The sequence below is a fragment of the Falco cherrug genome, chromosome 1 (assembly GCF_023634085.1).
Source record: "Falco cherrug isolate bFalChe1 chromosome 1, bFalChe1.pri, whole genome shotgun sequence".
In the NCBI taxonomy this organism is placed as follows: domain Eukaryota; kingdom Metazoa; phylum Chordata; class Aves; order Falconiformes; family Falconidae; genus Falco; species Falco cherrug.
Window position 1 is genome coordinate 1,623,088 of NC_073697.1, and position 144,179 is coordinate 1,767,266.

At 39.2% G+C, this 144,179-nt stretch overlaps 1 protein-coding gene and 1 long non-coding RNA gene across 3 annotated transcripts; both read right to left on the reverse strand.

Moving 5' to 3' along the window:
* Window positions 1-22,901: 22,901 nt before the first annotated feature.
* Window positions 22,902-105,390, reverse strand: VEGFC (vascular endothelial growth factor C). Of its 2 annotated transcripts, none has more exons than XM_005441174.4 (7): window positions 104,666-105,390; window positions 46,408-46,621; window positions 44,247-44,437; window positions 33,025-33,176; window positions 28,442-28,551; window positions 27,859-28,189; window positions 22,902-23,429 (listed from the first exon to the last, which is right to left on the reverse strand). In XM_005441174.4, exons 1-7 carry the CDS (start codon window positions 105,098-105,100, stop codon window positions 23,315-23,317), a joined length of 1,548 nt encoding a protein of 515 aa, XP_005441231.3. In that variant the 5' UTR covers window positions 105,101-105,390; the 3' UTR covers window positions 22,902-23,314. The 2 variants fall into 2 exon arrangements, with proteins under 2 accessions (XP_005441231.3, XP_027663964.1); XM_027808163.2 differs by lacking the exon at window positions 104,666-105,390 and adding an exon at window positions 104,003-104,150.
* A 15,130-nt stretch (window positions 105,391-120,520) lies between these two features.
* LOC114016384 (uncharacterized) lies at window positions 120,521-123,113 on the reverse strand. The gene is made up of 2 exons (XR_003560806.2): window positions 122,620-123,113; window positions 120,521-120,934 (listed from the first exon to the last, which is right to left on the reverse strand). It is a non-coding gene; the product is annotated as an uncharacterized LOC114016384 (long non-coding RNA).
* Between the last annotated feature and the right edge of the window lie 21,066 nt (window positions 123,114-144,179).

Below are 144,179 nucleotides of genomic sequence, written 5' to 3' on the forward strand. Positions count from 1 at the left end.
AAAAACTGTAATGTTGACACATCAGATAATGTCTTCGGGATGTGGGACAACACCTAATGTGCGTTTTGTCTGACCAACTATATGTGTGTGTGGCAGCCCTTGAGTGCAGTCATCAACTTAAGAGGGATATTATGCTTAGGTTTCAAATTGTATATACTACTTAAAGGAGAATAAACATTTTACTGTAGGTCAGTGGGATCAAAACATAATCTGAATTCGTGGAGCATTGCAGTACTGATGTATGTTTGAATGCCCCTTACAAAATGTGTGTTCGTGTTATTTCTTCAGTCTGTGAATGTGTATATGTCTAATAACGCTTGCATTTATAAAATATTTATTGGGTCTATAAGTGACACAAGCCAATACATACATATTCAATGTAAAGCAAGAAATCATAAGAATTACTAAGTATGCGTTCTTCAAATATATTTCCAGATGCTAAACCAAACAATATGATTATTGGTAAAAAATACAAAAGAGCAAAATGGTATAAAATAATTTTGTTTCCAAAGTACTGTTTTAATTACTTTGAACTAAATAGGTCAAGGACTTGAATGCAGAAAAGGACAGCAAGTCAAAATGTAAAAAGATCCCCCCACCTTCACTCTTGTAGGAAATGTCTCCAGGCTTATCTGGATAAATAGTGACCTGAGAAAGAATCTCTTCCCTCCTGCCTTAAAGACAGCAGGAAAGAGAGCTGGATCTTGTAGGTCAGAGAAAGTAGGAAGAGGTTACAATTGCCAGAAGTCAAGCTGAAGCAATCATTGCAAGGAATTTAAATAAACAAACAGAAAGATTCTTTAGACATAAAAGTAAGAAGAGAACAAGATCTGTTTGCATCAGGTAACCTGTATTGGCTCCAAATAGAAGTAGTATTTTGATTCACTTTTAAAAAGTGATACAAAAAATCTGCAAAAGCCAGATGGCTAATGGTTATATGGCAATGGAAATCACCTCCTTAATAATGGTAACAAAGCTCAGAATGTAACATACTCCAAAAGGATTATGGGTGGGAATTGGATAGGTGCTTTCAAGAGTTTTGACATTTCAGGTCTGGTAGCAAGGGTTAAGAAAATGGGAAGAGGAGTAAAAGAAAAGAAAAAAAGAAAGTAGAAAACCAGAATAAGGTACAACTTAAGTTCATCAAAGATACAGCTTCCTAAACTAATACTACCTCTGATAAGGTAACTTCTAATTCTGGTAACGTGATTAAGTATTCTCTAGTCTCCCTATCTAATGCTGTTCAAGCATAAGGCACACACCTTCTGTGCCAGCTGCAGTGGTGTGCGCTTTGTATTAAAGACTCTGAACTTAACTTGGAGTAGAGGAGTGGTTACAGATTGTTTTGTGCTGAGGGAGCAGAAATGGTTGTTCTGTGCAATCCCAAACTTCCTTTTGTGGAGTCACTTTGATTCTGGGGATGAAATCTGTTGCCTGGAGGGAGTTCCCCTCTGGGGAACGTCCCTTCCCTCCTATAGGTTGCTATATAAACTCCTTCACTTGCCTCTCATCAAAAGACAAGTTCTGTGTAAAGATACACAAACAGCTAGCCTTGCCTTTACTACTGCAACCCAATGCCTCCTGAATGTGATTCTCGGACTACTAATGGGATGCAAAATAAAAGCAAATGGCTTCTTCCTTGCCTGCTAAACCAACCTGCCTTTGCAGCGTTCTCGTTTGCAGGGCTGAAAGCACGTCTCTGGCCCTCAAAATATAGAAGCTGCACTGCTACTGCTTTTAAAGCAAGAACTAATCAATGAGGCTTGGAGAGGGATTAAAGGCTGTGTTACAAATGCATTATAAACACTGGTTATTAATGGAAGTTACTGCACTGACTACAGTGGGAAACTCTTGTTCTCTGGGGAGCTTGGAGAAAATCTGCTTTCCAAACGCAGAATTTACCTTCTGTTTCAAGTGGTACTGTGGAACATAGCCAGCAGCTCTGAATTACTATTTCTTTTTCACCACCAACCGGAGACAAATTTTATTAGATCTTTTTTTCCACTGAGATATTAGCTACTGTTGACCAACTGTATTCAGAGAAAGGAGGGGACAGAGGACTGGCCAACAAAAGATTTTGTAACATTTTATCTAAGAGCTGGGATGCCTCCCATGTTTTTGGTTTTTTTCTCCACCCCCCCTGCATTCTTGCTTGGGATGATTGATATTGTGAGTCTTCTATAAAAACGCACAGTGCCTTCTCTGAAAGTTCCTTTTTGCCATTCTCAGGCGGACTGAAGCAGAACAATCAGTAACAAAACGATCTCTTGGTTGGTCTGTTTGCTTTGATATTTTCACTAGGAATTCTGTTGGCTATGCTATCAGTTAGTTATAAAATTACTTGCCCTGCAGTATTAAAGAGAAAATAGATGTATTTTGAAATGAGCATGTAAGTCTGTAAACTTGGATGCTCTCCTAACTCATACATCTTCAAAGTGCATTCAGTATTGATGAAAGGCTAGTAAGGTTTATGGATATAACATTTTGTTACTGTAAATGTCTTGCGTCATCTTGATAAGCAAAAGCAACCTCTGAACGATCATTTAGCCTATTTCCACTTTTAAAAGGAATCTGTACTGACACCATAATCATGTGCTAGTAGACTTTGTCAAATTCTTCTTGGCAGACATTGTCTTGAATCATTTTCAATGCCACACAGGCTATATCATAATCTTCTCTCTGACAGATATTATCTTAAAACCTCTTGTAAACCTGATTGCTTTTTTGGAATCCAGACCGCCGTAATGTGGATTTTGTATGGAGAGCAAATAAAAATATAAAGCCAGTGCCGATAGGCTGTAATAAAATTCTCCCTTCTTAATACATATGTGGTGGCAGGGCATGAAACCAGAAGAGACAAAGAAAATGGGGAATAAGCACAGACCCAGCAATTAGGTGAAAGGAAAGAACTTGTATCTCCACTGGTGCTGTACTTGGGTAGAAAGGTTTGTGTTAAACACCTAATTGTTGTCAAGTTTTCAGTGGAGGAGTTTGGTTTGGTTGCATTCAAGCACAATTTTGCACTGACTCCAGGGTGATTTCATACAGGGAAAGCCCTGAGGTTGCAGGAATTAATGTTCAGTCTGTCCCCAAACTGTGGCAATCCAGATAATTATCTGCCTGTCAGTATGGAAATACCATGTAAGGGGGAGAAAGAAATCACCTCCTGTATGTGATTAGCAGCCAATCTCTTCCCTAATATCACACAAAATTGTATTTTTTGCCATAGATGAGAAATGTACTTTGTCCCCCTCAAGTAACTTGGACAGTAAACATGTTTTGGGGATTAACCTGCCCCATTGCTAGTGATTCATATATCATAGAATGATAGAATCATTTAGGTTGGAAAAGACCTTTAAGATCATCAAGTCCAACTGTTAACCCAGCACTGCCAAATCCCTCACTTAAACCATGTCCCTAAGCACCGCATCCATCTGCGTGGTTTTTTTAACACCTCCAGGGATGGCGATTCCACCACCTCCCCGGGCAGCCTGTTCCAATGCTTGACCACCCTTTCAGTGATTTTTTTTTCCTATTATCCAAGCTATGGCACAACTTGAGGCCATTTCTTCTTGTCCTGTCACTTTTTACCTGGGAAAAAGGACCAACCCTCACCTGCCTACAGCCCCTGCCAGGCAGTTGTAAAGAGCAATAAGGTCCCCCCTGAGCCTCCTCCTCTCCAGGCTGAACACCCCCGGTTCCCTCAGCCGTTCCTCATAAGACTTGTGCTCCAGACCCTTCTTCTCTGGACACGCCCCAGCACCTCAACGTCCCTCTTGCAGTGAGGGGCCCAACGCTGAACACAGGATTCGAGGTGCGGCCTCACCAGTGCCCAGTACAGGGGGACGATTGCTGTCCTGGTCCTGCTGGCCACACTATTTCTGCCAGGATGCTGTTGGCCACCTGGGCACACAGCTGGCTCATGCCCAGCCGGCTGCTGACCAGCGCCCCAGGCCCTTTCCCCCAGGCCCTTCCCAGCCGCTCTCCCCCAGCCTGTAGCGCTGCGGGGGGCTGGTGTCACCCACGGGCAGGACCCGGCACTGACCCGTGTTCAACCTCATACAAGTGGCCTCGGCCCATCGGTCCAGCCTGTCCAGACCCCTCTGCAGAGCCTTCCTGACCTCCAGCAGATCAACACTCCCACCCAGCCTGGTGCTATCTGCGAACTGACTGAGAGTGTGCTCGACTCCCTTGTCCAGATCATCCATAAAGACATTGAACAAAACTGGCCCCAGTACTGAGCCCTGGGGAACACCACGTGTGACTGGCTGCCAGCTGGGTGCAACTCCAGTCACCACCACTCCTTGGCCCCAGCCACCCATCCAGCATTTTACCCTGCACAGAGCACACCCATCCAAGCCATGAGTGGCCAGTTTCCCCAGGAGAACGCTGTGGGAGACAGTTCAAAGGCTTTACTAAAGTCTAGGCAGACAACATCCACAGCCTTTCCCTCATCTGCTAGGTAGGTCACTTTGTCCTAGAAGGAGCTCAGGTTAGTCAAGCAGGACCTGCCCTTCATGAACCCCTGCTGGCTGGGCCTGATCCCCTGGTTGTCCTGCACGTGCCATGTGAGGGCACTCAGGATGATCTGCTCCATAACCTTCCCCGGCACCGAGGTCAGGCTGACAGGCCTGTAGTTCCCTGGATCCTCCTTCCTGCTCTTCTTGCAGTTATGTGTCACACAGGCCAACCTCCACTCTTCTGGGACCTCCCCAGTTAGCCAGGACTGCAGATAAATGATGGAGAGTGGCTTGGCGAGCTCCTCCACCAGCTCCCTCAGTACCTTCAGGGTGGATCCCACCTGGCCTCATAGACTTGTGCGTGTCTAAGCGGAGCAGGTGGTCACCGTCCTCTTGGACTGTGGGGACTTGGTTCTGCTCCTCGTCCCTGTCTTCCAGCTCAGGGGGCTGAGTACCCTGATGGTAACTGGTTTGACTATTAAGAGACTGACACAAAGAAAGTATTAAGCACCTCAGCCTTCTCCTCATCCTTTGTGGCAATGTTCCCCCCAACATGCAGTAAAGGATGCAGATGATCCTTGGCCCTCCTTTTGTTTATAATGTATTTGTAAAAACATTTTTTTTGTTCTCTTTTATGGCTGTGGCCAGCCTGAGTTCTAGCTGGGCTTTTGCCTCTCTAATCTTCACCCTGCATATGTCCTAACCCTAAGAACTCCTGTGTGTCCCACTGTGCTCCCTGCCACAGCATTTCAGTACTAGGTAAAGATGCTATCTCCTCTAAACCTCTCTGTGCTCTGCTGCTTAAGTCAACTTTTTCTCCAAATTCTGCAAGAGTCATGTCAAGAGGCTGCTTTGTAGATGGCAGTGGATGCAGGAGGAGTAAGCCTGGTGTGCCATTTCAGGCGTGACTCCCAAAACTCTCCACCTACAGTGCCTACACAGAAAAAAAGTGACTCTCATGACTTGTTTAGTGGCTTCTTGGGTCATGCCCTTCTTAGTCTCTTTTAGAGAGGAAGCTGAGCTTAGTTTAGAAGTAGCGTAGCACAGCTCTGGCTAGACAAATAACACTGATGCATGGAACAGGTGAAGCACTGGAAGAGCTAGTAAAATTCTTCAAGGAGGGTTTGCAAAGATCGAAAATCTGTAAAGCAAGTTTATGCAGTCCTGACTTCTAGTCTGTATCTATGCACACAGTACTTGTGTAATGGGTGAAAATAGCATTATCTTTTCTCTCTGAAATGAAACACTCCAAAATGATCCCCGATGTTATTAAACACAGCTGCAACATGTGTTACATAACCTAAAGCTTGGCACACTCAGAAGCGAATGACCGTAGAGAGTGCTGCAGTTTTCCTACGCAGGTAAGCATGCTGTAAACATGCTGAACCTTTACCTTTGAGAATATGTTACCATATTATTTCTTTGTCACATTTACTCTTTGACTGATTTATCTGGAGAACACAAACGGCGGATTTTTAACAGTATCACTTAATTGCTGGAATATCTTTATATTTTTCAACAGCTGATGACTTACATTCAAGATTGTAATTTATTTAGCAGAAGTTATGGCTTAAATGGAAATTTTGACTTGGAGGCAAAGCCTGTTGTTTGAGTGGTTTTGGTCTCTATTGTGCTCATACTTGGATTAGATGATGTTTGTAGTCTCCTTGTAAATATGAATTAGGGGTTTTTTTTGTGAATACCTGTTAGCCATCGACAGATTTTTGAAAGGTGGTTACATGTTATTTTTGCTTTAAGAATGTTTTAGTTTGTGTTACATCTCCAGAAACAAAAAAAGAGAAAACTGCATGAGGTATATTCATTCCAAATGTAATTTTCATTTCAGAAGGGAAAACTGCCTGGAACTTTTGCAAAAGAAAATTACTCATATATGGAACATTTTCTGCGTCCGTACAGTATTTACAGGTTTAAGGAAATGAAATTTCATTCATGTTTGGTGTATCATATGCATAATCACATAGAGTTCAAAGTCTTGTTTTACACTTCAGCACTGGGAATCGGGATTTCCCAACACAATGTAGTCACGAAAAATGAATTAGCACTGACGCAGAGCTCATGACCTCCTTGGCGCCAAGGGGCTACATTTAGCCAATTTCCTGCAAGGATATAGTTCAAGGAAAGTTTCTCACCGATGCCTAATGTAATTTATATGATTGCATTTAATTTTTCTTTTAACTTTTATAGGAGTGACTTTAAAAAAAATCAAATTTTAATAGTTACTTGAATACCATTCCCTCATTGAAAATAAGATTTAATTCCATTGCCTTTGTACATGCCCTGTTTGACTGTTAAGTCCAGCGTTTTGTTATTTCAGCAGACTTCAAACGCGTAATAAATAAATTTCCACTGGGTTGGCACTTCCCTTTTGCTTCCTGATGTAGGGATTAATTGTTCTTTGCAAGTCTCTTGGGATTTTATGAGCTTTCTCAGAATGACTGACTTGACCACAAACTCAACCATCATAATTTTCAGAAACCGTTCACACAGAAAAGCTAATAGAGGCAATTTTTAGAACAATAGCAACTGCTGCATATTGTATGAGATCAAATGCCTTCTCAGGTGTAACAGGAGATACAAACAATGATGGAATTGACTCAAAATATTGTTAGTCATGGGATTAGACTCAGTTGCAGGGAAGGTTGTTAATATGGTAAGTTGTACAGGAGAATATTCTTAGAATAAGGATTCTCACAAGGGGTGTCTTTACATATGCACAGAAATACTAATGCGGTTGCTTAGACTATGCAGCAATTGGGAAACTTAGCAAGTACTATGCAGGTCAAACAATACTAGAACTACTTACTGAACCCAGCTTAGGATAAAGACATACTGAAATTTTAGTAAAATCTAAATTAGCTAAGTAATGTCGTTGAATAATTAAATATCTCAGAAAAAAAAAAAAGAAACTAAAATAATAAAAATGGTTACTTAAGACAGTAACAGTTCAGGGTTCAGTTCAAGTGGGGAAACGTACAGCAAGGTATGTCCAGTGGCATTTTGGGTGTCCAAGTGAATCCTTGTCTCCTGCAGGCCTTGTGTTTATACTTGACAAGCCTGAATGGAAGCATCAGATATGCTTGGTGCCCAAAATGGCAAGAAATAGCTATGCTTAGTCTCAGAAATCACCTTCTAATAGTTACTAAGTATTCAATAGTATTAGTGTATACATATATATTTATTTACCTGGTCAGCAATAAAGTATTGTCTCGTAGTTAATAAAACAGGATGAATAAAACCCGGTCTGGGTAGTTCAACAGAACTGCTAAACATCTGAGATTTAATGTATCCTTCTACCTTAGGCAGTTTTGGCCATAGCTGGGTGTAATTTCTCTCTGCTGCTACTTGTAAGAGTTGTTGTCTAGACACTTCACTACCTTTGCCACCCTTCTTTGGAGATGCTCCAGCACCTCCATGTCTTTCTTGTAGTGAGGGGCCCAAAACTGTTTCCCTGATTGCAACTATATCATAGTTTCTCAGCTGCACGATGGCTTCCAACTCCCGTTTGGTGCCCATGCTACGTGTATTGCTGTTGATGCACTCCAGTTTGGCTATTGACCCCACCATCTTTTTGAGAACATCTAATTCCTATGTGACCATTCTCAGGTGCTTTCATGGTTTCTAACACATCAATAACCTTTGTGTCTTTGCTGCCACATACCATCCCTTGCTTCCACTGAGATGATAGACCAAGGACCTTGCCAGCACACTCCCTCAAACACTGGCGTGTCACCGCCACGCTTATCTCTAGTGAGCCCTGTTCTATCTCTTTCCTCCTGCAGTTATTTTTCCTAGAATCACAGAAGAACTTAGTCTGGAGCTCCTGGAGCTCATCTAACCTAACGCAACCTGCTGAAAGCAGGGGCAGCTTTGGGTTGCTCAGGCCTTTGTCTAGCCAAGTTTTGAAAACTTCTGACAACAGAGATACCAAAATCTCCCTGGACAGGCTGTTCCAGTACCAAAATGAAACTAATTGTGAATTTAATTTTTTTTCCTTTTACATAGTCAGAATTTCCCTTGCTGCAACTTGTGATGATGATGGTTCTGTCTCGTCCTCTCCATGGACCTGCAAGAAGGGTCTGACTGAATCTCTCCTCTCTACAATCACGCACTAGGTAGTGGAAGACAGTGGTCAGACACCCCCTTAACCTTCTACGGGCAGAACAAGCCCAGCTCCCTCAGCCTCTCCTTCCATGCTTTGTGCACCACCACCATCTCAGTGGCCAGCCTGCCACTTGATTGCCTCCAGTTTTCCTGGGTTGCTGTTGAACTGGGGAGCCCCAAACCGGGTACAACATGTCAAATACTATCCTGCAGGTGCTGATCAGAGGGAAACAATCTCTTCTGTTTTCCTTCTGGCTCTCTCTCTCACACAGCCCTGCTTTATTGCTGCAAGGGCACTTTTCTGGATCATGTTCAACTTGTTGCTCACCTGGATCTTCAGATCCTTTTGTACTTTGCTTTTTTAGACTGTCTGCCCTCAGTGTTGCATGGGCTTATTCCATCCAAAGTGGGGGGGTTTGTATTTGTACTTCGAGGCTTCAGTCAAACCTTCTCCTTCAGCTTATCAATATCCCTCTGAATGCCAGCTCTACCCTACATGACACTGACCACTGCCCCTAGACTGGTGTCATTCCTGAACTTCATCAGTAATGTTATGTTCTGCTCCATCATCCAAGCTATTGGTGAAAGCGTTCAATAATATTTGCCTGACAACTGCTGACCCTGAGGAATGCCACTGGTAACTGTCATCCACCCAGACTTCAAACTACCAACAACTAGTCTTCAAACTTGGCAACTGAGCTGGCAAGCTGAGTTTTTTCACCTGGATGCTATGGGACATTGTGTCAAAAGCCTTGTTAAAATAAAGCTAAATGCCATCCATTGCTCTCCCATTGACCCCAGAGCCAGTCATCTGATGTAGAACAAAATGTGGTTAGTCAGGTGCACTTCGCCTTTGGTAAAGCCATTCAGGTCACCTAAGCAGCACGGACTTGTGTGTGGTTCATAACGAGTTTTTATTTTCAGGCTACACGGACAAAAACTTTGTACTTGAGTCTGATAGGTTGGCCTCTCTTGCTGTTGTCCTGTTAGGACAATGTATGACATGGAAAAATATCATTATTCATAAAACATAAAAAGAAAAGCTGACTTTACCCAATAATACCAAAGACTGCCTGTAGTGTTAGTGGATTGAGTATTCTAGAGTGGAACAGTGAAAATGAATAAATTCTGTAAAATCACGAACTGAGGTTTTGGACGTCTGATCTGGATTTCCCATTGATTTTTTTTTAAACACTTTGACCAATTAGAAGGTTTCTCTGGAGCCAACTTGGCACTATCTGGGTTGGACTGCTATTGCCCTATGAGATCTTACTGGCAGATTTTTTAAGAAGTCAATGTTTGCCAATACTATGAAGCAGAAAATGAGATTGTGCAGTTATTTTCTATTCCAAATATAGGGTAAAACTGGATTAAATATTTAAACACCATAATTGCAGGAAAATGTTTCGTAATGGTGAATGATGCATAAATAGCATTCCTAGACTTACTATGTAAAATATTTCTGGAAATCATTTTAGGAAAGTGTCAAATATGCATTTAATTCATACTTCAAAATAATGAAAAAGCTTTTGTATGATAAACACACGTATTTAACAGATTTGTTCTTAGTTTTAAAATAGAAGGATTATTATTGTTACATTACGTATTCTATATGTATTAGAAGCTATGTGGCCATTCTACATGCCATGTACATTTCCATGCCAAGCAGTGTAACTCTTGTTAGAAGGAGTAACAAAATAAGTACGTCATCTCTTCTTGTTAATTCCCAATTTATATTTGAATCAATTACTGTTGGAACGGTCCAGATGTGACCCTTGGGAGTCCTGGATTTTAAGGGAAGCTCCCCTGGCCTTAATGCAGCATATGAATGGCAGACGCAAAAGGTGGTGGCAGAGGCTGCACAAGGCTGAGGTCGCCCTTAGTACGTGTCTGGACCTGTTGTCCAGTGGCACTGGAGGAGCAGTTGTCCCCTCCAGCTTCTGCACCCCTGCAGGGCTTTGGCATCTTTCAGCTCATTTGGGAACCTGGTGAGTTGTGGCTCTCGGCAATGTGAAGATTTGGGCATGCGACTCGTGGATTAGTGTGTTGCATCTGAAAAATTAAGATGTAGCCTTCTTTTGCTCCTCTTAATGTTAAAAAAATGCTGTTGGCCCAGTCATTCAGTTGGGAATAAGTGGTTACTTGACTGCTGTGCAAATGTTATACTAATGAATGGAGTATAACATCACGTAATTTTCCTACATTCCTACCACAGAGAAAAAGAATGTTGAGGGCTTTGATCCAAAGTAATCATGTTTCTGTTTTCATCCACCAGTTGTACAGTTTTACCATGTTGTGTGGAAAGACAGCTGGAATTATATACTACACAATTTTATACTTGGGAAGTAAATGAGCTCGGAAATATTTTTACAGGCTGCCATTTGCTGAAAAGAACTGAAACTACTTACTTGTCAATATATCTATGCCCTATATAACATATAATTCAGCCATTTTAATGAGAATTTTACGCCCAATGGCGTAACTTTCCGTTTTCAGTTGTAACTAATGTGCAACTAGTACCTAAAATGAAATTGGAAAGGTCAAACTACATTCAGCAGAGCACTTTTTCTCATGCACCTGCCTGAATTTAGAACGTTATTATTAAGAAACCAGTACTGAGAGTTTGATCTCTATGCTCAGTAACTAAACTGGGAGAAGCTGTATGTAGAGTAGTATGAAGATTAATATTTTCATTATCACAGCTTTTCAAAAAGAAGATGAGTCTAATGAAAGGAGATACTAAATATCAGTCCTGCAATGTAAGTCTCTGAAGTTCTGAATCACTAAGCTCAATTTCGGGACTGTGCTGCTTTATTAGGAGTGCAAATGTGTGATGCCACATTCGGGCCTTCTTCATGACCAGCTTACTACTACGTAAGACAGAAATACACGAGAGGTTGGGTGCCATGACACTGTCTGTGGTACGATCCCGGCGCAAAGAGCAATCCGTCCCAGTTTTGGAAGCGGGGAGATTACCCTGAACAGGGAATCAGGCAATGACGAAGAGACAATGGTGGGACAAAAATCACTGCATGGTGATTGTGTATGAGATCAGGTGCTGAAGCTGAAAGGTGAAAGTCAGGGAGACTTAATGTAACATTTCACATAAAATTAATTTCCACTAATACTACGTAAAATGTACTTACAAAAAGCTAAATATATAGTTCTCTTGCTGGTTGTTGTCTTCTCTAAATCCTTCATAATATCTACTGGGAGGAGGTTGTGCATCATGGGACACACTTGAAAAGGTTTGGGAATTGCTGCAGTGTTACAGCAAGACTAGTAATCTCGAAGACCTAGAACAGGGCTTGTTTCTTTGCTCAGGGTAAAATCCCGTCATCCTTATTATAAAGAAATTATGGTATTTGGAAAGAGATACTTTCTGTTCCTGGTAAACTTTTTTTTTTCCTATCTGTAATTTTATTTTATCTAACAAAATAGGAAGCAGTTCAAAACAACAGTTCTTCCCCAGATTTCAGTGTGAAATTAAAATCTCTGGTTTTTAAATCATATCTACCTATATATACCCATGTGTATTACATATATATACTTCATTTATATATACACATTTATACAAACATCTTATTTATATCTATATATTATAGAATCTTCCTTTGTTATCCAAATAGGTGCCTGCAGGAATTTACTAGGTTTTGTTATTTACTAGGTTTTGTTAAGATTTAGAAAAACATTTATATTCTATACTTTAAAGGGAATATTATTTTTTTTAAACAGTAAGAACATGAAATATAGTATACTTTTTGGAGACCTCTCACAATGATACCATTTTTTAGCCACAGATCTAGAGAGGAATCAAGTGTCTTTTAGTTTGACTTGGATGCTGGTACCTGAATTTTGCCTATGAAGCATTTCCCATTTAAAGCATGTCAGAATCTTAAGCCCGATTCCTGTGTGCTTTCACTGAAATCAATGATTTCAACAGAAAGCAGTGGGAAGGAAAAAACCCAACCCAACCCACTTTCCTGAGCTACAATTCTGGTACTCTCGTGGAAAAGGGGAAAAGAGGGTTTTACTACTGATCTGGGACTGCTACGCATTATTTTTCTCACTGTCTTTCCTGATGTCTTTCAAAGATAACCATTCCCCCTTTCTCAAGAATTGGACCGTGACACAGGGTTTGTTGGATGTGGGTACTATCCTGCATTCAGTTGGGATTGTCTAGGAAACTAGTCAGGCATTCGAGTTTGTAAGGTTTTGTAAGATGGGAAGAACTTTGCTTCTCAGTAGGATGTGTACAGATGTGGGGGTTTGAGATTCCATATGGACGGATGCATGAACCCAACTGGGCCAGAAAGGAGACTGTTGCTTTGTTCTTGTGAAGATAGTGGTGTTCCTCAGGGAAAGCGTAGCTGAGGGGAAAGGATAGGAATGGATCAGAAAAGTTGGCCAGAGGCTGCATAGTTTATGTTGTAGGGGATCAGCTTATACTTAAGTCGTCCATTATATATAAGCTATATATGATATATAGTGAGACTGCTGGTTCCGCTAGTGTTGGATACCAGACCTTACACCTGGTCACGCAACACTTCCAAGCATTTTTAATTCCCATCAGTTTGCAGTATGAGACAATATGTCATTTGCATCTTGTCATGGGAATTAGTCTACTGCTTATGGACTGTCTAGAAAACAGCTTAATGCTGGTCTGGAAAGGCTTATGCAAGAGCAAAAAGCCATTTCTATTGTTTTCGCTTTTCAATGCATCTGTCATGAAATACTTGTTTTCATTTGTGGAAAACTTACGAAATATATGAATAGCACTGGAACCATGAATTTATTGAGTTACACGAAAACCTCATAGTTGTTTTTTTTTTGTAGTTATTTCTTTCTTATTTGTAGTTAAGCATCTCTAGAGAATATTTGACATAGGTTTTTTTCTTCTATTTTGGTATGAGAGGGAGATTAGTTGTCTGTTAGAAACACATAGTATTTGGCATACTCTGGAAGTAAACCAGGCTTTATGAGGATTCTAACTGAAGAAAAAACTTAGTTATCGTAGTAGTATTTTTTAATGCGCATTAATGGTATATTTGATGTTCTCATACATGGTGTGTCTCAGTAAATGGAAGGATCCAGCTGAGTAACTTTCTTTGCTAATGAAAATGTTTTCTACTCAGCAGATGACAGTTTAGGTCAATGATTGTTTTCTCTGGTGTAAAGACAAAACAGCATGTATACAACGCAAGTAATAAATAAGCAAAATTTACACAGGGAAAAAACCCGTACTTTCAAGGCTTTAGAGGTAGAATGGATCAGCTGTCATCAGCTTCAGAATGTTTTTGATTTTGAAAGACAAATACATTTTTCCTCATTTCAGCTAAGATAATTTGGACATGTGAGTGCTAAGTATCAATGCACATGTGGGTTTGAAGGTAGGCAAGCAGAATGTTCTCTGATGGTTGCAATGATGGCTTTTACTGCAAAATAGTATCAGATTAAACAGCTTTCTCATTTAGCAGACAGCTTTATCAGAAACAATGCAAAGAAGCCTTAAAGTAGATTCATGGGCCATGTGTGTATCCCTCATATCTTACACAAAGTCAGGTTAAGTATTTTTGAAGCCCACTAAGCAAATCGCTAGCTCCTGTGACTCCAACTCTCCCCAGTTCCCTGAGAATCCTGTATTTTGTTTAGTATTCAAAGTGTGTGATGAGAAATAAAAGGATGAAGATGGATTTTGAACCTTTTTCTCACATCTGGAGTAACAAGTTAATTATCTATCACCTCAAAACATCCCACCTGAATGACACGTGTCAATGATATGGTATTGCTGTAAGCGCTGTAAATATGAGCGTTTCATTCTTTCACATCAAGCACTACAATAAAACGTGCTCTTGGTTTGCACGAGCATGTATAAACCCTTGTGGAAGTCATTTCAAGAAAGCTGCTTTTGGATCATTAGCAGTAGATACAGTGCTCACCATGCAAATTGGCCAAAATGTCCAGAAAAAATGGCAGCTCTACCACTGGGCTTTGCAGTGGCTTCCAGAAGTTTTGCTGCATGGAGGGCAATTAGGAGCTGGACTCAAAGGGAGGTTATCACAGTCAGCCAAGGACTAATATATGTCACTGTACTGATGTCAAACTGGAACTCACCCTGGCTTCCACTATGACATTACCGATAATCTTGCGGATGAATGCTTGACAGACTCTTCATGGGTAGAAATAACATATTTCGGCCTTTAAGATACCTGATTTTCCTGGATGGCTTGAAGGAAAAAATCAGACCTTTATTACTGACGTAAGAGGAATTACTACTGTCTTATTTACCTCTTTAATAGATTTTAAACCACTGAAGTTTAAAGTAAAGAGGCTTTTTTTGCTCAAAATGTTTTTCTTTTCTGAATTCTTTCAGTAGTTATACCTGACAAAACATGAAGATGATGGCTTAGGAAATTGAAATCTATTGCTTTCAATGAAGTATATAAAATACTAAGCAATCATATCAACAGTTAGCATTGTAAACCAAGAAAGGCTCTAAAAGAATCAAGTGCACACCAGGCAAGGCTGAACAAGGCAGATAGAACTTGTTTATACTTAAATTTCTAACTGTGTCAATTTACCCTATGAATTAATGAAACCACAGCAAAAATACAAAAAAATGTGGAGGTTTTTTGTATACTGTAGAACAACTGCAACAAGAAAACAAAACATGTCACATCCCACATAAGAGAAGCATGGCAGAAGTGAGAAATGGGAATTAGTGACATGAACTAGATGAAGGATATTTATTCCAATACTTGTCAAGAACTACAAACTAACAGCAAGTAATAATATCCTGGACAGTTTAGTTCCTTCTCGAACATCTGCTGGCACGTTACAAGAACATGAATAGTCAGTTAAATAGTACTGGAATCCGGGTCTTCCATTTTAAAAAATCAACAGCAATAGTTCATATATTCTCCCTTTCTGACTTGAATTTTATTTAATATTTCATACAAGGTATAACAGCTCAAACAGAAGGGATCTGAGAGAAACTTTTCCGTATGTTTTGGGCATAAAGACGATGTTAGTACCTTCTGAATATCTACCAGATTTTACTTCACAGGGTAAATAGAGATGTCATCAGTTTATCTATCTTGATGGAGTTTAGGCATATAGTTGTGCTGCACCATAGGCATTTGCAAAAATGCATCTTCAGGTTAGGGAAATTACTTTGGAAAGCTGCCTTCCGTGGATTGGGGGCAAAGGAATGAGGATTTTTAGGGTTTAAGTTTAGGATTTAGATACTGCTCACAGCGATTATGAAGGCAACTGTGGATCTAATCCTTTATGTATTTTTATGTGTTCCTTGGTTTTCTTCTTTAAAAATTCATCGGTGACAAGGAAATTTTAAGTGCTGACTCATGAGTATTTGTAAGACTTACCTACTTTTTTGGCATGGCAATTCACTACGTTGCAAACTCCCCCAGCAGGAACAATGTAGTTAAGAGACCACAATTTGGTCTAAACTATCTCTTTTAAAACTTCCTGAATCTTACATAAAACAGTTTTTCTGTCAGTGGGTGTTGTGTTGAATGCACTTAATCTTAATGAACGCTTCAGTAATGGTGGGATATTTAATTTTCTCTTACTTTTTCAGTCCTTTCCCATGAAGTGTGCTTTGAGCTTTGCAGTGTTGCTCCCTCTCTTGAAAACCTAGCAAGAATTGTAGTAGATATCTATTGTTTCATTTTGTGTAAAAACAGTAATGAAAGTTATGGATGATGTCTTCTCAAGCTACGGTGTTCTAACAGCTATAGTTACCTATCTGGTAAATGCAAAGAGTTTTCAGGTAGAATATTCTTGGGTATGTGTAGCTCTTCCCTCCTTCAGAAATCAATGATGTTAGAGCAACCTGTGAAGAACAGCAGTGCCTGATGACATTCACCAGGCCTTCCTACTCCGAAGACTGATCACAGTCTTACCGTGATGCCATTAAAATGAGTAATACCACTTAAATCAGAAGAATCAGTGACATCAGGGACAAGCTGCCTCCTGCAGATGTAACGGTTCTGACTTGTCTTCAGCTAACCTCTTGATGTTCTCCTCAGGGGCCAAGAGAATTATTTATTTAGTCGTTTGTTTATTTTTGCTTTCGTGAGCATTGACTTTTCTTCCTGGGAGTTTAAGCAGCCTCCTAATACAGATAATCTTCCGTCTAAGCTAAAAGCAGCTCCAAGAAGCTGTCCTTTGTGTAAGTCACAGGAGAAGCCAGGATCTCGGCAGCACTGGTGGCTGCAGTTGCATGCCCGGTTTGAAACCACCCAGAGAGTATGTTGGGGTAGGAACCCGCGTACGCACTTCGGCAGGACCCTGGCTAGTGGAAAGAGTCAATAACTGAAGTGGGACTGGGGGCTGTGAAAAGCCAAGTTTTAACCTGCTGGTTGTTTATGGGCTTTTTGTCATATCGTTGCTAGGGTTACTAAAATAAAAATAGTTATTTCGGAAGTATTTTTTCAAAATAAACTACAGTTAAAGAATATAAGACATACTTCCTGTATGTTTTAAAGAACAATGACAAGTAATTAATAAACGGAAATGTTAACTGGTAGATTTTCAACAGCTGAAGACATGTGATTGTAAAGATATGTAAAATCTGAATGTTTGTAAACTTAGTACAGTATAAATGTAATGCAGTAATATACTGAATGATTGAGTATTAATCTTCCAAAAGAATAACACACTTGTATATATATAAAAAATATATACTTTATATATGTATGTTATACATATATACACACACACTTACAGCAATATTAAAACATCTTGTTGTTGCACTGTCAACTGCTGCAAATAAATACATGAAAGTGCTGTCAGACAGTTTTATAGTTCCCCCACAAATGACACTAATACGTACTTAATATGGATTGAAAACTCAAGTCTCTCATTTTCGGAAATTACCTTTGATAAATTCTTAATCTCTACATAAAGCACATATTGGTATTTTTTCATAGTCTGGAAATGAAAGTAAATATTAGCACAGTATCTTACTCTAATGGATGCAACTGACTTGATTTAGCCTCAGAAAAAAAACCACAGTCTTTGCTTTTTTTAAACTTACCTTAATTTTACTTAAGTTTAATTCCAGGGACCATGTTTGCTCATATGTTTAGATTTTTTTTTTTTTTCTGAAAACAATACAAGTCCAAGGTATTTTAGTGATTCATTAACAGGTTATTTGCTATATTTTAAATTAAGTATATCTTAAATGGTTTACTGAAAACTGAATGGAGCAAATGAAACAAGGTGTTAACTCATGGACTAAGCTGAACCTCAAGTGTTCTGTGACCTGGTAGCTCTCATCCAAATAACTGGACGGAGTGCAGGGTGGTGAAAAGAACATTCATCTTATGAGCCAACCTGACTGTACATATTACCTATCTTTACATATGGCATTCTCCTTCTGGAAGGGATCCTGTGATCACATTTCATCTGTCTTCACAGTGGTGTAAAGCACAGAGGTGGGTACATCTGTGCTATGGAAGAGCAGAGGCCTCAGGTCTGTTTTGGCACGTTTGAGAAGTCTCCTTAGCTACCCTTGCGCCTGGATTTTTTCCACAGTGTGAATGAGATGAACATGAACTCAATTACAAGGCTGAATTTAGTTGCAAAATGCTGTGCTGGACATTGTCGAGGCTGTACGAGTGCAATGTTAGACTGCAGAAGCAGCACCCATGGAATGAATATTGTCTTTTGTGTTTCAAATGTAATCTGCTAGGGTGAATTCTGCACCTGTTATTTTTATTTGCAAGTTTGCTTTGGGAGGTTCTCAACTGTGATAATTTTTATTATTTTCTTGGGCAGACTGGATTTGCACACTTGGAATGCGAAGTTTCAGACTTCTTTTTAACACTTTCTTCTTTCATGTATGTATACTTAAGAGTATCACTAGACATATAAAAACAAATTAATCCCCGCGTTGGCATGATTATTTAAAGTAGAGAGGGGGAAGCGGTGTTAATGATAATAGAGAAGAAAGCAATGCCATTCTTAGTGAGATACTGGATATAAAAGGGCTGTTCTTACGAGCAGATTGAGATATGGTCCAGAAATCTAAGAGAAGTAATTTGAGAAAGGGGGCCCAAAGGGGAAGAGTTCAATGACCACATACGGCTGATTATAAATGTAGAAAATGGATAAAGAGTTTGCTGAAACTCAGTTGAAAGGTCAGGAACGTATACAGTACCCTTACCCAGGAAAAACATATGATTCTATGAGAGGTTATTTTCATGACAATGTTTTGCTGAAAAGCAAAGGGAATAAATGATAATACACAATTTTCAGAGATTTCCATAGCAGTTTGCCACAAGTAGCAATGCTTATACAAAAGAGCAAAGCATTGTGTTTTAAGATTTTTTTTTTTTCCTGGAATGTGCTGTGTTTTAAAATTCAACACATTCTTAAAGCTGAAGTATGGTCCTCTGATTCATAGCTTCAGACTATAGATAAAATACACAATTTTATAATGATAAATTACTGAAATTTTAGAAACTGTGCTATCATAAAATTGGTGACCTCTTAATGGTTGGTACTGTTCAGATTCCGTTACAACATTTGGGCATGAAAACGTAGATGAAATGAGTCCAGATATGTTACTCTATAAAAATGTTCTGATCTATGCAGAGCTTTTAAGAATTCTAGTGTCATCTGGAGTCTTAAACCTGCATTGAACTGGCCTAATCTTATTAATCCTTGTTAGTCCCTCATATTTATTACATTTTAAAAAATCAAATACCTGGTCCATTTGGTCTTAGTATTCAATCTCAATCAGAAGATTGTCTGTCCTGTGTTCTTTCCCAGAAGTTTTATCTGAAATGGGAAAGGAAAAGAGAAGGCAAACAAAAGGAAGCTATTAAAAAAATTTCAACTGTTATTTTAATTTTTTCAATGAAGTAAAAATCCTGTAATATTAGAAGTTACTACTAGATCATATTGACTAAATTACAGAAGTTCTGAAAATTGATTTGATCACCTTTCAACTTTTCTACTTGAGGGCAACCTTTTGTACCCCCAATTAATGCAAAATTAAGGCTTATTTAATGTATTAAATAATGTTTAAAGAATGTATTCTTAAATTAAATAATATTTAAAAGAACATAGTCTATTCCCCAGCTTAATCTGTTGATGAGCTTGTTGGCTGCATAAATTATCCCATTCTCACCTTTTGGCATAGATGTGGTTGCTAGTTATACTTCCAGAAAATCAGAGAGAGAGAGAGAGCGCGCGATGTTAAAATTCAAGGGCATCTGGAGTTGTCACAGCGATCTGACGACTGAAAATGAGAATACTGAAAGCAAGCCCAACACTAAGCCTTTCGAGATGATACACTACATATGCAAGATTTCATGCTGGTCTTTGAAATAGAACTAGGAGAACTGATTTACTATCAACTTGTTCAACATGAATTAAACAAACGTGTCAGCAGACTAACAACATTCACACTGTAAACAGTATGTCCTTCTGTTAATAAAGGTAGAGAAGAGCTGTTCTGCATAATTTATGGTCGCCATACAATATAATATTGAAAGTGTACAGAAACCATTCTAAATTCCTGATGAAATGCAAGCATAACTCTGTTTACTATTAAATGTGATTTATTGCAGAGTTACACGTGCCCTCTCTCCCCCTGCTTGTACAGGGATTTTAGACAGATAACAATAATAAGCTTTTTAATCAAGAGTTAGTCCAGAACTTGTATACAGAATTATCACCTATATTTTTAATCTTCTTTTAAGCTGTACAGTCTTTTAAATGTATTTTACAAATACTAAATTAAGATTTGAAATGAAGATGAAAATTGCAAGGAGATTATAATCAAGTAACACTCAAAACGGTGTAAATCTGTCAGCTACTTTATATAATAGATGCAAGGAAGATTTGCTGTGCAGATTATGCCACCACTCTATACTTCTCTACAGAGAAACACTTGCTAAAATACTGATGATTTTGTGACAGTACTGAGATAGACAGATTTTATCACAGAATGGGAAATCTGTAGCCTATACTAATGATAATAATTGTGATATTTATTAAGTTCTTATGTATAATGCATTTTTAAAACACATGTTATTTTTATACAAAGCAGAATTGGAGACCCTGATTACCAGAAAATGCTATCAACTGCTTGCGTATATCATTCTAATCACCTGCATACCTTTGAGAACGGCTGACCAGTCATTTTACTCAGACATAAATCTGATTTGTGGTAATCCTTAGAAGTCAACTCTTTGCTTTCTCTAAATCTTAGTTTTACCTAGTGATTTACATAACTTATGTCCAAGAGTCTCAATATTTGGAAAGTTAAGAAACTGAAAAAAAAAGGCATTCAAGAAAGTAATCCTTACTGAATTTTGATTTTGATTTTTTTTTTTTTTTGTAATCAAGTTGGAGCTTCCTGCTCAGTGCTCTCGGTTTCAAACTCCCTGCCCTGACGGGTTTTATCATTTTGGAGTGTAGCATGCTCAGTAGAAATCCAAGTATCTGCTTAGCCAGAATAGTTTTATGAGCTCTGTTTTCACGAACTCTTCAAATAGTTTAGACATGTAAAGTGAGCATCGCTCAGTTTAGTAGTATTTTTATTTGCACAGTATTGTAACATGCAGTTTTGATAATCTACATAGAATTACTTGTAGGAATGCAGTTTTGCTCTGTCTTCACTTGTGCCCTCCTCCTTTTAAACCACAAGTACATATTTTATCTGTTAGATACTGGCTTACTTTATATCTGTTCTCCATTCCTGGTTTCAGATTTGGTTTGTCCTTCCCCTACTGCCTCTGTTCCGTATTGGGCTTAGATAGAAATTAACGCTAATTTTGGGAGCTTCACCAATACTTTGTTGTCCCAAGTCTTCATTTAAGTTTGCTCTTTAATTGATTTCTTAGGGTGTTTATGCTTCCTTCAAGCAGCTGACACACAGAATGCCTGGATCTTTAGTAATACTGAATCCAATTCTGACTATTAACCTCTTCCTATTGGACTGATATTGCCGGTTTAGACACTGATGATCTGCATGACTACTAATTCAATCAATGGGAATTGTGTGTTGCTATACTAGATGAAGCTGTGTGTCGATGTTAAATTGTCACCCAGAGCTCAACCTGCATTTGACTACTGATGAAATACAGTAATAAAGACATTCCTCAGTATCTGTATGCCTAAACTTAATCCTATTATCCTATTTGGAAAATAAATAGCTGGCCTCTTTGGAAGAACATTGAGGACACTACAAGTACAGTGGGAAGTGTGAACTCTCAAACTGCCTCTTTGTTAGATTGTCTCAACCCGCACTGGGGACTGACTAATTAAAAGTAGCTTTCACTCAGTTCTAGGAACTCGGATATCTAAATATGCAAGAATCTAGAAAAGCAACCCTCTCCCACCAACTTTGTAGGAAATAAATAGACTTCATTAATAAGTCTTAAGAACAGCTGCTTAGAACCAGCATTGATATCTCAAATTATTTTTACAGATCTGCCCACTCCTGTCACAAAAAATCTTGCTTTGCCTCACTTCTGCACCCCATAACGTTTACGTAATTTAACAACATCTTTCCAACTTCTAAAATATTTTAATTTTCAACAGACTGTTTTATGCACATTGTTTTTTCCATGAAAGTTAAAAATCTTACCTCTTTTTAGTGTTGCAGATGTTTGATTTCACATTCTCTTTAACAAAAAGACAATTTTTAATGTAGAAATTATGTCAATCCATACCAGACTGGTAGAAGTCCTTTCACTGGAATACAAATTGTATTTCTTTCCTGCAAAGTATTTTTGCACACACATGCACTGTTGCTCAAGATACGTGATTGACTATATGAAAGAGTAAAGTGCACCAAAGCATTCTGAATTGCTTAGTTGTAGATTTTACAATATAGCCTGTAATACTAAATAAAAAACCACAGTTGGCATTTCCGCTTTCATACCATATAACTTTCAATAGTCATTATTTAACATTATTCATTAGGAATGCTGACAAAGAATAAAATAGAAGGTGAATATATTGGAATGTGAGTGGTTGCTGCTGTCCTTTAAACATAGTCCTTATCCCTGGGTAACACCCAGGATCTCCAGTGTTTTCATTACTTATTAATTCCTGCCTTGCTAGTTTCATTCTAGAGACAGAAATATCACTGGCCATGAAATACTAAGTATAGCTCTTTCTATTTCAAATTACATATACACAAGCACGAGACAAGGTCTGTAGTCTTCCTTTCATAAAACTGCCTTCTCTTAATCACCTTTCTCCCTTGTAAGAACCCTAACAATAAAGCTGAATTATAGACCCTTTCCTTAAGCAGATGATTAAACATTCTCACCATTATATAATACAATTTCCATTTTATTTTAAACATACTTTGCATGATATAAAAATATTGATCACAGTGAGCTTTAACAATTGTTACTGCTATAAACAGAAATGCTGCACAATGGTTTTAGTGGAAATAAATTATATAGTCATTATCTCTTTAAAAAAAAAAAAATCACAAGAAGGAGAACCTAGGCTGTTTGGTCATTGGCAGAAAATAAGTCCTTATTGAGTTCTTTACAAAACATGAACCCCAGTTATTTCCTACATTTGCTTTCCACATCTTGAGAAAAGCACAATGAGTCTGTCTCTGAAAGCCCCACAGGGTCTCTGGTGAACATTTAATTCCAAATATTAGGAGTTTCTGTTGTTCTTTTGTTCTAATGGAAAAATGTACACCCAAATAGCAAGTAGCACTCTCATCACTAATTCATAAGTGGTCTTTTCCAATATGTGGGTACACAGCGGCACACTTCTTCACTAAAATAAAATCCAGCATCACAACGTTTTGTTCGGACTGTACACGGTGGTCTGTAACAACTAAAGAAATGAAAAAAAGCAAGCATTAATATAATATGATCATTTATATTAACCTGAAGTAGAAATTTCTGAGCATTCAGATTGCCATTTCTGAACGGAACATTTAATTCCTACAAAAACTTACCCTTTAACTTCTGTTTATGTTTTTGCAACTACCTTCAATTGGACTATTCTTCACAAAAGACAATGAAAGAACAATGGATGCTATTGAAGAGAAATTATTCTATTGCAACAGATACTCATGAATATTTTTAACATATTGCCTGGTTGTAATTGCATTCTAATCTCGAGTAGCATTGTTTGAAATCTAATTTTGCAAAGACAATAGGGGTTTTTTTGTACTCAAATTGGCTTGTTATGACCTACTGCATGCTGCCGGTTTGAGGTGGCAATCTGCATTTCAGGTGATAATCAAATCTACCATCTTCTTACACAGGACTGTTTCTCACCTTAATCACTAATGCAATAAGCCTAAGAGAGATTAGTCTTGAAAATGAGAACATACTTCCTTTCAAGTTGCAGACTCCTACAGTCACTCTGAGGTGAGTGGGAATGCATCGAGATTTCAAATTGCATCTATGTCCATTCTGAAGTAAGATCAAAGCCTGCATGTTTACGATAAATCTTCAAGGAAAAAGAACTGAAATAGGTCCTATTTGATTAAAGTAAGTTTAACAAAATCGAGCATTAAACCACAAGTCACATCTACCTAAGAAGCAGCAGAACTTTTCTTCACAGATTCCTTGACTGAAAAATAGAACTTGGACAAAGATAGTATCTGTGGTTGTTCCTGAACTCTTCCTTTTCCTATTTTATTTTTCTATTAAAACAAGAACTTGACCTAAAATAACCTTACAATAACAATGCTAAATACTTTCTGGTGTATAATGGAGACAAAGTACAAGTCTGGGTGTTTTTTTTCAGACGCTGGCAATGAGTCAAAAGACAAAAGTATACGTTTTGAATTTCAACACAGTTATACTTAAAACTTGCATTTAAATAATGTGTGCCTGTTTGTGAAACACTGGTATTATGAGCTATTACTATAATTCATACTTACTTCAGTTCAAAGACACTACAGTACACTATATTAAGGCAATGTCGCTACCCTCTTCCCTATGTAATTCTTGTTTCAGGCTTGTGGCTACTCTTATTATTGTTGCAGATAAGTTAATACGCTGCGTGCTTGTTTTGGATACCAGGTTACTACTCTGCTGTAATTTTTTTATGATCTGAGGTCTGGATTACAGTTACATTAACTTACACCAGCTAGTTCAACCAGTGAACCTGGCTATGAGGAAAACATCAAGGAATGAGGAAGACTGCAAACGTGACATTTATTAACTAGCCACGTCTTGTTCAGTGTTTTCAGTGTCATTAATCCCAGATTAGTTCATCAGTGTGGTCTCTGTAATTAAGGGAGTAACATTATTTTGTGCCACTTCATAAAGATATTTGAGATCAGTGTAACAGCTCATTGGAATCTCTCAAAACCCTACTGATCTTTTGCCCAACGGAGTTTGGAAACAGTCGTAAAAGGCAACGAAAATGTTTGCCAAATGACCTAGCACTCAGATCCAATCTGAGCAAATGGGCAACCAGCAGTAGGCCTGCTCTGGGAAAAAGGTGCTCCACGGAGATGAGACTGAAACACTGAACTTGCCTTTTTGCCTCTCTCTGACACCAAAGTTAGACTATTTCATGTACTGAAGGACCGTAAAATGAAATAAGAAAAAAAAAAAAAAAAAAAAAAGACAAAGCCAAACTCTTCCACCCACTATACAACACGCTGTACAAAATGAAAAGCAGTCACACAATCACTCGATATGAGGAGTTCCCTTTGTTTAGGATTCATGCCTCCTAGTGAACTGTGAACTTCAACTTACAGTTGAGAGTGCTGTAAAGCACCATTCCCACGGGAGCTTGTGTCCAGCAGCAGTCAAGGTCGGGCTACTGCAGTCCTACCCTTATCTGGGACATGGCAACAGAGCAAGAAAGCCTCTCCTCCTCTAAGAGGCTTTGCAGCTGAGGTGCCTAGCTATCTGGCCCTGCCAAAACTGACCAAAATAAATTTTTGAGGTGATAGCACAGGGTGAATAGCAGCAGAGTCATTGTAACTACAGAAACGTGGTTTCCTTAGGAAACTCTGCTGAACAATAGACCAGGTCTTTCAAAAGGTTTGGGCTGGATATTGTTTACGTAACGCTTTCATGTGATAGATGTCTGTTTTGTTGAGGATAATATCTGAGCATACTGGAGGTGAGACAGATGTTCGGTCAGTGTGTATAGTGCTGGGTCAGCCAGTGGCAACTTTCTCTTGATGGTCAGTAATTGCAGCTGTTGCTGCTGAACGCCCAGGTTTGCCGTGCGGGGCAGTCTCACTTCACAGATGAAAATGAAGCAGAAAACGCTACTTTCAGTCGCGTTATCGGCTTAGCAGAAAATACTACTTTCATCATCATCAACTTAAAAGCCAGTATATTTTACAGTGGGCTTTTTCTTTCTTTCCTTTTCCTTTTTCCTTTCTACGCTGCCCTTTGTAAATGACTTTGTATTCCTTTCCTCTGGAGCAGGGGATAACATCAGCAGCAGAGGTGCTTCGAAACCAGAAGCTACAAGGACAACAGCACGGAACGCTGTCTAGGACATGGCCACAGGATTCTGTCCATGTCTAGGTCTCAGGCATCTTGCACCAAGTTATAGAGTGGTACCTCCTCCATTTACATTATGGTCTTATAACAGCAAGGGATCTTTTTTCAAAGACAAACAGGATGTTGCAGGTTTTTTTTACTTCTTTTAGAGAAATCTTGTGGTGGACAGAGCCAAAATATGAGAAACCTACAGTAAGTCCTTTTTTTAAGAAGAAGGAGAGATTGCATCCTCTGTTTTTCCCTTGATGGTCCTACCAGCTACCATCTATCAGTTGTAGAGCTCCAGAGTAACACCATACACAAATCAATCTTTCTCCACACAAAGATGAACTGCTTAAAGAGAAACAGCTAAAAGCACCCTATATCACATTGCCCTTGGAAGTGAGAAAGTGATCAAACTATCGTTTTCAACCACAACACCACAGAGAAAAGCGGGGCTCTATTCCCTCCTTCAAATACTAAGTCTTTAAATAAACAGAGATGGCATCAGCTATTTATTGTGGCATTTCTTAGCTTTTTGAATGCCTGACTTCTCCAGTTGTGAATGTTCTTTTAAAATACACATGGTTTATGTGTAGCACTACTGGCAGTGCACACGGGAGCAGTGCTAAGGCTCTGTAGCATGTTAAAGCTCATGTAATCATGTTGTTTCTTTTACTCTGCAAACATAAAATTGAAATAAAACCTGAATGACAGTTATTTCTTATGTTTCTAACAACTCTTCTATTCCACTCAAAAGGCCAAACATAACAAAACAGGTACTGCCAGTTACTATTAATATTTTCCCCTATTTTAGAAATTTCAGCACAGGTGTCATTCCTAATATTAGATATTTTTTCTTTATGTATATATGGTAATATAATTACATGTTATATTAAAATACATAATTTTTACCTTTGATAAGCAACAAATAACCACAACCATTTAAAATGTCTCACTTTGCCATTTTCCTTTTTCAGTGTCTGAACATTTCTGGAACTGTTATTTGTCATTAATATAACAGAAATAATTTCCATATATTCATAAGTGATCTTTCTGTTCCAAATGGCATTGTTTCTAAGAAATTAACTTCACAGAAAAACGTTCCTCAAAAAATACATAAAGCAGAAATTAAGTCATTCATATTTTTGTATATAGACTGCTACCACTATAGATGTAGCCGTCGTGGAAGGAAAAGCTCCAGTGATATATGAAGAAATTGCAGAGTTTTCTTCCTGACCAAATCCCATTTTAAATGATGAATGTGGGTGGTCTCTTTTATAGTTACGTATGTCTACTTTTCACAGAAATCACCCAGAGCTATAATACTTTTCGTGCACTCATAAATCTTTAATATCTGTTGAGTGAAATTAAGGCTATGCAAAAATTTAGGAAGCGAAAATGAATTATGGTATCTCCAGAACTAGCCTCTGAGATCCAATTAGGAATACTTGAGTTATTTGAATTGCAATGTTCAGTTCTTGGGGAAAAACAGAGTGGGGTTTTAAGTAGCATTAAAAAAATCCCCAGGGAGCTTGATCTTACAGCTCATTTTCATCAAAATAAAAAAAATAATCATATGAAGTAGTAATAAGAGTACAAGAAAATAAACATGCTTTAAAATACTCATTCTGACTAGTAGTTTCCCCTTGGAGATGATCAAAGTCATAGAAGATAAAATCAAATTGAAGAGAGGCTTACTTTTTACTTAAGACTACAAAGCAATGCAACAAGACAGCTAACGACACAACAAAAATGTACCGTAAACACAACAAAAGGAGTAAACACTGAGTTTTTACCTGCACGTCTGGTGGTGGAATCTCTTTCCTTTTAAGAAGCATTTATTGGGAGATTCTATACATTCACAGCTGCATTTTGCAGGATTTAGTGGCTGATGTTTAGGACAGATCTTTTTACACACACACTGGCACTTATCGTCATCGAACTCCTTGTTGGGCCCACAGGAAGCAGGAAGCAGTTTGTTTTTGCACATGCACTGACACGATGATCTGTCTAGTTCTTTGTAAGGTCCACAGCTTGAGGGCCGTATGCCTCCTCTGCAGACACACTGACAGGTTTCTTCATCCAGCTCTTTGCTTGGTCCACAGATATGGAAACCTTCAGATGCATCTAGAAATACAGCAGAGACGTTGCACCACTATCAATATTTTGTGTCTACCCATTCACCTATATAAGTGAAGAAATGATAGCAAATCCATACCTTTTAAGGTCTTTTAAGTATACATCAAAAACCAGGCAACAACCAGTAATAGTATCAATAAAGAAAAATACTTAACTATTCACTTTTTTAGGTTTTTAACTTCTCCTTTAGGTAAATCAAAACATGGGATGACAGTTAATCCTTTAAGCAAAGCTGCTTACCAGAATCTCCAACGTGAGAAGAGAAACCAAAATCATGCTGTGCCAAACATCTGCAAATTTGATTATTCCAAATATGATTTTTTGGACAAGTCTTGTTTGCCACATGACACCTGTGGAATGAAATATACTGCTGAATTACTACCATAGGAACTCAAAAAAAAAAATATATGCATTTTAGGTGCTGACTGCTTTTGTTTCCCTCCGTTACAAAAACCTTTCTAAGAGCTTCAGCTCATTCATAATCTTATTTTTAACTCCTATCAGATCTGTTACTAATTGAGGTTCTCCCCAGTATAGGAATCTTCAACCATTTGTTGAAGGTACCTTCTCATGTTTCAAGTTTTAGCTCTAACTTCTAGAAGCTGATATCTGTACTTTCCTAATGTAGTCTGGAAACAAATCTAAGCCTTGAATGTAAGCTTTATATAGAAAATAGACCAGCATAAAAATATTTGCATGCCAAATACACATAGGGCGTAAGAAGCATACTTTTCCACATTGTTTTTTGAAATACAAAAATGTTTTCACATGTATAGATGTCAAAAGACAGCTGTTAATAGTTTCTGGATGAACGCAGTACACAAAAATCTAATTTCTAAAACAAAATCGGTTTATCAGATTTCTTTCCCCTTTACATGGAATTTAGGTGTCATTAACTGACTCCTCCTCGTCAGCCACTCAAATCCTAGACAGGTTTCTTGCATCTAAAGAGTTGGACTTCAGCAGTGATGCTCTTCACTTTAGAAATGAAAGAAAACAAAAAAATTAACAGTTTAGTGCTCTTTACCTGCTAATTTTGCAGCCAAGGTAGTGGACTAAAGAAAACAAAAAATCCTAACAGCAGCTGGTGCCTTTTAAAGGAGGACTGCACTTGGCTAGTAGGTGCACCACAGACAGAATATTTATGTGTGATATCTCATCTTCCTTGCCTGCAATTTCTTTATCACGGCAGGTGACATTACAACTTTTAACAAGTTGTGCCTAACTTCGTGCATCCAGGCTGTGTCATTTATTCATCATTTCTGTAGTACTTCTAAAATCCCCATCTGTTAAGGCAGCACATACATTACAAATTTTAAGCACTTTTCATTCCCCCGAGGATCATTACTCATGCATTCAAAAATGCAGGTGCTGGGACATTCTTCCATGATCGTCGTTCCAGTATACCACTCCCCTTCACCACATTAAACAACTCTTTGCTTGTAAAGACTGCTGTAGTTTAACATCACCCTGCATCACCTCATACTTTATCAAGCTGGTGTTTCCTGATTTCATTCCACTAATGATCTCACTCTTGCTCCCTCACTTGGCACATATGTCCTTTTGCCTGCCTCCTGATTCTGCTTAAAAACCAGTATGGATAATTTACAGACATATTATTGTTTTCTTGGTTTTTTTTTTTTAAAAAAACAACCCGCAGCAGCCTGGGTCTAACCAGCTACCTACAGAAGGAAGCTAGGGTGACAGCACGAAGAAAACACCAAGTGCATATGAATCCACGAGAAGACAATGTTGATACACAACCCAAGTTACCAGAACTTGAAGGGAACAATACATATTTCAGCATCAGGGTTGGAGACATCCAGCAAAAGGAACTAGAACTGTTTCTTTACCATTTCTACCCTGGTTGCTAGTACAGAAAATTATTGGGAGATATAGCTGAAATTTTAAAATTACTTATTTTAACACTTCAAAAAAGTTCAGAAAGGCTAGGAAAAAAAAATTGGGGGGTAAAACCACTTTGCAGAAAATTTCACTACCTCCTTCCAAACCATTCTCAACTCAACTAAAAGAAAAAGGAACAATAACAAAAAAATATCAGCATGCTAACTTGTTAGCTGCCAGTGTCAGGACAGATAATACACAAGAGGAGGAAACATTAAATGTGTACAACATACGTCTAAACCCACATCTAAAATATGCTTATCTGCTCTGTAAGCCCCCACCCACAAATCATGGGAAAAGAAGGTCATCACAGAGACTTGATCCGAACTAGGTGTATTGCAGGCCCCTCTGCTCCCGCTCACCCCAAATCACTAAACTTCTGAGAGGGATAATATCCTAACTCAGTCACACACCTCGATGACATTCTATATAAACAGAGAAGAGTACAACTTCAAATACCATTAATCCAGGAGGAATCCTGAAACACTGGTTAACATGAACTGACATGCCTCAGCTCTGCAAGCGTGTAGAAGTAGCTACTACATTTTAGAAAGAAAAAAAAGGAAAGAAGTGGGAGAACAGGCAAAGACCGAGACCTTAATTCTCAGGATAGAGATGTAGAGAAAATATATTATTTGTATTCTATCTTACATGTAATTTATCTCTTCTAACACATGCCTGTGCATCAGGGCATAATCCAGCCTTGAATTCGTATTAGATCCCAAGTGTTACTACCCTAAACCCAGAGATTATGCTCTTAGGCTTTTCAGTAATGCGTAAGAAAGTCATATATGAGCAAGTAGGTAAGTACGTGCACACATGCAGATCTGCCACTGTGACAAGAAAGTACATTTCCAAGTTTTGGCTTTAATGCAGTTTTACTGGCGTTCAAACCTGTCACTAAAAATGTTAAGGAAAAATAGCAAGTTGAAACGAAATTGGGAAATATAGTACAAATTAAAAAGCCCCACTGGGATTCTGAAAAGCAACCAGGCACCCACCAGGAACATGCAAATCTAGAAGCACTCAGCTTGGGTTTTTTTCTTCTATTTTATTGTAAAAACCCATAGATTTTAAACGTACAGACAGTACTTGGCAGCAGAGAAGGCCTGTATATATTCTGATGTAGTGCTGCTCTGTCTTACTGTTGTGGTTTAACCCCAGCCAGCAACTAAATACCACGCAGCCACTTGCTGACTCCCCCCCCCGCCTGGTGGGATGGGGAGAATTGGGAAAAGGTAGAACCCATGGGTTGAGGTGAGAACAGTTTAGTAATTTAAATAAAGCATCAACAACAACAACAGTGAATGTAATGAAGAGGAAAGGGAGAGAGAGGAATAAAACCCACTCGCTCACCACCTGCTGACGGGTGCCCAGCCAGCCCCCGAGCAGCGCTCAGCCCCTCCGAGCCGGTGATATCCCCCCCCGTGATATACTCAGCGTGACGTTCTATGGTCTAGAATATCCCTTTGGGAAGTTCAGCTCTGTCCCGGCTCTGCTCCCTCCCAGCTACTCGTGCCCCTGCTCACCGGCAGAGCAGGGGAAACTGAAGCGCCCTTGACTTTGTATGGACAGTACTCAGCAACGACTACACCATCAGTGTGTCATCAACATCATTCTCATACTAAATCCAAAACGCAGCACCATGCCAGCGACTGAGAAGAAAGTTAATTCTATCCTGGTGGAAACCAGGACACTTACCTTTCTTGAAGCGTGATTCCCTTACTCACAGCACAGCCAGCCTGTGAGCGCTGGTCAAAGTCTTGTATCTGTATGCTTACTTCCCTCTAACTACAGGTTCCTGGCTAAAATAAAGTCTTGCACTAGTAATTCTAACTGCTCTTAATCTGGAAGCACCGAGAAGCTGCCAACAGTGAGCATAATTTGACTTCACTAATGACTTCTGGCTTTTGATTTTTTTCTAATGTGTTAATTATGCAATTATTTAACTATTGATAGATTTCTTTCCTAATATTTTTCTAATCCACTGTTTATGATTCATGTTTTGATGAAAAAATTCAATAATTAGAATACAAATAGAACATAATCTGTGTTTCGTTGGAACATGTCAGAAAACATCCAGACTTCAACTGACTGAAAAGAGAGAGAAAACAACCTAACTTAGACTTAGGGGCATTTTACACTATTCACTTGCCATATTAAAAATGTCTACAATTGATTCCACTTCAGCTTGTAGTTATTGGTCCTTCCATGAAGCAACTGTTAGTCCATTACGTATGTTTTGTCTCCTAAATACGTATACATAATGAAATCATCACTCAGTCCTCTAAAATGAAGGGAAGGAGTTCTTCAAGTATTTTAGTAACAGTTGCTTCAGTGCCAGATTTCTTCCTTCTCATTCAAAATCACCAAACAAATCAATATGCTAATTCTGTGACCTGTCAATTAATCCTTTATTTCCCCTTCCCATTCTGTTTTATTTTCGCTTCTGGCATATGAAGATCTCCAAAAAGATCTGGAGTTAAAGATTCCCAGGCCTTTTTTTTCAACAACATTTTAAATAGGAAAATATTTAAGAGACAGAGATGCTGTGCACTCCTTATTTGAAAGTGTTTTTTTTAAAAAAAGGTAATCAAGAACAGATAAAGAAGTTGATTTTAATGTTTCCTTCAAGCCTCAATTGCATTGCAGCTCTTTCCATGGAACAAACCCCACAAACAACATTATTCTTCATTTTAAAATCAGCTAGCCCCAGTTAATCCACTGGGTAAAAAGCTAATGTTACTAAAGTAACATTCCCTTCGTGTAAAACAGTACTAGCTCCTTTGCAAAATGCACTCTGCTACTACTACTGTGTAGTTCACCTATCTTAATTGTGAAAGCTTCCAGCAACATTTTAAATCTAATTATATAGGCTTGCTCATAATGCAAAAGAAAAGGCAAGGTCTCATACTCACGGAGTTTGTGTTGCTGGCAAGGAACGTCTTATGATAGAATGAACTTGTCTGTAAACATCCAGCTTGGACATGCATCGGCAGGACGTGTGGTTGGCAAAGCTGACGGTTACCGGTTTGGGGCCGTGAGAGAGAGGCACTGTGATCTCAAACAACTAGAAAAGGGAAAGGAAAGGAAAGCATGTTTTTATAGATCAGCAACAGTGCAACTAAAAATAACATAAGGACATACAAAAAACCTATACGGAATTTAAGTTTTAGGTTTTTGTTCTCTGCCATCCTTCAGTGGCATAGTCAATTGTACCGCTAAAAAATCGTGATGTGCAAAATGAATACAATCGCTGTGGTACGGCAATTCATGTTTTTAGTGTTAAACCGTGTTACGTGCCTGTTTGCTTACTATAACATTTAACATTCAAAGAGGAAAACGTACAAACAACACATTTTTCTAGACAAAATGACTTCAAATTGGCAGCCTTTTAAAAAAAACTAAACCGTAATATTTGGAAGGTGCTTCAAAAAGTTGGAAAACCAGAACAATTTTAAAAGGGGGTAAGCTACAGCCTAATACATCAGTTGCACAATTACAAAAACATTGTGTAAAACAGCAATACGTTGGACTTAGATCAAAACATTTTTGGATGAACAAGTTTTGAACTGTAGCATGCTGTATTTTTTACTTTCCAGTATTTGTATCAATGCAAATTATATGGTTACCCTAACAGAATGCATCTTGAACTATTTTTTTCTCAAGATATTAAGAAATATCCACTATTAATAAAATAATAATGTATGTGAATGAATAAAATTCTAATTTTAGCAGGAAATTAGTTCAGCTGGTGGAAGAGGACAACTTCAGTGGTACCTTGTGGAAAAAGAGAACATGTGGTAACAGACAAACAGTGAGGCTCATTTCAGTATTTAATTCAGGACACCTACTTCATCAAATTAAGAAGGTTTCACTGTTGAAACATGGATTTCAATAGCCTCCTGAAAATTAGTTGGGACAAATACTTTAGGTCAAAGCCTTACAAACTCTTTTTTTTTTGATAGTATTTTTAATAGGATAATAGTGCACTGTTGCCTTTTAGGTACATAGTTGCTTTTCCAAATATATTTCTGCACCTTCTGGGGATTTCACTGCATTTAAAAACGTGGTCATTGGTTATTATTCCAGTTTCAGTTGATGAGAATGTATAACTAGATTTTATTTTTTTAGCTGAGATCTATTTGCAATGCTTTCTTATAATCAATAACTTTATAGTATGGCATATAGGCAGCATGCAAATGTAATCAAAATACTGGTAATTTTAAATGATTGAGAGTATGAAGTAAATTTACAAGATGTCCTGAAAAGGGTACCTTGGCACTGAAGTATGCAGGAGAGCCTGAGTACTTTCAAGCATGCAGGTACAGCAGTATGGGATATATTCACCAAGTACTCACAGGTTAAAGGGCACTTGTGCAGCCAACGATAAAGCTTGTACTATTAATAAACCTGAATCATAGAACTTACACCTGAATTGTATAAAGCATCATTAAGTCTGATAGGTATTACCTGTTTCACGCAACAAATTTTGACATCATTTAGTGACTGCAACTTTAAAAAAGTCTAACACTCCGAATGTCATCATACAAGAACTAAAACTGCAAAAGTATTTATTTGTATTAGATTCTGTTAACAGAAGATTACAATGCTATTATTTTTGCTGCAAAAGCACCACATCCCTTCCGTTAGTTTTAAATGTGCTTTTTTTCCCCCACTACAGTCTAGAAATGCAAGCTGGTATGTATTTACTTATGTAGAAGGAAATCCAAACCAGAAAATTGTTTCCTTCATCTTTTTAATACTGATGAAAAAACCCTGTCTTTCTAGGGAGCTACCATGAAGAGCTTCTCTTGTTAGACAGACTTCCAGCCAAAGCATATTAGCACTTGGATTCTTGCTCCAGCTGCAAAATAAGTAACACTTCTTAAAATTTTGGTCTTGAGTCATCAGTAAGATAAGGGCACAAGTCCACGTCTAGTTTAAAGTTTGGTACCAATAAAATGAATGCCTATTTCTCACCAGACATACCTCCAGGGTTTTGACAAAGTTCAACACAGACTTCTGGAAAGAGACTTTCTGATCAACTTTTTATTATATTTACAATCCTTTTTGGCATCCAAAACCAATATTTACCCTTATCTATTATAAAAGTTCCTTTAAATTAATCACAAAAGGAATTCCTACCAAGATGCCTCGTCCAAATAGAGCAATAATCATAACCCAGAGATATAATTCTCATACTGATGTAATGTCGCTTTATGTACTTACTAATTTATTTTAAAAATAGGCACCTACGTGAAGGCCATCATAAGTTTTGTTATAATGCACAAACTAGGAAATTAGAAAGGATGAAGGTGGTGGTGTAGATGTAGACAGAGAGGACTGTGTTTATGAAAAATAGCTTTCATTTCTGCATACAGTACACATTTGAGAAAATACATGCTGAGTTCTTTGGGCTTCTGTTTTTTAAATACTGATCTTTAATCAAATGACAAAACATCTATATATGCGAGAGTACCTTTTTTTAAACAATTTGTGTTTTCAGAAGGACAGCACAACAGGTCTGGACCTCTAAAAATCTGGATAGCTAAGAATCTACAGATGCAAAAGCCTTTACTATACTAAATATAAGAAAACTGATTCCTAAAAGACATTTATGAATTGAGAGGCAGAAGAAAGAGTATGGACTTAATTACAATACTACACATGTAAAGAGAATCTTGTTCTCTCTGCTTTCTTATCACAGTATGAACTTCTTTTTCCAAAGGTGAAGTAAAAACCCACTATAGGGAGAACTGATAAAACTTTGAAACTGAAGACGCATGATTCTTTGCATGGACTGAACTTCAGGTGACTAGAAAAAAGGGCATGTTCTGTTCTTCTTCTGTTCTTGGAGATCGGTTTGTCACGCTGCAAAGCACAGCAGACTCCAGACTGCTGGAGACGGCAGTGTAGGACTATTGCTACAATTCCAAACCAGCTAAAAGAGGTCCCTGGCAGGCTAACTGTCCTCCTGTTTGGCATCCCGAGTGCACCGAGAGAGATTTCACTAGAACACCTGAGACATACCAATTGTGAGTGGAAATGATGAACATTGTCTTAATCTACATTTATCCTTCCATCTAAACTATGAAAGGTTATCAGTTTAGAGATAAGTATTGCTAACAACTACTCCCATAAACGTTTCAGTGGTGCAATGCAAAACACCCCTAGTTAAACAATGTAAAGGTAGACTAGCTTCCTTAACTTCACTGAATCTCCTTCAGTTTGTTCAACTAAATTCTCTTAACAGCAATGCATTTTACATCACCTAATAGTAGCTACTGTTCATATATAAAGTAAAAAACTTAAGACAACTATTTATATTAGATACTGTATTATATTATATTTGGTATTACACTTCTAGTCCTCACTTTTGGCAAGTGCTTAAGATGATACACGAACTAGCATTTTGAAGAATATAAACCAGATCTATTTTCATTAACGGGACTGATGGATGTGAAATACTGGGGCTGGAAATACTGATTTGTTCTTTCTTCACTTTTCTGCAAACGCTATCAAGATACTATATTCTGATGCATACTGAAAAATGAGGTATTTATTCTTATCTTCTGATAATGAAACTGTATCAAGAAGAGATTTCACAAGAAATACATTCTTGAAAAGTAGTCTGTTACAGAAAACACATAATAATTCAGTTTAAACAATCTCTGGCATTTTAAAGAAGACCCACTCTAAAAAAAAAATGTATATTCTGCTCTCAGCTGTGATAGCAGCATCTCTAAATCCAATGAAGCTGCTTAAGTGTGAGTAAACTCTCAATATACATAAGCTGGGTTTGAATTATCATCTTAATAAATCACTTCAAATTAGGTAAGATCGGACATTGTGTAATGCTTTCTGGTTTTGCTAACATCTCTAATTTATTTCTTTCTCATCTTCATCCACCAGAACAATAAGCTCAACATCTATTGTCACTACAGGGCATGCTGGGCAACACGTCACAGCCAAACGTCAATATCTAGAAAGGGTATTTCTACGAGAAATGCACTGTAACAACAGTGTATAAGGCTGGTTCTTGACTCCCTTCTTTGCTGGCAACACTACTGGTTGTGGCTACTATTGCTGGTACCCATACTGCCCAAATGGGTGCCTCTTCTTGGAGATCAGATGGCTTATATTTCTGTCTGACTTCTCACTTGGTAAAGGATTGGTTTTACAGTATCCTTAGAGGCCCAAATCTTCTCTTCCTTCCCAACTTCATATCATAGTAAAAATTGGATTAATTCACACTACAGGCAATAGGTAAAAGACATATCCTTCAGGTCTGTTCTTCAGGGACCAATGCCTAAACCCAGACATTCAGGACTAAAGACTACAAAAAATGAGGTTCAGTCCCTAGAACATGAGATCTGACAGCAGCAGCGATTAGAGCAGTGTTTTCAAAGCTTTTATTGCTTGCAGTTTTCAGAAAAAAATGTTACAATTATAGCACATTAAACAGCAAATCAAAGTACATTACGTATTGCTAGAGTTGGATGCAAATACAAGTTAAAAGAAAAATATTAGACTCAACCTGCCCATGTTGTCCTGCACATTTGTGCTACTAACGCCGCATTGTCAAGAAAGCAGTGGAAAATACCCACTGAAGCAGTATGTGATAGCACAGCTATGGAGCATTACATACAACAAAACAAAACAAATTAAATCACACAAAATCGCAGTCAAAGCTCTGACCTCTTCCACAGAAGCTAGTATCATAAACATGTATCAGTAACATACTGTTAATCTTAGTGTGTAACACATACTAATGGAAGCTCTACATAACTGAAGAACAGTTGAAAACCATACGTAGTTAACGAATTTCACAAGAACCGAATACATGCCATTCAGCCAAGACCAAGGCTGTTTTGTCACTGAAAGCCTCATGGTAGGTCTTCCAGTCTTTCTTGTATTTTCTAATATTTCTCTTCAAAGTACTGTGCTCAGCCCTTGTGTCCTAAGGTCTTCACCTCTGTGCCAACCTCCTCTCACTTCAGCCCACCCAAAACTTCCCTTTCAGCCAGCCCATGAAGCTTGATTTCCCTTCCCTCTTCTTGGGTTCCTTAGCATAATTTTTAGTGTTCTGGCACACACACATCTTGGCTCAGCTGCTTTTGGATCAACTAGGTTCATTCCTTCCCAACGAAAGGTGGGTCTACCAATGACAGATTCTCCCTAGATGATGGGATTTAGGTTCCTAGATCTGAAACTGCACCAGATTTTTTGTTCAGCTCCAGGTTACAAAGTGTTCTAGTTACGAAGAAAGCCAAGTCTTCTAACAATACCATTTGCCTCCTAGCTCTTTCTTTTTTCTTTTTTTTAACACTTAAAAGTATGCAGATTGTCTCAAAGATAACGAAACACACATTCCTAATACAAGCAAACAAGTATCGTATCCTTTACCTAAAACAAGGAAACATGAACATTTTTTTAGATTAAAAAAACCCATTGTTTTTTGTTTTTACTGATAAAGCCATATGCACTTTTTCTTACTCCGGTCTAAGAAAAAGCAGAACCACCACTTTTACTGAGGTTTTGAAGCAAAAAACTAAAAGCAAACCCAGCACATCTGGCAGAAAAATGTCAACCTCTATTGTTAAAGAATAGCGAAGTTAGGCTAAGGATGCCAGTAGAGTTTATAACGGAGTATGATGGATAATCTTAATATTAGGCTACTTAAGCTAGAGTTGTTTACCGTGGAACAAGATTATGCGTGACTATAAATGTTTTTTTCCCCATTCTTCTCTGTCATGAAAAAGCTCTAGAGAAAAGTATAGTAAATGACTTAAATAGAAACTGTGTGCTAAAACTCTGACAGTAATTGGTACTATATGGATTTTAAAAAAGAACTTTGGTTGCAAGACATTTTTTGTTATTATTATTTGAGGATACGTATTTTCTGTAGTTCCCATTGTCAATTACCAAGATGACTTGATAACTGTCTTTCAACCTAGCATAACTTGAAATGTTCATTTTCAAAAATGAAGGAAGGTCATTTTTCTTCGTACATTTGGATTACACTATCTGTAGTAAGGTATATTCTACGCTTAATACTTAACTTTCATTCCACTGCACCAGCCAAAATTAAAAGGCAGCATATCCTATGGTCAGCTGACCTGAACGTCAGCTTCATATACTTCTATTTTCTGCCTTCCAGTAGAGACAGGTAAATAATTAAAGAACTTTTCAGACTAATACAAAGGTAAGTGAATCATTAGATCGCTTTTACAATCCTGTGTGCAACTACAAACAATTTTTTCCCCTAAATTTTCATTCTTTTACACGTCATTTTTTTAAATCCTTGAAGATCGGTGCATATGCTCTTTACTCCTCCAGTGAGAAGCACAGCAAGAGTACACCAGGCAAAGGTGTCTCTGAATTGTTCTCCCTAACCAGACCTGGCCTTTGGCACTCCAAAACCTGCAATTACTATGAAGCCAAGTGCACCAGTCCCCCTTCTTCCCATCCTTGTTATTTCTTCAGTCGTCCTTGCAAGAGCTTCCAGGGCAGACCTGTGTGCTCCATCCCACAACAGCCCTGTAGCAGCTTCTTTTCAGTTCCCGAACGGGCCACGCTCTTCTGTCAGCCATTTTTAGAGCTGCGGTGGAGAACTGAAATGAGGGTGGGACCAGAGTCTGGTCCATGACCTAGAGCTCACCATGATTTTAATATTAATTTTTTAAAAAATTATATCTAACAGCAGACAGGAATCTCTGCATGCTTGACCAAAACTGCTATCAGAATTCCGGAAAAAAAATATTCTCATATATTCCTCCTCAATGATCCTTAGAAAGGCATGTATTGTTGATTCACTGCATTGATAGCTCCTTCTTTAGACTAGAAGGACTTCATACCATACTTTCCAGAAGAACTGTTGATTTTTATACTTAGTATTTCTTTGCTTCAGCAGCTAAAATAAATTGTTCAGCACTACTGTCACATGCGCCAATATCCATTGTATCAGCACAAATACAATTACTATGATGATCAATGACTTCCAAAATATAAAATAATCAAAACACTTTCGTACCAGACGACGGAAGCTTATCATTCTAGAAACTTTTCAAATATAGGATTTATGTATGATTTTCCCCCCAGATTTACAGGAACTACTCTATGTTTGTCTGATAGACTGTGGTTTATTTTGGCAAGTTTCCCTTAAACATGGTTGACTCTCGGTTTCCATCACTTGTGATCTTTGCACTGCCTAAAGTGTCAGTAAGGCTGGCCAAGTATAACCAGTGTAACAAAGCACAATGTATCTAGAGAGATTTTTAAGCTAAGGATACAAGACTGGAAAGAATGAACAGAAGCTATCAGAAAAATGGTACACAATCGTTATTTATTTCACTAACTTTTTTTTTAAAAAACAGTATTTCAAGGCTTATGTGTGATACAACAACAGGTAACTTACGTGATATAACACATTTCATATCTGTTTGATATGCTCGGGTTCCTTATTTTATCTTTTTATATTTGAATCACTTTATTCCTCCCAGAAATTCTAATAAAAAACGTTTGGAAATTATACTGCTGTATCTCCCACTATTAATAGTACCTACTATATCATTACAATCATCAGCCTAACAGAAAAATGCATGGGAAAAGGCATAAGTGGTAAAGTTCAAAACAACTGAAAATTCTTATGACATATGCATCTCCAAACTGTGTAAAGGAACACCATGTACATCTCAAATATGGCAAGCAATTTTAAGCTGTTAACTTCTTTCCTGTGAGAAAAGCTCCCCTACATCTAATTCGAAACTGCTTGGAAAGATGTTTTCCCTTGAGGGACTTTTACTGTGACCATGAAACAAGAAGATTTAGGACCTTTCTATCAAATGATCTGAAAGAAGCCAAAAAACTGTCCACCCTGCCAGCCAAGAGGAAGACTGGAATGAGCTGGCTCTTTGACATCTGCTCACTGCCGCCCCTTCAACCTATACGCAAGTACCTATAGGTGCGGCATAAAAAATGTACAGCTGAGGGACAGGCTGTTGTTGCACCAGGTAGGTCCAAACCTTTTTAACTGCTGTTGAACTAGCTGTGCCATGTGAAAAAGAACAGTTGTTTGATTAATAACAATTAGAGAAATAAACAACACAACCACACCACGAAACGAAAAACCAACCAACCACCTTCCCCACAGACCTTAAACAAGCTGCCACCTGCAAAGTTGGGCTATTGCAGTGTCACAGCTAAAGGAAGAAAAAGATCTACTGCATTTTATGAATTAGCCTAGGGGGTTCTCAAACCTCGTACTATAGCTTAATTAAGAAATGGTCTCATGTCCTCATCATGTATAAACACCCCCTAGCAACTACTGGAATGATCTTTGTGGAAAAAATGGCATTTAAAGCAAAGCGGGATACTTTTCTGTTTTTCTCTTAATAAAGTGGCTAGAAAGGGGGCACACAGCCCGAACTACAGAACTATTGACCTCTCTCTGAACCACCACAGTGTTCCACAAGCCAATCTGGGAACATCTGACCTAGTCCATTCTCCTGGCGATCAATTATTTGCTCCCCATAAAAATAATCACTATGCTTAGCTCTTCTCTTTTTGATTAATTTTGATGAAAGCTGATATCAACTTTCTTTAATGTCTGGAACCGATGCTAGAGCTTGCCCTCACAGTAAGACCTCCAGCTGAAAAGTTAATTTCCCATTAAGACTTCTTCTGCAGGCTGAACAGCATGAAGTTATCTTTTGGAATTTACACACCAAAAACAAAACTACAAAAATGGTGAGATGAAAAAACAGAAGATGCCTGGTTACTAACCATTTGTTCTGATTTCATTCAGGAAATAAAAGGAAAACAGTAGTGAAAATAGGTGTGTAGGGTACCTGAATTCCACAGAAGGGTCTTGAATCCAATACTTTTTTCTTCCTAATTCTCATCTGATATAGGGTAAGCTGTGGTCACATAACTTTAAAAAGATTTGAGATGATGACAGATGAAGAGATATAGCTATAGCTCTCTTCCTTTATTAAGGGTTTTTTTAAAACTGCATTCTGTCAAGGACCAGATAAAACTGGAAAGCAGAAGCAAGACAGAAAACTCAAGAGATTAAATTGCTTGCTTTTACAGTATAGGTAAGAAAACAAAACAATGTTGTTGCCTCTTTCTTCTTTCTGACAAGTCCTTTAACATTTTCTTTTTCAGAATCTCTCAAATCTTTAACTACTTCTATATCATATAATCACCAATGGCATCAAGAACTTAAAAAAGAAACTCAGCACTAAACATTTTCTACTAGCAAAAATAAATTACTTCACTCAATAGATAAGAACAGAAAGATGAATAGAAAGGGATTATTTACCCCAAACTGATATGGTGCTCAAAGACCAGGAAATCTGTGCTAAGTGGAACAACTCTCTCTGTAACTAGATCATTCCAATAAGCTGAACTTCATAAATCCATGAAAAAAAAAAAAAGAAGTCCTATTTCTTGGTTTATAACATGAAAATTATATTTCCATCTTTCAAGCAAATGGAATTAGGACAGCTGTTTGTGGGAATAGCTATGGGCCTGAACGAAATCAGCGTTGTAGTTTTCTTTGTTCAAGCTATTTTGAGTTAGCATTATTCCTGCTTTGTGTGGCTGTCTACCACTAGCTTAAATTTAGGATTGAAAATTCTTGCTAGAATACACCACTTCAGACAGACAGATTTGGTGAGAAATGAGGACAAAAAAATTTTTTTATAAAAAAAAAAAAAGCTGGTTTTTTTTCTGTTTTTTTTCTGTTCCCTTTTTGGCCTCAAGAAGGCTCAGAGCACTAAGAAGTTTCGCAATAAAGTAGTGACATTTCCAGGGGCTACAATCTCATAGTTAGCTATGCAGTTGTGTATCTTCCTTATTAATATGTACTGCATCTTCAGCTCGATGAATCTAGTTGAAAAAGGAAGCAAGATTTACACTAAAATTAGTTTTCTTCAAAGTATCAGAAAGATGAGGTAAAAGGCCCACAACCAACAAAACTCCTACCAAATACTGTAACAAAAGCAAATTATCCTAGCAAACATTCTGAAGCATGATTATTTTTATGTGATTTTTCAGGGAAATGTTGTTTTAAGATAACTGTGATAGCTACTTGAAATAGAATAATGCATGTATGCTCATCCTTTAAAGGCAGCCCACAGGCTCAATGCTTAATCTCTGCACACTCCTACCTGATCACTAGCCCTGAACTTGAATAAAATCTGCACATATACCTGAGGAAGGTGCACTAAAACAAAAAGAATGGGTATGTTACACTAATATCTCTTAATATAGTAAATTTGGGTTCCTAAAAGGTTTATTTGCAACATGCATTGTGTCTGCACACGTCCTAAAGCAGTCTTCACTACTAAAATTAAAGGTTAGTTTTCCAGATTGCTTGCCTCATACAGCAGGCAAATGGTAGATGTAAAAAAAAAGGACAGAATTATGTTTCATGGATAATCTCAAAACTGAGAACAAGGCATCATAATTTTTTTATTCCCCTGCCACCCCCCCCGGAGAGGGAGAGGAGAGGGAGAGGAGAGGGAGAGGAGAGGGAGAGGAGAGGGAGAGGAGAGGGAGAGGAGAGGGAGAGGAGAGGGAGAGGAGAGGGAGAGGAGAGGGAGAGGAGAGGGAGAGGAGAGGGAGAGGAGAGGGAGAGGAGAGGGAGAGGAGAGGAGAGGGAGAGGAGAGGGAGAGGAGAGGGAGAGGAGAGGGAGAGGAGAGGGAGAGGAGAGGGAGAGGAGAGGGAGAGGAGAGGGAGAGGAGAGGGAGAGGAGAGGGAGAGGAGAGGGAGAGGAGAGGGAGAGGAGAGGGAGAGGAGAGGGAGAGGAGAGGGAGAGGAGAGGGAGAGGAGAGGGAGAGGAGAGGGAGAGGAGAGGGAGAGGAGAGGGAGAGGAGAGGGAGAGGAGAGGGAGAGGAGAGGGAGAGGAGAGGGAGAGGAGAGGGAGAGGAGAGGGAGAGGAGAGAAGAGAATATATTTTGGGGAAAAGAGAACACTTTCTTCTGGGCAGCAGTCTCTTCAGCTGTTTTTCCTATGTATTCTGGAATTGATTCTTTTCCTTCCGTGTACTAAGTAAGAAGGTTTAAAATATGCATGATCACAAATGGATTTGCAAGGAGCACTTGGACTGTAGTAAGAGTGAGAACTTACTGTCTTGCTGATGTAATTTGTGCTGACATTCATACACTGGAGTCCTTCGCTATTGCAGCAACCTCCACATCTGTAGATGGATACACATGGAGGTTTAAAGAAGGTGTTTGTAGTTGCTCCAAACTCTTTTCCCACATCCACACACACTTCACGTGGCATGCACTGAGTTTTTCTCCATTCAGTATCAATACCTGCCAAGTTACAGGGAATTTCATGTGTTATAAAGTAACTGTTTAAAAACAATACTTTCCTGCAGTAAATTAGTAGGATTTTTTTTTTTTTATTTAGAACCGAAAATGTAATTGCTAGTCACACCTTTTATTCAGTACACATCTCTCTATGTTAACTTCTAATTAATTTTTCTTCTTCATAGGGATGTGGCACATTGTCATGGAGCAGAAGGAAAGTCACAGCAGAGCTACAAGGGGAACCTAACAAGATTGGGTAGATCATATGACATAGAATCATGGAATTATAGAATAGTTTGGATTGGAAGAAACTTTTAAAGGCCATCTAGTCCAACCCCCCTGCAATAAGCAGAGATACCTTCAACTAGATCAGGTTGCTTGGAGCCCCATCCAACCTGACCTTGAATGTTTCCAGGGACGGGGCACCTGCCACCTCTCTGGGTGACATGTTCCAGTGTTTCACCACCCTCATTATGAAAAATCTCTTCTTTATTATCCCTTGTCCTATCACAAGTCCCTACCAAGAAGTTTGTCCCCATCTTTCTTGGAAGTCCCCTCTAAGTACTGAAAGGCTGCAGTAGAGTTTCTCCAGAGCCTTCCCTTCTCCAGGCTGAACAACCCCAACTCTCTTGGCCGTTCCTCACAGGACAGGTGCTCCACCCCTCTGATCACTTTTGTGGCCCTCCTCTGGACCCACTCCAACAGGTCCATGTCTTTCCTGTGCTGAGGGCTCCAGAGCTGGACGCAGTGCTCTAGGTGGGGTCCCACCAGAGCCGAGCAAAGGGGCAGAATCACCTCCCTCAACCTGCCGGCCAGCAGCTACAGCTGTACATGTCCCTCCTGCTATGGCTGGGGTGAGTCTCACCATGAGTGAAGTCTAAAGTACTGCACATCTCCCCCAGGTAAGCATAGCTGGTCCCACACAGCACTTCACTTGGATACTATATATTAGAAACATTAAATTCTATACTTACACACTTAACGTGAAATTAATTTGAACACGTTTACTTTTTAAACTCAAAGAGTATAATTCAAAGCAAAAGGTTATTATTTAGCTGTTCTATACACCATAGGAATTAATCTGAGAGGCAATATTTGCGCCCTGCCCAGGTTACCTATGCAAATTTGGGCAAACATTTTACACCATGTTATACAGACTTTTACCAGATACAACCTTACACTAAACAGCCGTGAAACTTGCAGCTATACAATAAAGGCCTCTTCATTCTCTCCTGGCAACAGTTTTTGTTAGGCTATTCAGCAAAAATGGAAATTTCTCCTCATGTGTACCTTAATGTCTCCATTAAAATACATGATTTCCAATATCATGTCAAAAAAACCACACCTCCTGCTATAAATCCTGTGTTTGCCTGCAAGCACTTGCTTAAACTGTAAGCTAATATATTTTTATCTAGGCCATCTAAATCACTAAAGGGTATTGACATATTTGTCTGAAAGCCGGTTTTTTTCTGGTTTGAGCATAACAACGTGACAACTGTGCTCATGTTACAGGAAAAAGCTACAGGTGGATTATTTAGCATCCTAAAGCAATAATGCATGAGAGAAGAAGGCACTACCAGCCGTGACGTGATTGCAAAAACAAGCAGAAACAGTTCCATGAATCCAACTATCAGTGCCCTCTTTCCTTTCTCAAAATTGTTACAGCCTCTGCAAAGCAAGATTGCTTACACCTGAAGACAAACACTTAACTTCCTCTACCCATTGAGCCGAGAAGCACTCTGTAGAAGCACCTCTCTTACAATGGATGTACCAAAAATATGTCTGCAGAGCAATTTATTTCATTAGGGAAGGCTGATTTTCAAATATTTTATATTATAGACATGGCATCAATTCAAACTGCAGAGGTTGGTTTCCTGACAATGCTTAGGTTTTAAAATATTTTTGACACAACTGAGAAGCCTTCAGATTTTGATTCATTGTGTGTTAGAATGTGTTTTGCGCCCTGTACTTACTTTTCAGGATCTCTGCATTATAGTGTGCTGCAGCAAATTTCAGGGAATCATCTGATCTTGTGTCAAAGCTGGAGTGTCCCCTGTTGTGTTGCCAACCTCCTTTCCTCAACTGACATTTGAACATTTTCCAGTATTCTGGGTAAAGTACCGTCATGAGTTCATCCACACTGGACACAGACCGCAACTGCTCTTCCAGGTCTTTGCTTGCATGAGCCTGTCAAAGTAACATGCAAGATTAATTACTTTCTCTATTACACAAAGTTTGCTGGAAAGTAGTCTGAAAAACAACGCATACAGTGTAGAATGAAGTTGTACTCGAAGGGGTCCTCGTTAGAAAAAAAGCTTCTGTAGGTCCATGCCAACAGTACTATGTTGACAAATACTGAAATGTTTTGCTTCTGCCACTAACTCTTCACCGTACTTGTAGTTCAAAACGTCTCAGCGAGGAAGGAGCTATAGAATTAAGCCTATACAAGTAGAGTTTGCAGATTAAAAAAAAAAATATGCATTTTTATCCTGGAAATAAAAGTTTTCATGATAAAATTCTCATTGCTTAAACACCAAAATATTTAAATGATGATCATGTTACATGTCACATACTTGTAAAGTAACACCAGATTTTTCCCCATTTCCCTTAGTCCAGGAAAATCAGAACACCCAGAAATTCAAAACATGTTACATTAGAAAAAAAAGAGGAAAATAATTCATATTACTTTGTGTCTTTTTAGGTAAAACCTTAATAAACAAATTCTATTAAAGACCACTAATCCTTGAACCAGTAGGAGTCAAGCACTTTGGTACCTTTAGGAATCTGAACTGCCCACCCCCTCACTGCTGAGAGTTTCAACTGAAACCCTTCGGGGCTCTAAGCACTAGCTCCTTGTCCCAAGAGCAGCCTCAGATCCTGTAATCTCCCTTTCTTATTTGCTGGCTTTTACACAAACTCATTGCATTTTCCTAAAAGACTACGGCTCCAATTTACATTCCAATTTCTCACTCACCTGCAAGATTCCTCTATCCTTTCAGATGAAACATCACATTGCAAAGGCTTGCTGTTATTCCTGCCCACCCCTCTCATCCATGAGTTGCTGACTTCTCAAAGGGAAGGGCAGCAAGAAGCAAAGTCCTGAAGACTCTTCAGCCACCTTCTCAGCCTACATGGCCCTTAGATGGCAGTGTGAGACACAAAATACAGAGGTACACTTTTTACTAAGTGTGTAGCAAAAGGCTGCAGACTCTGTACAGTTTACTACAGAACCGCTGCTCTCATCCAAGAAACACCAGGCTGCAACAGTGTAAAGAGCATCTAAAACCAGAGATCTGAAACTATAGTAATTGAAATTTAGGAGTTCTTGTCAAACGCCGCTACTAACAAAAAAAGAAGCTATTTCAATTCAGTGATTTTGAACGTTACGCAAGTAAACCCCCCGTTCTGAGCGAGCTCAGCTGACTCACAGGCGCGCCTTGTCTCACAAACCACTAGAAGGGCACACAACGGCACGTGCTGTCGGATCCCCCTCCTCGGCAGGTGTCACTTACAGAGAAATGCCGCGGGGTCAGGCAGATTCACAGAACTCATTTCCGTAAATACAGTGGAATACAGAAGGCAATTTACACAGATTTCAACACCATTTTACATGTCAAGGCGTTATGAAGTTAAACAAAAATGTTTTCACTACTACTACAGTGACAGACCACTCTGTGCTCGGAGACTTCATTCATCAAACGATCAGCCTCAGACATGCGCTCATTCAGGACTTCATCTCCTTCCTTACCTCCATAGAAAGGGTCATCTCCAACCCAAGCCACCCGGCAAGCAGTATTGGGGCCTTGCCTTCAAATTCGTTGGCATCACGAGGCTTATCTCGCTCCCCACCACCCCTGGTCTCCTTGCAGGACACCACACAGGTTCCTAACCAGCAGGTCACGGATGAAAAGCCAAGCCGAACGAACCCCTAAGCCGCTGCCTCCTCACTTCTGTCTCCCCCGAGGGGTGAAAAGAGCAGGGTTTGAGAAACCTGATTCCTGCCAGACAGTTTTCCTGAGGGTGCTGCAGCACATGCCCCTTAATGAATGGGGAACAGCTCACCGCAGCAGTGCCGTAAACGCCAGCGTCGCGGATGCATGCCTGCCACGCGATGGGAATACACCTGGCACGGGAGGTCACAGCACGGAGGCAACACGCATAGCCTGTCACAAGGCTGGACACCAGTCCATTAGGTAAAAGGCTCAAGAATGGAAACTACGTCATCTAGTAACTGATCCTAAGAGGTTCTAGCAGTTCATGGGGGTTATACGGGAAAAGAATCCAACCAAAGGTTCACCAGCCTTTGATGAATCCCTTAAAAGCCTGTGCAGCCACTGTAGACAAAATGTTGGCTATTGCTGTTTCAGATATTCAAGGTACAGGCCTAGATCATCAGAAAAATAAGTACTGAAACTCAAAATTACCTAGCTGATAAGAAGCCAGGGGTATGCAGTTGGAAAGAGGTTATATTTGTTAGAAATAAGGTGTGTTGATGACAGCCTCTTTGATCAGGATATATATGTCTCTCCATCTGGACAGAATTCGGTACACATGTATAAAGCATGTATGAACAAAAGTCAAAACATGAAGAAATTAGTGGCTTTAACAAAGTATTGTATGAAATTTAATAAATTAATGTTTTCAACTGCATTTCTTCCTGGCTATTCCATGAGCCGGAGTGCCATGTGCCTACAACACAAACTGCTCACTTAACAGGAACTAAAGGAAAACAATTTCTGGAGCAGATATATAAAAACAGTTTTATTAAAAATCCAAATCATTATTGCATCTGAATTATTTTGTGCTTAGTTTAATAAAACCATTTGCTTATAAAGATGGCTTCAATTCAAATTTACAAATACACTGTGGACAACCAACTTGACCATTGGAGGGCTTTTGTTCTCTCCCCTCTTCCAATTCAGCAAGAAATGGAGAAAGAAATCCATACATGTATAGTAAACAAAGTACACACAGTGCCCAGAGTTAGGAAAAAAAAGGAATAGAAAAAAATATGTTGATTTTTCCAGTAAGTTACCAGTATTACCTTGACACACAGTTCAGTGATCTCCTCTTGGTATATTCATTGTAAAGTCTGTATTTGTTTAGCTGCAGCAAATTCTTCTTCTCTATCAGACTATTTAAAAAAACATGTGTAAGGAGCTGGTGGAGTGATTTAGTTTTCTACAACAGTCAACATTTATTGTTGACATGAACTTCAAATTAAATCTTAAATTCTGGTTGATTAGAAGAGTGTGGCTGTATACAGTAAAAACATCAGATCATTAAGGATTGGTAAAAAGAGTTTCTAAATTTTTAAGAGAGGAATGCAACTGCTTCCGTAAAAGTAACAGTTGTCTGGCAACATTCTTGACTGTGCAAATTTTGGTTAATTTCACAAAAATATACTGTCTCAGTCCCTACCTTTTATTCCAAATTCTTTGCTCTTTCTTAGTTGTGCACTTTTAGTGTAGGCAACTGAAAAAAAATTAAAAACTCAAAACGGCTTTGCAACAGAAACCCAGACTTCAACACATACTTAGAATTTATGGCAAGACACCAATAAAGTAACATTAAAAAAAAGTACTACAAATCAGAGGAGCTCTAATTTTTCATTAATCTTATGCAAGCCCAGATTAGTGAAGTTTAGAGAGGGTCTGTAGATGCAATTACTTTCAATTCCTAGATGTAATTTTAAATTTTAAAAATAATGTTAAAAAATTGTTCTACTGTCTGAAAGTAATATAACATTAACAAAGGTTGTGATAAGAGAAATTCTACAACTTTTAGGACCAAAGTGAGCTTTTTGCTAATGCAAACAGTCCACTGGTTTTCATGTAATCAGTTGCAGCGTGCTCCACATGAAATCCTGACCCAATTATTTAACGTCTTACTGGCAAGACATTCTGGGATCTATATTCTGCATCGAGAATGATGCAGGAAACAGTGCCATCAGTGCTTGTAGAGGAAGGAGTTTTCTCTGCCCCACATTTTTGATTATCTTTGCTGGGTCTTGGGCCCCCTTTTTTTTTTTTTTTTATAATACCACAAAACAGTGTTTCCCTCTGTCCTTTCGTTGGCCATTCTACTACTATCACCATTTTTACCTATTATCAGTGTTGTCTTGCATGATCACCTAAAATCACTAGAAGCTATATTCTAGATAAAGACATTTGACTAGCCAATTTCTACAAGATGATGGATGATATTGAGCAAAATAACAATTTAAAAATACAAGAATGAATGGAGAACACAGTAAAGACAAGTTGCTCCATTTCACTTCTTCCAGGTTATTTTCCAAGAAACAGGGGAAATGACAAATATATATATAAATAAAGCAGTAAAGCTTGATGACAAGAGCTTTCTTGCTATTATTTAACTTAGGAACATTTTTTTCCTATAAGAGTGTATTTTTGACAATGCTGCTTTCCATTACTTTGTTTGTCCATTTTTTTCATAAAATTATAGCTTGCAAAGGGAGGGGCAGGATACCAAATGGGCTCTATATCCATTAACAAAATCAGATCTATATACATTATTTGTCTTCCACATGTCCCCAGTGTCTGCCTCCATTATTAATAACAAAGGTCAGAACACTTACTATTTGGCAGCATGCTTGACACATAATTGATGGTGCAATGTGCTATAACAGTACTTTACGAATCTGCTCCGACTACAGCTGTCAGCTCATTTCATTCTCAAGGATTTCGTTGACAATTTGTAATTGGAAAATGCTGTGTTTAAACTTTCTATTTTAATATGGTTATATTCTGTATTTATGGACTAAAATGTATTAAAAAATCAAAGAGTTAAATCTGAACATTGAAACAGTTTGCAGTTATTTCTATTTGCTTGCAAAAGAAGAGTTATGTATAAACACTTCACTTGCATAACATTTTATTGCAATTTTCCTGTATTTCAGTGCTATTTTTTTGGAAGTTATGCCAGTAAATAAAAAAAAAATCCTAATTAAATATCTTTGCCATAGTTAAGAAGTAAATTCAAATTTTTTTTTTGTCTACAGTCACTCTAGACTAGCCTTGCTTCTGATCTCATATGCACCAACTTGTCACTAGTAAAATTCAATGACTGTCCACAGCTGCAAACTTTTAAGTTGCCATTCAACACAGCAACAAAACAGTGCCTTAGAGAAGTGAAATGGTAACAGTGAGCATAATTTTTAATTTGACATTACTTTATATAAGTAGTAAGACCACTGCAGTTAATTTGAACTAAATCAAAACATTGTGAGAACAGCAGAGAGATTAGCATCCATCTAATGAGCTTACAAAGCACATCAGACAAACCTAAAAAGTAAGAATGAAAGTATAAAATAAATAAAATGGTCTAAACTGTACTGTGCTTTAAGTGACCTCTATTTATTCTGGCATTTTACACAGCAAGAATAATGCCAGGCAAAGAAAAGAAATAAATGGGGATGGGGTGGGGTGGGGTGACAGGAAGAGAATGTACAAAGCAGACAGGCAAGGAAAAGTAACTGAGTTTGAGGAGAAAGTTGAAAGAGAAATCGTTAAAAATGAAGAAAAAGACACTGGCTATGAAGATAAGCGCAACTTCTGTAATTTTAAGCTTCTGTATTAGACACCACATGTTCTTCTTTTGTCCCCAACATTTTTGGAGATGAAGATGCATAAACTGCTAGAAGATCATCATAGGCTTGTATTATTTAATATTGCTCTCCTGTTTATAGGTACAAGTATTTAAGCTGAGGTTAGGTTGTGTAAAATTTCCATTTTAAGAGAAGTTCAACTTTTATGCAAGTCAGCATTTGCCAGGTATGCATTATTTAGATGTTCTTAGAAAACGCTTAAAAACATATCTAAGATTATAGCTTTGCACAAAGGCACTTCATTAGGTCCTTCAGTAAAACATTTAGCTGCTGCTAAGGTTCTGAAACATGCTTCTTTTGGCTGGTGCTTAAACCCTCAAGTACCTGCATTCCTAAATGGTTCTCAGCCTTCCCTAATAGAATTCCAGTACTTTCATGCATTCAGTGGGAATTACTTATAAAAATACCGTTTTTTGATCTGAATCCGATTTCCCTGGGAAGCAAAGGGAGAGGGAAAAATAATTCTAGTTGCTTTCTACAGCAACTGCCTGCTCTACTGCCTGGTTTCTTTAGAAGCTTGTCTTAGATGGCCAGCTCTCCTCGATTTTTATGAGCTTGGGCAATCAAGACACTGCTGCAGGTAACATGGTATCTGATACAATCAAAGACGGTAATGCCACAGTGCTGTGAGATAAATCCATATGATCTAGACACACAAGCATGTGTGCGTAGAAACAGGAAAAGAAAAGGTGTCAAATACCATTCCTGACTGTGACGGAAAGCAGTTTTGAGAAAGAGGGTTGTTGGCACCTTAGCTGGACCTCTTGAGTACCTACGACCTTCTCTGAAGCCATTTCACAACTAGATTATAGTAACAGGAAAGGTTTTGTTCTCATGAACTTCAGCCCGATCTTTGAAATTTGCATTGTTCCACAGCAGCAGCCTTCAACTTGTGTTCGCAGATCCCTGCAGACTGTTTCTAAGAATACAGCAAGTTGTAACTGCAAGATAAAACACAAAACATTAAGCCTGTTATCAATAGGCTTGATTCACTATTCAGGAGCTCACACTAGATGAGCCCACAAATTAAAGGTCAAAGGCTGCACAGCAGTCATGGAAATGTGTGGGATCCATTTGCTGTCTAAGTGCAGCTGCATCTGGACTGTTTAATTGATTCAAAGACTCATACTGCAGCTTTCAGCTAGCATTACAAATAGATTGGGAATCAATAAGGATTTGGATTATTGCTGCTGAAAGGCTTACATCTGATTAAGTCTTGGAGACGTCAGGCAGTGCAATCTGTACCAGATGAGATTTGTGTGTTGTTTTCTTGGTCATCCGCAGTGATCAGTGGTGACAAATGCAAGGATCACCGTGCGCGACCAGATGCACGACCAGAAGAAAGGGGAAACCATTTGTAAGTAAAAAAAGATTTGTAAGGTGAAAATAAAGGACAACGTTGTGACGATTGCTGGCTTATCAAGGGGGCTAACAAATACAGCAGCCCTCCAGAAAGGAGACAGCTAGCAGCGTGAGAACGCTACTGCCATCTGCAACGCAACCGCTGCAGCCAGCCAGGCTCTGGCGCCAATCGTGTGTCCCTCGACTATGACACATCTGGGTTGACGCCACGTGGCAGTTCTGTAGAATGTGACACATTATAAAAACAATATGTTCATTTTGAATACATTTACGTAACTTTTTAACGAACATTGAGGAAAGCGAACCATGCAATTCTGAAAGGAAAACTTAAGTACTTTGATCTCCAACTAATAATTCTGGTTATTAGATCTTACTCTCAGAAAAAGACAAAATGCCAGTTAAGCAATGTTTTAAATGGTTTGAATATTGAATATTGCTGGGTTTTTAAAATAACCCGCAACCTTTTGCCTTCCTTCCAATAGTCAGACATATTAAAACCAGTACACAAGAATAAACTACCAGGTCTTTGTAAGGTTGTTTATTTTCAGTCTTTACTGAGCTCTCACTGGTACCATCACAACTTTTAACAACTGTCATTAGCTTTGTCAGTAAAAGCAAACAAATACGGAGACAGTTTTTGAAGAAAACTGTTAACATGGTAACACTGCGATCACCTGTCATCGCTTCAGCAGCTGTAACACAGGCAGTGAGAATTAAAAACTTTCTCAGTATCAAGCAGAGATATACTGAGGGGAAAGGTAAGGGACAACCCCTGCATTTTAACTTGAATGCCAGCCCATTCTGAGGTACTGCCTGAGCACCGCCTGCGCTATACAAAGCCATTACAGCTCCTAATTAGCGAGTGAGAAGAGTTCTAGACATGTCACCAAGGGATGGGCTTCAAAAAGGCAATAGGTACAGTTGTAATGTAATGCTTTCCACTCCATGGGTCAACCGTACGTACAAAAAGGTTTCACTAAGATCTGCAATAAGAAATTGCACAGTCTTAAGGAAATTTCTGAGTTAAGCTGAGCACATTGGCTACAGCGTATGGTGCATTCTCCCTGTGATGACAGTATTTAGTTTTCAATTCAATGCTCTTGTTTATTCTTGAATTTTTAGCAATGTGTCCATTTACATGACAGAAGGATTACACGAACACATCACCTCTTATCATTGTATAATTCCTCTCACTAATAAGCCCCTTTCATTTTCACCAAGTTTTTTAAAATCACTATTTGAAGCCCTGAGCAAATACAATTAATCTGCGGTCTAAATATTTAGCAACAGGTCACAGAAATGTCTTGAATTAATTATACTTTTAAAACCGTTCTTAAAATAAATAATTTCAAAGGCCTTGAAACAAGATCAATTGAATTTCAAAGAAAAAGTTGAACTTCATTCCTAAACAAATGTCTTAATCTAACAACAAGATTTCTGTATAGTTAAACAAGCCTTGCACAGTTTATGGATCTGTACAGAAATATTAATTAGAAGACCACCTACCTTGTCACATTGCCTATTTCAACAAATATTCCAGCTATAAACACAATGCACTACTTAAAACTCAACCAAAAGCTGAAGAATAATGAGCAAGTTATAACACGGCAATTCCAGATTCAAAATCTTTGTCTCTAATTACTACAAACAAGTTTTGTATATAGGAAAAAGGAAACACATATAAGCCCTTAGAAATCTGTGCATTTTATTAAATTTTAGAGTTTGCCATTAAAATTACATTATTATCTGATAATTTTATTTGGCATCATGTTTCTTCACGTTAATTTTACACAAGTTGTTAAAAAAAGACTCTAACATGCCAGACTAACACATCACACAGCTACGCCTTTGGTAACTAAGACACAAAATTGTGACATTTCATTAATGAACACAATAGCAGAAGAAGCTTTTATATTTGTTGTCAAAGTATTACCCAAATATTTTATATAAAGGTTCTTTGCTGATGAAGGCAAAAGCAAGAGATCATCTGAATTTCGTTAGCCTGAGGTAGGTACACAATGCAAAGGACCTGCTACCCACTGTCCACTTTGCCCACCCTGATAATCTGGGCTTAAAATTTGTTCCATCCTATATTCTGTGTGGAACATCCCTTGGATCACCATTTGACATCTGTGACAGAGAAGTTATACAGAAACAAACCCACTTGTTTAGACACTGAGCCTACAATACTTCTTTCCTTTTTGCTTTCCTCTTATGGGCTAACTACTCCATTGCAAACCACGATACAAAAGGTCAGTAGTTCTGCGGAGCTGTCACATCCCTTCTGAACTATGGGGAGGAAAAAATGAAAAAACAAGGGGTTTTGAACACAAAAAGAGAAGTAATGCTTCTGTACCGCTAAAAGAGAAAGCTTACTGTACCATGTAAAACCTGACAGGTATTAAAGAGATTTGTCAGCAAGGCATGAGCGATGGGGAAAGGCAAAAGAATCCTTGAGAATGGCAAATTTAAGAACTAGTTTGAGACTTGGTCACGGTTCCCTTTCATGCAACCAAATCAGGAGAAATGTATGTTGCCCATTATTTTTGGCTTAAATTATTCTGAATAGCGTATTGTACTGTAACGTTACTTAAAAAGGGTCAGGGAACATCAGCAGTATTAAACTAGATCCTAATTTACACTGACAGGACACAGAGTAATCCAGTGCCGATCACAGCATGCTATCAGAAGACTTTTTGAAGAAGGCTTGACTGGGGAATGAAGTTTTTGCAAGAACAGATTTAGAAAGTATGCCCTGAACTATCAACTTCAACTGGATTGCACGAATATGTATAACCTCTGATGGAAGGCATGGCATTGCATCTTGAAATTCATGACAGTTGCCATTAGTTGAAACTTGTCCTATACCACCTTGCTGAGCTGCCTGCATTCTCATCCGGGCCCAGAAACTAATGAAAAAGAAAACGGATTTACAGGGATTATGTATATGTTAAAAGGAGGCATACAGAGAGCAGAAGGGGAAAAGAGGCTCTAGTTTCTCAAAGTTTGTGGAAAGGTATAAGGATGATGCTTAAAACTAAGCTACGCATATGGATTAACCTTACTGTTATACTGAAATATTTTCTCATGTTAAGCTTTTTATCTGCCTTTAGAAGTAAGCAATTATTTTATGGAACAAAAAGGTGCTTTAGTGTCACTGCATTTTGTATTCATTTGGTCACAGAGTCTTGAACGGAAGAACTGCAAGTAAAGAAACCCAAATACCAGGTTTGTGAGGTGAAAATGGGAGTGGGGGAAGAAAGAAAGAAAGGAGTACCAAGTCAGTTAGGACCAGGCTGGTGCAGCCTAACACCCAGTCTCAGGCTCAGAGCACCCTGACACGCTGTCCTTCAGAAGCAAAGGCACACACCCTGAGATGACAGGTTCTAATACAAAAAGAAGAAATAATTGAATCAAACGGCTCTAGTCTTTCTAAATAAAACAGGTCCTATCATATTAGGCAGTTTCATCAAAGTAAAAGGTTCTAGAGGGTTTTTTTTTAGATCAGGGGTCCTCAAACTACGGCCCGCGGGCTGGATATGGCCCCCCAGGGTCCTCAATCCGGCCCCCGGTATTTACAGACCCCCCCCCCACACCACACACACACACACCCCCTGGCAGGGGTTGGGGGGGAACCAAGCAGCCGCAGATGACTGCCTGCCACTGCATCCGTGCCAGCCCCCTGGTTAAAAAGTTTGAGGACCCCTGGTGTAGATTTTAGCAGAAGAAAATGTCAAAGCAGAAGAATTTATGCAGAAATTTCAAATTCTCTAGCACTACCAGCAACCCTTAAGGAAGCACTTTTTCAAGCATATGAAACAACTTCCCGAAGCCAATCTGCAGAGATTATTTATAATGGGTTGCATAGTATACCATGATGGAGTGATGTGCACACAAAATTAACATAGTAGGAGGATTCCTTTGACTTTTTCCCCAGCATGAAGCACACACACATCTCTGCAGGATTGCAGTCCTGGAAATTGGAATTTTGAACACACACCTGTTAATACCTAGAGCCTATTGTAGTTGCTGAGGTTAACATTTACGGGACCAGACCACAAAACAATTTCTGTCTGCTCTTGCACATGTTTCTAGCATTTCTTTTACTGAGAACTGCAATTTCCTCAATGCTTTGAGACAGCAGCTCTTTTCAAACAAAGTAGATTCAGACACAAGGAACACACGTCCCATTGGAGTAACTGGCAGTGAGAATGATGTTTCTGATATGCTGAATTAAATTTTGATTCAAAAGAGTTTTGTTTATTTTCAGTTTTATTTGAACTAGGCTCACAAAAGAGGGGAAAAATGTAAATGAATAATCTTTAAGAACATTTTGTTTCATACTGAAATAGTTTTAAAACAATTTGGAAAGCAATTATTAATGTAGCTTTATAAATATGGCCAGATGCTGTTATATATTTCTATTAATTTAGCTGGTGATTATTTCTGACATCCCACACAATCTCCCTTCTTGTCTTACATTTTTGAAAAGTCCCATAACTGCCACCCTGTATTATGATGGGCAAAACTAGAACAGTATCTACTAAATTCCTGCTTTCCCTGACAAGGAAAGGAACGACGAATGCAGAATTTGGCTGTTCCAAAAGACACAGATTTTAATGCATAGCCTTAATACGCAATTACTTGCATTTGTCATTTGGATCAATTAGAACTTTAAGCATGGCATAATTGTTGGGGGTTTTTTAGATGTCATTAAAATTGACTGTGCCTTTAAACAAACGTGCCCAGATGCAGTGGGTACAGCTAATCACAGGCACAAAGGCCCAGTCAAGGTCAGACTGCAAGTTTGTCTCTAATTGCCCAGTTATACATTCCTTGTTCACCCAAATCTTCTATCGACTTCAATGGGATTTTTGTTTAGTGAGGATTACAGGATTTTGCCTCCTAGCTTAAGTATTGCATCTATACATCACTGTGTGTAGTACGTTTCAGTCCCTACGGTCACAGTATCTGTAGTTTTACTAGCCCTACATATCGTGTTGAGCTTTTTAAGTCTTTCACCCTCCCAAAGCCTTAGAACCCAAGTTTCCTTTTGTTATACTTGACATTTTTTTGCTCTTCCATGGCCAATATTATTGAACTTTGAAAAGTAGCTCCCTGGCAGCCAACATTTGTCTCGCTGCTGCTATATTTTTCATTTCCAACATGCTAATTTGCTTTCAAAACCTAATGACCTAATTACCATATTAGTCATTCTGCTAAAACACGACGACAGTATTTTTCCTACCCTAAAGTCTTTCTCTTAAATTCTTGGTTACATTTCAGCTCCTTATTAAAGCAGTCTGGTGATTTTTAGATGATCTTACCGATGCCTGTAATAGCTTTTGTTGACTTCTCTAAACATTTTTTTTTCACAATACAATTTTGTTTCACAAAAACCAGAATACAAATCACAGCGTGTTTGTACGATTAACTCTCAATTCCATTTTTTCAGATGTTTATATCAGGTCGCCTGCAGCCCTTCCTTCCAATTTACCCCTACAGCCCGTGTTCATGTAACATTTTTTCCTCGTTATGCAAACACTACGATCTAGACAAAGCGCACGCTATCACTTTTTATCAGACCAGCTGCACGACGCAAAGGCAAGGGTGGGTCCTTGTCCTCAGTTCAGGCCTGCTGGTCTCTCCCTCATCCAAACTGAACGCATGAGGAAACCCAGACACCCCTGACAAGACGGTTCACTCAAGGGCCTGCTTCTAACGGCACAAACACAAACAGCCACGAGTTGATCTCCAGCATGGTCCGGCACTGAGGAAGCCCCTCTGCCACCTCCCAGGCCTGCAACGGGCACCTGCAGCATTATGCCCCACAAACACCTTTCCAGGGAGGCTGAAACACACCCTTTAACCATTTAAAACCCAAAACATAAGCAAAAAACGACAACACAAACTCCCTCCAAACCCAAGGACCCTCCGAAACAATACAAAAAGTAATTACGACACTGTACGGGAGCCGAGGGGACCCACAGAAACTTCTGTGCCAAGTACATGTGGTCAACTGCCTTGGGCAGCATCAACAAGGGTCAGACCTGTACCCAAGCAGCCTGAGGGCTAGAGGTTGCCCTCTACTACAGTCCACAAAGCCCATCTAGATATCATCTTTGCTTCCTTAAGAAACAGCACGTACGTGCAGGTCACATCACAGGAAAGCCCAGCAGCTTCAGGGTGCTACAGTTTAGTCTAATAACTTTATCGATCCATATTAATTTTCTGTTGTGTTTCTCAAGGTATTTACCAGACAGATCTTCAGAAAATGAGCTTTTGCTCAATACTCCCTTCCAGGCAAGGGCTTTGTGAAAATGCACCTGCCTCAAGCTCCCTCACCAGCTGTATTCTAATCTTTCTGCTGGATTACACAGAAAGGTGTTAATGCTGAAGGACTTCACACATCATGGAGCCTCTACCACTGCAAGCATCTCACACAAAATACCCAAAAATATACAACCACAGCTGTCCATGTGGAAAGCCAAGCACTTACTGGTCTTACCACAAGACAGTATTACTTGACTGTCTCACGCCCTCTGAACTCCCTCATGCTTCTTACCTTATTCTCAGGTCCATATCGTCTGTACTAAAGTAATGGTGGTGGTGGTAACTTCCACAATAGAAAAATAAAATCTATGGTAGAGAAATACATGTGCTCCATAATGCATTGCTGAGAAGAAACTTGAAGAACTCTATGAAGTATTTGTTCTATCAATTATTACGATGCACTGGTGAGCACTGAACATTTGATTTGTTATGTTAATCACCCACATTTTAAAACAATTTTTTTTCTAATTATTAATTGCTTTAAAAATAATTACCCTGATAAATTCTCCTAAAGACTTTGTTTCTTTCTACCCAGGCCAGTGGTCTTCAGCTTATGCTAAAGAAACACCAGCTGTTTCTGTTGGCCTCAGTTTTAACTGTTCATTTCCGATTTGTGAGCAACACATTAGCTGCGCGCCACAGACTGAGCAGCTAGGAGTTAACAGACTGATTTTTGCCTTATGAGAGACTAATACTCTAACATGTTTTTATTAGCAAGCCTCTTTTCTGTACAACTGTGAATTACAGCATTTTAAAAGAGCAGAAAAACATATTCCCTTATCTATGCTTTTACGGTTAAACATGTAACTACAGTTATTGAGCATCCCCTGGTGTATACGCATTTCCATATAAAGTTATTATCATTTGAACAAAATTTTTTGAGCAGCAGATGAAAGATGAAGAATTGGTTACATGAGAATCAGAAGCATTAACTCAACTGACACACTGGATAAAATATATTCATTTAGTTAAAATGTCACCAGTTAGTGGCAAGCAAGAGAAAAGTGTACTCACTGCTCAAGTTTTGCAGTTTCTCTGGTACCATCATGATGTGACTGATCAGAATACTATTTAACAGTGTGCACTTTCAAGGTTACATTATGTTCCAATACAGTGTGTGAAACAGTCACTGCCAATAAACATATGCATTGGTATTTTTCATGCTTGTAAAGCCCATGCGAGTCAGGAGGTTTTATCACCTGTTTACTTTAAACACAAAAGAGCGCTTAACTCCTGTTGATAGATAAGGGACACAAACTCAGTGCTGAGTTTGGGCCACTGCTACAAGGCCACAGTCGACAGGTACTGTCAAGTCTGGACCACATGCAGAAGCGACAGTTAAATTTTTGGGGCTCAAGCACCAGCGTGACCATCGTATTCATGTCACCCTTGGCACACACGGTAGCAGTAGAGTGCACAGCTAATTGCTAGGTGACGTACCGATCAGTGGATGCTTGCTGGTTTTGCATGAGAGTTTCTAAGTCTCCTTCAGTCTCCAGTACCGTGGCACTTGCAAAGTCACACCAAGTAAGACAGGTTGGGTAACAAGAACTGGCAGACTGACTCAGTTCAAACGCTAGACTGCTGTAATGTGAAATAAGTGTTTTCTTGCTCTTCTGTCTGCAACCAACACGGAGCACACACATGGAGGGTATGAATCACAGATGGCCAGTCCATTTATTGAAAGGTAACCAGCCCTTCCAAATAAGTGCACATTTTTTAAACTGACCCTAAAACCGTATCTCTTCTGTGAACTGAAATTATTGCCTGGCTTATTTCGACCTTTCAGTAAAGCCTGCACTAAGCTACAGTAGTTTGTAGCCTGCAGACAGAACAGAAAATCCTTTCCCTCTGAAGGGTCCAGATACACCTTTTCCATTCTCAGCTTTTTTCAGATTTTTACCAAATACCTGTGATTTAAGGATGGAACCCTGTTTTCTTCCACAGTATGTTCTTGGCTTCCTGAACTTAATTCCAACATTCCCTCAGAGCATTCCTTACATGAATTGCCTAAAACTCCTCTCAACAGTCTTTAAAACCAAATAACACGTGCATTAAAATCTCTCAGCACTGACTGTCTATGCAATTGATGCTATTTGTGCCTACCAGTTCATCCCCCAGGCTGACTCCAGCGCTGGCCAACTCAACACCTTTCTTTGGGCTAAACGCACATGAAGGTACTTTTGGAGAGCACACGAACATTCCTTATATGAACAGCAATGTTTCATGACATTATTTACAAAATTAGCATCCAAATAGTAACTGCAGGAAATACATGGGAAAGGGAGTAATACTGTTAGTCTTCAGCTCCTACAGCTTTGCACTGTGGCAATACAAAAGATGACATACACTAAAGCCCCGTCTCAGTGCACTGAGATAGCTGTGTTGGGCAAACATCATTGGCAGGCAGAATTATACCTATTTATTAATACCACCGAACTTGAAGCAACAGAATTTCTGGGGAAAAAAACTGAACAAAAAGCACACTATAACTGACTATACCAATGTTGCTAATAAAAGGTAGAAGGCACTTTTTTTATCAGTTCCTGAATCAGGAGGTATAGTGTATTACAAAGATGTTGATTTGCCATTATATTTGAAGTGATTACCTTAGATTTACACCTATTCTGGCCTTCAGAAAGCATGAGCCATCCTAGACAGAGATATCAAAGTGTACACCCAGACAGAAAATAAGGCACATAATTCTAAATGCTAAAAATTGCTTGCAATTTTTTCAAAGCAATATTACATGGACAATGCAGTATAGTCAAATCCAGCAATAGTATAAATGGCACAAACTAACATATAGTTATATATGTGCTCCTTCATAATTTCAGATCTGTCACAGATATTAGCGAGTCACATCTTCGTGATTTCAGATGTATTAGTAGGTCACATGGAAAATTTTTGCGGTATAAAGGACAGAAAATGTGTGGGAAGGGTTAAAGAACAGGGAAATAAACTTTTATTTTAAAAGTCTCCCAAATACAGCAAAAATAGGTAAATGTAGCCTAAAACCTGAAATTTGAATGGCTATTGCTTATTTTTATTCATGTACCTGACTGTCTTAAAAAAGGACGTATTTTGTAAATACAAGAAAGTACTTAGCTCCTCTGGGGGGAAAAAAAAAAAAAGTGGCACAAAGAAATAGGTTTAGAAGCCAAACTTTTACCACATTGCTAATGCTTGTAGCTTATACTAAAAGTCTAGCTTCTGGGACTCATACAGTTACCAAAAAAATTATATCCTTAAAATATACCTAACATCTCCTGATAGTGGGCAACAGTTTTAAAAAACAAACCTTGAAGGAACAGAACCACACAGAAAAACAGAAAAAAAACCATCACATTTTTGCATCTTCTGTTTTAGACTTGACTCCAAATTCCTAGTTATTTCAATATAGCAATAATACTCTAAGCATCCGGAATTCAACACTCCAAAGTCAAGAGAACAGATGCCCCCTAACACGAGTAGTTGAATTGAATATTGAAAACTGCAATCTCCATAAGGGGAATTTTTTTATTAGCATTTATTCTTTTAAAGAACAAGTGTTGCTGGGTTTATTACAGGAATACATTACTTGTCCTGATTATGGGTATATTTATTAAAAATGAATATACAGAATATAATGCAAGCTATTATATTGTTGTCTGCATTTGAAGGACAGGTGTTAAGAACAGATTGATAAAGCTAATATCCAGAAAATTTCACTCCATGAAGGAGTTACCTTATCTTGAAAGACAAGTGAACTTGACCACAGACACAACTTACACAGCACAAACAAATTATAATTTCTCAGTGAAGGAAAAAACAATGATCTACATTTAATTTCTGAAGAAATGACAAATACTGGAGAAGCCTCCCATTTTGTCTCTTGCATTGTTTTTGAGTACATGTTACAGGACTCCTTCCAAGAAATCTCCCCTCCTACTCCTCCTCATCCCTCCCCTGGATCCTCAATTTTAACATCTATTTCTATGGGATTTCATCTTCTTTCCTTCAATATCAACTCAAGAGTAGTGTTTCACATTCTTCTCATCTCATCCCCTTGGATATCCATCAGGGAAACCAGAACTCCTATAACAATACTGAAAAGATTAATGGGAGTAGGATAGTAGTCTCCTTATCAAGTCTAAATAAAAAAAAGACCCTGGAAACTGAAGAACTGTAACTCAATTTTACAGCAACATTTAAGGTTTTGGACATTCTTCTGACATTTTTGACATCTGCACATTCCCCACTGGAATGTGGGGAATTAACCTGATGGTTTCTAAAAATGGGAATGCATGTGTTTCTCTCTGTGCCTCCCCTGCTCCATTACCAAATAATACTTTGCGAAAACCAGTAACTTTAACAAAACATTTAAGCTATAAAAACATGGTGTATTTGTATGCTATAAAAATACAGCATATTTCACTGAACTATTATTTGAGTTTGGCAAAAAGGTCTGAATGGAAGCAAGTTTGAGGGTTGAGGGTTTGGGGTTTTTTTTCTTGTTTTGTTTGTTTGCTCAATGTTGGTTGGCACTGGTTACCTTCTATTTCTCTTAGATCAACAGAATAATTCACGGTTGGAAGGGTCCTCCAACGGCCATCTAGTCCAACCTCCTGATCAAACCTCCAAAGACAAAAAAAATAATCTACATCCTCTCCGGGAAGCTTGTTCCAATGCTTAATTGTCCCTGTAGAAACCCTTGGACTTTTTCCTTACATCCTTTGGATACCTCTCCTGTTCCAACTTACGATTATTGCCTCTTGTTCTTCTGTGTACCTCCGTGAAAAGCCTGGCTCCACTTTAGTAACCTCAAGCTTGGGAAGACCACTGTTAGGCCCAGTTCTCTCAGACTCTTCTCACAGGGCACATGTTCCACCCCATCTCAGTGGCCCACTGCTACAGTCAATCAAGTTTACTGACATCTTTCTTGTGTTTTCTTTTTCCCCTGAAAACCGGACATGGTATTTCACATGTGGTTTAACAAGCATCTGATAGAGCAGGACAAACATTCTGCTCAATTTACTGGACGTGTTCCTCTTGATAGAGCCCAGGATGCTGCCAGTCTGCATTGCTGGTGGGGCGCAAGACTGGCTCACAGTCAGCTGACCAGCTGCCTGGACCCTCAAGTCCTTTTCGCAAAGCTGCTCCCCAACCAGTCAGCCCTAGCCTGTATCATTGCAAGGAGCTCTTCCACCCCAGGTTAAAGACTTTGCATTTGTCTTCATTGAATTTCATCAGATTCCTGTCAGTCCATTTTTCTAGCGCACCCGGGTCCCTCTGCATGGCAGCCCTGCCCTGAAGTCCATCAGCTGCGCTGCCGCCACACCTCCAGTCCCGTGTCATCCAAAGGCCTTACGAGGGTGTGCTTTGTCTCACCACAATGTACCCTCTCCTCCTTCTGTTACTGACAAAGATACAAGCCAGGACAGATCCCAGGAGAGGGCCCTGAGGAAAGGTACTCGTAAGGGGCCTCTAAACAGAGTACGAACCATTAACCACACTCTAGAACCCAAGCTTCCAACCAACCACACTGTCAGATCCTAACATGAATACAAAGATACTGCAAGAGACAGCGCCAAAAGCCCTGCTGAAGTCAAGGCAGTTGAAATCCACTTCTCTGCCCTCACCTACAGATCTAGTAATTTCATCAAAGATGCTGATCAGATTAGTCAAGCACGATTTACCTTTGGCATAACCCATGCTGCCTCCAAAAGGATCCTATTTACCAGTTTCCTGAATAAACCACAGTTTCCTCTGTGAAAGGCCAGGTTGTATACTGTGCTGCATGCCTTCCTCACTCCCCATCTGGATCCCCATCCGTGGATGCTGAGCTCCAGTAATTCATGGTTGCTACAAGCCAAGGCTGCCATTATTACCTCCTTGGCCATTATTTATTTGTGAAGACAGTGTCACCCAAGTAGTACTGCATCTAAATCAGGGTCCCTTGACAGTGTCCAGAAACCTCCCGGGCTGCTTGTATGTATTGATCTTCCAGGAGGTATCAGGAAGGCTAAAGTCTTCCCTAAGAACAAGGGTCTCCAAGTTGCCTAAATATGACTTTGTCCTCTTCCTCACACTAACCAAATGGTCTGTAACACACGCTCACCATAACGTCACCCAAACCAGCCCTCCCTCTGATCCTAATCCACAAGCAACCCATCTACTCAAGCTGCTGCTTCATGTAAAGGGAAACCCCATCCCTTTAGTTCCCCGCCCGTCTTCCTATATCCACCCGCCAGTTTTCCAGCAAAGCCTTGGTGACATGTCTGCATGCAGAGCTCAGTCTCCTCCAGGTTGATTCCCAGACTGTGGGCATCTCCATGCAGGCAATTCCTCTGTGACAGCCAATAAACCAGAAGATTTAAGTTTTGCTTTGGAGTTCTTCCTCAGATCTGACCATCTGCTGATAGTACTTTTCTGTCTTTCATCTAAATTTTGGATTCTTTCTCTGAACAAATGCGCACCACCTCCCCCCCGCCCCAAATCTGTTTCTATCCCTCTCCATTCCAGTAAGAAAACATTAATTAAAAAGCATGTAAAGACTATCTGACAAAGCAGTGGTTTGCCTGTCAGCTATCACACGTTCAAATTAGCACTTCTACTTTTGGGAAAGCTGTACTGTGGTAAATTTAAGTGATGAGAAAGTTGTAGAAGCCCATACATGAGCACATTCAATCAGCACCTTATATGCAGGCAATGGAAGGAGATGCTATTAGCCAAAGGCGGCTAAAATCTCTTCTAACACAGCGATTTTAAAGACTGGAACTGCAAAGTAGAAACAGTTCTCTCTGATCGAGTGAACAGCTACGCAGGTGCAGCTATCCTGCACTGGTGCTCCAACTACCTCATTTGGAAGTTACCTTAGGGACATCTACAGGTTGCAGTACTGAGACTGCCGAACTTCACTGTTCTGCATGGGATACGCTCTGGACCAGGACACAGGCTCCCTAGGTGGGAGGTGCTGTAGACTCACCCAATGGACAAGATGCCTTGCAGAGGGATCTAGACAGATCGAGCATTGGGCAATGATTAACTGGACGAAATCTAACAAGTCCAAACACCAGATCCTGCACCTGGGACGGAGTAATGCTGGGCACAAGTATAAACTGGGAGAGGAGTGGCTGGAGAGCCGCCCCGCAGAAAGGGCTCTGGGGGTGCTGGTGGGCAGCAGGCCCAGTGTGAGCCAGCAGTGACCCCGGCAGCCAGGGGGGCAGACCCCATCCTGGGGGGCATCAAACAGCGTAACCAGCCGGTCAAAGGAGGCGACTGTCCCGCCGCGTTCGGCCATGGTGCAGCCTCACCCCGAGCGCCGTGGGCAGGCCTGGGCCCCGCCATTCAGGAAGGATGGGAAGGTCCCTGGAGGCCTCCAGAGGGGGACAACAAAGCTGGTGAAAGGGCTGGGGGCATGTCCTGTGGGGAGCGGCTGAGGACTTTGGGGGTGTCTGGTCTGGAGAAAAAGAGGCCGAGGGGCGACCTCCTGGCTCTCTGCGGCTGCCTGAGGAGGGGCAGCGGAGAGGAGAGGGAGGTGCGGCGCTCTTCTCGATCCCTGGGATCCGGCGATCCCTGGGAATGGTTCCCAGCTGCGCCAGGGCAGCTTTAGACTGGACATTAGGAAGCATTTCCGTAGGGAGAGGGTGAGCAAACGCTGGAACAGGCTTCCTGGGGAGGGGCTCCGTGCCCCGGGCCTGCCCGTGTTTAAGAGGCATTTGGACGGTGCCCTGAAGAGCACGCTGCAACTCTTGGCCAGCCCTGAACCCGTGAGGCAGCCCGACTAGATGGCTGCTGTAGGTCCCTTCCAACTGGGATGTTCTGTTCTGTTCTAGCATCTGGAGGTGACCGGTGTCACACCTTTGAAGCTGGTGAAAAGCGAGTGTGAACGCCCCTGGAAGGAAGGGCTTTCCTGGGCAGGGTGGCTGTGCCGCGCTGCCACAGAAGGGCAGAACGGGCGGCTGCTTTGGCTCTTCAAGAGAGGCACGGGATGGCTCGCCGCGCTTACGCTGCCAGAGTTCAGGGCTCAGACAGATGGAGCACGAAGCAACAGAGCCAAACCCATGTGCCAAGCCAGAAAAAGCAGCAACGCCTCAGGTTCTGCCGGGGATAGTGTGCAGCAAGACGTGGAAGCCCTGAGCAACAGCCTCCCATCTTGAGCTTCAGTTCCACTCCCCTGGCCAAGCCTGCAGAAAGGCTTTAGAGAATGATGACATGAGAATCTCATTGTGGGCTAGCAGTTACAAGAAGTGTATGTATGCTGTTTCTCTTCCAGCAAATCAACTGACTGATGGCAACTTTACATTTGTTTAGTGAGTGGAGGTCACTAAAAACCCAAGATGTTATTGACCCCAACAGCTAGCTCAGAGAATCTGAGTGGAGAATGGACGCAGATCTCAACATGCTGAAAAGAACCCTCTCGTTTTCATGTTGACCGATGAGTGGAAAAACGTATCAATCAACTCCCACTGGTGGGTTATGGCTATAATATAGTAAAAATTGCAGATTACTCATGGCTCCTCATGAACAAAATACTCTCAATTTGAATTTCCAATTGTGAAGGCACTTTCATCCAGACTTAATACTGAGCACATGTTTTTCCCAATTAAACCAAGGAGATAATCCCCAACGTGAAAGTAAAGCAATATACACATCTGTAGCGCTAGAGTACAGATTAGCCATTATTTTAGATTTAGTTTTTAAAGAAAGCTGTTATGAAACAAAACCAAACATTATCTGGTATTATTACGTTTACAGACTCCTAAGTGAGACTATGTAACTGTTCAGTATAATTTCCTATATATTGCTTGGTGAGATAAACTCTTTATAGAAGCTAGACATTAGTACAGAAAAAGGCACTGAAAAGCCAAAGATGCAGGACCAAAAGGTGCTGTGTTCCCTGTCACCTGATGAAGTCTTTTCAAAATGCAGAGAAAAGCAAGCTGTATAGCATATAACAGCTCTAGACTAAAATAAGAATTATTTCTATACATAAGTCCTACTCAGTTTTAAACTCTTGAAAGAAAAGGCAGCCCAACCCCTTTCCTAGAAGCACATGCAAATAAGAAAACCACAATCAAGAACATTCTTGAAAGAGCAGTTCTGTCTTTACAGCTGTTGTGACCACGGCTACACTCATTTTAGTGGAGTTCAGACTATTCACAGCAGCTGAAGATCTGGTCTTCCAATTTAAATTCTGTCTTGACTTTGAGTAATTCTGTTGAGGTCACTAGAACAGGGTTACTCAGGACATAAATTTGCCCTAAGGGCTTTTGTTGCCTAAGCTATATTTATATTACATTAATGTATAAACAGAAAATGCCTAACAAGTTCCAGTAAAGCAATTAATGTAATTAGTTTGTAACTTGTGCTTAGGTCTCTCAAGGGTTACTGGGGGTCAAATTAAGGAAACATATTTCTGAAAAGCAGAAGTCCTGAAATAATAAAGCTTCAGTTTACATTTTGAAGTGGTAGCACCTCTGTCTTGTGACTTCTAATAGTATTTTTTAAAACTGAATGAATTAAATTGATAGCATAAAATATATCTGAAATGATGGACTATCATACTAAAAGACAAATGGTAGTTCTGCGTGTTTCCACCAATAAAAATTATTTTGTTAATTTCTGTTTAAGCTTCAGAACATGAGAAAGCCACAAATAACACCACAAAAGTAGGATTTTTTTCATATATTCTAAAAATAGAACAATTCAGATGCAAACAAAAAAAACCCCTGTCCTCTATTTTGTACTATCTGTAACCTATCCTCATTGAAAATTCAGTAAAACTTGCATCATATAAAGCACATACAAGTTAGCAGGATCGGGACCTAAAAATTAAATAGCAAACCAGCTTGTGCTGTTCCACTAAGGGAACTGATGCCACTTGTCATACACATGAACACAGTGGCTGTGTCCTCTTTTACAAGCAGCAATGTGGTTTTATTTTAGAAAGACAAAATTTGTGGAACTTGAAGGTCGAGAAACAGTACAAGACCTGCATGATCTATGAGAATGCCAACGGGGAAAATATTCTTTTATTAACTAAACCTGTCTGAGAACCCTAAAGAGCCACTAAAATATCATTAAACAAATTATCAAAGGTCACCATGCACCAGTTGTTCATTTGGATAACTATAAAGGCAGATACCAGCCGTTGATAACTCTCATTTATTGAATTTATTAACAAGCTGCAGGAATGTTGCATTGCATGACTATGCATATTGAACAAGTGTTTTATTTCAACTTCCTTCCATTCTACATAGTCCACAACCATTTACACTATGCAAACATGTAACAAATGTATATTTTTTTTAGATCCTGTTACATTACACATGACATTTATCACATTTAACAACTGACCTATTAGTTACAGAAACTGAAAAGAAATAGTAAGGAAATGCAATCTCCTTAAGGCCAAAAGAGGACATATAAATCATGATTCTAAGACAACTACTTGCAGCACGTAGTTCACTAGATTTATACATTAGTACATGAAACCTCCGCATTTTTTCGTGCTAAATATGTAAATCCCTTATTTAACAGTTGCCGACAAGCAGGAACTTTGAAAGTGGAGATCAAAAGGAATAAAATAGTCAAATCTGAGTCCCGTTAACAATACAAAACCATGATGCTTCCACGTATGTCTAGAACACAGAGTGATGTGGGCAGCCACAAACACATCAACTTTAAATGGAGACAGACAGAAATACATATTTCTGAAAGATGGGCAGAAATGGAAGAATGCTTTTAACATAGCTCATGAAGTATAGCAAACCCTGGTAATACACCTGCTTTCAGGCTGCATTATAGTCACATCGTACTGTTTCTGATTTTTTTGTATAGATATATTTCTAATTTGTAACTGTAAATAAAAAGTTCTTTGAATTAAAACAGAATTCAAGCAAGTCTGATAGTTCATACTGAAATAAAAGGAAATATTATTTCTGATTTAAGGGAGGACCAGCTGGCACTTATTATGTCTATGTACTACATCAATCAGCAGCAACACATAAACTCTGATAAATCTACCTTATGTCCCTATAAATACAAAGCTGTTTTTCCTTTCCTAGACCAGATTGCTAGCTTATGTAAAGTGGTGCAGCTCTAAATCCAGCTGTCTCTTATAATCAGTTCAAATGATTTACCAGGCACAAATTTATCTAGTTTAGGGGTTTTTTTTGGTGGGGTTTGTTTTTTGTTTTGGTTTTTTTTTTGGGGGGGGGGGGGGTGGTGGTGGTGGTGGGTGGTTGTTGTTGTTTTTTTTTTTTACCCAAGTAATTTTGCTCTGCACAGAAGTCTCTTACAGGATAAACAGCATCAGCACAACAGAGTATCAGCAAGTACTGCCGGCTTTGCTCATAGTTGTAATTACAACAGATGCCAATCTGTGCATTGTTATATCTACTACAGCATGTGCTGTTTATAAAGAGGCAATCTACTGCAACTGGACGATGACAAGAATGAAAAGAATAAAGGTGGTGGTAAGGATGTTAATCGCAGAAAGATGAATAGGACACGGCCTCTCACGATCTGACCACCCAATGTACGGGCCATTAGTACTGGGAAACAAACGTGCTTTAACTTTCCAATCTGCTGAGGAAAGAACGAAGCAGAACAGATTGTCCAGCAAACTCCTGCTATGTGCTTATCACAATTTTCAGTACAGAGAAGGATAGAGAAACCACTGCAAAGCAAACATTTCTAAATTTGACTCAAACCACATAGAAGGATTTAGTGCAGAATGTGAGAAGGACACAATAGTTTTCAATTGACTAGTCCATTAACCTTCAAAAGTAAGTTGGTAGTCTACCTAATGGAGAAGAGCAGCTTATTGACAGACTGTGCTGAGAAGACAGATTTGTATTTTTTTAGTCTTTCTTTTTTTAAAAAAGGTCAGTTGCAATTAGACAGCTGACACGATCAACACAGCAACACAGGTCTCCAACTAAAATGGGGAAATGTTAATCTGGATGCTTTAAACATGAAATTACTTTGTCTAGTTTTCCCTAAGATACTTTAAATTTTGACAAAAGGAAAAACAGAGCTATCAGCCTCTATCTCTGAGAAGGATAACTGATCGGGAGGATTGGTGGTTTTGGGAGACTGGAAAAGAAAACCAGAGTTCCTATCCCAGGCTCAACTCCAATTGCACAAACACTAGAGCAAACGATAAATAAACAAGCTGTTTGCAAGTTCTTGCGGAGTGGGAAAAGAAGAAGAATCCTTACCCCCTATCCCCCTAGAGACTGTAAACATCTGATACAGCTGTGTATAATGCACAAATCATGTGAAATGAGTATCATTATCTCTTCCTGTTATGACGGAAACAGTTTGTTCTGATAAGGAAGCAGCAGCAGGGATCAGATGAGTTAGGATAAACCCTCTGCACGGTAATAAGCAGCGTTCTAACATTTTCATATGGGGAAGAGCCACACTTCTTGCAAGCCCGCAGCCCAGCCTCACCGCTCCCGGTACCCTTATCCCAAGCTTCTACCATCCCTGCACACAAATGCAGACACTAGTCGGGTGCAGATAGCTGCTGCTGCCAGACAGACCGCACACGTTTTTGAACTCACTATTTCTGCAGCATAATAAAAGTTTGCAGCCAAAACCTACTATAGGTGCACATCAAGTACTTTTGTAACGGCTCCGCCACCCCCCACCCCCCTGAATTCTACACCCCATGCATGATTTTGTGAAGTCCTGCGGCCAAAGGGGCCCACTAAAAGACACTGATAAGCAAACCTGGCCCTTTCTCCAGTGTGTTGCACTGGTTAAAGACTACAAGAAATACAAACAGTTGTCATGGAGCTGCACTTCCTCTTAGAATTATACTTGAGAAAAAAATTCGTGTCATTTTTTTCCTGCCAACACAGATGCCTGACCCTTGTTTTCTTGGAAAGCTTGTGACCTCAGCGTGAATTACAAGCCCCATCATGTCCACTCTGTAATTTATTTTGACTTTAGTAAGACTTTTTCCTTGATATTCTAAGGTGCAGGAAATACGCTCCAGAGGAAGTTACTACAACGAGGGAAGCCAAACTCCAGGAAAAGTGTACCCTACACTGTTTATCAATGACTCACTGTCAAAGTGAACACAGCTGTACTCTTGGTGCTGTGCTGGTTTAATGTACTCATTCTGGAGTTGGGTGACGGAAGCGGGAGATGCTTACAAAATTTGCAGCTGGCTACTTTATGATAGGCTGTAAAAACTTTGGAGGACAGGATCAGAATTCCAAAGGAACTTGGCCATTAAGAGAAATACTCAAAGAAAAAGACAGGTAAGATTTTGTTAGGACGCTTCCACTCTTCAGGATCTTTTAAGTTCTGTCCTTCCAGCAGGAATACCCAGCTGGACAAACACAAACTGAGCAAGTTCCAACTTCGTAGCAGCTCTCTAGAAAAGCCATCCCTGAGTCACAAGCTGAACACACGTTAACAACTACAAAGAACAAACTGAAGGGACCATTGTTCAGTCTGAAGAAAAGGAGCCTGAGGGGAATGAAGGGCTAAACACAAAGAAGGAGGAAATAAGCCATCTTCCATATCCATATTATCCAGGACAAATAGTCATGGACTTACAGCACAGAAAATTTACATTAGGTGTTGGGGAAAAAAAAGAAAAAAAAAGAGTTGTGTTGAATAATCTCCTTTTCTTGAGAGCTATACAGATAAATATATAAGCAAAGTTCCCTGTTTGTCTCGTAACAGTCTTCCCTTTACTGTCCCATACAAAGACCTACCGTTGCTTTTTTGTTTGCTTTTAATCTAGCCAGTGTCTTGTGGTAAAACCATGCCACCACTGATGAAGTCACAGAAAGCAATTTAGACAAATTTCTCTAACGGAAATACATGACCATATCTTATTAAATCTTTATCATTTTATGGTTTTACTTATTTTATAATATATATAAATATAAACATTATATTGTATTATAAAATATAATAGATTTTATTTGTATATTAAAAATAATATCTTACTTAAAACTTTACAAATATTCCAAGGTATATGTAACAAAATAAGAACACGTTGATTCAAAATGTCTTTTATTCTGAGGCTCCAGCTAGATTCAGTGGACCATACACTGCTTCAAAATTCACGTAGCCAGCTCTATATGGGCTCTATAGGGGAGTCTGATTCCATGAAACAGTGTCCTTGTGTGTAACTAATTACATATATCAGAAGGAGAGTACAGTTGCTTTAAAAATGCACAAGAAACAATCCAATAGCCTGATCTTCTAATTAAATGTGTTGGCTATAAACAGCCAACAAAATCTCTTTCTAAAAGCATAGAAATTATGTCTAAACTACTACTTTGTGCTGCAGTTACAAAACGGCTTAACAGATACTGTTTGGACACCTGTTCCAAAAATCAGGACTCTGCCTACCATATTGCGACCTGGTACTCCAGGAGGAGCAGGGGGAGAGGAAAGGGTATAAAAGGGAAACAGATCATCTTGTGACTAATGAATCAATTCCAAATGCTTGTTTATGGTGCATAATCACTCTCACATGGAATATAAATACAATTTTATATGCTATGCAGGAGCTTTTTTTTTTGTCATTGTGCAAAATTTATGATAACTTTCAGGCAAGTTACTCCAACCATGTAATGTCACATATAACAGCATATATAAAAGTGAACATGAAAACAAACAGAAACATACTTAGGCTTTAAGAAGATAAAATACAAGGGGAGCCACAGCAGTAATCTTTCAGCCAGCAGAACACACCTCCATTGCTGTCTGGCTGCTTTCCCTATTCATGACTTCAGATGCAAGCCACCCAGCCCTGCACTGGGTCTACACCAGAATGGATCTATGATTTAGCCACAAAATAACCCTCCATTCTAGCTTGCATTATGTAGACATTCAGCATAAGCCAGTTCTTTGTGTAAGAAACACTTGTATAGTTGCTTGATTTATTGACCTACTCCAAAAATCTTACGTTCTTCAGAACGACAAAAACGTAGTCGTGAAACAATACATTCATAATATACGCACCTCAACACCAACATTTCTATCTAAGTCTCATACACATAACACTGGGGATCATTCTTCAGGTAAAGCTTTGCATTTGGAATGATGATAGCTTACTAAACAGCTAAAAAGAAATTATGGCATGATTTAAAAAAGTATTTTGCCGTTTTGTTTCATAAAATATTTCATGTTAGAAGTACCCTTACACTGAAGTACTGAAATACGTGGATTTCATTAGTTTGGGAAAATACAAATTAAATTGCAATATGAAGTAATACGAAATAATAATACCTTCCTTTCACATAAAGTAAGGTAGTTTAAGACACAGAAAACAAAAAATTGTACCTCCTTCTCAAAAGCAAAGCCCCCAAAAGCTGGTATGTCACTCTAAACAATGCAGAGGTCCACAAATCATACTTAAAGTAAAGCTTCTAATATAAAAGAGACCAACTTCCAAGGATAAAGGGATTGCTATGCAAATGCAGAATCTTGGTCGAACCCCCACAGTAATCAATAAAGAAACATCCACCAGTTTTAGCGGACAATGAACCAAACATACACATGGGATGCCTGAATCTACAGAGCTAGATTTGAGACAAAGCAAGCATGAATATTGCCTTCATGACTTACCATCCTCCAAAATCCTTCAGCCTGTTGATTATACAGAAAGTGATCTGAAGTGGAAGACGTGTAAGATGAGGAAATAACACGAGAGGTATTGCCCAAACTCATTCAGCTTTGCTGCCATTTGCAGTAATTCATATGGCCCAATCCACAGTTAGTCATCCCCTCAAAGCAGTTTACAGTAGCACTTAAAGGAGCCCTTGCTATAGACATTATTTGTTTAAATAAGCCCATAATGTAGTGATAATTAATAATTACATTTAGCGTGTGTGCATGGCTACGATTTACCTTTCCACATATCACCACAGTAAAGAAAAAACATAAGCAAAACCAAATCAACCACCGTAAGTAAGGTCAATCACATATTTAAAAAATTAACAATTAGTCATTTGAAAACAGCCAGACTGCTGATTTTGGATTGTAAATAATCGGGGAGACATCAGTGGGAACTCTAAAAATTTCTTTCACTTTCAAAATAATGCTTTAAAGCAATTTAATATTTAACTACATTAATGGTTTAAACCATAATATCAGAAACAGTTCAGCTGTATTTCAAAAGTTGCAATGTGATTCAGACAGAAAAATAAATACTGCATTTAAATAAGATGGGGGTTTTTAGACCATGATTTTCTAATGAGCGAAAGTGTTCTTAAGTGCTAAAAATTATATGTGTATGAATTAATCCCAACAAAACATTCTCAGTGTCACATAGCTTTAATCTGAAGGAGAATTACTGAAATCAAATCATCAGTCTATTTGAGTTGCATGACAATTTAGAGTAAGCACCTTTCTTAATAATTACATCATAAACCACTGCGATATTTGGCTTTTCAGAGAGAATTCTCCCCTGAAATAAAGACACTTGCACTGCAGCTCTGGCTGAGGTTACATTAATATAAATGAGCTCAAATGGTTTGCTGTTTTAAATTGCTTAATTTAGGGAGAATAAAAAAGAAAATTACTATTGGACCTACTTTTAATACAACGTAAGTTTAAATTTAAAGGACTTGTTCTAAGGAAAAAATCAAAATAAAACTCATGAGAACATAATGTTAAATACTCTCTGAAAGCTCCACTTTGAATCTCAAGCTTATTTCTAAATAAATTAAAAGTTAAAGCCCCAAAGACTAACCTCATTTTCTGCATGTGGGAAATTCCACTGCAAAAAGTATCCCCTTAGGGTTTTGGGTCTAGACCCAAAACCCAAGTAATTAATTTTTAAATCCACATTTCAATGGCCATCTTTTGTTCTTGATGGTAGACCACAAATTGTTTGGGTGAAGAAGGTTATGGTAAAGCTGATCGGGATTCACACAGAACAGCTAAATGGACATAAGAGCAACACTGGTTTTCTAGGTCTTGTCTTCTTTGCACCTAAAGCCCTTTGAGGCATTCTGCTCTTGCTACCACAAGACGTAGGACAACAGAAGATGAATCACATTGAAAGGCCTAAATAATACCTAACAAAGTTAACACAGCTGCAATAATGCAACAATTATTGCTAAGCAAGCACTACTGCATAACAACAAAATTACACACCACATCTTTTTAAAAGTCGCTAACTTGCACAGGTTTTTTTTCAACCATACCAGACACCACATGGTGAGAAGAAAAAAACCACACAAACAGAAACCTTCAACAGTAAAAAGCTTTAAGATCTGCCAGAACAGGGTGTTTACACATGCAAAGTATTTTCCTTTCAAGATGCATACCTCAATACCCGAGAAACAGGTATTTTCCTTTCTTATTCACGGCACTCATAAAAAAACCTAACTCAGTAAAAGAAAGTTTTATTAGTAAGAAAACAAATTTGAGTCAATTAAAATGACAATCCATATCACTTGTTTGTGGACATTTCTTTGGCGTACATACTCATTTTTAAACTCCTTCCTAATACTACTGTTTTGATTTTTGGAATACCTGGGAAATTGTCACATAACTCCTGGTATGGTATTACTGAGGCTGTAGAGGCAATCAGCTCTCAGAAGACTTATGCTTTTACAGACAAAAGATTTTGGTATCTCTACATTACTTCAAAAAAAATTAAGAACATAATAAAATGCAGTTGGATCAGTCAGCTATCTAAAAAAATAAATAAATCTATATACAAAAAGATTAGTGATCAAGATCAAAAAACAAACATACGGACAAAGATCTGATAAAATATATTAACTAAAGGTGGCTTCACAAAACACTAAGGCTAAACAAAAGACTGCATTATACGTTCAAGTCCATACAGCTGTGTTGCATCCCAGTATACCCAGTTCTCTAGATGCCATCTAGATTTTCCTGTTTGGACTACTGTTTGAAGATGCGATAGAACAAACCATGAAGACTGCAAAGCAAGTTAACTCATTTCCAGTGAGAGGCGGAAAATAGCTTGACTGCCTGTATTCATAAAGTAGCGAGGAAAACCAAGACCTATGGTAAGAGGTTTCAGGAGGGAATGAAATCTGGAATACCAGAGAAGAGTAAAAGAACACAGTTTCATAGCAAAATGGTATTTTGGACTTCATAGCTCTGGCTGAGGAAGAAGGAACGTCCATCTCGGCAGCCATTTGGAAGCAGAGAAATCGTGGTTGACCTCCGAAGCTCTCTAAACAGTAGTGGTGAAAAACTGAAGCAGTCAAGAGCATGGATAGATTCTGTCATAGTGTCCAGAACTTCTTATCTATTTTGGAACTCAAAATTCATAAAAAACCTCATAAAAACCGAAGCTTCTCATGACCTCAACTGCCCGCAGTAGTTGAGGTGAGGAAGCCATACAGCTGGAGTTCGTGAAAGCAGGTATTTACGCTACTGGATGCCTGGGGTGTCTGAAAGCCCTGCCCTCAGAGGCAAGAGGCAGACCAAGGCAACATCCAGTGTTCTAGCCTATCTTACTGAGAGCAGCCTATGCATTCATCATAGCAGGATCCATGCACAGGAGACCCACGAGTAGTAGATTCCTGAATCAAAACAAAAAAAAACCCTCAAAGCCCCTGCAAACTCAAACAAAAGATGGATCCAAGTCATGAACCAAAAAGGCCAACTTTTAAAACTGCCTTCAACAGAAACAATGTAAGAAATAAATCTCACCTTTATTAACAGAAAAGGGAAGATTCTGTAACAAGCTTTTTTAAAAAAAAATATACACACACGCATTCCGCTCAAATCTGAAGTTGAGTAAGTACTAAGTAATCTCAGCTGAGTTTCCCAATTCCTTAGTCCGTGCAGAGAGAAGATAACTTCCAGGGGCTAATTTAAAATTTGCATGGGTTAAATTGTCCTCTGAAGCTGTTCCCTCTCCAGACAGCTTTGGATGACGAAGTTTCTAACAGAGCACTCAGCTAAACGCCTATCGATGCTGGACTATGTTCAAAATGCGACTCAGTTAACAAGTGCTCTGAAGTCCTCAGATGGTAATAACTACTCCTTTGCTCAGAATCTGGCAAATCCCTCACTTTCCACAGATTCCCGCATTCCTTTAGATTGTGGGAAAAAAAGCTGACATCCCCACCTGAAGTTATTCTATACTAACTTTTACAATTAAGAGACCTTAAAAAGCAAACAAATCGCTTACTATATTTTCACGTACCTCTATATAAGTGCCTAATAATATTAATGCACTTCAATCTTTAATTGAATCTTACAAGTCATGGTGAAAAAATTTCTTGCCAGTATTTTTTTAATTTTTGTATGATCTTGATGTACACACTTTGGTCCCACTAAAATAACTATTTATACACACACTAAGACTAACTAAAAGCCTAATAAAACCATTGTTCGGGCTTTCACCAACTTCAGAAACTCCAAATCAGATCCTGAATCTCGCAACTACCAACAGAGATTCAGGATCTTCACGTATAGGGTTACCAGCTCAAGAAAATTCTACTACATAAGTGTAATCTGTAAACTGGAAGTGGGGATACATATCTCAAAATTACAACTGCTAGCAGGAAAGGACTGAAATTAACAGTTTGCAGTTTATGTATCTATCACTACATACACAAAGATGAAAACTTCCACATGCTGCACATTTATGCATTTCTTTTTTGGATTTTTTTTCTTTTTTTGGGGAATTCCAAGGGTATACCACAGCTGTTACTCAAAGCAGGCTTTCAAACCAGTCGTGAGACATCTGCGTGCAGAAAGCCTGGCACTGTCTTCACTGTACTGACACTGCATGGTACATTTAATCACAGCACTTACTTCCAATTCAAACAAAAAATGTGAAGTTGGTTTGTGACGACGCATGAGTTAACAGCAAGTTAGCTACCTGGTGAAGCAACACCCAAGTCGCTGTTGCAACGCAGAACTAAGCATGGATAAAATCCTTCCAAGAAGCTTCATGCAGGCTTTCCCAAAGGTCCATCCTGCCCCAGCTATATGCCTAGAAATGCCCTATTAGTTGTCTTAAACAAGAGTTCAATTATCGAAGTCTTCTGACAAAGTCAAGACCGCAACTGTTTCCAACCCTCCCTTCCCACTGGGATCTGTAATCCAGCAGCTGCTTGTTGAAAATTACAGAAGCAAAATTAGAATGGTTTCTGCGGGCCTTCACTTTCTGTAGCAATTCATATAGCTTTAGAAATACACGCAGATAAACTCACACACTGAACAACGCAGAACCAGTTTTGGGGTTTGTGGTTGGTTTTTTTTCCCTAAACAAGCAGAGAATTACAGCAACCCTTACTACCATGCCTATGACTTCTCCTCCAAGACCAGCTTCTTACGTACTTCCAAGTCCCTGGGTGATGCCCACTGCTTCCCCAACAGGGAATTAGTCTGACCTGGCCTGCCCCTGGTACATGATGCTTCAGCCGCATTCACAGGCTGGGAAGGGGACTCGATAGCTGAAAGGAGCATTTTCTCGAGAAGTGTTTTGTATGAAGTGCTACAGGTTTTCTAAGTAGAGCCTCTTCACGAGGGAATGAAAGGAGAAGGACAAATGCCCACAGCAGAACTTCCATGCCACGGCTACTGCAGCCTGGAATTTCAAAGCAGCTCTAATGCACTCACCAACAAAAAAAAAAGTAATTATATATATACATTATATAATATATATAAATATAAATTATATTTATAATATGTATAAAAATTATGTATTTATTGTAAAGAGCCGCCTCACAGCACCCAGGCTGCCCATCACCCTGCACCCACCTGCGCTTTCACTGTGCTTCTCGGAAGACAAGACAAAACTCCATTCTATAAGGGTTTTCTGACCTGTAACACCAAACACCTGACGTACACTGCAGACGTACCTAATGTACTTTTATCACACGCCACACGAAACAGCGCTTGGTCTGGCTACAAGTACCCGGCTGATAAAATAAGCCGGGGCTGCCTGCTCCATCTAACGGTGCTCAGCACCCTCAGCCGCAACGTTTCACTGCACTCCGCTACACCTGCTTGCCAGTTTGACAAGGTAGCGTGTCCCAGCACCCACTGCACATGTAGGGTCATTTGGGACCCACGCAGGACCACCACCAAGGGGCATCTGCCCAGGAACCCCACTATGCTGGCGCATGCCAAGGGCATCTCACAGAGCCTGACAAGCTCGAGTTTTACACAAGGTGCAACGGGCACTTCCATCTCAGAACTATGCGTAGTGGAAGGGGTCAGCGGCCATTTTTACCCGTGGTTTAGTGTCCTGAATGTTTGCCTAGGAAATGGCGATCCATTATTCCAGCACAGTTTTCACCAGAAGTTCAAAACCACTCAATGAGCCTTACCAGATGCTGGGTTCCACACGCTGTCTTGCTCTGCACTAGGCTGCTACCCAAGGTCTCAGTACCTATAGGTTACGTATAGAGCAAGGTCATGCTGGCTCACAGGATCTGGCCATTAGCAGCTTGTTGCTCTTTTTCCCCGTTCTGTTGGCACTGAAAGAGCAGACCCTTGATCTTTTTTACCCAAAAGTATAACCAAGAGTAAAGGCTTGAGATTTGTACTGAGGATATTTTGTTCCTTTCTACGTGTGGATCTGCACGTAAGCTTGCAGACTGGGACAAAAATACAGATCGCATTCTGTTTTCACATTAGTGCAAGCCCAGAGTAAACTACTGCCTTAATAAATTTATTTGGGATCTACAACTGAGTAAATAAAAGAATATCAGCCAAAATAACTCTTATGATTTATAGATTTAACTTTAGTTTATGATTTCTAAACTCCTTAACAGATCCGAATAGTCACATATTCTTGATACAAAAAGTGTATTCCGCGTTGTTTAGCATACTTTGTTTAGGAAAAGTAGTGCATTTCTATTTAAATATATAACAAATTAGTTGCCTAAATACACTGCTTGAAAGCTTACTTTTTTTTTCTGTTAGCAATATTGCCAAATCTTATTTTCATCTTCAAACAGAGCTTTTACTGTTTTACTTAAAGCTCCTGGAGCAATCACAATTCAAACTTTCACATATGCTTCTATACAAAACACAGCAATGACAAAAACCTGAAAAATGCAATACTTCTTCCAAAGCCAGAAAGGTCATTTGGACTGAGGTGCCCAAAATTACTGACTGGATTTGGCTCAGTAGACTAATTCCTTCTGCACATAGCTACAGCTTCCTCCCTCCTGTCCTCTTGATACTTCTAGATATAAATAAGGGCAAGCTGGGGCTGCACGAATTATTCGCACAGCTTGCTCCCTGTCATAACGTTTACGGAAAGATCACAGCTCTTCTGTCTTCACTTAACTAGAAACTGGCAAGCCATGACGATAGCTGCTCTAGTTTACTGGTGTATGATGGATGAATGTCTGCTCACATAAAAGCGGCATGTGTGCTTGTAAGAGGACAGGTAAGGACATGAAGGACATGTAAGAGGCAGCGCACAGTCTCTGATCGTGTAATGGGACAGCCATTACAATGGAGAGAGACGCCCATATGTTACCTGCTGATGAGCAGGTCAGGATGAAGTCATGTTTGGATGTGTCACTTGAATAAAACAGACTGCTATTATCAGCTGATGTAACAGGAAATAACTACATCTTGGTCTTGTACGTTTATACTTCATTAATTCCCCATGTTCTCTCACATCGCGCACTAACGGGATCACCCCACCTCAAAGCAAAAAGAGGATGTGACAAGCAGACAGTTAAAGACAAGAACAACAACCCGCAATGCCTAACTGTTTCTGTGTGACAGCTGTAAAATTAATGTAGCATTATGAATGGCAATAACCAAATGATTACGCAGTATTTATCACAAGACAAGACTGGCTGAAATCTAACCCCCCCAATCAAATAACTGGTTTAAAATAAAGAAAAGGGGGTTGTGTGTGTGTGTGTGTAGGAGAGTTGCACCTCCCCACCAAGACTCAATTACACAGTGCAGCTCAAACTCTTTGCCATTGAAGACTGGCAAGACATAACAAAGGAATAACACAGGAATTTGGCAGACTTGGGGTGGGTGAGTATATAAATGGATAATAAACTTGGAGGGCTAGAGTTACCCTGGCTCAGCCCTAATCTGCTGTGTGACAAAAGCCAAAAGATGCAACTGGAAAAAAGCATCTCTCCACTTCAAATGCAGTCGTTCGGCATCCACAACAGAATCGGATGAAATACTAACCCAGACGGACTTCAGCATGGTATTTCTAATGCTTTTTTGTACTTGTCAGACCAAAGAGGATTTCAGCGTGCCATACTGTATGTGCCTATACAAAGGTATGCTGCTTGGAGGGTCAGGTACACCAAAGAAAGATTGTCTGCTCTGACCTCCTGCATGCAATGGCCATTTTCATCTGTGCATCTCAGCACTGAATCGAACCTCTTAGAAACATACAGGCTCCTACCCGACAGCATCTAGACTGGATGATCAGAATAGGTGCTAACTTCACCATTTCCCTTAACAGTTTATTCCAAAGAGTAGTCACTTTCACAGTTCAGAAGAAAAAAAGAAACAAACCAGAAAACCAAATGCAGTGTCTCTGACTTCAGTTTTTAGTTTCTGCTATGCCTTCTGCCATGTTACACTTTCTCTTTTCCAAAGATTTCCACATGCTTTTCCCAGTCATCTTTTGTTCTGCAACTCTTTAAGACTCTCAGTAGCAGTTACCTTCCTCTCTCCCCTTTATTGTTACATGCCTATTTCCCCCAACTCAATTTTTCAGTGCAGGTTCCTCTGCAGAACTCAAAACTGGGAGACAGTAGCTCAGTAGCTGCCTTACTAGCACCACAGACAGGGAGGGGAGGAGGGTATGTTTCTGCTGCAACCCACTGTTGGTCCCTTCTACGTGTGTGAGGTTCTGATGATCCTGTTTCAGTGACAACATTCTAATGAAGAAACACACAGAAATGTATTTACTGCGGCTCTTAAATCTTCTAGCACTACTATCCATTATTTAGTCTTCTAATAGTATATATATAATATATATATAATGTAACAAGTATATTCAATCTTAATTACTAGAAGGCAAATCACAGTTTTGTTAAGAGTGATGCATTTAAAGTATCACTGTTTTGCTTGGCTAGACTCATGATTGTTCACATTTGGGACTGCCAGCATTTTACTGCAGCAGGGTTTGCGTATGTGATGCAGCAGTGACATGGGCAGCACTTCTGTGACAGTAATGTATGTTTGTTTATTGCTCTCCCTATCTTTATAGGTTGTCATTTTACAGGCGACATAAAACGCTTGCAATTTATTACTAAGGCCATTCAAACTAGCATGGTATGACAGCTGAACTATTCTACAAGTTAAAGTTTCCAGGCTTTCAAGAAGATATTTTCTCTAATGCTTTGTTTCTGCCAATGCTCATTGCCAATCATAAATATGAGGCCTGACAGGACCAGGGTTATTATGCTGAAAAATAAAGGCACTCTACTGGATTTGGAGTAAGGTTTTTAATTGATTCATTTCCAGTTTCCTTTCTAAAGAAGTTAAACAGCCTTCTGCCATAAAAACGTGAATGGGGGAATACAGAGAATTGCATTCAGTGCTCCTCATTTTTCATTATTTTCTATGAAATTATCACTTGGAGCACTGGGGCAGAGAACTGCACTCCAAGTACAAATTACGGTGGCTTTTGGTTTTTCTGTGGGGTTTTTTTTGTAATTATGGTCTACTAAAAGTATCCTTTTTTTCCATTTAAAGCAGAGAGATGCATTATATTACACGTCAGTTGGGTGCAAATATGAGAAAAGAATACAGAAACTGTGAAACACTTCTGACTCAGATGAAATGACTAAGTGTGAGAGGTGACTCAGGTCTCATTTCTTCACTCAGAATACATTTATTGAAGGAGCATGAAGATGAAGCCAGTGCGTAGGAGCAGGAGTGAAGGAGACCCCAGCTTTGACATCTTGAGTTAGCAGAGCATAGGCAGCTCTGATTCAGTGGCACTGCCACCAAGCTCTCCAAGTGTATATAAAGGTACATTTGTAAACAGTCTATTTAGTTATGGAATGAGAGTTCTAAGCATGCATGCACTTCAGTCTGTGCAGATCAGGGAATAAAGACCTGGAAAATTACTCACTAGTATCAGACTAATAAAAGAAAGGTTAAGTCAATTACTTCTATCTCATGCATATCTTTACCAACTTTTATACTAAGAAGTGATCTCCGATGCAATACGGTATTTTAAGTAAGAACAGCCAAAGTTAGCTCAACTCAGCCTACTATTCACTGCATCAGATAGAGTGGACACCATGATTTGACCAGATGTTCAGTCAGGCAGCTAATAATTAGAAAAGCATATATAAACAGACACTATTTTGGCTCAAAAATGTTTCTTCCAAATAAAAACATTACTCCTCCTGATAATGCATGTTTAATGCACTCTACTGTAGTTCAATAGTATACTTACATATGAGTATATAGGCTCAAAATCTTGACATCTATAAAATATTAATAAACATAGGAAGTGAATAACCTGGAGTCTTAATATATACCTAAGTACAATGGTCTCATCAAGACTGTGACAAGTATAATTACTAGCTCCTGAAAAATACCTTGTCAGCCTGCAATTAGAGTCTCTCCCACATTTATCACAGTTGGTAAGAAAGATTTAGCCATTGTGTAAAAAAATAGGCAGTTAAGGAAAAAAAAAAATTGGAAATAAATACCTATTTTAACGACTATTTCCATTTTAATTTTGTTTTGCTCATGAATCTTTATTTTCTAAGTTGTAACTGACCTATTGGAAACCAAATCGTAAAATCAGAAGCAATCATTTCACCGAAAAAAATTGAGTAATTTTACTCATCTACAGTAGAATTGTCAGCTGACAGTTTTAAGGACACATTAAATATCTTGAAAATAAAAAGATCTATGTGTATATATACACACATTTTGTGTGCGTGCATATGTGTGTTCCTGTGTCATACATATAAAGGTGGGGACAGCATCATTATATTCTATAGATAGAATTTCCAATTCTAATCTATAGTTGGCAATTAAGCAACGGCATCCGGATACAAAGCAATACATTAAAACTATGACCTCAGGAAATTCCACACTAAAATTATCTCTCCTTTAATTCCACTGTATTAGCACTGAATGGGAATCAAGACAACAGCTGGTGTTGAGTATCGGATGCATTGATCTAATGCACAGTTTATTAAAAAATCCCACACTTCAGACTCTCTCAGCATGGAATACGTTATGTAGTGTTCCTATTAACCTTAATTTATGGCTATGTGTTGCTGGAGCTGTAGGAATAATTGGATAGCAGCTCCCATCTCTTCCCTGCTGCTGCTTTTCTTCATCCCTTTCACCTTCTTCAGCCATTTGCTATTTATAACTAGCACCAACCAAAGGGATTGAAATGTTAAGCAATACCTCAGTACTTCAGCAACCTTTCAAACGTGGTCTGAGGACAAAAGCTTCATATACTTAAGAAAAATCCCTCAGCAATTTCAGCAAAGAGGATGTGGAAAACACTGAACGCAACTGAAAAGCGTTGCTGTAGTTACACAAGATAATGCACACAGGCACGCTTATTTAATGCCCCCACCCCAATCAGTACACCCACTTGAAAGTGGTAACTTTTGAAACCTGGAATTTCTGAAGAAATGTTGAAACTGTGGCTGATGAGGTCATGTCATGTATTCCTTGTAAGTGCCTGGCTCCGTCTTTTAGCTACAACAGAGTCCAGACAGCCTGACTCAGTTGCTTAACCTTTAAGCAGATAGAGTGAGATAAAGCAAATCAATAATTGCAAAGTTTTTTCACAGAATTACTGCCTCCTTCAAGGTGTTTTCTGCTCTAAGGCTATTCTTCCACGGGACATTGCAAAGTGGAAAGAAAATAGGCCCTTGCGGCCGAGTGAGCAGTAACCACTGTGACCTGAAGTTGCTGATAAATGTCCAAGACTACCACCAAAAAACCCCGCCTGCCTCTACTCTTTCTAATGCCAACTGCTCATTCCTGCTCTCCCGCAAGTCCTCGTCTCCTGTGCAGACACAACCACACGTGAGGCCAAGAGGTAAAGCAGACTGAAAAAGCTGTCCAAGTATTCCTTAACACTCACATCTTCCTGCCACGCAAAAGCTGTCATTCAGATCACGGTCCCAGTGCAGTTCCCCACACACTCATACTGGCCCTCACCAAGGGACAGAGCAGGGAACAAAGAAGCAAGTAGGTGATGGGCGCGCTGGTCGGGCTAGCGGCACCAAACTACATGGGTTTAAGCAGCTAACTTCAACTGGAACTGCTCCGTTTTTTCACCACTTAAGACCTTGTTTCTAGCGGTTTATTCAAAGATTTTGACAGACTTTAACCTGAAGCTTGATTTTTCCACTGAGGAACTGTCTTAGCGCCTGTTCCTTGTCCACATTAAAACAGTGCAGCCTCCTCAGTGAAGATTTGTATCATCTTCAACTGACAGAGAAGTATAACCTGGAGCGATAGAAAGGCCAAATTAAAACCAGAGGGTGCCTCAGGGGCATACTTTGTCTCAGCAAAATTTGCCCAACAAGGAAGCACTACAGCTGAGGAAAATCCAGTAAATACTGGCAGATTGATCTGCTAAAACACAAGAAGGTTGAGGGAACAATCGGTACGTGTTCCCTGCAGCTGCTGAACGAGAGCTGCTCTGCAGGTATAGCTCTGGTCCACAGCAGATGACAAAGGGACAGCATTGAGGTTTTTCGTTTGTGCACTCTCGGTGATTTCAGAGCAGACAGCTAAAAGGGAGAAACTTGAGCGTAAAGGAACAGAAAGCAGAAAAAGGCTGTCTGCCCTGAGAAAAGAGTGAGGAAAAAAAAAAGAAAGGACACCAAGAGAGGGATCAGAACTGAAGTCTGCAGCTGAAGCTTCAATCTCAAGAGACTGGGAGAAGCAGGCAGAGGAAGCTGTGCTCTGAAGCTAGTGAGAGTGACAGGGGAAAGAGAGGACACTACAGAGGGACCTGGGTTGGCACTGAATTTGCTATGCAGAGACAAAACGTCAAAGGAATCAAAGAGCTGTGACAGCCTGGTGCAGCTTCATTGCCATTTATTCCCATGAGAAAGGGCAATTAAAAGTTAGGATGACACGTAAGGAGAAGGGAAGAGAGAGATGAAATTATTTCACAGTTCAAAGAAGAGGAGAAGCAAGTAGTAAAGAAAGCAGGGAGGAAACAGAGATATATTTAAAACACAGGAGCTGCTCAAGAGGTGGAAGACAGAAGCCTAAAGGCATAGCCTGCTGCCCCCTCGGCTATTTCAGTACTTGCACTGCGCAGCCTTGAATAGGCAAAAACCACCCAAAGGTCTTATGGCACAGCCTTCCATCTCTTCAGCTGCATCAGCTTCCTTCCAGTTCACAGCTCTTAAATCAAGTCCAGCACGGCCAGCACATGCTGCGGGGAGGGAGGTGGCAGCACTTCGGCTGGCGCCCCTTTACCCCCGCTCTCCATACAAAGCCCGCTCAGTCAGATGGAGGAGTAAAGTCAGAGAAGAAGGATGGAACCAGCTGGGACCTGGGGTGACAGCGAGGAGCAGGTAAGGGAAAGGCAGCGCTCCCCACGCTTTGGGAAGCTGCTCACACAGGCCCATCCCCCACTGAAGACTGTCCGCTGGACTCCGACGACAGAACCGGGGGCATTTTTGTTGATCTTTTCAAAGCCCCTGAACATCAGGCAACTCCAAGATTATGAGAAGAACATCACACAAAAAATGGAGGATTGTAGCCCGCCAGACATACTCGCTGCTGTAAATGGCCAAATGTGGAAGAAACAGTAGTGCCTGCCAGAGAGACGTAAAATATACTAGAGTTCCCAAAACTGGGATAAGGACTATAAGACTCAATCCATCTGTAATTTCCAGATTTTTTTTTTATTATTTTTTAATTCTAGCACTGTGCAACTTCTGAACCCTTGATTTTTATTGAAGTAGCAAATCGTAGCGTACATATTCGTATACATCACGCATTGAAGGTTGCAATGCCTGGTGGTACTACTATATTTATCTTGGCTCTAAGCGAGTGTATTATTTGTGCGGGACGACTGCAAAATATTGATTATAAATCTTCATATTGTAGCTGGAGAAAGGTTTCCAGACACCGAATTCATGTCACTGAAAGTCCAAGTACAAAGTAGAAGGTAAACAGTATTTGATTATGTCCTTCTATTAGTTTAACAGGGAACACAATCACTTTACTTGCAGTACTTCTATAATTTTGGAGAACTACTTCCATTCAATGTTAACAGGAATAATAACCCAACAAAGGCTGGGCTTACAAACTGTCAGCATAAGTTTAACTGCACATGAACTGCACAGATTTTGTTGCAATAATCCACCTGTTCACAAATACGTCATTAACCAGATCACCCTCTCGCTACATAGGACACACCCACTGTACTATCTAATCACAAAGAAAGCAGAGTGGAAGCTTAATAGTTGATCCTAGGCCACCTCCTGCAGGAAACATAGTTGACTAGTTAAATTAGCAATGTAGTCTAGTATTACCAGCCCTTCACTTTAATATTACTGAATTTTGTATGTAGGTAAGGAAAGGAGGAAAAAAAAATACAAAAAAGCAAAATTACTTTGCTCAGTAAGACCTACATAAATACTCTCATTACTTGCAAAAATTAAATGAAACAGACACTTTTATTGGAATAAACTGTTCACATTGGCAGTCACAGTTCATGAGGATGTGTTTGTGTGGAGGTAATATACCCACAAAAGAACCACTGTAACCATGCATGTGACTACTCCTAATTGATTTTGCAACACAGTAAATCAAGTTCAGTCACTATAAGTGATTTACCTAAAATATTTCTTTTAACATGTAAAAGTACTCATAAGTAAACTGTTGCACGGTCTCTATAATCCAGCATAAATCCCTGCTGCTACCAAAAGGAGTACCCTTATCCTACCTCCCCCATGCCACCTTGTCCAACACATAGAGGGAGGAGTAAGAACTAGGGGAACAGGGACAGGCAGGCTTCTGGCTAGTGCATCTCTCCTGTCAAACTCATGCTACAAGTCCAGCCTTATTTACCACAGCCCAGATGTAATGCAGTAACTTGTCACTTATATACGCTGCCTTCTTCAGCTACTACGGTTGGACTCAGAGAGGTATGACCAATTACACCTTTATAGTGGTGTTACTTAGAGCAGCATAATTACACTAGGAAATTAATTTATTTCACACAACTCTTACGTAAAAATACTGCAATTTCAGTAACAAAACCCCCTCAAAAACCAAAAACATAAACCAACATTTGTCCTTCCCAGGTACAGCTCTGACAGAGTTTGCAATGAGATAAAGAAAGTGCCCTTAAAAGAGGGTGGTAGAAATTTCTCACACTCTTTGTGATCAACTGAGTAGAACCAGAGAGGTTGCAGGGCTTTCTTGTTTGTTTGTTTTTGTACAATTTCCCACAAGACACTGAAACCAATATTGCAGTCCAGCTAAAGCATTTCCATTTCAGAGTATCAGGATGCTATCTGCATGGTAATTGTGATTTTATGAAAGGATGTGGGAAAATAATCTCGAGCAGTGGGTAAGAGTAGTTCTGCCTGAAACTCAGTCACTGTAACAATTACCAAAATGAAAGTTTATTAATTTCAGTTTTCTTTCAAGATTGTTATTCAGCTATCAGTACAAGTCTTATAAGATAAGCAATTAGTTCCACATCTTAGTAAGACTATGCATTTACTTTAAAATCCTCAAAACTGCACTAACTCATCAAGTGAAAGGGAAATTCCCATTCTAATGAAACCAGTTAGCTAATGAACACACCTTGCTCTGGCTCAGAATAAGCTTCCATTTCAATAACTACCTCATTAGGCAGCTGAAAAATTAAAAAAAATATTTTTATGATCACTTTATATGTATAAGTGTTTACAAGAGCATGCATTAAACTGTCCACAGGTTTGGGGCTGTATGACAATGTAACAGATTTTAAGGAATTCATTCTGCATGTTATTTATGAAAGGCAAGAGAATAAAATCAAAGCTAAATAGTTTACACAGTTGTAGTAAAGAATATGAAAAATAATAGTAGAATTCAATAGGTTAACACAAACATAGAAGAAGTATTTAGAAGAAAAAAACCTGATTATTAACCAGAACTTCAATTTTATTCAATGTATCACTTGTTGGATAATATCTCTATGATAACAATAAGGATTTAAGCATAAATGCCTCAGTGGAACCCTTAGTAAGATGCACAAATTCCTCATAGCAGCACATGGTACTTCTCTAGTGAGACAGAAGAAAGATCTCTCAACACCATGAAGAAGGAGGAACAATGAATGCAAGGAGAGAAAAAAAAAAAATCCAAAGCCTAAAAGACTTCATTTTCTTTGGGAGAGGGCAGAAGGTTCTAAGGGGGTAACGGTGGATGTCTGCTCAAGCTCACATTATATAACCCCTTAATCTGAAGGGTTGCCCTTAATTTTCTTATCTCCTCACTCCTCCTGGAACAGGAGAAAAAGAGAATTAAAGGAAATTTGTGATCCAGCTGTTTAGGATCCAACTCCACCTTCCTCTAAATATTCCTGCAACTCTTCCCATACTTGTCTATGGAGTAAGGCATCAAGAGCAAGACAGGATCTCATGGTTTACTCCTGTATTGGCACTGTACCTGTGTTCACCAAGTGGCATTTGGAAGATGGAATTTCCTACAAACAAATCCATAGTAAGGGTTCCAGGCAGCATATTAGCATCCTAAAAGGGCTACAGGTTTTGATTCGAGGAAAATAGTGCCCAAAGCTGGCAAAACCACAGGCAGACAGCAACTGAAGAGACACCATGCATGTAATAAAGGTCTAAAAATGAAAACAGAATCAGCCTCTTAGCGAAGGGGGTGGGGGGATATCTGACATTGGACCCAGTCCCTGCGACTGGCCAAAATATAAACCACACATTTGTATCTGATTGAAAAAACACATCTGTATTTGATTGAAATGTAAGTATGAAAGTATTAAATGACACATTTATGTTTCTTCTTTAGTCTTTGAAAATTTCACGACATTTACCCCATATATCCCAAAATAAACAACAAAATTTATTTTCTAAGTGCTGAAAATAAATTTTGTGCCCATGTAACACACAAGATTCAAAGAAGAGGTAAGTAGAGAATATTATCAGATACTGTAAGTCACCAAAATCAAAGAAGTTCCACTGTACCCAAACGGGCGCCGTCCTGGTATGAAGTAGTTCAGTATCTACTAACCACTAGTCTTCATAGACAGATCCATGGACAAGATGTCCATGAAGAGATACTGGAGGACAGAGGCAGGGGCATGTCTGTTAACACCCTCAGTCGGGTATGAAGGGAGCAGTGTGCCTTAAGCCCCAGTGTGTTCCTCAAACAGGACAGCATGTGTTGCTGAGACTGGCAGAGGCCAAACACTTGCCTGTGCAGACCATAATTCTGCCCTAGTGGGGTGTTTCTTATATTCATATGCTTTAAGCAATGCTTGACGTGTATCTGAGCATTTGCAAGCGTATGAAGGTTCCTGATAAATTTGCATAGTCGAATGCACCCAGTTAGTGCATGTAACTAAGCTGTCACAAATCTTGCCTGACAGTAACATCATACTGTTAACGGGTATAAACAACCTTTGCAAGACTGCTGGCATATTTCACAGATCACTGAGAGCACATCCCATTTCATAAAAAATCATTAAGGACATTAAAGATACAGGTCACGTAACTCAGAAGATGGCTAGTCCCATTAAATCTCTCACTGCGCACATGTGGCAGGCAGAAACACATTCAAAGCATAATGAACACACAGGTTAAATAATCATACATCATCTTGAAACAGGCCCCTAAGAACAGCTTTTATGTGAATTTTGAGGAAGTAGTAATAACTATGAAATGCCTTCCCCCATCCAGTTCTTCAGTATAAATATGGGTAGTTCTTTAAAAGAGACATTTTAATCATACTCACATCTGACATGTTACAAAATACTCTACGATCAAGACACTTTTAAAATAAATGTAAGTGGAATTATTAGGAAAGAGAACAAAACATCATTGTGTCTGTGGCGTCCCACAGTGGAATCCAGTGTGCAGACTGGCTCTCCCCTCTCCTTGTTCTACAGTTTCAAAGAGAAATAAACGTACGAAGTCAGATGATCAAAGGTAAGGAACAGGTTCATTACAAAAAGCAGTCTGCCTAACTGAAGGATCTTTAGCCTAAGAAACAATGAGAGGAGGACTCAAAAACCACAAGCAGTACAAACAGAATTGTTCCAGGCCTCGTCCAGGACAAGGACTGGATAAGTTTCATAAATAATTAACAGGTGTCAGGCTCAAGACAAGCAAAGGGAATGGTTCTTTCAGTTCTGAGGCTTTTTTTTTTTTTTTAATTTACTATTCTATATAGTAAACAGAACATCCACTCAAAGTCAAACTTCTTGATACCAAAAGGTGTTGATGTCAAAAGCTTCTGTGGGTTCAATAAGCACCTAGATAACACGTAGGATAAAAGTCAACTGAAAGCTATTAAATAAAAGAAAACAAAGTAATCCCCCCTCACTCCCCCATCATTTAAGGCAAGGAAGTCCACAGCTGCCAACAGTCTGTAAGCATGTAGTGACACTTTCCATTTCTTTGCTCAGAAGGATGTTGTCAAGTAGGTCCCGTAATTTGGCAGGGCCTTGGATGGTAAGGGCATAAATAAAAAGAGAAGTCCAGCCAAAAAAACCCCGAAGAGGTACTGGAAGAGGCAGAAGAGTGGCTGTAGCCAGGTGCACGTTGCCATGGGTGCCCTTTCACTAAAAAAACCACGATGAGCCTGGGGACCCTGTAAACGTCCAACGCCTGCTAATGGCTTTTCCAGCTGAAGTCCCCAGCTGGCCAAGGAACAAGCGGCAGGTACATGCCGGCATCCCCGGGTTTCAGAGCTTCTCCTGAACATGGCCTGTGGGACACAAGGCTGAAGAAACAAAGCAAGCAGAGCACAAATCTCTCAAGCCGTTTCCATGGGATGGCTGGGGAAAAAACAGCTGGATGTTGCACAAGCTCCCTACGTGGGATTCAAGCAGGGCAGCTCACAGGACAGAAGATATAAGGAAAAATTAAAAAAAAAAAAAAAAAGAAATGTTTAGGGGCCAGGACTCAGTGGGTGCTGCCTTCTTGCAGGAAAAGACATGCCTATGGCCGAAGGGCAGCTTTCACCTGCAAGCAACTGGGGAGAAGGGGCTGTGAGGGGGAAGGTGTGACAGATTTCTCCTCATGCTGTGCACGAGGTTTCCAACGCCACTCTCCGTCATCCTCTGCCACACCAGTGGGGCACACTGTGCACATTTAGCGGCTGTGCAGCTGGGGCTCTCCAACAAGATGATACCCTGTGTTGGATACCGTTGAAAAGGGCATATAGGGCTAACCAGGTGTTTTGTCTGACCGGGTACAGCCATTCCTCTACTCTTACATGACTTCAACACTCAAAGTAAATAACCATAAGCCAACTAATCATGGAGTAAAGCAGCAACTTACAGGCTCCAGGGAAAAATATATATCATCTGTTTGTCATAAGAGATGAGGATTTGAAAATTTCATTAATTTTCTGAAACCGTTAACTAAGATATTCAGAGAGTTTCATTACTACAAAGAGCCTTTTTTATGCTGTTAATCCACATTAGTAATGACTGTTCAGTTTAGTTTTCCTAATTCTTTAGTTCCACCTGATGCAACAGAATGGCCTAACTCTTCCTTCCTCTGAAGCATGATCCTGCCCCCTGAAAATCCTTTGTTGCTCCTTCCTCTACCTCCTGCTCCAAGACTGTGGTTCAGTGTGCCTTTACTGGCTTATGAGCCCGTCCACAGATACTTTGGAAAGGAAAATACTCAGAACTTCTCTAAAGCTTTTTATTCCTTTCATTTTTTTTTAGTGATGTGAACACCTGGGGGAAGGGGGGAAGCTGGATTCTCATTAAAGATCCTCATAATTTTCACATATTAGAGAAAAATAGACAGCTCTTCTAAGGCAAGGGGAAAAAAAAAAAAAGCAGCATTTTTTCATGCATTGCTTTCCACACCTTTTAGCTGTGCAGGCTGCATTTACTCTCACTTGAGCACCACAGTACTGGAGGGAACAGTAACTGCAGGGACAACCCTTTATCAACCGATTCGCCACTCTACCGCAGCCCGATGTCAGTCAGAGTCCAGACCGTTCACCAAACCCACCTCCTTCAGCACAGACACGGTGAATCCCCTCCTAAGAGGGGTCCAGACAACCTCACGTGCCCAATAACTACTAACATAGCATTCCTGGCAGGCCAAGGCAATTGCAGGGAGACAGCCAGGCACTGCCTACCCGCAGTGTGCACCACAGGAGCCCAGACCTTTCACAACTGTGCGTTCAAACCATACATTCTCATGTCTCAGGGCGCACCTGGGGACGCAAGGCAGAAGGCACAAACTCAGCATCACTAACACTCCAGCAAGCAAGGAAGTAGACCCTTGGAGGATTTGACTTTGAGCCTAACCTCTCGGCTTTTGCTGCCCGTCCAGTTTAGACGAAACCTCCATGAAAGGCCATGAGACTTTACAAAGGAGACAGGCCAATACGCACCATATTCAGTCGTGTCAGTGGAATATTTAGCAGCTGTTAATGCTCTCCTGAAAGCTGTGCCCCATGGCTTGCACAACAGGCTTCTTGGTATTTTTAAATGCACCAACATTTTGCTCTTCTCTAGCCAGCTAGAAACACACCCAACTGGAAAGACAAAATAATTGTCTGTTGCTATCTTCCTTCCTGGAAAAAACACTTCTCCATGTTTGCTGAATCTACTGTGATTCCACAGCGTAAGCCTGCTTATTACTAACAAGATAGCCTTGTTTCCTTCAAATCACAGAATATTTCAATGATATGAAGGAAATAAAATCAGCCTTACGGCAAAGAGATATTGAAATCTTAACACATGCACCTCAACATACACGAATAAACTGAAAGTAAATGGTCACGTTTGTCCCGCAGCAGCACACTGCCTGTTACGCAAGATTCGCTGGGGTGGGGTCAAGAGGAAGTAGGCTCCGGTTTAATTTGGAAACATCTGTCCCCAGGCAAGGGACACACGTCAATAAGGCGCCACCTCGCAAGTTTATTTCTTGGTTTCCTTAGACAGTTAATTGCACTGCTAATCAAACGGTAAGCAGCGATTCTGCAAGTGTTATACATCGTCTCCATCAAGAGTCTCAGCACTGCTAAATATACAGGCAAAGTATGTTTCTGTCAAGTGCGTCTGCATCCAGCTACAAATACATGTAACTGGAATGACTGAAGTTCATTTTCTTCCTTTATTATTTCTAAGCATAAACAGCAGAAGTGGCATTCTCTAAGTAACAGTGAGCATGCAAATAAGCAGAGATTTTATCCTCAGCAGTACACCAAATAATGATGATCCTTTTAGGGCTACAAAATATAAACACCTTCTTTGGCTTCCAGTGAAACCTACTTTCATGGTATCCTCCCAGTTTCCAATTCACAGCAGCCACAAAGCTGTAACACAGTTTGCAATACTCAACAGCTGTTAGTCAAGAAGAATGACAGTCAAGACTAGTGAATTCTCAGAGCTCCAAAGGCAACACTTCCAAAGAAAATATATCTGTTTAAAAAAACTCTTAAAATTACTTCCAATGTTCTTGTGGCGAGAAACATCCTCTCCATTTTTTTAAGGAACAAACAAAACCAAAGCTGTTCAAGCAACTTTTTGCTTACAATTTTCTTCGCTCCTCAAGCTTTATGTTTTAAAATCTTCAGATTTTTTTTCTTTCTCCATGTTAATATGCATATATTTAGATCTTTAATATGCATACAGCACAAAGCAAGACTACCTACATGGCCAGCTCCTGGAACTCAGATTTGTTTGAGCACTTTCCAGTGCAGGTAAGCGTGAATCTGAGTTGACAGATCCCAGGCTTGGTACTCAGGAGCTGCACGGACAGGACAGCAGGTTCACAGCAGTGTCCCTTTGGGCTTGCTCTGGGTCACAGGGGAGCTAGCAAAGGGAACCCACGTACAGCGCCCTATCACTGCTTCCTCGGCAAGAATCTTGTAAGATCCAAGAACCCAGTGGGCGAAGCAGGGATGTGGATCCCACTGCCCGCAGACAGCACACCTTGAACAACACCTACCAGCTTTTCTTCATGTGATTGTGTATATGGGTAATGAATATTAGCCACCTACTTGGAAAGGGGTGAATGAATCTTACTTGAATTATAATACAAAATTATATACATTTTATATACTGTAATTAATGTTTGACCTGGAAGTAATTAATACCTTAACCTCTAAAACTGCTGCGCTTTGTCTCTCTAATAAGACTCTTCAGCAAACTGTAGAGCTCACTTACCAGCTGTATCTGGCTCAGTCAATTTCAAACATACACACACACACTAAACAAACAAACAAACAAACCCCTCAAACATGTCATTGTTTACACAAATGAGTAAGTAGATGGCAGCTAACACCTGAAGCTGTATTTGGCCAGTTCTTCTCGCTTTAAGTACCATGACTAGTGCAGCAAGTACATTCTGGATAGCTGGAGCAGTCCACCACAAATATATTTGCTCTGCTGAATTGTCCAGTCAAAGAAAGTTGAAGGACACCAGAGTAGTTTTGCTGCTTCCGAATGATCTGCTTTTCCGCAGGCTTGGCCAGGGGAGTGGAACTGAAGCTCAAGATGGGAGGCTGTTGCTCAGGGCTTCCACGTCTTGCTGCACACTATCCCCGGCAGAACCTGAGGCGTTGCTGCTTTTTCTGGCTTGGCACATGGGTTTGGCTCTGTTGCTTCGTGCTCCATCTGTCTGAGCCCTGAACTCTGGCAGCGTAAGCGCGGCGAGCCATCCCGTGCCTCTCTTGAAGAGCCAAAGCAGCCGCCCGTTCTGCCCTTCTGTGGCAGCGCGGCACAGCCACCCTGCCCAGGAAAGCCCTTCCTTCCAGGGGCGTTCACACTCGCTTTTCACCAGCTTCAAAGGTGTAACACCGGTCACCTCCAGATGCTAGAACAGAACAGAACATCCCAGTTGGAAGGGACCTACAGCAGCCATCTAGTCGGGCTGCCTCACGGGTTCAGGGCTGGCCAAGAGTTGCAGCGTGCTCTTCAGGGCACCGTCCAAATGCCTCTTAAACACGGGCAGGCCCGGGGCACGGAGCCCCTCCCCAGGAAGCCTGTTCCAGCGTTTGCTCACCCTCTCCCTACGGAAATGCTTCCTAATGTCCAGTCTAAAGCTGCCCTGGCGCAGCTGGGAACCATTCCCAGGGATCGCCGGATCCCAGGGATCGAGAAGAGCGCCGCACCTCCCTCTCCTCTCCGCTGCCCCTCCTCAGGCAGCCGCAGAGAGCCAGGAGGTCGCCCCTCGGCCTCTTTTTCTCCAGACCAGACACCCCCAAAGTCCTCAGCCGCTCCCCACAGGACATGCCCCCAGCCCTTTCACCAGCTTTGTTGTCCCCCTCTGGAGGCCTCCAGGGACCTTCCCATCCTTCCTGAATGGCGGGGCCCAGGCCTGCCCACGGCGCTCGGGGTGAGGCTGCACCATGGCCGAACGCGGCGGGACAGTTGGGTACCTATTCTTTTTGACCATCTTTACAAGTCTCCCAAAACTTTCACACATATACATAGAGGGGATGAGGGGGGTTACTATGGATCTTTTTTTTTTTTTTTGGGGGGGGGGGGGGGGAGAAAAAAAAAAGATGAAATAGCCAAATGCTACATTTGTTCTCAGAAGCAATCTCTTCTGCTGAATTCCTCTCCGTCTCTCAACAAATTCTCAGATAAAGGAAGTCAAAGAATGAAACCGTTTAATGGTGTAAAGGATTTTGTTCTAGATGATACCAAACTCCTGAAATTTCTTATTTTGCAACGCTGCCACAAGCAGGTAGGAGTAACACAGGGGGTGCCACACTTGTGATGCCAGAAGGAAACAGCCACATCCCTTGCTCCCCAGCAGCCGTCTGGTGTCTTCCAAGAATTGTCCAATTCTTTGCCAGTATTTTCCCTCGCCCAGGATAAAAAGCCCTTCTTTAGTCAATGAGGAACAGGATGCAAAACACCTTCAATACTTTTTAAGCTGCATCCTCGCAGTCAGGCCATTTGAAAATTGTCACTGAGTAGGTGAAGCCATTACGTGAACAATATGGAGTACTATAAGGCATGAGGTGACAATATAATATATAATTCATATATATATTATAATTCATATCATTGACTTCCCCAAGCAATCATCTTTCATTGAAGTTAACCACAATCAGGATCCCAAAAATTTCCTGCAGAACTTGTATTGAATTAGTAACTACATCTAGGAAGATAACATATCCTAAAACAGAATTTACCCATACTCAGCGAAGACCACAATATAGCCAAAATACAGCCGCTACTATTATTTTTTTAAATTCAGTTATCAAAGGTGTTCTTCCTGTGTTTTGTCCTCCTCCCTCCCCAGAGGACACCATTCCTCTTGGTTACTTCACTAAAGAGAAGCAACTTAACAAAACATTCCTTCACTCCACTGGCAATTGCTGTCTCTGCAATTACATAAATAAATATTTATAAGGAGTTATAGCCATCTTAGACAAGTCAGGAAGTGCTAAAAGAGAAAAAAATTACTCCAGAGCTAGGCGGATTGGTTTAAAATTATTACAATGGAAGAGTAGAAGAATAAATGGCTTACAGTTTAGTTATTTCCTAACTAAAGTCTGAAATGCAACAGAGGGGGAAAAAATAGCCACACAAATATTAAGACAGTAGAAAAAATTATGGTGACAGATAAACACAAGGCAAGAAACGCAAGCTGACAAATTCATATACAATAGGAATTCAAACAACAGTCCCCCATGGTTCCCCCTGTTTTAAATTAAAATTCTGTTGCAATTTATGCAACCATTAGTGCCTTTGAAGCACATAGACACATATATGGAGGGCAACCTGGTATTACATATCACTCAGGTTAGAAGGTGGAATTAGGGGGGAAAAAAAAAAAAAGAGAAAAAAGTACTGATGTTTATCATAGATAGTGAACACAATCATACCTACTCTACTCACTAAAAACCCAATACCTTACCAAACCAAACTTCTAAGAAGCAACTTAGGCTTCAAAAGAGCTTACAACTGTCATATAACGACCTTGCTTGGAATTTCTTATAATTAATTCTACAAACAGCTGTAGCAATTTTTTTACATTGCATGGGATATTAAACTTCATAGAATATCAGCCTGGCTTCAGTTGGATCCCTTTGTTCCAAGCATTTTGCTTTAATGGATCACTGACCACATTCAAAAGAGCAGCAGCCAAACACAAGGTTCTAGACAGACTTCCTACCCTGGGTGCAGGGTATCAGTGGGAGAGGATTACTACCACCACCCTCAGATGCAACAGCCCGAAGAACAAGTTCTAGTTTGTTTTTACTACAATAAGCAGACACACCACCCTGATGAACAAGTAAGGCTTTCAAACATGCACTGAACCCAAGCGAACGTAAAAATACTTTTTTTTTTTTTTGACGGGATGTTTCTGTACGCCTCCAAGCACTCGAGGTAGTTAAGGTGATCCCCAGAGCATTTTCAGAGCCTTCAGAAGTGCGTTTGTCAGCAGCAATCCCATGAAGTCCTTCACAGGCACACAAGTGTACTTACACAAGATACCCAGGCATGCACACGCCTACACTGAGAACTAGAGTGTGCCATGAGCTCTTAGAACTTCGCATTGTACTCTACTCACACAGAAAGCTAGGCCAGGGTTTAATAATAATGTTTGCAGAAGCACTGTTTAGTCTTTATAGCAGGTCCCGTTGTATTACTTATGTCCATCCCATTGTATCTGATACAAATTGTGCTTCTAAAAAAAAAAGACAGCATCTTTCTGTGTGCACGTGTGTGTCTGAGAAAAGGAGACTGGCTACTCACACAAAAAGGAAAGTTGCAACAGACAAAACAGCAACAGCAGAAAGAAGTAGCATTCTCCCCATGCAATTTAGCACTGCTTGAGTACTGGAGTGAGGTTTACGCTTGTATTGAGAGCAGAAAATCTAGCCTCCTCTCTCACCAGTGCATGTAACATCACAACGCAGAGTAAGGCAACACTTCACAGACTTAAGAGGTGGCCATAAAACCAACACGTTTGAGATCACACCATCAAGATAGAGTGGCAGGAGGAAACCCCATGAACTGACACACTGCTTTTCCCCCCACTCCCACACCAACAGCATTTAAAATCCATTAGTCATCAACTAGCCACATTTTATGATTAGGTCAGATTTAAAATAATCTTAAAATACTAATAATTAAAAAAAAAGTTATCTCTCAGCTGAGGTAGCATCCAAGATAAATGGCAGTCAATTAAACACACCTGTTTCCATTGCAGAAAGCAAATCACTGAGTCACAGCACAAAGACTGTTCTGTACCTCGTTGCTATCTGTGTAAAGAGGCCCCAATGCTGCTTTCAGGGATGCACCTTAGAACAGGCAAATAACATTTCCACTTGCTAGTCCCATTCTAATACACAACTCAGAATTCTCACATTAAACCTCTCAAAACTGTGTGGGTCAGCTGACCAGTATTGCTCTTGTATAATCCTAAGGGTTTGACTATGCAACAATATGAAGTGCAGCTACAGCAAGCCCTCCCGGCTGTGTGGCTTCTTTCCAATTACCGTTAGCACACTAACTGACTCCTGCTGTCGTTATCCTCTTACCATTAATGCAGTCTAGGTACATGCTACTGTCACACCTTCATTTCAATAACCCAGGACATTTTAATACACGCTCAGAATGCCTGTGTAGTCCTTCCAGTTCGTTCTGAAACCTTCAGCAAACAAGCAAGCATTATTTTACTTACTGTAGATACTGTGCCCTCCCAGGTAGACAGCCTATACCCAGCACAGGTTCCCAGTTCAAAACTACCTAAAGAACAAGTTTAATAGACTAAACACACTGTAAGAGTTATTAACATCTGAATAGACAGTACAAGGAGCTAAAGTTCCAAGTCACTGGTATCACACAGCTGCTCACCCTCTCCTTGCTACGGCTGCTCCGAGCATCTCTGCTGGGCATACTCCCCAAGCTGCGGGGAGTCTGGGGACAGGAGGGCTGGTTCCCCCATTTCACCTTCAGCAGAAAGAACTGAAATACCAGGTTGCCTTCCACAGCAGCAACATCGGGGGAGCTGGGGGCCGCCTAGCCTCCTGTCCTGTCGGGAGAGGTGGTGAGCAGCTGCCAGGGGGTCACCTCATCAGGTCAACCTACCTGCACTGCAGGAGGTCTCAAAGAGGTGATTTACAGGTGAGATTCATTCCTATCCCACTGAGCACACAGTTCAGCTGAAAAGTATTAATCTGGGCCCTGTAAGCTTGTTAAATAATGAACTTTATCCTCAGGCTGAAAAAAAAGGGGGGGGGGGGGGAGGCAGCGTTGCACAATTTTTATCAGTGCCCACTTGCTGCAGAACATGCCCTTGCAAGACATGCATATGAAGAACTACTATTATTTATACCTGTAATATTTCCAAGTTGCTGCAAATCTCTAGGACAAGATTAATGCATAACACTTACCTGTATAAAAACATAATACCCTTATTTTCTTCCCAGGTTTTCCTCCCATGTTAGAGGACCCTCAACTTCATACTTATTTTTAAAATGTTGCTGAAGCTGAGGTCCTTAAGATAGCAGTAAAGAAAGATATTGTGAAAGAGCTGACCCAAAAGGCTGCATGATCTGCACTTGGGCATCAGTTTAATGTACAGCAGTATGGTGTATGGATGGAAAGTAAAAACAGAGAAAGCATAGTATCTATGCACACAAACTCAAGTGGTCATGCATTTTTCATTGAAGTTAAGAAAGTTCAAGCAGATGGCTTTTTATTGACAATATAATCATATTTTCCTTGAACAATTACATAAGAGTTTACTTACTTAATCCTTTCATAATTACTTCAGACATTCATCTCAACATGCTCTCATCACAGGCATGCACAGTACTCAACCAATTCCAGCAATAGCAACAAACTCTCAACCAAAACTTCCAACATGACTAAGTCTGCTTGGATCCAGAGACATTCTTTCTCTCTCTCTCTCTCTGCTACTCACCAGTAGTCAGGCACAAAAACATTTTTCTGTTAACATAATAGCTTAACACATGCTCTCCCACTCACTTCCCGGTCTCTTGACCTTTCTTCCTTCGGTTTGCTGACAGTTCCCCTTTTTCCAGGGAGCACTTGCACTTCCTCACAATGCACTACAGCGGCAGCTCCCAAGGACTCTGAGGTTCCTTCAAGAAACAGAGTGACTGTCCACAACACGTGCATGGGAACCTATACCGCATCACTTAGGAGAACACCTTCGCTACCAGCTGTTCAATCTCGGCAGCTGTGGTGCACAAAGTACGCACAGTACTCCAGTTTAGAGTCTTTCTACCTTCTCAGCATAAACCATTCTGAGGCTTTACAGCTCACGTGCCAGTTTCACCCAGTAAATAATGACTTACAGTCATGGCCTGGAAAGGCTTGAGGTATTTTTACCCTTCACTAAGTTGTATTTTGGGTTGTTGTGTTGTTTTTTTTTTATAAATAGTTTAAGTGATAAGAGTGACCAGCTGGATTGATTCTGTGTTCCAATTTTAAATACTTACATTTAAAAAATACTTGATAAACACTTAAGCAATATGATCACTGATAGCACGTTAGCATTCGGAACGTTGCAGCGTAAGCATTCGGCTGTAATTAAAGTATTTTAAAAGAGACTACAGTAAACTCAGTAACCTTTTCCATGCAGAGTATTATTTGAAAAGCATGAACTCTGTGAACAATATACGGTCTACAGCAGTTTGAATACCTGAAATAAATACAGCTAATGTACGCTATCAGAACTTGACTTCCCATGTAGTTACGATAAAATCTCCCAAGCTTTTCCATTCAGTAAAACAAACAGCATGAGAAAAACACCTAAAAATCAGAATATCTGCTCAACTTTTAATGCACACACTTCCCTCCCTGCCCCATACTGCAGTGTATAATGAATGAGCTGGGTCATCACTGCCTTCACTAAGTATTTCAGAAATCTTTCAAAACAACAAGACGAGAGTAAGAGTTGTTAGAAGCCCAGACATCAAAGAACTTCCCAATAATGCCGCGTGTTCATACAGCCACAGGCATCGGGTTTATGCATCAGCATACCGGGAACTGCAAACCCACAAGTACCAAAGTACTGGGAATTCTACGTTATGAAACTTCCTATGCAAAGAGAAAGTAACGCAGAATTATAAGTATTTGTGGCTGGAACTGAGAATTTAAGCCCAACCTTCAGCATGCGCCGGGGCAGAACGAACATTTTCAGACCCGAGTGTCACCTTGCACCTCTCGGCAACTCCGTCACGCAGCAGCAACTCACCCGCAGCGTCAGTAACTCCAAGACGCTTTTCAACAAATGGAAATTCCCGGGGTTTGTTGTCACCGTCCCCCCACACCTCCCTCGCCGCTTGCTGCTGCGCTCAGCTGCTCCTCGGCGCGCCGCCGCCGGACCCCGCCGCCAGGCAGCCCCGGCACGGCCGCCACCCGCCCGCGGGGGTGCCGCCGCGGCCCGGGGGTCCCGCCCCGTCCGAGCTCCGCTGCGAACGGCGGCGCCGCGGCCGGGCCAGCCCGCCGGGCAGCCCCAGCACCACGGCCGGCGCGGAGCCCTCGGGCTGCCTCTGCCCATCAGGTGTTTTGCGTTTCTTTGTAAGTACGGCTGTTCCCCGTGCAACCTTCCCTCCAGCAGCCCTGAAAACCCAGGCAATTTTTTGTGTGTCCTTAAAAGATATCCTTCTCTCACATGTAAAGGACAGCAGCGCACACACACACACACAAAAAGAAAAAAAAAAAAAGTCTTCTCCCAAGTATTTTCCTCGGTGGGATTTCCAAGAGGTCCGTTCAAACGGGCCGGGAGCCACACGCGCTGGCATCTGCGGCCGGGGCACGGGCTTACCTTTACCTCTCCCGCGTCGGGCTCCTCCTCGTAGTAGCCCTGGCCGGACTCGTAGGCGGCGGCGGCGGCCGGCTGCCGGGGTCCCAGGAGCACGGCGCCGGCGGCGAGGCAGCAACCCAGGGAGAGCACCTCCAGCAAGTGCATTGTGCGAGGGCGGCGGGGCGGGCGCGCAGCCGGGCCGCGGGGCGCTTGGAGGAATGCAGGCGAAATTACGAGGCTCCTTCTCTTCCTCTCCCCCCCCTCGTTCGCTGTCCTCTCCCCCCTCCCTCCCCTCGCAATATCCAAGGCAGTAAAATCCGTGGGATGGAGAAGACGCGGTAGCAGCAGCTCCCAGGCGCCTGCGGGGGAGCTCCCAACTTTCCCAGCCGCTTTACAAATTCTCACCGAAGTTACCCGGAGTTTGCCAGGTAGAAAACCCACCAGGAAACCGGACATCCGAGGCTGCGCTCACTCGGGAGCAGGGGAGGTGGAAAGCACAGAGAGGAGGAGGAGGAGGGAAGGGAAGGGAAGGAGAGGAGCGAGCGGCCGAGCGGGACCGAGCGGCCGGTCGCACCCGCGGCGCTGCCTTCGCCCCGGGCCGGGCCGGGCCGCGGGGGCTCCGCTCCGCCCGCCGCCGAGGTCTCTCCGGACGCTGTCAGCGGCAGCGCGGCCTGGGGGTGCGCGGCGGCGCCGGGGGCTGCGCGGCGGCGCCGGGGGCCGCGCATGGCGAAAGCGCCCTCTGCCTGCGCCTCTGCGCGGCGAGCGGCGGGCCGCCGGCGGCCTTCCTCCTCCTCCTCCTCCTCCTCCTCCTCCTCCCGCTGCTGCTGCTGCGGCGCCGCCTGCCGCTGGCGCTGCGCTGGCGCCCCGGGGAGCGGAGCGCCCCGCACCGCGGGCAACGGGCCGCCCGTGCCGGAGGGGGCCGAGCAGGCCGGGCCCCGCAGTGCCCCGGGGCGCAGGCGGCCCCGCGCAGCCCGGCTCGGCCCGCCCCGAGGGGACAGCGAAGTGCCCCCTTGGGTCGTTCTGCTCGGAAACCAACGGGTGAAGCCGGGCAAAGCGCACACAAGGAAATCGTGCACCAAAATTGCTGTTAATCCTAACGGGCTCGTGCGGAGCAGCGCCGGCAGCCTCGCTGGGGCGAGTGTGCGGGGTTTTTTTGGCCAGAGAGAAAAAGATTTGGCCATCTCAGAAACGGAATAATCCAAAGAGTGCCATATTTACTCGTAGCCTTCCTATCGGTGACCTATCACAAGCCCTCTTTGAACAGAAGTTACACCCCATTCAGAGCCCTAAATAAAACAGCGTAGATACTGTGTTCCAGTTACACTGTGATTAGAAGTGGAAAAAAAACCAACAGTAAAACCAAAAGAGATTGCACATTGGTAAACAAAGCAACACACTACAGCCTGCCCGAATCTCAGCTACAAAAAGGAAGAAGTTCTATTCCCTGTACTATTATCTTTGCTCAATGTGAACAGCATTATTGAACCACGTGTAAATATTTAGAAAGCATTTCAAATTATTCTGCATCACTTATACGTATTTTGGTAACAAGATTGTATGGGAACGAACTGTGGGGGCAGATCCCTGGCTGCCTTGGCTGGATGCTGGCCCTCTGCTCACGTTATGCTGCTCTTATTCTTTGGGAATCCCATTATGTAACTGCTCAGGGAACAACATTCTGGGGGTTCTGCATGAAGGTGTCCCCAGCAGGCCTCGAGGTACCCCCTGTTCTTTTTGATTTCTTTTTTATCACTCTCAAGGTGGTATTTCTGCTTGCTGCTACAGAAATCAATTATTTCAATGCTAAGAAGTAATCACGTCATTTGCAATCAGAATGAAATCTAACGTTTAAGCAGATCTGCATTTTAGAAGTTTTTATAGTTACTAGAAAGTTATTTAAGCACTAACAATTTTTTAACATCTTCGCAACAGTGAAGCGATGAAGCAAAGACAGTAGTAGAAGTTAAGTTGAACAGCCATAAAGATATAAAGTAGTGTACATAAATTAAGGAGCCTATTGTTCTTCAGAGGACCCTTACAGCGCTGCGGATCAAAGCATAGGATTAAAGCCTAAAGAGAGCATAATCCAGGATGCAAACCCCATCTAAATAGAAATATGCCATTAATGATTTGAGTTTCAACATGTTAAAATCCCTCAGAAACGTCACAGACTGGTGTAGAAAGCCAGTTCTTTTGCAGCACGTTAATAAAACCCACCTGCCAAATCATACACAGCTAATATTATTTCAATGAGTGCCACGCAAGGAGTGCCTCTCCGTAACTAAATCACAAAACTATGGAACATACTGCTCCCGCTGCGCTGTCATAATATCAGCTGGCTTCTTTCTTTATTTCCGCAGTTCCCCAGCACTTTCATTCTGTCGCTCCCCCCAATTCATAGAACATCCATCATGAGATCAAAGGCTTTTATGCAAGACAGCATTTCCACCGAGTGCTCTGTATAGCAAATTTAAAGTGTCACAACTGAAGGCTACTAATCATAGTCACAGTCTAATCACAAGGTTTTTAAAATAAAGTTGTTGAAATCGATGATGATTAATACTATCTGCTAATAAACAAATAAATATTCCATTGGCTCTGGGACACTTTAAAGTTTTCTTCAATTCAGGCTGCATTGCTTTCCATCCCATAAGAGATGGCTAATTTAAAGGTTTACTGATTCAAAAATCTTTTCTTCTTTCCCCACCATCTCATGATTAATATTTTTCCCCTTGTCTTGAAATTAAGCAGAAATACGCCTACAGGACAATGAATTTAAAGTTCTCAGTAGCACTCAGTACACTGGCAGTGAACCGACCTTAAAACCAGAAATGACTAAAGAGATACGTGCAGTAGTAGAGAGATACAGGTCTAGGTCTTGCCCGGTTATGTTTCATTGCAACGATAGCTACTACTGACAAAGGAAATTTTTTATGTCAGGTGTAAGATTCTTTCAAATGAATTCTCTTGATGTTGTTTTAAAATTGCATTAAAATACCCAGACCTCATCCTGGTTTTCAAGTTGGTGTAATGTACATCTGTCAAGCACGTTCCTCTCTTGTGTCTAGACATACCTGGTACGTTCTTTTCTGATATATTCTCCTTCTGAAACATGAATGTGTTTCAGTACCTGTTTCCTATCTTCATTCATTAGCAGTACGGAAAATCAGAGAGGAACCAGAACAAGAAACGTGAACTGAGACAGGAGAATAGAAAAGTGTCAGTAGCAGCAAGAAACATCAGTAGCACGCTGTTGTGATTTTGTCTGTTTGCTTATTGTAGGAGTTAAATGCTAACGTTAAATGTTTGCTTTTCACAGAATGTCATTGCCTTTCTCCTTATATTTAAATTTTTGTGTTTGATTCAAACCAAACTCCTTTGCATTCTCCTCTTAAATAGACATATAGAAGCATGCCCAAGAGTTAAAATCACAGATTGCATGGTTTGCTTTTATTTCAACACACATAGTCTTACTGGTGAGTTTCAGTGGGATGTATATTTAATGTAAATTTCAAAGGTAGAAAACAGTGTTCCCCCCAGTGCAGCGAATCAGAAGGCTGTGGAAGTGCCATTCTGGAGTCATTCCAAAAGAGGAAGGCACTGTAGTAAGCTTCAGTCCACAATTCCTCTACAGATATGACCCCCCCCCCCCCCCCCCCCCCCCCCCATTTCCTCTAATGCTTAAAAGCACAGGGAAAAAAAAAGTGGATCTTAATCAATGTCTTAAATATCAAAGCTCTATGCAAATACTGAAAGCGAACCTGATATGTATAGGAAAAAGAGAAAAAGAAAAGGCATTCAGAGTTGGTGCCAAACTACTAGAACAGCTGCTTGCTAATGCATTTTCTGCCAATCGAATCTTTCAATCCCAAGTTTTATCACACGTCTCTTATCATATTGCTTATTCACTTGGAGTAACCAGTTTGATGGAAGAAAAGACTTAGCTACTGCAAAAGGATGGTGCGGTGGTTTTCAGGCTGTGGTCCACTTCTCAAATCCTCTTCTTTACATAAAACATATGATTTAGTGGAAACATTTAGAGGTACTGCATTTTTACTGATTATGCACATAATGGCCTTCCTCATTCCTCACAAACACGTTTAAAAACATAATTTTTTTTGTACAGGTGCTCATTTTGTATTTCCTTATATGATTCTAGAAAAGGATCTAAGTATGGTGGCTTGAAGATCATCAAAAGCAAATGAATATTTTCCTTGACTGTGATCAGGCACCTTCTCTGTAAAACAACCCATGGGAAACCGTTCTACACGAAACCTCCAGCTAGGGATCCTGAAATGTAGATTTCTCTGTTCACTTCCTCTAAAAATATTGCCAGGACAAAAACCTTTAATTCAATGTGAAAGACATCACTGCTGGAAAATAATTCTCTGCAATGCTTGACCTAGCAACCCACACTTTATTATCTAGAAATCTCTCTTTCATTTGGTGTAAAAGTTGGTTCCTCTTGAAAATTAATTAACAGGACAAGAATCCTTAGTCTTCAGCCCTTTGACACTGGTTGATATTCAGGGATTACCGGATTATTGGCATTTCTTTGTTCTCAGGGATTCTCTTTCTAAACTGTTAAAATCGAAACTACTGGCATCTAACATTAGAATTTCTTTATGCTACAGATTGGATGACTGCAACAGCATAAATCCCTTACTATAGTAAGGGGTTAGTATGATGCAAAAATTGACAGCAAAAGGCAGAATCTCACGAAAAGTGTTTGAATCGCCCAAAGCAAATTACATCTTCCTAAAGCTGCCCTAAAATTCGAATGGAGAATGCCCTAGCACACATTTTACTCAGCTGTCTTACGTTAGGGATCTTTACAATAGTTTTTCTTCCTTCTTGTGATGTAAGGTGTCAACAAGGACAGGTATGCAGAGAATGTTGATTTAACACCCTGTGTTTAATCTATCCACATAGTGATGATGTTCATTGTTATAACCTCTGACTGTAAACAATAAAATGACTGAATGTAAATTTATGCTGCCTCTTAACTGAAAGCTGTGCATAATCTAAACTGTGTATAACTGAAGCCATGTCACTACGTAAACAAATTTAGATTCAACAAAACATATTAGGATTTAACAGCACATGACCATTACACATGGAAATGTTTACCATGGTACATACCCTCCTGCAGCAGTATTCTAAGCGATAATCTATGAGATAAAAAGTGTATTCAGAAGCTTTTTTCCCTGATTATACTTACAAAATTTTGGAATGTAACAGGACAAAACAGTCCTAAATCAATTCAAGAGACATTTCTGTATAATTGCTAAAACAATGACAGAGACAATTATTTCTATGAAGAGATGCAGTTTCAACTAACTTTACTCCTGCATACTTTTCCACTCATATATTCTGTTGCATTTCCCCACCCCCACCCCTTTTTCTCCAGTACTTCAAACCTTCTGTTCAATATTTTGGCTGTTCTGGAAATTAAGAGTATGCTAAACACTTCTCAAATGCAAATTGCTGAAGTATTAAAACCTCAAAAAAATTCACAAATGGTATTGAGACAAATTCATTTCCAAGTTCAGAACAGCGTAATGTATTATTACTATGAGCCTCATTTTTTGTTATATTTCATAGGTTTTCCTTACCAAAGTTAATTCTTTTCTCCTATGTAAAATAGCATTTTACATATTTGAACACTTACCCTTTCTTACTTAGCTATCTTGTTTTAAGCTAAACAAGATCAGGTGTTCCAACATTCCTGTGTAGATTTTTATTTTCTAAAGTTCTGCTTATCCTTATAACTGTCATTTGAATAATCATTAGTTGATCCAGGGGTTCTTTGAAAGGTGATGCCCAACACTGAAGAAGGGTACTTCAAAACTGACCTGGGTTGTGCAGAACAACTGGGAGCCGAACAAACCAGCCCTGCCCGCTCTCCTGCTTGTACATCCCCACATGGCATTTGCTTGTTAGGCAGGTTGATGTTCAGCTGGCAAGTCAGCTGCAACTCTTGGATATTTTTGTGGGTTTTCTAACAGCCAGATGTTCCCTTTCCTGCAGTTGTAGATATGACCCTTCCAACAGAAGTGGAATGCAGCGCTCTCGTTTCCCAACAGAATGGTGTCCACCATCTCCTATTTTTTGCTAGTGATTTCTTGAACCTTATAAAAATTATTTCCAATTTTAGGCCTGCCTGTCTGTGCTGTCCTTGCTAGCTAGATCTCATCTGTAAATCTAATAAAGGAAAGGTGTATTCCACCTATGCTGCCCTTGATTCCTTGTGGTCGGCAGAAGCATTGTTAGTGACCTATTGCAAGGTTTCCCTGAAGGTTGCAATGTGCCTCCTGAGGTGCTGGTTCAAGCTGCAGGGTTTGGGTTCAGAAGCCAAAAATGCCAAAATGTGGGGACATTCAGATCTGAGATTCTTCCTTAGGCCTGTCTTCATTTTTCACAGGGCTGAAAATAGTTGGAGATTAGTTTAAAAATGATGAAAAATAGAGGGTTGTGGTTGGGTTGGGTTTTTGTTTGGGTTGGTTGGTTTTCTGTGTTGTTTTTTTTTTTTTCCCTTGATACACCCGGTAGCGAACTTCTGGAATTTGTTGTTATGATGAGTTGGAGGCAGGTAACTATGAGGTCTAGAAATAGATCAGACAAATTAATGAAGATCAGGACCATAAATTGATACTGAAAAAAAAGGGGGGGAGGGGGGGGGCGGGTAGGAGTAGGGGAGTTCAGCGTTGCCTACCTAATTAAATGAGTGGTGATGCTGGAAAAGTGTGAATTCAATTCACAGTGTGTGATTTCACAAAGTGTGAATTCATCTTCAATTGCAACTGTTGGAGACAGAAGACTAGATAGACTGTCTAGATGGATGGTTTGTCTGAGCCAATAGGACGTTTCTTATATTTTGAGGGAAATGGAATCAATTTCTCATTGATTTAGGTCCAAACCACAAAGTAAATTTGTTCTTGTCTTTTAGTCTCATGTTCTGACCAGTATACGTAGTCATAACAAAAACACTTATTTTTACACATCATTATTGCACCAGAAGTCAGTCCAACAGATAGGGTTGGAAGGAAGTACACAGGAAATCCAATCTGTAAAATGTTCTTTATAATCTAAAATGAAATGAATAAAGAGTGCTATTGCCATCGCCATTGAAACTAGATTTAATCATTCCATCTTCAAAAGAAGAAAACTAAACCAAAACCCATGTATCCACTTTTTGGATACATATCACAGAAACCCAGCAAAACAGCAGATATTTTTTTTCTTTTGTTTGAGGTTTGGGTTTTGTTGGTTGTTGGTTTTTTTTTTTTTCTTAAACAAATGATAAGACAAAGCAAAACAAGAAACCTACATACAAATTTTTGGTCAGGAAGTCACCATTACTAATAGTTTGAATTGGCACCATGCGTAACTTGGTTACTAAGACAGTTTTGTTCTCTGCTAAACAATGACTTAATAAGAAACATGTTCCCTTCAAAAAGTTGTATGTTTTGTGCTGAATCAAGAGTGTCATTGTTGCTATCAGACCTAAGGGTACATCCTGGGCCCAAAAGCAGAAGGATGAGGAGCCACTATCTGTAAGAATTCCAAATTCAATCCTTAAACTTTTCATTTTCCGAAAGCTGCTAAAAAAAAAAAAAAAAAAAAAGGAAAAAAAAGAAAAAGCAAGCACTGTCAAAGAATTAAAGAACAAAGTGTATTGATATCCAGATTGCATCAGAGGCCACAAGCAATGTCTTTTTTTGCTGTCTGGCCAGGATATTTCATTTTCCTAAGCATGCAGCACTGGATGACACAGATCCTGTTCCCTGACTATATTGAAAGCCATGCAAATTTCCCCGTTTATCATTAATGAATTTATGTAGCAAGAGACATTTTTAGACCAGTTCTTGACTGTTTCTTCCTTTCATCATAACCTGTTAATGTCTCCTTTGGCCAGTCTCTTGACTTTCAACACCTCAGGCTGGACTAGGCAGCTGGCACATGGAACCAGATGATTGTGGGGCAAAGAGGCCTTCAGCACAGCACATCCGTTGTCCTTCTGGTTGCTTATCTCTTTGTAACTTGAATTTAAGCAGCTACTACTGATCTAAAAAGTGAGTAGCATGCTGGGCCTAATCTATTTTTAAAATTCCTATCCCACCACAAACCTACAGCTATACTCCACAGGGACACTTCAACTAATCTGTCCTAGCAGAAAACTCTGAAGTGCAAAGGGTAGAGCAACAGATCATTTTCAGTCGCAGATTCCAGCTGTGGAACTCAACCTAATCTTCTCTATTGATAATGAATATAAGCCCGAGTGTATTCAAAATTAAAACTAACCCCAGCTGCTTAGTAAGGCCTCCTGCAGCAATGGTATCTTCCCAGGGTAACCAGCTGATCCGGATAGAGGAGGTAGAAAGCGAAGTATATGAAATAAAAAACCTAAACCCTGCAGATATTTTATTTTTTTTTAAAAAAAGTAAGTTCCAAATGGATTATTACATTAAAATAATTTTCAGAGATGCACAGAAGTCACCTTTGCTTACCTTTTCTGCTTTAAAATTTTGAATGGTCAAAAAACCCAGCTTTGTCATCACCTTTCTTCAGAGCCAGATTTTGTTTTTCCTCCCTAGTAACCCCAGCAAGTTGATTATAATTGTGTTCTAGTCCCTTTATGTAACTGTAGGGCCACTCACAACTATTTCATCCAAAGAGGATAGAGGAAAGTCCTGGTCATACTTCCATCTTATTTTTCTGTTCCCTTGGGATGGGACCGGTCAGGAGCAGCCCCTGTACCGCAGAAGGGCTGTGGGATGAGGGAACACGCTGGTGCTGGGCTCCGAGCTGCCCCAGCTAGCAAGGCGAGGAGGACGCCAGGCTGTCCGAGAACCTGGTGAAGCTCGGTGAACCCAAACTACCTGGCGCTGCTGCTGCCTGCTACAAAGACAGCCACAAGAGAGAGAATACAAGCTATACTATAGTTTCACAAGCATTTTTATGCTTATGAGGGACTGCAGATGACAGGTGGCTGCACCACACACGTTTTGCTCTTGGGTTATTCCTAGTAAGTCTCTAATGTCTTATAATTAACATAGATGCTTACTGGTAGGTCTTTGGAGTTCTAGCATTCCAGCTGGTAAAATCACATAAAAACCAAAATAGTGCAAAGAAATATTTGTGTCCCCACAGTTCTGAAATGAGTGTTATATTCACCTGATAGACTAATGTTAATAGTCCACAGTTTTGCAGCAAACTTCAAAGCAGCCAGAGGGAACTAGGACCAATTATTACTTGTAATTATATCCTTTAACATTTTAGTAGCCTTCTTTCAAATCACATATGATTTTTATAAGTGAATTTTCCTTTTCTTTCTCTTATACAAGTATGTTGATGATCTATCCAAAAGGGATAAGAATCTTTTTCACTAAATTGGGAAAGAGATGTACTCATCTAGGGGTATTAGTAGCAAGGCTGTTAATATTCATAGGAAGTCTTGAAAAATCATTTAAGTTCTAAAACTATGGAGAAAAAGTGTGTTCACTTTTTTTCCAAACAGAACTTCAAAGTCTAGACATTTCAGCGCAGTAGTTTCAAGGGGGTTTCTGCATATTTATTGTGTGACCTATTGTTTAGTTAAACTGTGTAACAGACGCCTTGTTAAGTAATAATGCTGACTGCCAGTAGGAATAAAACAATTTTTTTGAGTTCAATCTACTCTCGGTCAAGGTCAAAAACAGCTGGGACTAAACTCAGTGAGTTTTCAAAAGCTTACCCTAAATGTACAATATCAAAGTTCATAATTAAGAAGGCTCGTTTAATCAGTCAGCTTCATGTTTGCACAGCAGTGGGAGTAATTATAACACCACTTATTCTTTCAGGTTGGCTTGAACACTTGACCTTATAAGCAAACTCCTTTTTTTCCCCCTCCTAAGATGCAAAGCCAAACCATTTGATTTTAACAAAACAGAGCTGTCACTTTGACATTTCAAAGCACATTTAACTGCTTTCTTTCATTAAAAAGATAGTTTATCTTAAAAATAGAAATTTACAGGCTATTTCTACTAATTTTTTACCATGCAAAGATTATAAAAAAACAACAAAACTTTCTGCTTGCTTGACATTTTCTTCAGTTCATCAGTTGAACTATATTTGTTCCAGCCTCCACAATACACAGAAATCCCCAAATTGATGCAAATGCCAGGATGCCTCAAGGGCACCGTTGCCTTGATATTCCTCTTACATCATGCCAGCATTCACTGACTCACATGGGGCCAAAGAATGTGAAATCCAAAAGGAGAACTACAATTGTTTTTCACAGTAGTCGTGTGTGGGCAGATACTCGGTAAAAAGAACCGCTCCCAGAAACAGTAAAACAAATGGAAGAGGATCTCACCTCCCTTCTGTCGTCCCAGAATTGAGGTACTAGTCTAAAGCCAAGTGTTTGCCCATTACAGTCAATAAAAAGTGACAGGCCCCTTTCAAAGGAGAACTCATTTTCCATTTCTTTGGCACTTAGTTTAGGACAAGCACTAAAATATGTTTTCTCTCAGTTGGTAATAGGGGGAGACTATATGTTAACTTTGAGATCCCTAAAGTTACAGAAGAGAAGTCTCATGCTGAGAATTTACATTGAAAAATCTGTCCCTGGGAAGCCCCAATGCCATAAGGGGATTTCTAAGAAACAGAGGAGGAAAGGAGGCCAGGAATTTAAGTGAGGCAAGTAATTAAATCCATGAAATTAGTTTCTAATTTGACAATTTGACTATCAAAATGAATCAAAGGTAATAGTGGCATACTTCATGAAACAAGAGGAGTGGTTGATTGGTGACTGACTTCATGATTTCATTTTAGAATTACGTCTTGTTCATTCATTTTAGCTCTTTATTGAACAAAAGTTGAAAGGTATGATGGTTCTGAATGTTTAGACATGTCAGTAGGTTTTACTGGAGAACTATCAAAATAGTGAATGAAAAAAAGAAAAAAATTATCAAATTTCAGTTGGGTGAAGTCAGTCTAAAATGTTATAAAGTGAAGCTAACATCGTGTTACAAGATGGTTAGTGGATTTCCATAAGATCCACTGGTAGTTGTTATCTCAAAGTTTTGCAATTTTTTTTAAACATTTGTAATACTTACAAACTGTATTTTAAACAGCTTGTTGTAACCGAGTTATTATTGCTAATTATAAGAAAGTCAGAAAGTAATTCTGAGCACTTTTCATAATCAGTCACTATGGAGACTGAGAATAAAGTATTAGTTACAGCAGTACAAGAAAGATTTTTTTTTTCATTATAAAAAGGTTCTCCTCTCCATACGACACAGTCAAAAATGAATTTATCTAGCCAGAATTACAAAAGTCCTTTTCCATCTCCATCATATTTAATGTACTGCAAAGAGTTACAGAGCCAGTCTAACTGTACGATCTCTTCCCTAGCAGTACAATATTCACACTCTACTAGCCACCAGAATATGCTCAATAATCCAAAATTAAAATTGTTACAGACCTTTTTCTGAATTATCCATAGTTAGAGCTCTTAACGTCAGGGACAGTATCCATACAGGGATCAAAGTCATGCACAGAAGGGATACTCAAAATTTTATTTTTTCCCCTGTCTGTATCTGCAGTAATCTCCTTTTTCTTCAAACTTCCCATTTTCTGATGTTGCCTTACTTTAGTCTGTTTTACAGACTGGTATGCAGCCAAAGGCAACCTCGCAAAGCCCATGAGCACAGCTACATGGGAAGAGAAGACACAGAACCGAGACAGGATTTCTTTTCCTTGAATCTGGCCATTAGGCAAGCACAGTTCTGGCTTTGCTTTGCTGCTGGGGGAGTTCGGTACGATAGTCCATGAAGGAGAAGGCAGAATCAAGTCCTAGATCTACTGAGATCATTTCATAGAGCCAGGATTTTATACATTCTTCCTATACGTCAAACTGGGGGTGTGGTGTGGGACAGGGAGGGGAGAACCCTGAAGTATAGCACGTGCTAATTAGGCAGATACTTCAGCCTGATTTTGCCTAACAATGCTGCCAGCAGCAAGCAGTGCTGCCACTGATGCTTTGCGGCAGCATTGTGTAGGTTGGATCTAGAAATCTGACGCTCAGATCTCCATTTTAAGTCCTTACTGCTCCCATCGTTCACATGGAGTGATTTCTATTAACGTACATTGACTTCTGCCTGAGACCAGTTTCCAGCACATTCCCACTGTCAAGATGTAGCAGAATAGAAACGGTATATTGCTAGATGATCTGGAATTCTGGCTGAATTCTGGGATACAGCCTTGCTGTTACAAAATATGTCATAGAGTGTGCTACGTGCTCTACAAAGTGAGAAAGCAGGATACCGATTAAACGAAGGCAATCACATTTTAGATAGAAGCAATGTTGGAAAAGCTTAAAAAATTGAGTTGGAGCAAGAAACTGATAAAGAATAGATTCCAGGTCAGAAAAGAAAGAAACCCTGCTTTTCATGTTATCAATATGAAATCTTTTTAAAGAAACACTAACAGAAGTAATTACTTTATTACTACTAGAGTAATAATTTGATCTTTAAAAAGTCTAATTTTCAAATTCTGAGATTACTTTCTCAGGGCTTCGTAAGGAAGTTCATGCTGTAGACTTCTGTGAGTGTAACTCTACCTAGAAGGGTCTTCAAAACCTTATGATGGGGCCTCATGGGTTTGGGGATGGGTGGGTGGGTGGGTTCTTTTTTCCCCTCCAAAGACTACAAATCAAGAGGTTCTAATTTTACACCCCTACCTCCAAAAAAACCCCAGAAAACACCCCCCCTACTTTTTTTGCTGCCAGTCTTGTAAACTGAAAACTAAAGAAAAATTTGGCTCTTTCTAGTTAAAAAGTCTTAAAACACTACTTTGTGAGAGAAACTTGCTAACGATTTTGGTGAGGTAACATGTTATACATGGGTCCAACAGACTCTCTCATGGCTCCTTTAGTATTCCAGGAACAATGCATTTAAAACATTCTGGTTTGCAAAGCAAGCAGATACTGCTCAATAAATAGAGGTTCCAGTTTTATCAAGGAAGAAAAAACTGTATTTATAAGTACATTTTTTTGCCATAAGACAGAAGATGCCGTTTTTCTTTCCTTTTTCTTGCACCACAACTAGAAGACTTAAAAACATGCATTAGTGATAATCATAAATTTATGAGGATTTTCATCTAACATGGTAAACTGCCTTGCTGGACTCTGTATGATAGTAAGGACCTTGATTTTATATATTTTTTTAAGTTAATTGAGAGAAATTTCTATAGAACTATCGTGTTTTATAGTGTATGTTAATTCCTGGAATTAAAATGTGTATCACATAATATACACAAAACATAGCCTAAGCCTACCAGGTAAAGAAGTGGGCAGAAGGATGTTTTACAAGTCTGATTTTACTTTAGGTAAAAATACATTTACAAAACCTCACACAAAGCCTCTTAGTTGGTATCATGGAGGAACAACCTGGCTAAATCTAACGAATCTATTTTTCCTCTTTCAGACAAGATTTAGAATGCCATTCTGACCCCAACAAAAAGGAGAAAAGAAAAAAAAAAAAGCAGCATCTAATACAAAAACAATACAACCACCAACTGGGAGTTGCTAACCTATAGTTTGCTCATTGAAACCACCACAGTACTGCTTGAGGAGGTGAGAAACAGGAAGATTTTACCCGATTAGAAAGTCTTCTAAGTTGGAAATATAGATACTTGAGACAAAGTGTGTTCCTGTACATCGATCTCGTCACAAAAGAACTCCTTTGATTCAAAACCATAGCTCTGATCCCCACCAGCCCTGGTCCAGTGGTACACCACTGGCGGTATGTCCAGATCAGCTTTTCGAAGACTATTGTGGAAAGCTGTTTTCAGATAGTGCCTCAGATTGTCACTAACTAGGGGAGTAGCACGCAAAGTTTCCTTACTCACATAGCGCTATGGTAGACCTTACACTCTGTATGTATTATGGGATGTTTTTTCAACAAACCAGATGTGAAAACTGCCCAGAAGTTGACCCCTTCTTTCTGTTGGCACCAGATTTATGGTTATAATTTAAACAGCACTGCTTTTCCTTTGTGTATCTCACAAGAATGAAATAAATGGAAACAAGACAACTGTGATCCAGCTATTCTTTCATTTATAGGTAAATATCAATTATTTCATATAAGTGGTCTGATTTTCAGAAGTATTGGGTTTTATGAGAGATACTGTTTAGTTTCTCCAAATGCAACACCTTGTTTCTCTGAGAAATTTCTGCTTAGAAATTCTGCCCAGTACCTCCATACACATTCTCACTGCAAACAGCAACCACCTACCTGTGGATGAGGAGATTCTGTGTTTCTCCACTCTAACGTTCTTGTGCAAACTGCTCAAGTAAATTAATAGCAGAGCAGAAAGAGAGCACCAACCGAGAGCCAACTCCCACAAGAGATCTGTTCTTCGGAGGCACTGTGCTTTTATGCTTTATTTAGAACACTGGTTGTCTCTTACAAAATTATTAACAGATAATAATTCTGCTGAATTTTTTTCTCCTGAGTTTAGCCGGTCTGCCACACAGGAAGTTTTACAGCTGTGGTAGTATTATTTTTTCAAATATGATACCATGTATGTGGCCTTCATCATTACCTAATTAAGTAAAAAGTAAACTTCCCTTTGCATTAACTACAGAAGCTTACGTTTAATTGTTATTAAACCAAGAAAGAGATAGTTGTTATTTACCTTTTTTCTACCTACTTGCGGCAGTAATTCTAGGAAGCTGCAAAGACTATAATTACAATATGACATTCATTATGTATTCTTCAAAGAAGAAAAAAATGGTTTGAAGTAACATATCCTATTAATCACAGCGATTTGAATGCATCTAATCTTTTTCTATAATTTTGGCTGGAAATCTATTATAATGCCAAATACTATTAGTGAAGCCTTAGCTACTCAATATATGCAACATAAGTTCTTGCAAGGGGATTGACTTAACAGAGCTATAAGACAATAAAAGGGCAGCCGTGCCTGTGGCCTCTGCTCCCCAGTTCAGTAACACGAAGAAAAAGCAAATTCACTAGGAGCTGTCAACTCTGAAACATCTCAGTTCAATATGAATTCACCAAAGATCAAATGGAAAAGGCTAATCTTGTTTTATAGACACTTAAATCCCATTTTCCCAGGCAGATTTACCCCCTGGTTTGTCCAAATGTGTCTTAAACAGAATATCTTATTCTGAAGTGTCTTTTTTTTTTTTTTTCTTTCTAATACAGCAGGCACAATAGCACTGAATACATCAGTGTCACAGTTATTGTTTCCAAAGATTAGGCTGAAGGCCAGAAGACATCTACAGAAAGTAGAAAGCGTGTCGCTAATACTCTTACAGTACATTTATATTTTATACAAATATTTACTTATACTTATATATCAGAAATTTTCAACTTGTTATCCTCCCCTGCTTGAAATCATCCTGTATTGGTAGAAAGCAGCATGAACCTTTATTAGAACTGCTGGGGCCTCTAAGTTCTTTTTGCTTTTATTTAAATAAAAGATTGACAGGAGTGCAGTTTTACTAATATTTGGTGGGTGTTTTGGACGCGAAATACATCCTGCTGCTCAGCCATATGCATTCTACCAGAACAGTTAAAATATAATGAATAACACCTGTAGCCAAAATGTTGATTAAGATGGGTTATCTACAGAAAAACTGTAGTTATAAAGATTCTACAAATATGGGATTTAAATAAGTATTTTACTCTTTTGGCATCTGAAACTTAACTCTGAAAACATTGCTTTGTCCTACTCTATAAAGATTTGCTTTCTCCATTTCCATCATTTTTCCCATTTCCCTTCAGCAAGGTGGTTTTTTTTTTTCAATTCAGAGACTAAAGTTTTAAAATGAAGTAAGAATCTATGTTGTACTTACACAGCAGAAAAGTTGACCAAATTTTTATTTGTGAATAAGAAGTTCCACTTTGGATATAATTTTGAGCCTTGTATTCATTATTTGCTTAGGAAAAAAAAAAAAAAGAATAAAGATGATATTCCAATACTAGTGTAATCCAAGGTTTACTAAAAATCAGTAACAAAATTTTTCACTATCCTCAGTGAGGAAGTGTTTTACCCCTAGTGTTTTGCTTTTTAGGCAGAACAGTACACAATGAAGAAATCTGTAGACATTTTGGTTTTTCAAATGCCTTGGCAAAACTGTTAGCACATAGCTCCAGCATTTTGTGTTGCAAAAACAATCTCTGATTCTCCATCAAGTTCAGTCCTGTATTGAAAGCAAGGGAAGTGCTCCTTTTCCAACTTGGCATGCTAAGCAACATATCTGTCTATTTCTTCATTCTATAGGAATGAAAATGTAATTTAAGGACAAGATGAGGCTTACAGTAAGTTGATTCTGTCATTACAAAAATGGTCTCTTTTTTATTTAAAAAATACTACTCATTTTGAATAGAAGAAAGCAAGCCAAGTATCTAGGCAGGCAATACTATCTTAACAAACAAACAGCTCCCACAAAAATCCTACTTTTTAAAAGGTGGTAACGTACGGGTTTGTGCATTCAGAAAGGGAGGACAAGGCTTAGCTGGTTGTTAAAACCACTTCGTTAAAACAGGACTTTTTTCTCTCTTCTTAGCAATTATTACTTAGCAAGTAAGAAGTACAAACTGAGAAAGGTGGAAGTCTTATTATTTTCAGGGGTAACAGACAGCGTACCACCTTAGCCCAAAGCCAGAAGGTCCAGGAGTTTATAATATTACAGAATGGTCAGGGTTGGAAGGGACTTCTGGAGATGATCCAGTCCAACCCCTGCTAAAGCAGGTTCTCCTAGAGCAGGTTGCACAGAATCCCATCCAGGCGGGTTTTGAATGTCTCCAGAGAAGGAGACTCCACAACCTCTCTGGGCAGCCTGAAAGACTGTACATTTAGTTGTAAAATTGCACATTAAGTCATTTTAATGACATTACTCTGACCAGACAGAGAAAAAATGTGAAGTGGATAATTTAGCATTGTCAAGAAAATATAATCAAATGGAATCCTAGCTAAATGTTTTGTATGATTCTGAAATTGAATTCTCTGAAATGAATTTGGATTTGGGTCAGACACTTTCTGGCTCTGGAAAAATAAGAAAAACGCAAGGAAGAAACAAACAAGCAAGAAGTATTAGGCAGAATACAGTAAGAGAATTAGTAAATTAGTAATTAATAAAAGGTGATCTCAGTTAAGACAAAAGCAAAAAAAAACCCCCCAAACAACAACCAACCAAACCACAGCCCCAAACCCCAGCAGTTGACAGATGAAAAGATCTTTTATTTTTCACATTTAATAAAAATCAAATAGAACACCTAATTAATCTCTCTCATTGCCACAGTATTTTAAGCATACTAAGGAATGAGAACCATATAAGCAAGAGAAGAGACAAGGATAATAAGAGTAATAACTCAGGCAGCATGTATCAAATTAGATGAGTTATTTTGCTCATATGTAACAGACATGACTAGATTTTTTTTTATTTTCTATTTTTAAAAAGTGATATTTTGTCCAAACAGTATAATTAAGAAAACTATGTAAAATTTCAGTGAAGGAAACTAGTAAGGACCTGAAATAATCTAAGCATATTTTTCTTAAGATGCAAAAGTCTGTTTGTTGCAATACATTAATCATTTAAAAACTAGTTGATCAAATTAACATATAATTGCCTTCATGGATAATATAGCTTGTATAGGTTAAGTGAGAAATATTTAAGAATTCTTGTGTCACTCATACCACTAAATATAAACAGTCACTGCCTACCGTCCCCAATTAACAGCCACCAGAACACACAACGGGCTGCATCACTCCCAAAGCAAGAGAAAATGTTTTTGCAATAATAACCTATTTGAACCAGAAGTGACTGAGAAGCAAGAAACACCAAACCCATAAAGCCTTTTGCAGACAGCTGTATCCTCAAAGTAGTGTTTCTTTTTCAGAGAGGTAAGGTATTTTCTTCCAGAGATAAATTCTGACAGAAAATACAAAATGTTTCCTACTTTCTGTTTTCCTGTTAGGCACCCTCAAATATTCCTGAAATAAACGTAGCTTGGACGTTGAGTGAAAAATACTGTGGCAAGAGAGTCTGTCTAGCCTGCTATTTTGAGCCTTAGAGTGACCAACAGCAGGTTCCCGAGGAAGATGAAGGCAAGCACATAGCTACAGCTCCACAGAATATTTTCTAGACCTCAGTAAGACGCAGCTCAAAACCTTCTTGAGCAGAAACATTATCTTTTTTTATGTAACAGTCCTTAAGTTGTTTTTCTTCCAGGAATCTGAACCGTCACCCTTCGAGATCATGTACGTTTTCACTATCCGTAACACCACGTGGCAGCTTAATAATACATTGTTGGAAGAATCATCTTCCTTGGTTTGCTCTGAACGCCGCTGGCTTTATTTCACATCTCACATTCTTATGGTGGAACTAAAATAAATCCCCATCCACTTTCTCCTCTACACTGCTGATTTTTTAAACCTCCTTCCATATACCGCTTTTTTTCCCCTGAAGGTTCCTGGTCAGTATACTTTTTTTTTTCAGGCAGAAGCCAGTTTTGTACACTTGATTGTATTTGTCATCCTTCTCTAAGTCTTTTTCCCATCCATAACTGATATGAAGAAAAAAAGGACTGCATACAGTTTTGTATGTTTGTTGCAGATTTAAATAATCACAGTGGTGTTTTCTATTTAATTCCTCTATTACATTCCTAATAATTCTTAGTATTGATTTCTTTCTTTATTACTAATCATTAAGTTAAGGAATATTTCTCATATGGTTACAAAAATTTGCTCCTGAAGAGATATCTAAACAAACCAACGAACCAAAAGCTAAACCAAAGAAAAAATGCTTTCATGTTGCAAGTCATACAGCTTTTTAGGCTAAGCCTATGGCTCAATGTAGAGTTACAGATGCTGTACTTGACTTCAGAATTTAAAAGTGAAGGTTAAGAGATGTTTTAAGGAAAGTGCCTAATTTGCTAGTATCACAAACTCTGCCTTTTCTAAGAAGTAGCTTTAGCATTCTCAGGATAACATTCTACTGCTGCAGTGACTTGTTCTTCCTAAAGTCTTATCTGATTCATACAGACCATCCAGAAACTTCTTTAAGCACAAGCTTCTTAAGAAATAAAGACATGCTTTTTCTATAATATTTTAGACATCCACTCTATGGAGAAGAAAAGACCCAAAACTGCACCTGAATATAAATATATGAATATAATAATACCTGAAGGGGGTTATCAGTACTATTGCTGCCAGAATAAGACGGGGTGCTACTGTTCCCATCTTTTTTTTTCCCATTACCCCACATTTTGCTATGTAATGGACAGTAACTTATATTAAACCCCTGTAAGAACCAAGGCGAGACAAAATAATACTTGTAGTAGCACATTCACCTTCTGTAAGGGCTGAATATCAGTCAGGGACAGTTTCGCCTGACAACCAACCAACAGTGACATCTGTCAAAGTAATTCAACTGACGGCCATTTCTGGAAAATTACTTTCATAGGCAAAGATGTGTATATGTAAGATAAACTGTTCAGTTAGCTTTGTGGTTAAGATGGTCGTTTGCTGCTGCCAGCTCTCAAAAGATTTATGGTTTTCAGTTTGAGTTCTCTATGGAAAAAGATCACTGTAATTCTTCTTCACTTTGAATTTAAGGTTAGTTAATCTTAACTGAACAAGTAAGATGCCGTCTTGTTGCAAGCCCAATGTTGACTTTACTTCAGGCGTTTGGCTTCAGAAAGCTTAAAACAAATGAAAAACTAATGGAAGTTAAGAAATTTTAGAATTCTTAATCTGGCAGAAATACAAGATGACCAGAAGACTAAAGCAAGTACTAATGAAAATACAACATCTACTTGTAATTACTTGAGCATGACACTCACTGAAACAAATCACTACAAACTCTCTAGTTAGATCTAGGTACTTTTTTTGAGGACATGTTCTGGGTTACAAAACTCAAGGTACACAAATTCTTACAGACTGTGTTATATTTTCATCTCATCAGATTTAAATCTGGGAAACTAAAATAATTTTTATCCCCCCTCCTCCCCAAGTTTCCTAGAAAAAACCAAAATATTTACTCATTAGTATTACATGCATTTATTTACTTTTTTTTTTTTTTTTAATTCAGATGACCTTGCTTTCATATCTGGCAAAATACAAAATGTGGGGCAAGGATATGAAGGTATGTTATCCTTCTTTAAGAAGATATAGATATGAACACACCATATTTACTAGTACTTCTTGGCATCAAAATACTCAGAAAAAGAGGCTATAAAACAGAAAATATTTGTTATTGTTTAAGCCCATAGCACTCAAAACTGTAAGTAATATGGACTCAGGAATTTCAGTACAATTTCTGTGCATTTCAGATAACAGCTCTAGCTATATTAATTACCAAGCTGCCAGTTGTGGCTTCCTGTGCTTACCACTTCTCTGCTTCTCTTTTTCAGCTGCCCAGCATGGAACATACATGCAAATATAGTTTAAGTTACATAAATGGATCCACATGCACTGTTGAACTAGCAAGCTAATTTGTCCAAATGAGTAGTAACCAATAAGCATGTAATAACCCTCATTTATGTAACATTTTACTTCTTGGTTAGTATATGAAGTCCCTCTGAACCTCCACCTAGCAAGAAAAGTCTGAAATAAATACTAAAACTGTGAACTTTCTAGAAGTGGAATATAATTAAGAAAAAAGTACAGTCAAGAGCTTCTCTTACCTTTTTGGAATTGGAATCCTATGGCATAAAATACTAATACATGTAAACACAGTTAAACTACACATTATGCAAAAATCGACCAGTATGGGAAGTGTTTTATAGTGGCAATAATATCTGTGGTCACAAAGTCTTTTCCACTCACTTATTCTAACATAACCATCTCAGAGTAACAAACAGCTGCTACAGAATGAAAATGCTCGAGTAACGTGGTCTTCCAAAAATTCATTTCAGAACCGATTCCCTTGGCTGAGGTCACGGCATATTGCATCACGTTCTGCCTGCGCTTGGTAAGCAGCGCAGTTCCAGGTGAACGCATGTGTCACAGGGACATGACTGCTCAGGCGACGTGATGCTCCAGGGAAGACTGGCATTGGGGTGCAGAGAAAAAGGAAGGATTCACTCCTGCTAAAAGTAAGAAAACATTACCTTATATTCAGGTTATCATCTGCCTAGAGATTTGCGTCTGCTGGAGCAGGATAGGAAACTGTGGTACAGTTTTGTAACGAGTGAAGCACAGGGCTAATACAGACAGTTTAGCAATCCTAAAAGAGGAAAGCAACTGTTATGTTTGACTTTGTAGTAAAAATAAAGTTTTTATTTATTTACTAGCCACCATAAAGGTTGGAGAGTGTATGGTCTGTATTAAACAAAATAGAAAAGAGGATAAAACTCTGAAGCTGCCTGCCACAACTCCGCAGGCAGTAATACGTTGCAACATACCGCACACCCGCTAGCAGGACTGTGCAGATGACACTTCAAGATCTTAAAGTATCCATAAGAGGGAAGTCCTAAAATTCACCTTGAAAATCCTCTTTCTGCAAACACAGAAAAAAACCCAAATATGAATATGTTTCTCCTAACTGAGCACCTGACCCTATTTGCCAAATTCTAATGGAAAGGGAAGTATAAAGCAAAAGACTCCATTGTACTAAGAAGAGTGACAATTTTCCACTTGAAGACAAGGTAGAACAGCTAGAAAAAAGTTACACTGTGAGTACAAGAGGTGGTAAATGCAATACAAATAAGAGCATAATGAGAAAAATACAACTAATGAACCGGACTTCCCCTTACCTCCTCCTGGTTTTCTGTTTTCTAATTCTGAGAGTCGGGGATAACAGTGAGAGAATCGAAAACAGGAATAAATATTTTCAAATCGCTATCATGACATGATTTACTGTATATAAATCATTAGTAAATATTAAAAGAAGTGATGGTAACAGCATTAAGGAGCAGACAGTTAAGAAAAGCGAAGTATTCATGAGTTAATGAACTCCAGTTTACTGGATGTAGCCTCTAAAAAACACCAGAAAAGATCATCTAGGTGTCTGTTGCATACTGCCTACCCCAAAGATTAGAATGATTTATTGCTTAAGCATCTATGATATATGGGGTAACAGAGTTATCAGGGCCTTCTTTTTAGGTTATATATGCTGAATCCTATATAGTAAATGATTAGATTTTTATTTTTTTTTACAAACTCTAGATAATTTTCTAATACAGAAATCAAGTCCAACACACAATCTTTCCAGGAGACTGCAGATTAAACACCGAGCCAGAAACGTGTTACCTAGGGACCAATATGTATGGCCTGTTTATATTATGGATGGACGGAGGACATTGCCAAGCGACACCCTCTCACTCATTCTCGTATATCACATACACACTACATCAAAAGGACTAAACCTTCAGTGGTATTGGTATAATGAGCCAAAGTTAGTAGTAGGCTAGCAGTACTACTCCCAAAGGACATGAGTGTTTATTTGCTGTGTGGGCCTGGGAACTTGGGTCATATTCCTAGGCTTAAAATGACAAACAGCATTACAATTATGGGTATTTTCCAAAGTGAAAAGCAGCCCACACGCTCAACAGACTACTGGACTTGCCGTAAGACTAAATGGTAATTTAAAGGCAGCACTGACCTGTAAGTCTTCATACCTTCAAGGAAATTTAATAGCTGGATCTAATCTATGAAGGACTAAAAGCCATGTATAAAAGAGATAAAACATTGTCAGCTATAAAAATTCAAGTTAAGCTGTGGCTATCAGTAAACACAGGCATGCCATGTCTGTCTGTCTCAGAATCACAATTAACCTGGTTATGTTAAATAACTTACCTTTCATCTTACATTTTCTGTGTAAGACGACACTAGTATCTACTGCTAAAGTGTGTCATGCTATGCAAATAAGACGTAGTTAAAAGAGCACATTATATTCCGATTTACAGCAGTTTTCTGTATCAATGGCAACTTAATGGTACCATTGAAACAAATGAAATAGCAACGTGGATAATTTACAAACCGCATGTAGAACTGCACCCTAGTTCTTCTACCTTTACCCACTCTGGATGTAACGAAACCTTCAAAGGGACAGACCTTTTAATACACCATAAAAACATACATTCAACCTCTCTGTTTTGAGCTGTTTAACCACATTAATGTCTGTTCAATTACAGGCCTTTACATAATAAGAAAGGATATTTAGCTTAATGAAATTATTGAAGATATTTTTCTGAAGTTTACTTGGGATAACTTGAGCAAAAGTAAAGAACTGAAGCATTAATAAATAATTTACAACAAAATAAATAAATTACAACAATAGTCATGAATTAAATGTATTTGCTTTACATAACTACTGCTGTTTATTTAGACTCACATTCAATAGTGATGCTTTTTCTTTCTACCCCTGCATCAGTCCTTGAGAAGAAAATATGAAAGCTTTAATAGTCAAACTATGCTTTTCTTTAGTCCCCCTTTCCATTAGAAAGGGGGGGGGGGGAGGGAAAGTGTGTGAAAAAATTGGGAAGGAAATAGCTCAGAGATTGGGCCCACAAAACAAAGTGTCAAATAAAATAATTTAATTGGCTTATATGCTAAATCAGCTTAATAAGTACCTAACTGGAACAATATGGACATTCCATTTCTTCAGAATATCCACTAAACACCAAGTCTGGATGATTTATTCTAGAATTGCTACGAGGTCCCAGGTGTAATCTCTTACCCCAATCCCACTTAAACACGACTTGCCCCTGGACGTGGTGATGGTTCAGCTGCACACCGTGACAGAGACCAGCACAGCTGCAGAAGGGCAGCTCTTTGCAGGGGTAATACCAAGGAAAGCTTTCTGCTCAGAATTTAAAATAAGTTTATATCGTGAGCAACTGATGGATAAAGAACCTCACTCTCCCCTTTAACCCTCCATTTGCTAGTTTCACAACAAAATCTGTTTTTCGCTTTTAAGACCCAATTTTGCTACCAGCCTCCATTCATTAGGGTGAAAAGAAACAAATCTGCTAACTGGAGACCTAAAGAGGTTTGACTGACCAACCCTTCTGCCTGTATACTTCTAACAGGGCTCTTAGCATAGCAGCACTCTACCAAAAAAAGATTTGTTGTAAGAACTTAATACAGACCCCAAAGGCAAGGGAGAGATTCAACTCACCATAAAAATCTCATTGCCAAGAACCCTGAGGGCCATCACACAGCTGACAGCATACTTTATTTAAAGAGTTAAAATGTTGCTCAGATCACACACAAGACTGGAAAGGAGGCTGCAATAAAATACCTGTCTGTGTTCAAATTTTTAGCATGTTTTTGGATTAATTGTTTTTGCTGCCTGGTCCAGCAGCTGTAGTGATAAATTCCAGATCATTTGGCAAAATCTTTTCTTGCATTATGAGAGATACTTGAAGTTAACCAAGCTAAGTTCTTTTCTCAGGTAGCACATGTAAGTTGTTTATGTATACTGCCCATAGCAAGGGGGTTGGAACCAGATGATCTTTAAGGTCCCTTCCGTCCTATGATAATTGTAAGCTGAGATTTTATGGAACGTGGAAAAAACAGCAAGGCTAATTACCATACCCAAAATTGCACATGCTATTATAACCACAAAGATAAATACGATCTCATAAATCAGTTTAGGCTACTGCTTACACAATAACCTAAAGCAACAAATTATTAGGCAAGCGTGTCATTCATTCCTGAGAACTTGATTGCAACGGTGCATTTTTTATTCACACTCTGGGAGGCCAAGCAGTCCCTGCAAGGTACTGGTTTTAAAGGAATTTTAAAAATAATTACTATTGAGAAAAAAGTCACATAAAGCTGCAGGGGAACAGCACAGACACATTCAAAAGGTTTTGAAATGGCCAAACTTTATGTACACAGAAAGGCTAAACATTTCTTGTTTCTGGGTCACGGGCCATCAAGACCTTTGCCCTTCAAGTGACAGATCTCTTACGCAGGCAAATTACTTACACTGCAATACTTCATAAACAACAGAAGCCCTAAGTGTCCCACCAGGCATTACAAATAGGGTGGGGTTACACGTGGGATAGATTTGATTTGGATGGAAATGAGCCTCCCTGGGAAGTCTGTTTAAGCCTTTTAAATAAGCCTCCGCAATGGCATGATGATTTCAGCTTGGAATTGTAGATAACGATGCTGCTTTGTTGTTTTAGGAACCTAGCAGTGTGAGTCAGCATAAACATTCAATTCAGATTACTTTCTTTTTTTAGTTAGAAATATCACACAGTAGAGGGACCGCTAATGTATTTTCTTTTTCATCTCTAATTTGATGAAGTGACTCTTCTTTTAGCTGAATTCAGCGTTTCCCTTTATATGGTAATAAATAAATACTTACAATCTGATGTGGAAACAGAAGGAAAAATGCCAATTAGAGTAACAGCATGTCTAGGTATGGTCAATTCATATTGCCACTCAGTTCTGAAGCATCTTCTTAGTTTTATGTATTCAATAGCCCAAAATAAGAAAACTTACTTTTTAAAGGGCAAGCAGAAGCCCATGCTTTCACCAGAAGAAAGGAAGAGTTGCTCTAATAATTTCACTTTTCCCCAGCTAATAATATGCGTATATAACCCTGTCATATTTCAATAAAGTGAGAAATGGCATGGTTCCTGTTGGAACCGCTCCCTCTCACCCTTTAAGTTGCATTCTTTTTCATTTATTTCTCCTTCAATTCAGTGTCTTTAGGAAACACCCTATATCACCAATAATTGATATGCCAATATCCAGTGCCCTATATTCAGAGGGATAAACAGAAGTTGCAGGATAACTGCCTGTGATTCAGTAGCACTTCACTCAACTTTGAAAGAGCAAGCTAGTGTTTAAAAAAACCCACAAAACAACAAAGAAGATAAGAAAATCTAAATCTTCCTTTCCTTTTGCTATTTTTTTAGTTTATATATTTTATATTTACTAATGCTTAGTATGTGTTTTAGGATGTTAGAACATGAAGAATAAACAAATGTTAAAGTATACTCCAACCGTATTAAACACATCGATATATGTAGAGTCATGGGCATTTACCCCAGATGTGAAAGTCACAAGATTCCTCCTTCCCCTCAGGAGGGTGATAAGTCACCAAAATCAGCCTGTATTTAGAACTGTTTTTCTAGAGCTGAAAGAGCTCCTGAAACAGCTACTAAAGGTTTATTTGGAAAAAAATGGAGAGCAGATTTTTTTTAAAAAATCTTGTGGATGGAGAACTCATTTGGGAGATGGGAGACTGACACCATACCCTTTTTCCAAGGTTTAGGCAACAGTAACCGTGCTTCCTCCTTGGGTAGGTAATACCAAATTAGATGCTTATTGTTTGACTCAATTTTACTCAAAGCACAGCACTGATATTTTCAAAAGACTGTCCTAAATATCTTAATATCATTATGGCATTAGTGAGATGTGTAGGAAATATATGCAATAAATACTGAGTTTTTCAGGTCCTTCATTTGAGAATAAGTGTGTTTCCTCTCTGTGAGATGCTGAGACTTGTTTATTTTAAAAAATCTGGCCTTTAGTAAAAGGAAAAAAAGAAGAGCTTATTTAACAGACAGAAGTAATTGAATTCTAGCAGTAAAGTGGTAAATCTCATTTATGTTACTCCTCTAATAATCTAAATTATCACAGAAAATCATTAGGTAATTTTTACAGTTATCTCTAATGTAGCATTTGTGTCATGAGTGCCTGGTACTGTTTGGTTCCTATTCTACTACCTGGTTCAGCTATTACAATAGTCTATAATTTTGTTACTTACCTTCCTTCAAAAGAAATCCACAGAGCTGATCAACTTGTGATTTAATATTCATTCTGTACGTCTAACTAAAAGTGGAAGTGCTTGTCTAAGTTTTTGATAATGTTTATAACGCCCTTTGAAAATAGTACAGCATTTAGCCTCGGGCTTTTAGGTAAAACTTCCCTTCTTATTTCACACAAAACCTTTTAAATCTGTAAGACCTTATGGCGACTACATTTAAGACTTGAGCAGTATAGATAAACATTGCCTTGTCTGTAGGTATGGAAATTAAAAGCATTTTGTTTGTTATCTATTTGTTTAATTTAGAAGATGAGTACTTTTGAAAGAGCATAAGATACCAGTTTGAAAGAAACACATGATCACTACCTAGTGGGAGTCTACTAAGTTAGGTAACATACTAGGCTTGAGCAATATTTTGAGCTTCATAAAGTTCTTAACTTTTTTAACATCAATTTAACTTTGTAGCATTCAAAACAATGAGTTCTCATGCTATTAGATTTCGTTAGAGTTAAGAAATATCTGGTTTCTGGGTATGTCTTTACATTGTGTGTCATTCATATATCTTTCATTACGTAAAGGTCAACAGCATCATGCTAGAAATGAAATTTAAATAGATGTAACGGTATTAGACACTGCAATAAGAAGTATTCCAGTCCCAAAGAGGATCGAACCTACACTTACCTAAAGGAATAAAGTGTTACTTAACATATTTCATAGTTCATCTTTAGAGTTTAAATGGTCATAAGATCCTTTTTTTGTGTCAAGGAAATGTCACTTTAAAAATGAAGTTGATAAGATATATCTGAAATAGACGATTCCAATATAAATATGATATTTATGAGCAAGAAATATCTGGAAAATTATGTACCTCCCACTATCCAAAACTGAGCTGTCTTTAATTTTTTGGTTTCACTAACTTAAAAGGAAAAAATGAATAAATTGGAACTGTTTAACAGGGGAGATAACAGGAGGAAGACACGGTAGCCTTTGAAAACTGCTGCCAAGATTAATAGAATAATCTATTTTCTTTGTTCTCAGGAATAAGACAAGAAGTAACGGTCATGCATGGCGAAAAGGAAGACAGAGGCTAGAAATTTTCTAAGAACTCAGCACCATAACAGATTGCTTGGAAAAGCTGTGAATTCTTGAGCTCTGGAGGTTTTTAAGAGCATTGCTAGACAAACTTCAGTTAAGAATGCCACAAATCTAGTTGATCCTCTCCGAGTGCTAGGGACCGTATTAATTGACCTCAACCTTCTTATATCTCTATTGCCTAAAATAACTATAACTAGGAGATTTTTTTCCTAAATAAAATTAATCAAGTTCAAATAATAACAAATGAAGGCTTAAAGTCTTAGGTCTTTAAAATAATTGCTTTTTAAAATTCAATGCCAACATAAGATCACATCAAAGTATTGTAAAAACCAATTTAACATAATTTTTCCAAACTGATTTCAAAAGAAAAAAAGTTAACCAAGTATTAAAATCACAAATTATCTAAATTTCCCACGTTTACCTATATGCAAGATGTCTTAAAACTCATAATAATTTTGGTTCTTGCTGCTTCCTTTATGGACTGACAAATCCCACTCAGAGACCAACATTCCATACAACAGTCTAGAAGGGTCCCATCAAATTCTCATGATAATACTCCATTTTTTCTTGTTGCAGTCTGTTTATTCTGTAGTATGACCCATAGCATTGTCTGTTACTGAAATAGCTTGTAGCAATGTGAAAAATGTTTAATTATCCCTAAATTAGTTTAATCCACACATAAAATGCTTGAACATTTTAAGCAATTCCAAGCTTTTTTAAGAGATGCGAGTTTTAAAATGCATTTCTTAACCCATTTATTTCAGTTGTGTATTTACTAGCTATGTTACGTTTTACATCCGTTATCCAAGTTGTCTGTATTTTTCTTTCTTAAATTTTATTTTCTTTCTTAAATTAAACTTTCTTAAATTAAAAATCCTCTTTATTAAATGTTGGAGATGGGTGCTTATCCAAGAGACTTTAGTCACGTCTCGCTCCTCAATGAAGGGACTGCCTTGCAATTTCAGGCCACATAAAAACTGGTAAGAGAACTGGATTTAAACAAAGTGAATGATTACTGCATATTGATGTCCTGCTGCAAAGATCATAAAAGTTTAGCATAGTGACAGTCTCTCTGTCCATTTAGATCTGCTAAAGGCTTACAGCCTACACAGTGCTATTGCATGAGAACAGGATAGCCATCATGGCCTTTTCAGAGCCAGGAAATTTATTTTTAGATGATAAAAAGCCTTATCTTTCATTTACTTATTATTATAATGCTGAACATGAGCCAAAAACCCCTACAGACTGGCAAATCTTACACTTTTCTTGCAAGCAAAAATTTTGATAGCTCTAAACGCCATACAATTTCAGTGTTATTACCTCAGTTATTGACTAAAAATTAAGCAGAATTTGATATTTTAACACATGACTTAAACACAGGTATGCTTTACATGATGTACTAGTAGATGGTGATATGGTAAGGGTGGCACACATGGATACCAACAGAGTATCAGATAAACGGAACATGAATCTTAGGTATTTTCCTTCTAGGTTGATAGCCTCTAAAGTATTTTTAAATAAATAAATTGAGCACCTGCAAGGACAACATACAAGGGAACAATTAAAAAAGGAAGAATAATGTCTTCAGAGGCTTTCTTTTATCTGATTCAGAAATAGTGTATTCCAAAAATGAACTGAAGCAGGTTTGCCTCTTTCACCAAAGAGTACTCAGATGATCAATTAAAAATTACTCGTTTCCCTTTCTAGCTCTCGTTTCCCACACATTCACTTAACTGTATTGCTGTATATAGAACATTTGCAGAAGTTTTAGTACTCTTACTAAAGAAACAGTTGGCTTTTTTTTAGCATATCAGAGCTGTTTAATGAAATAATAACATTTAAAAATTCAGAAACAAGGTTCATCTTTATTGTATTTAACACCAAATCCTTCCCTTCTTACTGCAAATGCAAATACATTTGGGCCAAGTGTTTTGGTATCTTTTTTTCTGGTTATGTCTTTGGCCAAAATTTTGCCTGCACTTAAACATTCCAGACTGTTAAGCTGTATAGGATCTAATAATAATAGCACTGACCCTGACAAAATAAGAGATTACATTTTGCTTTCTTGTGATTTCTTCCACTGAGCTTTCCTGATAAGAATCTGTTCCTGATCCCTGATAATCTGCTTGCACAGAAGTAAATTCAATATAAAAAAATCTCAAACCCCCAAAACATATCAAAACAGGGGGGAAAAAAAAAGTTTAACAACCATACCAGTGTTTGTTAATTAGATGCTAGCCAGCCAGGTCTGCAGATGGGGTGGGGAGGGAAATCAAACTCCTACTTTCTGTGTATCCCTTCCCAATGTCTAAACTTTAGCTGCTTGCCACAAAAGAGAAAAAAAGTCAAAGTAAAGATTACAGATGAGTACATTTTACACATTTAAAGTTGCCTTTTCATAGCGTGCTTTGTATTAATTTGTCAGATCTACTGAGCAGGAAACAATACGGTAATTACTTATTTTTTCAGGTTCCAAATTTTTAATAAGAGTAGAAAATATGGCACCAACCTAAAAATAGTTATCAACACTACAATGCCAAAGAAGCAAAACACCTTTCTAATGATCATATTTCCACTCTGAGAAGAAAAATAGGATACTTTTCACACGAAGATTTAATTTCATTTAATTTTTTCTCTTCACTTCATTAGTTTTCCTCCAGTTACTGATTGTCAACTGAAGTATAGTTTCTTTCACTTGCCCACCCAACTTCTGTCACTTTGAAAAACCAACCCACTAACTAAAACTAATTGGGTCACTCAAATTACATTAGAAAATATCTGCTACACCTATTCAAAATTCTTTTAAAGGCAAGTGTATCAAAGTACTATGATTGCTTGCATTTTGACCCAATCACCAAATCCCAGAGGATTAACATGACTTTTCACAGTTCCAGAAATTACCCTGGTTCTCATTCCATCGACCGCCTAATTCCAGAGATATACTCATCAATTAAAAGTATCAGAAGGAAGGGAAAAATTGCTTTGAAAGTCTCTAGATGGCACCTATTTAAATTATTACTGTTTACACCTATTATTACTGTTTCCCACTTGTAAAATCATATTTCTGTAAGATCACCATTAGTAAATTATGTAGTGTTGGACGTCAGAAAATGGTAAGACACATTCCCTGAGGTGAAGTGGTTTCAGTAACATCTGTCTAGCTAAAACGTTATTATACAGAGCAAGGTAATAAGCTTGTCTGATTCCAGTGGTTTAGGAAGAGAAAATGTAGGCCAAACTGTAAAAGTGCGTTTGTCTTAACGTCAAGAGAGCTGTATTGATTTTACTTGCAAATGGTTAGTATATCACAAACAATATGTTCAGTTAATCCAGTTTCACTGGATTACTCCTTCAGAAACACTTAATTATACTTTCTTTTCACATAAGCATATTCCTTATTCATGATCTTAACATTACTTAAGATCTCCATTTTTCTGTTTCATGCTTTTCCCCTACTTCCCCACCTAAAGGTTCTAAGAAGTAAACAAAGCATTTACATGAGAGAACAAATAATCATTAAAAGTACCATATATCGCAAGACTTCCTTCTACTGAAATAAGAACTTTACCAGAGTGTAATAAAATCAGATCCTAAATGCACATGCATATGTGAAGAAATTTTTCCTCAACAACCTGTAATTTCTCTTAGGCTTTTTCTAAACTCCTTTTCCACTCATTACAGCAGTACTTTTGTCATCAGAAGAAATATTATCAAGATTAGTTTATCATATTATTAAATACCACCTTCATGGTTAAACCCCAGCTGGTTTAGAACAGTCTAAACCAGATTAAGTACGATTTGATATTCATCCAGTGACTAGATCAAGTTCCTTTCAAAACCCCAAAATTATTGTCCAAACGTCTTTTTTCCCCAAGTTGAATTCATATTATCTGGCAGCATTTTAATTGAAAAATGATACAGATATAAGCCATTTCTGGCATCATAATTTCTCCTACACAGAATGTTGACTCTCTGTTTATGTTAGCTTTCATCTCACTCTAGATGTACTGGAGTACCTTAAGTACTCTATAAGTACTAGTACATCTGGGTGTTTCTAGAGTACTGAAATATTAAGCTATTGAAATAAAAAAAAAAATAAAATAAAAGAGATTCTGGAAGCCAAATTCCTCTGCAACTACTATAAAGAAATGAGAGTACCAATACTGAAACCCATTTAAGGTGAAACAGCTATTAAAATTCACAAGCAGTTCTTTACCTCACCCCTATGTACTCCCTACAGCTTCTATGTTACATAGCTACAACTTTAATGTAAAGAGGAAGCAAAATTTAGCTAAATGCACTGACGGAAGGCACTGCTAAAGTAGGTTGTTTTTCAGGAAATTTAAAGCCACCTATGTGACTACTATGTTAGAGGTAAAACAACAACTTTTATACAAAGTAAATAATACTTTAATCTAACCCTAGATGGATATTATTCAATCCTGACGTAGATATGGACTATAAGACACAAAAAGAATTTGCAACACGCATATCCAACCTTCTATAGAAGAGATTGTTGTATCATTCAAGCAATTAATTGATGGAGAAAATGGCCAGCCATAAAAGTTGACTCCAGAAGCATGCTGAGCACGCGACAGCTGGGCAGCCGGTACTTCAGCAGCACACAGGAGCTGAGAGGGGGTGTCAACACCTCAGTCTTCCTCTCCATGCTGCTCAGGAGAAACCGCGACTGACTGGGACAGGAGAGCAGATTAAGGACAGCTGGCTCTTAGAGTCCTACTGGAATGGAATAAATCATTGAAATAGGAAGTTGGCTAATACTGATTACCAGAGATCTCATTTTGTTTTTATTCATCTAGAGGAGTATAAGGACTTTTTACATTGTTGGATGATGCTGGGAAATCTGCTAACAGAAATATCTATGCAAAAACAGCGAGGGAAAAAGAGGTTCATTGACTTTAACTATTGTTTTAACTTGTTTTATACCTTTTTTATTATTGATTCTGTCATAATAGCGATGCTGACTAGTTTACTTTGTTTATTTCAAGCACGTCAGGGACGTTACAGCTCTAATATTGGCCCCACTTGAAAACTGTAGAAATAAAATTTGGTAGAATACTGACATATGTATGGAGATAGCCATTTTAACTAGAGCCACTTCACAAACTAGTGTGGGACTCGGAGATGAGCTTGCTTTCTTTACTGACACCACAGGAAATCCAGGCTCCACAGAGACTGAATACCTCATATGGATGTCTATGTGGTTTCTCTGTGTCCCTTGTACCTCAAATTGTAGAAAAGACTTTGCAAGGCAGATACCAAATACTTATTATGTTCTTTACAACCTCCACCTCCCCTGAAACTGAGAAAACTACACTCCCCTCTTTGATGAGATGAACTATTTCTTAATTGCCAATTTCATTTTTAATAGCAGTTTCCAAGCATTGCACTTAGTTAGAAAAAAATATAAATAATAAAAATTCCAATTTGCCTAATGTGGTAGAAGTGCTTCTCATGCTGTGTTAGAACCTCTTTTAAATGCTTTTGACCCTAGTGAGCCACAAGCATTATTGCACTGGGTTTTGCTCCGAAAGACATTTAAGCATATATATAACTTTATCAGTTTTATAATTTTATTTGCTTTACTAGGTATGTTTTTGATCTTTGAATTGCACTTTTACCTAGGAACTTTGCTGGACTGTTGCTGAATATGGTTGTCCAACAGTGACACTTTAGTGTTTCCAGCTCAAAACTATATGCTTTCACATGCTTGGACTGTCAGCTTTTCAAAGTTAAGTAAAAATAACGTACTTTGCAGTGCTTCTTTACTACATTATCCTTCGTGTTCAAACAGAGACTTGTCATATTAGCAAAAAAAAAAGGAAGCTTTTTGTAAGTGATTAGTAAATTTTAAAGACAGAAGAAATCATTTGGTCATAGAGTTAGATCACTTACAAAAGACGTATATAATTGTGTTTTATCAGTCTTGCAATAAAGCCCAGGAGGTCTTATTTAAAGGAAACCTATCTTTCAGAAGGCATAGAGATTTAATTTAAAAACACCAGATCATAAAGAATGCATATCTACCTTTTTGTTTGTCCAGTTATTACCCACTGTTATTGTGGTACCTTAAAAAAAACAGCAAGCACATCTAGCTGGCTTTCAGTCACTGTTGTTGTATCTTCCTCTATTAAAAAGCCTTTTTAATCCAAGTATTTTCCCTCATTAAAAAGCTATAGATTGAAATCTGTTTGTTTGATATGCCTTATGTGCAGTATTTGCCACATTTGTCATCTTTCTTTTGGTGGTATAGAAGATCAAAGAAAGCCTGTCCTGTTGGAAACAAAAACAACTAAAAAGAATTCCTTACAGTCATCTCTGGCTAAGTATTTGCAGAAAAATCTTCTAGAAGCAAAAAACCTTTTAAAATCAATCCTGTAAGCTTGTACAGCTTTCAGAAAGAACTGCTGAGTTCAGTTTGAAAGGTACTTCAGAGCTTTTTCCCGGTCAAAGAGAGAAGGAGAATGGAGAAATTTCTAATTGCCAGCGGTCACTGACACATTTTTAATGAGTGTCCTTTAGAGAAACTTGAATCTGCAGGTATGTAGATGTGATAAGTGCACTGATAAAAAGGCTGTGAATCTCCTGCACTCTTGGCAGACTTATAACAAGTGTAGATGTATTTATTTAACTATATAATTACAGACATCAGCTAATCATTCAAAATAAATCAGAATGACCCCTATAAATGAGGACTGCTCTACCTTCCCCTTTCATATATGACTCATGGATGGCAATGTTTTTTAATTATAAAGCCGTATGTCCCACAGTGTGGTTGAATCAAGAAAAGAGAGACAGATGCATGAAACATCCAAGCAGTTGTAGCCATCCGTTTACAGATGTGTGCAATCTGAGCGGGCTGATCAAGATTTTTACCACCACCAGCAATTCTAGTTCCCCTTAGTTTTTCAGAAGTTTAATTATTATTATCTGTTTGGTGTTATAATGAGGGTAGGAAATCACATTGTCTGAGACCTTAAATGTGTTCATTCGGAAAGAGTGAAGTTTTCAGCCAGCCAGACAAGAATATGTCCCAGTCATACAATGTTTTAAAACAACCTAGGAGCTCTACCTGAAGACTTCAAGGCAGAAGACTTTGAGCTTCATCTAGGACATCCTCTGGCTAACTCTCTATGAATTGACATGATGCAAATTAGAGATATGAGACCGAGTCTTGAAAAAAGCAGACACTGTACCCTAGTCACGATGTCCCCATCACGTTAATTAGTTTCTCAGCTTTGGGTAGCTCAAGAGTTTCTGCACAGCTTTCCCTCCTGCAAAGTTAACACGAGACTTAAGACACAGAACAATTAATAACTTGGTCAATACCAGACACGTCTTATTTTACAGCGGTCTTCTGCAAATCAGCTATATATTTTTATGTGACACATCAGCAGAATTTTTATGGAATATATATTACTGTTTTTCTTACTTTGATTTTTCCACCAGTTCTTTTTTTCTTTAAACTGTTTTCCTTTTGTAAGCAGTGTTTTGTCTGATTGTTATTTTCTGCTTCTCATAAGAAGAAAAAAATGGTGCAGTGTACCACCTTCCTTCTTGCATGGAAAGGCCTTCAGCCCTGGTTTCATGCGTATGCTCTTGAGATATTTCACATGAACTTAAAAGTTAAAATCCCTGAGAAATTTGTACACAAAATTTTGTGCAATCAACAAGAAAACTAGGGATTTATTGAAAAGTCAAGACAAAAACCAGCTGACCTAAACCCATCAGTAACATCTAAATATTTTGAGGTATCTTTCTCAGGGTAGTGACCTTGTATGTTATGCGTCTGTTAGTAATGAATATATCATGTTGGAATTTTTCTCTTAACCTTTTACATATCCAAGATATAAACATTGATACTTTTCCTTATCTGTTTCCTTATCTGTGCAGAGTAATTGCAGATTAGTTTCTAAGAAGAAACATTTCTTGTTTGCCTTTAACTGTTAGACAGAGTCAGGAGGTGATAATGAAGAAATATTTAATCATATTTCTGTGGAGATATGTCCAAATTACATTTAAGTAAAAAGTACTCAAAATTGTCCTTGCCATATCACCCTGTATGTTAATATATTACTATGTGAAAAATAACATCACCTCTTTTGTTTTTATTCCTTCTAGTAAAGTCATACCAGGAAATTAAGAGCAGTGTACAAAAGATATATAAGCATATTTATATGGGCATCAATAAAAAGATCCATCATTGCTTTTTAATTAATGGGACCCTTTTGCATGATTGGACTTTTAGCTTTGGCATGCGTGGCAAGCATCAGTGGTCTCTTCAGTGTCACTTTATTTAAGATCACTAAGTGTGTACTTTTTCAGTCCCTAAGTAATCTTGTATAGTTTTTAATATGTGTATGTCAACATATTCTTGAGATCTTGTGATAAATCACATAATACAAATTGCCCCTTGTTCATTTGAGAAGGGATCTCAAGTGGCTTCTCTTTTTTAAAGTCAAAGGGATGACTTTGTATTATTATATACCTGTTAGCACTATAGAAATAATTCTTGGCTCCAAAAGAGGGAGAGTATGTTGTCAGTCACTTGTACCAATAACCTTCCTTGCTTTCTCTGTGGTTTCAGTTTTTGCAATGCAGCCGAAAATCGCTTTTGATTTGGAAAAATGTTTTAGTAAGTAAAGTGGTATGTGTCTAGGTTTGGGTGTCACTGCAATTTTCTTAACTGCGTGGGAGTGAGTGTAGAATCACCACGTAGTTCCTGAGCGCTCAGTTTGCAACAAGCAATTAGGAGAACCCTAATCTCATGTAAATCTATGCCAGTTCCTTTTGGGAAACATGAGTTTTACCTAAATTTCAGTTGGATGAAGAGTGAATTCTCCTTGAGATCTATAGAATAGATCTCAAATATCTTGTTATAAAATCTCAAAACTGTAGCTTCAACTATTCCTTTGGGCACCTAAGAAATCTATTTCTCTGTGGAAGTTTACTCTTCAGATTTTATTTTTTTTAATCTCTTGTTTATTGGAGCAGGCATACTAGCAATAAATAGCATAGACCTTAGAGTGATTTACCTTCCGTACTGGCACACCTAGGATAAAAATCATTTGTACAGGATTGATATTCATCTCCTCCTCTTTTCTCAGCGTTAGCCCAGGTATCGTAGCTCTTTCCAAAGCTATGCAGTCTCCCTTGTTAAACGTTACTGTCTTCTGCAAAATCAATCACCTATGGAATTTTTATCCCTGTGAAGCATCTTACATGCTGAAGGCAACCCAAATGATGGAGGAAAGAGTGCCTCCAGAGGGGTGTCCCATGTGCATAAACACATACGCCAGTAGCACCTGCCCAAATCCTGTTGCTGACACGTCAAGTGGTGACGTACATTTGACAATATAACTCTCCAGTAAGTCACGCTTCTTAATTCTTAAGTAGTGGAAAAAGTTCTCCTTCCCTTCATAACTGCTTCTGGACCCATACAAAATGATGTTTTTCATGCTTCTTCACAGTGACCAGCAAATGTATCTGTTCCTTAGGTTCTTCTATCCAATCTATAATTCAAAGGGTAATAAAATTATTCACCCTCCGTCATAGCTCAAAAGCAGCTTTCTGAGGAGCACAGACTCCTTCAACTCTCTTTAGAACCTCATTATAAATGTTTCATCTCTTCTATCCCAGCAGCAAATGCAACTCCTAATGAAGCCATAAAATAGATGCGGTTTTATTGTAAAAATGGCTACTTGTGACCATTCTCCCTGCCCCCCCAACATAATAGAATTACTCTTTTATTTTATAAGGATATTTTGCAGTAACTTCTAGAGAAAACCACAAATTCTTCCCTATTTTCTTCTTGTTCTTGTAATAGCTGTTTGAAAATGTGATGACTCACATATTTTATTTTTAGGTGGAGTAATATACAATGCAGCTTTCTGAATACAGCTTTCGCCAAGCAGAAGTCTATCAGATATCTTGGAAACTTGACTTGCAAGGACAGGCTGCAAAAACTTATGATTTTTTTTAGGCTGAAGAGAAGGAAAGCAATGGCAAACATGTAAACAGTATTCAGGTATGTAAAAGAGGAAGGGAGTAATACATTCTCCATATGTACAAACAACAGGCAAGAAACTGGAGATTTGCATTTTTCCTAGGAAAATTCCAATGGGAGACTATAATTAAGCACTGAAATAGGTTGGAATATGGAGATATATGATGTAAATGTCTAGGGATATTTAAGGCTAGACAAGCGTATATCAGGAATTATGTAGGTTTAGCTGACCCTGTTTATGGACAGTGGTGGAGCCTAATGAGCTTTTTAGGCACACTGCTCCTAGGCTTGCTGCCTTCCTCTAACCGTTTTCAGTAAGTTGGCTACACACCTTATATACTTTGGCTTAGTCAGATACCATGAAAAATAAAGGCAATTGCTGAATATTCTCCATATTCCCTAAAAGTCTCAGCTTCTTACTCTTTAATTTTTCCATTCAGAGATTTTTCTTTAAGATTGGTTTCCACCTGTACCATCTGTTGTTCACATTAGATGTGATCTGAAGTATCTAATCTTTCAGGGAAAGAAGAAAGATGAGCAGAAAGATAATCCTGGAAGATTCAGTGAAAACAACTACTCAGTGAGTGCCAGCTATTAAACCCAAACTATTCTAATAGTATACTCATATCATTGTGTCTTTTTGAGTACTCTGAGTTAGACAACTGTACTCTGCTGACCCTCCTTGGAGGTGAGCTTTGCCCCCACATGCCAAAAACAGCTTTATATTGATCTAACCGCATGCCTGAGGGATCACCTGCAAGCATTTCCGAAGCAATGCCTACAGATCGTTCTTCCTCCAGTGAAAGAGACTTATCAAGGGAAATTAGTGGTTTTTTCCCAATATGCCAGCCACAATAACTGCAATAATAACTGCAAAAATGACTTTTCTTATTAGCAACATGTTTGAGAGTATGCATAATTTTCTTCGGGGAATGAGGGTGCAAAACAAGACCTGACTGGTCTGTTGCTCAGTTCAGATAGAGTAACTCTCTGGCATTCACATTAAAAACAATAAAATCAAACACCATATAGTCAGTCACAGCCCACGAGAATGACCAGGAGCATGAAGAAACCTTGGTATTGGAAATTACCAACACAGAACATGCCTGTCTGTCAGAGAGATAATAGAAGGGGGCATGGTATTTACATGAATGACAGTGGTTTGTTTCCATTTTCCATCTGAAATACAATTTTCTCATGCTATGAAGCTGTAAAATACTTAAATATGCAAGTTAATCACAAGAGGTAGAAGTCCTTATTTCTCAGTCATGCCTTAGAAAGATCGGGAATAATAAATACAAAGGTAATGTAAAACATTGTGTGAGAGATGTGAATTTAATCAGATTAAAAGAATTCACTTGTAACTTTTGATCAATTAAAAATATGTTTGGTAATGCTGATGAGAAAGTGTTTTTCATAATGTAATAGCACCACTTTTTTATTAAGAGTACTTGCTCTTGTTAAAATAAGAGGGGAAAACTACCTCTGAATCCCCTGTGTTTACTCCAGTGTGCCTTGGGCACTTTTTGAACTTTCATAATTCATGCAAAACTTTTATAATACTACACACACCATTAACGAAACACATTTATAACAATATTATTTAGAACTGTGAACTCAGTGGCTATATTTATTTTATAATTCTGCCAAGATTGCTGGCAGCG

What these genes read in the sequence shown, in the direction of transcription:
- VEGFC (XM_005441174.4), bottom strand. Translation starts at nt 105,100, where the DNA reads ATGTCCGGTTTCCTGGTGGGTTTTCTACCTGGCAAACTCCGGGTAACT. An exon ending in TTCTCACGTTGGAGATTCTG is followed by an intron (nt 28,190 to 28,441) that starts GTAAGCAGCTTT and finishes CTGTATTTCTAG; the next exon opens with ATGCATCTGAAGGTTTCCAT. An exon ending in TTCCACCACCAGACGTGCAG is followed by an intron (nt 23,430 to 27,858) that starts GTAAAAACTCAG and finishes TCATTTCTTTAG; the next exon opens with TTGTTACAGACCACCGTGTA.